Source organism: Phyllobates terribilis, unplaced genomic scaffold (genome assembly GCF_046119375.1).
Source record: "Phyllobates terribilis strain yellow unplaced genomic scaffold, ASM4611937v1 Scaffold_2__4_contigs__length_985480577, whole genome shotgun sequence".
Taxonomy (NCBI): domain Eukaryota; kingdom Metazoa; phylum Chordata; class Amphibia; order Anura; family Dendrobatidae; genus Phyllobates; species Phyllobates terribilis.
This window is the reverse complement of record NW_027362762.1, coordinates 848972844-849117022: the sequence shown is the minus strand read 5'-3', so window position 1 is coordinate 849117022 and position 144179 is coordinate 848972844. Positions and strand designations below refer to the sequence as shown.

The 144179-nt window shown below is 45.3% G+C and overlaps 3 protein-coding genes and 3 non-coding genes across 12 annotated transcripts in view; 1 reads left to right on the top strand and 5 right to left on the bottom strand.

Annotated features, from left to right (window-relative positions):
• The window catches only part of RPL23A (ribosomal protein L23a), a 12139-nt gene extending 5313 nt beyond the window's left edge, over positions 1 to 6826 (bottom strand). The window contains exons 1-5 of one of the 2 annotated variants that reach the window (XM_073667880.1): positions 6747 to 6826; positions 4917 to 5097; positions 1555 to 1731; positions 1306 to 1375; positions 378 to 399 (exon numbers count right to left, since the gene is read on the bottom strand). In XM_073667880.1, the coding sequence (XP_073523981.1) occupies positions 385 to 399; positions 1306 to 1375; positions 1555 to 1731; positions 4917 to 5097; positions 6747 to 6771 (468 nt within the window). In that variant the 5' untranslated portion in view covers positions 6772 to 6826 and the 3' untranslated portion in view covers positions 378 to 384. Of the gene's footprint in view, positions 1 to 323; positions 400 to 1305; positions 1376 to 1554; positions 1732 to 4916; positions 5098 to 6746 lie in introns of those variants that run through there. The other variant, XM_073667879.1, reaches the window with a different exon arrangement.
• Positions 555 to 619, bottom strand: LOC141256922 (small nucleolar RNA SNORD42). The gene has a single exon (XR_012317861.1). It is a non-coding gene; the product is annotated as a small nucleolar RNA SNORD42 (small nucleolar RNA).
• Positions 1449 to 1514, bottom strand: LOC141256921 (small nucleolar RNA SNORD42). The gene has a single exon (XR_012317860.1). It is a non-coding gene; the product is annotated as a small nucleolar RNA SNORD42 (small nucleolar RNA).
• Positions 4604 to 4675, bottom strand: LOC141256927 (small nucleolar RNA Z17). The gene has a single exon (XR_012317866.1). It is a non-coding gene; the product is annotated as a small nucleolar RNA Z17 (small nucleolar RNA).
• Positions 6827 to 42596: 35770 nt separating the features above from the next.
• RAB34 (RAB34, member RAS oncogene family) lies at positions 42597 to 83691 on the top strand. 4 transcript variants are annotated; one of them, XM_073670777.1, is made up of 11 exons: positions 42604 to 42910; positions 54007 to 54082; positions 60579 to 60670; positions 64479 to 64544; positions 65572 to 65673; positions 67341 to 67405; positions 72922 to 72973; positions 75989 to 76070; positions 77373 to 77463; positions 79377 to 79484; positions 82785 to 83691. In XM_073670777.1, exons 2-11 carry the CDS (start codon positions 54029 to 54031, stop codon positions 82850 to 82852), a joined length of 780 nt encoding a protein of 259 aa, XP_073526878.1. In that variant the 5' UTR covers positions 42604 to 42910; positions 54007 to 54028; the 3' UTR covers positions 82853 to 83691. The 4 variants fall into 4 exon arrangements, with proteins under 4 accessions (XP_073526879.1, XP_073526878.1, XP_073526876.1 ...); XM_073670775.1 differs by having other exon boundaries at positions 64476 to 64544; XM_073670776.1 differs by lacking the exon at positions 42604 to 42910 and adding an exon at positions 44222 to 44469 and having other exon boundaries at positions 64476 to 64544.
• Positions 83692 to 105006: 21315 nt separating this feature from the next.
• LOC141253019 (adenine phosphoribosyltransferase-like) lies at positions 105007 to 127959 on the bottom strand. 3 transcript variants are annotated; one of them, XM_073670773.1, is made up of 7 exons: positions 127931 to 127959; positions 127675 to 127778; positions 115914 to 116059; positions 113573 to 113666; positions 113055 to 113201; positions 105963 to 106058; positions 105007 to 105560 (listed from the first exon to the last, which is right to left on the bottom strand). In XM_073670773.1, exons 2-7 carry the CDS (start codon positions 127679 to 127681, stop codon positions 105403 to 105405), a joined length of 648 nt encoding a protein of 215 aa, XP_073526874.1. In that variant the 5' UTR covers positions 127682 to 127778; positions 127931 to 127959; the 3' UTR covers positions 105007 to 105402. The 3 variants fall into 3 exon arrangements, with proteins under 3 accessions (XP_073526874.1, XP_073526873.1, XP_073526875.1); XM_073670772.1 differs by lacking the exon at positions 127931 to 127959 and having other exon boundaries at positions 127675 to 127864; XM_073670774.1 differs by lacking the exons at positions 127675 to 127778; positions 127931 to 127959 and adding an exon at positions 127425 to 127504.
• Positions 127960 to 144179: the final 16220 nt, after the last annotated feature.

Sequence of the window (144179 nt, the reverse complement as noted above, 5' to 3'; positions counted from 1 at the left end):
AAACAGGCATTCCTCACATGTATTAAATCTGTCAAACAGTTGCAAATCAAGTTCACGGAGCGACGAAAACTTAAAGCCCGAGCACGCTATACATACTCGGTGCTTGGCTGAACATACTCTGCGAAAGGGTTAACAAAACATACTCGCTCATCACTAATGGCTAGCTATCACTACATGACCACACACAGACTACATACATGTAACAGAAGGCCAACATCCATACTCGTGCTGTAGTAATGCCCATTCAGTATGCAGTCTATGGTGACCATGTCTCTTGCTCACCAGTCATACACCTTGTGTATTGTACAAATTATAAAATACAATTCACAAAAAAAGTATTGGTTTATTTTAATTTATTTCTGTACAGAACATCTTGCCTCGTGTTTAGATGATGCCAATCTGAAAAAGAAACAAATACATATTTTTATTGTAAGAAAAGAAAAAAAATTCATACAACTTTATTTCATATGACTAGTTCATGTTTGAGCAGGAAGCCTGCCACTATATGACGTGTAGATGAAAACCTTCATTAATCACTCATCGCTGGGACTATAGTGCATCAGTGGTTCCTTTAAACACATCAATGTATTCAGACAAGGTAAGTATCCATCACATGCACAGAGAAGTCCCAAATTATTACGAGGTTTCACAGGTTTAGCCAAATGTGACAAATTACGGGGCTGGTCAGATGGTCATGATCAGTCACCACAAATATTGGCTCCAAATACATAATAGGCACTGGGTCGTCAGAGCAGACCTATACCCGCCATCACACGTGAGCCTGAAGACACCTGTGCATGTATAACATGGGCAATCAGACACAGGGGAATTGGCAAATATGGGATAATATTGGACTATTAGACAGACTACATATAAGTGGTTATTTACCCATAGGATCAGATCACACATGACATTTTTTCAGAAAAGCTGCTTTTTACATTATCAGCAAAAGTGATGAGATGTCAGACATTTCATGCACATGCAGCTTTTTTATTTCCCCCGGCTGAATTTAAGCATTGAAGCAATCAAAGTGCAAAAAAATTTACAAAAAGATGCAGCAAAAGTGTGTGCTGCGTTTTTGGTGAATAACATTAAACTTTATTAACTTGTTACACAAGCAATCCACCTAAGAAACATAAAAAAAAAAGTATAAAGCAGTTTGCTGCCTTTGTATTGCCAGGAGTTAAGGCTTTAACTGCAGAAGAAAAAAAAGGTTGCAAAAATACCACGTGTGAACATAGTCAAAGGGGTATTATGCCTATAGATCTTTAGTGCAGCCATTTAGAGCCTATGAACAGAATTTACCTTGTTGGCAACGTCAAGGGCATCATAATCTGGTGCAAGGCGGACGTATGCCTTCTTTTCACCATCAGGCCTGCAGAAACAAAAAACAAAAAACACTGTCAATAGTGTACATCCTACATCTATACATTGCTTCACGTCTACCCATGCATCAGTGGTTCCTTTGGAAACATCACAGTGATCAGCCAGATTAAGTTTTCCATCATGTGCATATGCCGGCGTATGTACACGCTCCTCGCTCCGCACGCTCACCTGATGAGGGTGTTCACTTTGGACACGTCAATGTCATAAAGTTTCTTCACGGCCTGCTTGATCTGGTGCTTGTTGGCTTTGACATCAACAATGAAAACTAGAGTGTTATTGTCTTCAATTTTCTTCATTGCCGACTCCGTGGTCAGAGGGAACTTGATGATGGCATAATGGTCAAGCCTAAAAGACAAGAACATCATTGAGAACTATTCAAGAAAACTCAGGTCACCGAAGAGCCCCCACTAAAATAAATGCCACAAAGTCGTATGTTATATATTCTACCATTTCTAGAAATGTTAGCCACAACAGGGTGCACAAATTTTGCCAAAGCAAGCCCTAAAAACCAAAGCTGGACTTTAGCATTGGATGTCAGGCAGTGGCTCTACTCAGGGTGCAAAATTGGTCATGTCTGAACACACCTCTAAGAGTGCTTAGTTATAAGATCATCCCCATTCTTAAGTAAGGTTCACACAAACTAACTGGCCCATCTGTATTAAAGAGGTTGTCCACTGCTTTAGTATTGATGACCTATCGTAAGATACGTCATCAATGTCTGATCGGTCAGGGTCAGACACCCGGCTCACGCATCGATCAGCTGTTCCCGGTGGTGGCTTTCAATACTCAATTGCTGAGCTGCTCAGACTTCTGATAGTGGGCGCTGCTGGGTACTGCACATCAGCCTTCTCCTATCAATAGGAGGCAGATGAGCAGTACCCTGCAGTGGCCACTATCACAAGATGGCCAGCTCAGCCAGTAATTGCCGCCACCGATATAACAGCTGATCGGCGGGGGTGCCGTGTGTCTGACCCTGACTGATCAGACATTGAGGACCCATCCTAGGATAGGTCATTAATACTAAATCAGTGGACAACCTCTTTAAGGCTATGGAGCCACGCTCCGACTGTAGCTCATGACCCACACTAACCGCACCATAGGAGTATATTTGCTGGCCACAGAATGGAGGCCCTGTTTAAGGTAGGAGTCCTACATACAGCACACAAATATGAGCTCAGGGTGGCATTTAATGGGTGCTATAGAGTCAGCATGTTTTATGCCACATCTTGTCATGAGCGGTGGTCACTTGCTCTTCTATCTGCAGCCACGTTTTGGATGGGAGTTAGAAAAACACAACTTTCATAACAAGCAGCTCCTGAACAAGCAAAAACAGCACAGAACTTCAGGTAAGACATTAGTGTACTAAAACCTTATTTCTAATGTTTTTTTTTCCAAAGTGGCCAGCCATAAGTTCAGATGGAAACATTACATTTCTCCAGGGAGAAACCCTGGGATTACCCACACTGAAGATTTAAAGGTGCATCCACATGCAGTAATTTTATTTTATACAAATGTACACCTTTTCAGTGCAGTAACTTGGTGGGGCAGGAAACCAGCCAAGGAGTATTGGTGACACAACATCAAAACCGTATCATATTATGTATCATCTCTAATTATGACAAAGGGGAGTCATTACATCAAAGGCAGAGGGGCAGCATTAACATGTTTACTACCAAGCGTGGTCCAGAGACACCCACCAGAGTGCCAGGCATGCAAACATACAACCCAGGAGATCCCCTATGTTCTTTGATTGCTTGATAGGCGGCAATAGACCAACGTATGGAAACGTGGTGGTGCTTTTTTTTTGAATGGAGAAACCTAATAAGCTTCCTTTAACCCTTTCGCAACCTTGGGTCTTGTCGTTTTTGCTTTTTCCTCCCCTTGTTCCCAGAGCCATAGCGTTTTTATTTTTTGGACAATATGGCCATGTGAGGGCTTATTTTTTGCGGGACAAGTTGTACCATATCGTCTACGGGAAAAAAATTCCAAGTGCAGTAAAATTGCAAAAAAAGTGCAATACCACAGTTGTTTTTTATTTATTTTTTTTTACCACGTTCACTGAATGCTAAAACTGACTTGCCATTCTTATTCTCCAGGTCATTACGAGTTTGTAGACACCAAACATGTATAGGTTATTTTATATTTAAGTGGTGAAAAAAATTCAAAAATTTGGTACATTTTTTTTAAAAAGAAAAATAGCCCCATTTTCCGAGACCTGTAGCGTCTCCATTTTTCATGATCTGGGGCTGGGTGAGGGCTTATTTTTTGCGCGCCGGGCTGACGTTTTTATTGATAACATTTTGGGGTAGATCCGATGTTTTCATCGCCCATTATTGCATTTTATTGCAATTTTGCGGCGACCAAAAAACGTAATTCTGGTGTTTAGAATTTTTTTCTCGTTACACCGTTTACCGATCGGATTAATTATTTTTTTATATTGATAGATCGGGCGATTCTGAACGTGGCGATACCAAATATGTCTATGTAGGATTTTTTTTTATATATATTTTATTTTGAATGGGGCGAAAGGGGGGTGATTTAAACTTTTATATTTTTAAAAACTTTTTTTTTTCACTTACTGCATGCTTCAATAGTCTCCATAGGAGACTAGAAGCAGCAACTATCCGATCGCCTCTGCTACATACAGGGGACCAGCAGATCCCCTGCATGCAGCAGAAATGGTCCTGTGCTATGAGCGCCGACCACTAGGTGGCGCTCATAGCGACCAGATCATGACAACCACAGGCGTCTGATGCAGACCCTGGGCTGTCATGCCCACCCATCGGTGACCCGCGATCACGTGACGGGGTCGCCGATGGGCGGGGCTTATGACGCACAACCCGGAAGCGCGCGTTAAATGCCGCTGTCGGGAGGTTGACAGCGGCATTTAACATGTTAACAGCCGCGGGTGGATCGCGATTCCACCCGCGGCTGTTGCGGGCACATGTCAGCTGTAAGAATCAGCTGACATGTGCTCGGTTCAGTGAGGGCTCAGCGCAGCAGCCCTCACTGAACCGGGGGTACGCAAATGTGCGTACTAATACGACATGGGCTGTAAAGGGGTTAAAGAACATTCAGGAGAGCGTCCCACTCATATCAGACTTTTGGGTGTGGAGATACGAAGGGCGTCTTCACACATTGCGGTCGTATTGCAATGTGGGTTCTTGCCACAATTCTTTCAAAGCTGCAACAAGCAACATGACTGTAGTGTGAATAAGGCACATCAGCAAATATAAGTGCAATCACAGACACTCAGGCTTTGATCGCTATGAAATACATCATTTGTGCCCAAAACATGAGTAAGGTAAAAATCCAATAATAAATGTAGGAGACATAAAATGCAGAAAAACGTGGAGTGATTGTCAAAGACATCAAGGCGGCACACAGCCATCACATTCCTACAGCTGTGATCTGACTGGTGTCTGAAGGAAATTACTTTACTCCGTTGCAGCAGCTTGTATAAATCTCCCCCCAGTGATATGTGGGTGTCAGACACCCCATCGCCACCATGCTTATAAAAGACAACATACTTGTTCCTGGTGGGAGCACTTTTCCTGGGGTACTTGGGTTGCCTCCTCAGCCTCAGGGTCTTCGGCCTCCGGAATGTAGGGGAGGTCCTGATTTTCTTCTTCTTGTGACTGTGTACTCCTTTCAGCACAGCCTTCTTGGCCTTAAGCGCCTTAGACTTTGCTTCAGTTTTTGGAGGGACGGCTGAGCAATAAAAGATTAAAGTCACATTAAGCAAAGCTTAACACAATCACTTGCAATCATTTTAAAGTGTAAAAGCTGAAAAAATAAAAATTATTTTCACAGGTATTCATTGGTTATCCAACCTGTGACTGCAATCTACAGAGAAATCACTATACACAAGTATTGGTATATACAGGGGTGTAACTAAAGAATTACTCAGTGATAACACAAAGTACATCACTGAACCTGCTAGAGTCGCCAGCTCCATAGGAATAGTCGCAGGTGGCGTTATGGAAATCACAGGATGGACAGACATGCTAATGATATGCAAATGATGAAAAAATTGAGATAGTTTTCCAAACACTTTCATTTACTCAGTATCAAATATGAGCAGAAATCCCTGCACTTGGCTGCTATCAATGAGGTTATTAATGGTTGTTTGATGAATGTTCTGTCACGCTGAATGAACAAACAATCAAGATAAGCTGCTGGCAGCTCCCTTTGCAGTTGGCGACCAATGACGTTCTAGATGTTCTTTGTGTGCTCAATGGGAGACAAATCCAGAGACGCTGCAGCCATGGTAGTCGTTTAGGCCACACAGGCTGCTCACAGTAGCACGAGCAACATGTGGCCTGGTGCTGTCCTATTGAAAAGGAGCTCCTGGGACACTGGAGAAATGACTGTACTACTGGTCTCATGACTGAATCAATGTAACTGGAATGAAGGCTAGTGGAATTGGGCTGCTGTACATTATCCTGCGTAGGACCAGTGTGACGCTCCGTCATGAAGGCCTCTCCAATGACCTCACACCACTGCTCTTAAGCACCATCATGGTGCAAGAAAGACTGCAATGGAGGTCTGTCCTCTTCGGTGAGGAGTCCCACTTTTGCATCAGTTGCAATTATACCCGGAGATTGGTGGTAGACCATGTGGGTAGCACAATGAAAGGAGCTTCATGAAGGAATGTGAAAGTGTCCCATGATCAATTTTTCAAAAGAATACCAGACCACAAGTTGCTGATGTTACTGTGAGCAGCCTGAGTGACCTAAACGTGCTACCGTGGCCTCCAGACTTGTCTCATCGTTGGTCGGCAATTACAAAGGAGCTGCCAGCAGCGGATCTTGATGATTTGCGCACAGGTGCTGCATTCAACGTGAGAATCCTCAACCCCTAACAACCGTTCATTTCTGCCAGTGTCGCTCGTTCTAGATACTGAATGAATGGAGATATTCTGAGAGTGGTGTTATTTTTCCATCATTAGTGGAGCAGTAAGATCTGTGCATCCTCCTCCCTCCTGCTGTCCATCCCCTGTATATAGCCTGCAGGCTGCCTCAGTGTACGGGAGCCGGGCCGGCACATCAGTACGTAGTGCTGGAATCACGGGGCTCATACTTTGATCGCTGATCACATCACATGTGCCGGCTCTGTGCTCCCCGGGATCTATGGCCGCCGGCCCTGTGCTCTCCAGGATCCGGGCTCTCCGGCACACGCGGGGGCCGCTGCCAGGCCTCCTCGGGATGAGCCGCATGGAGGCGGGCGGGGAGCTCCCTCCTCTCCGTACACAGCCCCGGATCAGGCCCTGCAGTGACCACCGCACTGTGCACCACTCAGCGGCCAGCAATATGCTCGTCCTCCCGGTATAACGCGCAGTCTCATCCCGCAGCTCTTACCTTGCTTCTTTACTTTCGGAGCCATCTTGCGAAAAAGGAAGGGCGACGGGTTTCTGAGGCAATATCAGCAGGGGCTGGAAGAGGAAACCACGCGAGACAACGTGTCAACGCGCAGTGCATCATGGGTTATGTAGTTTTCCTTTAGGATTTAGGAAACTTCCACGTAGTGTGAACTCACCTGGATTCCCGGGGATTAGTTCTCGTCCGGTCCCCAGCCGCGGCTCCGGGCAGTTGTGCAGAGACTAGAGAACCGGGTACTACAGCCCTAGAGAGCGGCACAGCGCTGCTAAAGATCAGACCTCCACAGATGTAGTAACCGCTATAACCCCGCGGTGGCGCTGTGGCAAAAGGAGTCGGAGAGAAGATGAAGCCAGGCCGTCCAAGACTCCACGTGTGGCGCCATGCTGTGGTTGGCGCAGCAGTACCTTGCCATTCGTAAGCTGGAGAGCCATCTGGTTAGTATATGAAAAGAAGGATAATGTGAACCGGACAGTATAGTGCTCGCACAGTGGCATACAGTGTGTCATCGTGTTCATCGCTCTGGCATTACGTGTTAGCAAATGGGAGCTCACAACTTAACCCCTTCACCACCTTGAGTTTTTGTTTTTTGCTCTCTCCTTTCTTAACAGAGCCATAACTTTTTTCTTTTTCCATCAATATGGCCATGTCAGGGCTTGTTTTTTTTTGCGGGATGAGTTGTACTTTTGAATGACACCATTGGTTTTACCTTATCATGTACTGGAAAACGGGAAATAAATTCCAAGTGCTTTGAAACTGCAAAAAAAGTGCAATTTCGCAATTGTTTTTTTTTTGTTTTTTTTTACTATGTTCACTAAATGCTAAAATCGACCTGCCATTATGATTCTCCAGGTCATTAGGAGTACGCAGACACCAGACATGGGTAGGCTATTTTTTATTTATGTAGAGAAAAAAAAAGCGCCATTTTCCAAGACCCGGCCGTAGCGTCTCTATTTTTTGGGATCTGGGGCCGGGTGAGGACTTATTTATTGGGCGCCGAGCTGACGTTTTTATTAATACCATTCTGGGGTAGATCCGATGTTTTGATCGCTCGTTATTACATTTTATCGCAATGTTGCGGCAACCAAAAAAACATAATAATGGCTTTTTGGCTTTTTTTCTCGCTACGCCGTTTACCTATCAGATTAATTCTTTTTATATTTTGATAGAATGGGCAATTCTGAATGCGCCGATTCCAAACATGTGTATTTTTGATTTTTTTTAATTGTTTTATTTTGAATGGGCCAAAAGGGGGAGATTTGAACTTTTTATATTTAATTTTTTTTTTTTTTTAATGTTTTTAAAAACTTTTTTTTTCTACTTTTTAGATACTTCAATAGTTTCCACCATGGGAGACTAGAAGCTGCATTCATGTGATCGCTTGTGCTACACATAGCAGGGTTTCAGCCCTGCTATGTGTAACAAAAATGCTCATCTGCTATGAGCGCCGGCCACTGGGCGGCGCTCACAGCAGTTCGGTAATGACAACCACAGGGGTCATGTAATTATGCGCTGATCAGATTGATAGCCATTTTTTGTGGGAAAAGTTTCAGTAAAACTTGCATTTCAGTCATTAAAATCACTATGTATAGGAGTTCAGTGGGCGGTCTAATTCTGTGATTGATAGTCTTCCCTGTATGATTGTGCCTGCAGAAATAGCAGTCAATCACTAGTAGGACCGCCCACTGGTCTCCTATACATACAAACACCAGGGATCTCAATGAATAAAGTAGGAATTAGGGTATGTGCACACAACCAGGGCTGTGGAGTCGTGCAGTCTGAGTTGGTGTCCATTTGGTGGAGTCGGTATAAAATGGACCGACTTCGACTCCTAAAATATATAATAAATTGGGTACAGTAGTTCAATGCAGTTTGTGGGGAATATTTTTTCATAAGAATTTGGGAACGTTATGAAATGTCCTATTCCTGATCTAAGGGTCTAGACTTTTAGCTGAGATGAATCTGTGCTACAGTAAATGTATCACTTACACATGAGCCATGTATGAGGGAGTCGGAGTCGTGGAGTCGGAGTCGGTGTCATGGAAATAGAGGAGTCGGAGGTTTGGCTTACCGACACCACAGCCCTGCACACAGCATCTGTAAGGCTACCTTCCCATGATAAGCTTTTGGTGCGTTTTTGATACTGTGTATTTTTGAAAAGTCAAAAACGCAGCATCTTACAATTTCAGCAAAGTGGATGGGATTTAAGCCACGTTCACACGTTGAATATTTGGTCAGTATTTTACCTCAGTATTTGTAACCAAAACCAGGAGTGGGTGATAAATGCAGAAGTGATGACGTGTTTCTATTATACTTTTCCTCTGATTGCTCCACTCCTGGTTTTGGTTTACAAATACTGAGGTAAAAAAACTGACCAGATATTCAACGTGTGAATGTGGCCTCACAGAAAACTCATGTACACTGTGCTTCTTTTTAATGACGCATAAACTGACCTGCGGTGCTTGTTTCAAATCTGCAACATGTCAATTTCTCTTGCGGGTACGCTGAGTTCTCTGTGCGGATTTTTCCCATAGACATTAGGTGCAGAAATTCCGCTGGTAAATAACACAAATGCGTTTTAAGTGCATTTCCGCAGAGGAAACATACAGTACAGACCTAAAGTTTGGACACACCTTCTCATTTAAAGATTTTTCTGTATTTTCATGACTTTGAAAATTGTACATTCACACTGAAGGCATCAAAACTATGAATTAACACATGTGGAATTATATACTTAACAAAAAAGTGTGAAACAACTGAAAATATGTCTTATATTCTAGGTTCTTCAAAGTAGCCACCTTTTGCTTTGATGACTGCTTTGCACACTCTTGGCATTCTCTTGATGAGCTTCAACAGGTAGTCACCAGAAATGGTTTTCACTTCACAGGTGTGCCCTGTCAGGTTTAATAAGTGGGATTTCTTGCCTTATAAATGGGGTTGGGACCATCAGTTGTGTTGTGCAGAAGTCAGGTGGATACACAGCTGATAGTCCTACTGAATAGACTGTTAGAATTTGTATTATGGCAAGAAAAAAGCAGCTAAGTAAAGAAAAATGAGTGGCCATCATTACTTTAAGAAATGAAGGTCAGTTATTCCAAAAAATTGGGAAAACTTTGAAAGTGTCCCCAAGTGCAGTTGCAAAAACCATCAAGATCTATAAAGAAACTTGCTCACATGAGGACCACCCCAGGAAAGGAAGACCAAGAGTCACCTCTGCTTCTGAGGATAAGTTTATCCGAGTCACCAGCCTCAGAAATCGCAGGTTAATAGCAGCTCAGATTAGAGACCAGGTCAATGCCACACAGAGTTCTAGCAGCAGACACATCTCTACAACAACTGTTAAGAGGAGACTTTGTGCAGCAGACACCTTCATGGTAAAATAGCTGCTAGGAAACCACTGCTAAGGACAGGCAACAAGCAGAAGAGACTTGTTTGGGCTAAAGAACACAAGGAATGGACATTAGACCAGTGGAAATCTGTGCTTTAGTCTGATGAGTCCAAATTTGAGATCTTTGGTTCCAACCACCGTGTCTTTGTGCGGCGCAGAAAAGGTGAACGGATGGACTCTACATGCCTGGTTCCCACCGTGAAGCATGGAGGAGGAGGTGTGATGGTGTGGGGGTGCTTTGCTGGTGACACTGTTGGGGATTTATTCAAAATTGAAGGCATACTGAACCAGCATGGCTTCCACAGCATCTTGCAGCGGCATGCTATTCCATCCGGTTTGCGTTTAGTTGGACCATCATTTATTTTTCAACAGGACAGTGACCCCAAACGCACCTCCAGGCTGTGTAAGGGCTATTTGACCAAGAAGGAGAGTGATGGGGTGCTACGCCAGATGACCTGGCCTCCACAGTCACCAGACCTGAACCCAATCGAGATGGTTTGGGGTGAGCTGGACCGCAGAGTGAAGGCAAAAGGGCCAACAAGTGCTAAGCATCTCTGGGAACTCCTTCAAGATTGTTGGAAGACCATTTCCGGTGACTACCTCTTGAAGCTCATCAAGAGAATGCCAAGAGTGTGCAAAGCAGTCATCAAAGCAAAAGGTGGCTACTTTGAAGAACCTAGAATATAAGACATATTTTCAGTTGTTTCACACTTTTTTGTTAAGTATATAATTCCACGTGTTAATTCATAGTTTTGATGCCTTCAGTGAGAATGTACAATTTTCATAGTCATGAAAATACAGAAAAATCTTTAAATGAGAAGGTGTGTCCAAACTTTTGGTCTGTACTGTATGTCACACAAAAGAGTTAATAAATAACATTTCCCACATGTCTACTTTACATCAGCACAATTTTGGAACCAAAATTTTTTTTGTTAGGGAGCTATAAGGGTTAAAAGTTGACCAACGATTTCTCATATTTCCAACAAAATTTACAAAACCATTTTTTTAGGGACCACATCACATTTGAAGTCACTTTGAGAGGTCTTTATGACAGAAAATACCCAAAAGTGACACCATTCTAAAAACTGCACCCCTCAAGGTGCTCAAAACCACATTCAAGAACTTTATTAACCCTTCAGGTGCTTCACAGGAATTTTTGGAATGTGGAAGAAAAAAATGAACATTTAACTTTTTTCACAAAAATGTTACTTTAGACCCAATTTTTTTTATTTTCGCAGGGGTAACAGGAAAAAATGGACCCCAAAATTTGTTGTGCAATTTCCCCTGGGCACGCAGATACCCCATATGTGGGGAAAAAACACTGTTTGGGCGCACGGCAGGGCTCGGAAGGGAAGGAGCGCCATTTGACTTTTTGATTGTAAAATTTGCTTGAATAATTAGCGGACGCCATGTTGCGTTTGGAAAGCTCCTGATGTGCCTAAACAGTGGAAACCCCCCACAAGTGACCCCATTTTGGAAACTAGACCCCCCAAGGCACCTATCTAGATGCATAATGAGAACTTGGAACCCCTAGGTGCTTCACAAATTGATTTGTAAAAATGAAAAAGTATTTTTTTTTCCACTTTTTCATTTTTACGAATCAATTTGTGAAGCACCTGAGGGTTCCAAGTGCTCACTATGCATCTAGATTGGTGCCTTGGGGGGTCTAGTTTCCAAAATGGGGTCACTTGTGGGGGAGCTCCACTGTTTAGGCACATCAGGGGCTCTCCAAACGCGACATGGTGTCCGCTAAAAAATTGAAAGGAAAATCGGCTCAAATTGTTAGTGGACACCATGTTGCGTTTGGAGGGCCCCTGATGTGCCTAAACAGTGGAAACCCCCCACAAGTGACCCCATTTTTGAAACTAGACCCCCCAAGGCACTCAAACTCAAGTAGCGAGCACTTGCGCTCAACACTAGTCGCCATATCGTCATCTTTTTTTTTTTTTTTTTTTTTACTTTTGAAAAAACAAAAACAACCCCAACCCTAACATTATCACAACCCCAATCCCAGCCCTAGCATTTATTTTTTACGCCGTTCCTCGTGCGGTATAAGTGATGAGATTTCTTTATTCTTCGGGTCGGTGCGATTACAGCGATACCAGAATCATATCGGGTTTTTATGATTGACAGCTGTCACACACTAAAAGACACATATTTTGTAAAATCTAGTTTTTGCATTGCCATATTTTGGCTGATAGAGTCATGTGACGGCTTGTTTTTTGTGGGATGAGTTGACGTTTTTATTGGTGCCATTTTCAGGCACGTGACATTTTTTGATCGCTTTCTATTCCTATTTTTGGGAGGCAGAATAAACAAAAACCAACAATTCAGGAATTGTGTTTTTTTTAATTTTTTTTTTCTGCTCCGGGTGTGGTAAAATTGATAAGGCAGCTTTATTCTTCGGGTCAGTACGTTTACAGCGGTACCACATTTATATCGTTTTTTATGTTTTGGCGCTTTTACACAATAAAAGCTATTTTATAGAAAAAATTATTCTTTTGCATCGCTTTATTCTGAGAGCTGTAACTTTTTGATTTTTCAGATGATAGAGCTGTATGGCGGCTTGTTTTTTGTGAGACGAGATGACGCTTTCAGCGATACCATTTTTATTTATATTCGTCTTTTTGATCGCGCGTTATTCCATTTTTTGTTTGGCGGTATGATGATAAAGCATTGTTTTTTGCTTTTTTTTTTTTTTTTTTTTACAGTATTCACTGAAGGGGTTAACTAGTGGAACAGTTTTATAGGCCAGGTCGTTACGGACGCGGCGATACCAAATATGTGTACTTTTATTGTTTGTTTGTTTTTTTTTCATAATAATTTTTATTGATGGGTACATTTATTTTTAGTGGATTATTTTTTTTATATATTTTTACAATTTTTTTTTTTATTTTTATTTTTTTTTTCACTTTTTGGGAGTTTTTTTACTTTTTTACTTTGTCCCACTATGGGACTTTCACTTTTTTTATTCTGATCGCCTGCACAGCATAGGGATGGAGCACCATCCCTGTGCCATGCAAGCAGTCAGCGCTGGACTGGGAGAAGATAGTTTGGAGATGCACTGCGCATGTCCAAACAATCTTCCTGCTGTCTGGTGACCCGGATGTTGTCATGATGACATTGGGTTGTCATAGCAACACCCGGGAAGCCGCGGCAGACAGCGCTGGCAGGCCGGAAGAGGAAGTGAGTATTGCGATCACCTCCCCTTGCCTCCGCAATGCTGCGATCAACTTCGATCGCAGTATTGCGGGGGTTAATGTGCTGGGAGCGGTGCGGGACCGCTCCCTGCACATTGTCACAGCTGACACCCGGTACTATCAGCTGACACCCGGCGGCGATCGCGCCCGCACAGCCTGTGTGCGTGCGCGATCGCGATGACGTACTAATACAGGGCACTGACCCGTATTAGTACGTCATGGGCTTTAAAGGGGTTAACAGTCCGGGAGCAAAGGCTCAGTCAGAGCTCTGCTCCACAAGTTAGGGCCCAGGATAGAGGCCCCGGAGGGGAGCACGGAGCAGGCTCCATTCTACTTAAGGGATCCCAGGGGGTACGGCGCGTGCAGGATGGCACCCGTATGCCCCGCTCCTGCCAGGTGATCAGGAGGGATCGGTTGCTACACTCAAAACCCCAGGGGGTCAGGCTAGTCCCGGATCCGACGTACAGGAAGGAATTCAGCATACTCGAGCGGGAATGAGAGTGAGCAGCGTAGGGCAGCGGTGAGAAGGACAGAGTGTGGAAAAGGTCAAGATAGGTACATATGAAAGTGGGGTTCCACCAGGCATTCCTAAATTTGCTGAGAAAGGATTGAACCCCTGCCCGGTGAACGCAGCGTGACGAGGGAGGCCTTCACCTGCAAAGTACATTTGTGAATTGCCTAAGAACTGTAAGTAAAACCTTGGACGACTGCATCGAACAGCCTCTATCTGTTTCTTCACCGGCATCACTGATCCTCACCGCACTACAACGCCCAGCACACCATACTACCATTTATCTATCTACACTGCCCTGTGGCCCGCTCCGCCTGTGGGGAGCTGTACCATCTTTAGCTGCCTTGTCACCTGCCTCAGAGGACTGCTGCAGCGCTGGTGACCTTCACCAGACACCACAGGTGGCGTCACGAATTTCTCTGAACTTTATTAGTAATTGCTACCCCTTTTGTGCACTGTCCACCCTGGGCCAGCCACCGTGATATGTATGTATATATATATATATATATATATATATATATATATATTACTGTCCCCAAACAGTAAGGCCCCCGGGGGTGCGACAATGGGGCAGAGCAATGATGGGGGTGCTGGAACAGAGCAATGATGGAGGTGCTGGGACAGAGCAATGATGGGGGTGCTGGGACAGAGCAATGATGGGGGTGCTGGGACAGAGCAATGATGGGGGTGCTGGGACAGCAATGATGGGGGTTCTGGGAGAGAGCAATGATGGAGGTGCTGGGAGAGAGCAATGATGGGGGCGCTGGGACAGCAATGATGGGGGTGCTGGGACAGCAATGATGGGGGTTCTGGGAGAGAGCAATGATGGAGGTGCTGGGAGAGAGCAATGATGGAGGTGCTGGGAGAGAGTAATGATGGGGGTGCTGGGAGAGAGTAATGATGGGGGTTTCACTTTGCTTGTACTGTGAAGCCTTGTATGTTTTCCGTGTGCACATAGCCTTACAGTTAATTGGGGAGAGTCACAGAGACTGAATAATTTATATTATTGGCCAGTGCAGATTATAGTTAATGGGGGGCACAGTGCTGCTTATCACTTTATATTTTGATTACTAAGTGGCTAATAGTATATTAATGGGGGGGTACATATCTGTATTCAGGGGCAACAGTGTGGGGGAGACACATGTTTGTATACAATATATGTGACCATGTTATTTTCTAGGCTGGAGAAGCCTAGAAATTCCACTGCAGAAACACTTAAAAAACGCTTGATAGAAGGCCTGCCATGTTCCCCAATGATAATCCGCGTGTGCTGTGCACATGCTGCGGAAATTTCCGCTGCAGTTATCATTGCGGAAAAATCCACAGCACTACCAATTATTTTGCGTAATTGCGGCGTTTTCGCGGTCATTGACTTGCATTGAATCGCATAATATCCTCATCGCTACATGTGCATAAGCGGATATTAAGCGATTCAATGTGCGGTTGGTACCCGGGTTTGGAGAAGAGGAGACTCTCCTCCAAACCCGGGTACCATAGTACCTGTAAAAAAAAAAGAATTAAAATAAAAAATATACATTATACTTACCTTATGATGGCCCCCAGTCTCCTTAGTGATCCATCCTGGCTTCCCGGCAGCTCGCGATGGTCTAAATGGACCTGCTATGACGTCATTTATTCATGTGACGGGTCACGCGACCGATGATGTCGGCGGTCGCGTGACCCGTCACATGACTAAATGACGTCATGGCAGGTCCTTTTACACATCGGCGAGACATCAAGAAGACCGGACGCATCGGATAAGGACACCGGGGGCCATCAGAAGGTAAGTATAATATTTATTTTTTACCATTCTAAATGGTTGGAATGATGATAAAATCCCTTGGAAAGCACTTGACAACCCACATGCAAAATCGCATGTGAAAAACGCTTCACATCTGCTTGTCCCTGGCAGGAAAAACGAATGTAAAATCCGCATACGTTTTTTCTGCCAGGAAGATGCAGCAACGCTCAGGGAAAAAAACGGAGCATTTCTGCATCGTGGGCACATAGCCTAAGGGTATGTGCCCACGATGCAAAAATGAATCAGAAAATTTCTGCAGCGTTTCTGCATGTTCTTGGCAGTCAAAAACGCTTACGGATTTTGCATGCGTTTGAGTCGTTTTTGCAGCGTTTTTACATGCGGATTTGACTTGCGTTTTTTAAATGCATTGGGACCTCAAATCCGCATGCAGAAACGCACAAATAATGGATATGCTGCTGATTTTTCCGCAGCGGAAAATTCCGCAGCATGGGCACAGAACATGCAGATTTTCATTGGGAATCATGGGGCACGGATTACCAAGCGTTTTTAAAGCGTTTCTGCTGCGGAAATTCTGCATCAAAAACGCTTGAAAAACACATAGTGGGCACATAGCCTTAGGCCACATTCTCACATTTGTGTAAAATGTCCGTGTGTTGCCAGATTTTTTTATCGGATGGTCCACAGACTCGTAGAGTTTTATACATCCATTCACACATCCATGAAAATCACGGATCTGAGAATGAGATCCGTGAGGGTCAGAGAATGTCCTGTTCTGATCTGATTTTGAGGATTAGAATAGGACATGCTCAATGCGTCTGTAAAAGCGGGCAGCACGCCGACACTGCACACAGATGCAGGAATGTAGCCTTATTATGTATAGCACAGTCCCTTAGTACTGTATATAGTGTACTCACTTATTATGTATAGCGCCGTCCTTAGTTATATAGTTTTATCTTTTATTATGTATAACACCATCCATTATTACCTACCATCCCCTCTAGCTCTAGGGGGTCACCGTTGGGGGATTATACTGTGTTGGGGTCAGAATACTTAGCCCTGGGAGTTGATGTGGGGTACAGTAGGGTCATTACACTGCGCATGTGGAGGAATTCACCATGGGGGTATCATACTGTGTTTGGGGGCCACTTTTGTTGGCATCATACTTTATGGGGCAATGAAAGAGAGATCTAGGACTTCAGGAGGCGGAAAATTACTATGTAAAGGCTGGAAAGTTGTGAGATCTGCTCTTCTGTGACCCCAAAATTTTTTTACACTTTTTTTTTTGGGGGGGGGGGGGGGGTGGCCCAATTAGAACTTCTGTTATGGGGCCCCATGATTTCTATGTACGCCCCTGGTTACGTGCATAACACTTATATTGCAAGAGACATAGGGAAAGGTTAATACCAGTGGTGTGACAGCAGTACTTAATTATAATCCTGATTATTCATCAATCTTACCTTATACATATGACATTGTGAAACAAGTTGTAACAAGTATCCAGAAGACATCTCTGGGGATATCTTAGGGCACTCCTGTAGATCGGGGAAATAATACAATTAGACACAACCATGTGCATTATTTTTATTTGCAGAATATAAACATTTAAATTTTTTTTCAGCTTTAGTCCTGTTACATATATGTGTATAAGGGTTCGCTCACACAACCATATTACACAGCCGAGTGCTATCCGATGTTTTATTGGATAGCACTCGCCCCAATGTTATACTATGGGGCAGTGCAGATCAGCGATTTTTTTTCTCATGCTGATTCGGCAGCATACTGCAATTAGCACAAATAATTGGATCATATGAACCTATACAAGTCTATGGGTGCGTGTGAAACATCGGACTGCACTCAGATGTCATTCAAGTGCAGTCCGACATCCGCTTACACAGACATTGGAGAAATTAAGTCCTCCATCTTCTCCACACCTGTGCTGCAATTCTCTCATGCAAGAGAAACAGATCACACTCAGATGACACTGGGCTCAAATTCTGACAGATCCGAGTGACATTAGCATAATCTGCCCGATTCTCTTGCATGAGAGAATCTACAGCTGTGTGACCCCGACCTTAATGCGGGAGACATGGTAATAAGGTTCACATGTCCGGTAATTATTAACATTTTTGGATAGATTCTGGGATCATATAAAATGGAAATAAAATTTTTCAGTACAGGACCTATTTGAATCAACCCAGAAGTGTCATGAAATATCTTCTGTTTTCCTCCTTTGTATCTGCAATCCGTTTTTAAGCTTGATTAAAAAATGTAGTCTGTGCAATTATTTTGTCTGGCCCAAGAAAACTGCATCCCCTTTTTTTGTATATTTTTTTTTAAACAATATAACAGATGGTTTCCATTTTGCATCTGTTTTTGCTTAGTTTTTTTAAGACTGAATCCATTACAAACAGATGATATGTGAACCTGCGAACAAATCCTAAGCATACAAGCAGCATTTCTGCAGTGTGGGGCTAGTCCACCCAATTTGCTGAGAATCCTTAGGTAGCCCTAGTTGTGACTCAATAACGGCACAAAGTGCTAATAGGATCAATGACAACTAATAAATGATAATGAATAGCCACAGACAATGAGGCTAAAGACAGCAGAGTATTTTATTTAGTGCATTATCTTTGTGATGTGAAATTATAATGTGCATTATACTTGTACTGAGACATTTGTATGTACCGTATTTTTCAGACTATAAGACGCACCGGACCATAACACACCCCAAATTTTGGGGTGGAAAATAGGAAAAAAATATTTTTTATAAGATGGGGGTCTGTCTTATAGTCTGAATAGGTATGTTACTTGGGGGGTGGTGGAGCAGGGGTCTCTCTGGAAGCTGGCGGTGGCAGAAGTGGAGCAATGCTGCGGGCCCTGGGTGGGAGAAGGGGGTCGCCCAAGCAGCAGGGGGTTGAGCGGGATCGCTGGAAGCAGGGCCCCTCCCTCAGGAACCTGGCGGCCACAGAAGCGGTGCGATGCAGCAGGGTCGGTGTCAGTGGTCAGGTAGAATTGCTTTTCTGGCAGTCATCTTCCTGAAGCCGTGGTCTACAGGGAAATGGCCGCCCAAGCCGGCGCATGCGCAGACTAGGATCTCAGTGGCCATTTCCCTGAGGCCCAAGGCAGGCTAAAGGAAGATGGCCGTCGGAGGCGCCGCATGCACGGTTGAGATCTCAGTCTGCATGTGGCCCACGGATTCAGGAAAATGGCCACCGGAAAGCTCTACATGACCGCAGATACCGGGCCCACTGCTTCGCACTGCTTGTGCCACCGCTGGGTTCCTGAGAGAGAGACCCTGCTTCCTGCAATCCTTCTCCACCATCACCGCAACTCCCCGTTAAGCTACATTTGGACCATAAGACGCACCCCCCATTTTCCTCCCAAATTTGGAGGAAAAAAAGTGCGTGTTGTGGTCCGAAAAATACGGTACCTTACTTTTTTATCATAAACATTTTTTCAGTACTCACTTATATAGCACCAGTACTTCCACGGCACAGACATCATCAATGTCCCTAATATAGGGCTTAAAATCAAAATCCCTGTCACTTTATCTCTAAGGAAAATTCCTTGCAGATGTTATCTATGGTGGGGTTTTAACCCAAGACCCCGAAGGGTATAAAGTAAGCCTGCTTACCACTAAGCCACTGTACCTCTTAAAAGGCAATACTTCCCCAAAAAATGATCAATAAGTTTTATGCACCTCAAAATAATGCCATTAAAATGTATGCAACTTCATCAGCAAGAAAACAAGCCCTCATATGGCTACATCAACGGAAAATTAATATAAAAAAAATGATATCGCTGGAAATATGATGTTGAAATTAATGTAAAAAAGCAAAAGTATTCAGACCCCTTTAAATTTTTCACTCTTTGTTTCATTGCAGCCATTTGGTAAATTCTAAAAAGTTCAATTTTTTCTCATTAAAGTACACTCTGCACCCCATCTTGACTGAAAAAAAACAGAAATGTATAAATTTTTGCAAATTTATTAAAAAAGAAAAACTGAAATATCATATGGTCATAAGTATTCAGACCCTTTACTCAGACACTCATATTTAAGTCACATGCTGTCCATTACCTTGTGATCCTCATTGAGATGGTTCTACTCCTTCATTGGCGTCCAGCTGTGTTTAAACTGATAGGACTTGATTTGGAAAGGCACACACCTGTCTATATAAGACCTCACAGCTCACAATGCATGTCAGACCAAATGAGAATCATGAACTCAAAGGAACTGTCCAAGGAGCTCAGAGACAGAATTGTGGCAAGGCACAGATCTGGCCATGGTTACAAAATAACTTTTGCAGTATTAAAGGTTCCTAAGAGCACAGTGGCCTCCATAATCCTTAAATGGAAGAAGTTTGGGACCACAAGAAGTCTTCCTAGACCTGGCCGTCCAGCCAAACTGAGCAATCGTGGGAAAAGAGCCCTGGTGAGAGAGTTAAAGAAGAACCCCAAATCACTGTGGCTGAGTTCCAGAGATGCAGTAGGGAGATGGGAGAAAGTTCCACAAAGTCAACTATCACTGCAGCCCTCCACCAGTCGGGCCTTTATTGCAGTGTGGCCCAACGGAAGCCTCTCCTCAATGAAAACATTTGAAAGCCTGCATAGAGTTTTCTCAAAAACACATGAAGGACTCCCAGACTATGAGAAATACGATTCTCTGGTCTGATGAGACGAAGATAGAACTTTTTGGTGATAATTCTAAGCGGTATGTGTGGAGAAAACCAGGCTCTGCTCATCACCTGCCCAATACAATCCCAACAGTGAAACATGGTGGTGGCAGCTTTATGCTATGGGGGTGTTTTTCAGCTGCAGGGACAGTACGACTGTTTGCAATTTAAGGAAACATGAATACGGCCAAGTACAGAGATATCCGGGATGAAAACCTCTTCCAGAGTGCTCTGGTCCTCAGACTTGGCCGAAGGTTCACCTTCCAACAAGACAATGACCCTAAGCACACAGCTAAAATAACAAAGGAGTGGCTTCAGAACATGTCTGTGACCATTCTTGACTGGCCCAGCCAGTGCCCTGACCTAAACCCAATTGAGCATCTCTGGAGAGACCTGAAAATGGCTGTCCACCAACGTTCACCATCCAACCTGACGGAACTGGAGAGGATCTGCAAGGAAGAATGGCAGAGGACCCCCAAATCCAGGTGTGAAAAACTTGTTGCATCATTCCCAAGAAGACTCATAGCTGTACTAGCTCAAAAGGGTGCTTCTACTCAATACTGAGCAAAGGGTCTGAATACTTATGACCATGTGATATGTCAGTTTTTCTTTTTTAATAAATTTGAAAAAATGTCTACATTTCTGTCAATTTTCAGTCAAGATGGGGTGCAGAGTGTACATTAATGAGAATAAAATGAACTTTTTAGAATTTACCAAATGGCTGCAATGAAACAAAGAGTGAACAATTTAAAGGGGTCTGAATACTTTCCATACCCACTCTTTATCTGCATCTTTGGAAGCACTGATAATAGACATTTTAAAGGTTCAAAATACAATATTTTGTAAGTCTTTGATAACCACTATCCTGCTCGAATCATTTTTTTATTTTATGTAGTTGCAACATATTTTATATTTTTTTCAGGAAAACTTAAAACATACAAATAACTATGTACAGACTTCATGCACCTCCATATATGAAATGGACTGTATTTATCAATAAATAAAATGCAAACTAAATTACCAAAAATAAGAAACTAAATGACCATTCTTTGCCTTCAAAACTTCATCAAAGCATCAATTCTTCTAGGTAGAATAGCACACAATTTTTGAAGGAACTCAGCAGTGAGGTTTTTCCAAACATCTTTGAGAACTAACCACAGATCTTCTGTGGATGTCATTTGCGCAAATCCTTCTGCCTCTTTATGTAATCACAGATAGACTGGATGCTGAGATCAGGGCTCTGTGGAGGCCATATCATCACTTCCAGGACTGCTTGTTCTTTTTTATACTGAGGATAGTTCTTAATGTTCTTTATAGATTGTAGCTTGCGAGCAGGGCCCTCACTCCTCTAAGTGTTGAACTGTGTGTTACTTTGTGATGTCCTTATCGTCTGTACATGTCCCTGCTTAATTGTAAAGTGCTGCGGAATATGTTGGCGCTATATAAATAAAATTATTATTATAAATGACATTGGCTGTATGTACGGGGTCGATGTCCTGCTGAAGAATAACTTTGAAGCCATTCAAACGCCTTCCTGATGGTTTTGCTTGTTGGATAATTATCTGCCTGTATTTTTTAGCATTGAGGACACCAAGAAATGGCCACTATTGAGAACATACACTACACACAATGGTCAACCAAAGAAACTTAGTGCAACAGATGAAAGACACTTCATGCTGATTTCCCTTTGAAGTCAGAAGATGACCAGCAGTTCCATTAACTCAGAACTGGCAGAAGCCAGTGGGACCCAGCTACCTCCATCTACTGGTCAGAGAAGACTGCCCAAAAGTGGTCTTCATGAAGAAATGCAGAAAAAAATCATACCTTCGACATGAAAACAAGGCCAAGTGTCTTAACTATGCATGGGATAGGAACTGTGGGGTGGGGGCAGAAAAATGGTAGAACGTGTTTCAGACTGATGAGTCAAAATGTAAAATATTGGCTGTATTAAAAGGCATTTTGTGAAGTGCTGGAGAGCGGCACAATAATGAGTGTCTGAAGGCAACAATGAAGCATGGTGGAGTTTGTGGCTGCATTTCAGCAAAGTTGGGATTTTAGTCCAGATTAATAGTGAGAATTACACACAGATACTTATCCATCATGCAGTACCATCAGGGAGGCGTCTGATTTGCTCCAAATTTATTCTACAGTAGGACAACGACCCCAAACATAGAGCCAGTGTCATTAAGAACTATCTTTAATATAAAGAACAAGAAGTCCTGGAAATGATGATATGACCCCACAGAACCCTGATCTCAACATCATTGAGTCTGTCGGGGATTACATGATGAGTCAGAAGGATTTGCACAAGCATCCACAGATCTGTAGTCAGTTTTCCAAGCTGTGTGCAAGTGTAACCAGAAAAATTGATGCCGATTAATGGGAAAGGATGGTCACACCAAGTATTGATATGATTTAGATTTGTCTTTTGTCCATTTAGGCTATGTGCCCACGATGCAGAAATGCTCCGGATTTTTCCTGAGCGTTTCTGCATCTCCCTGGCAGAAAAAACGCATGCGGATTGTACATGCGGATTGTACATGCGTTTTTCCTGCCAGGGACAAGCGGAAGTGAAGCGTTCTTCACATGCATTTCCGCATGCGGGTTGACAAGCGCTTTCCAAGCGATTTTAGCATCACTTGGAAAGTGCTTGTCAACTTGGTCACACTATATAAATCCATGCAAACGGCATGGATTTATATAGTGTGACCGTAAAAGAATGTTTAAAAATAAAAAAATAAATCTATACTTACCTTCCGATGGCCACCGGAGTCTTGCTTCGCTCCGTTCTCCCTTGCCGGGAGATCGCGGTACACTGAAGGACCTGCCGACGTCAGCGTCGCGTGACCCGTCACATGACTATGATGTCAACGCAGGTCCTTCAGTCCATCGTGATATGCCGGCATGGGAGGACGAGCGCATCGGGGGCCGTCAGAAGGTAAGTATAACATTTGTTTTTTATTTTATTCTTTTTTTTTTTTTTTACAGTTTTCTATGGTCTCCTCCACACCTGGGTACCATCCGCACATTGAACTCATGTATTCCGCATGTGCTTATCTAGTGAAGCGGAATCCATGCGTTCTAATGCAAGTCAATGGCGGCAAAAGTGCAGCATTTTATCCAAGCTAAAATCGCTTGGAAAGCACTTGTCAACCCGCTTGTGGAAATGCATGTGAAGAACGCTTCACTTCCGCTCGTCCCTGGCAGGAAAAACGCATGTACAATCCGCTTGTACAATCTGCATACGTTTTTTTCTGCCAGGGAGATGCAGAAACGCTCAGGAAAAATCCGGAGCATTTCTGCGTCGTGGGCACATAGCCTAGTGCATTCTTTTCTTAGTGTACTTCTGCACACCTGCCTAAAACTTTTGCACAGTGCTATATATAATATAATATTGAGAAACTGTTCTATTTCTGCTATACACATTGCCCCAAAATTACCCAGATACCAGATTATTTTCAGATTTAGGCCATTTGCGGTAAATAAGTGCATTTGGAAACTGCAAAACAATGCAGCCTCCAGACTGTAGTACTATATGCTGGTGACAGTGGGCACTTACTGTTTCCACTTCCTTGACCACAGTTAATTGCTTACCAGTTACTGGGGAATACTGGCTGTCTCACCTTGTTGCTGTGTAACCTTAGTGAGTGATTACAGAAAGTCAATAAGTTTTCCATAATTATTTAGTGCAGTCACCGCACAGACCTCGGACGCCCCATGCTGCGGGTTAACGACAAAAAACTCTAATACAGTGATTGAGAAAAACAATTTTTTATACTGCAAAGTCCTGCTCTATAATCATTATTTCTTTTGATAGTGGAAGTACACTTTAATGCCTAATTCCAAAAAATTGATTTCTGCATACTTATCTACAAAATGTCTTGTGATTTTAGGATAGAAATAGGCGAAAATGTTCTCAATGTAGAAAACGAAAACCTATAAAATGGTGTTTTCCATGACATGATAATTTACACACAACCTAATCAATCATTGATATTTTATATAGGTCGGGTGATCTCATCATTATGGCCATCTACATGTAGCAATTATCTGTATAATTCACTATCTCCATCAGATCACATCAAAACCTGCCAAAGTAAATATATGCCCCCAGTGTTGGACTGGGGTGGCATGGGCCCACCAGTAACACTGACTCTGGCGCCCACTGTTTAGCTACATGCAAATATTACATTTCCCCCATTCATAAATCTACCTCTGCTTCTATATAATAATATACTGGGTTGTTTGTTGAATGAACGATGAGATGTTCCTCTTTTCTGTACATACTGAATTACGTGGGCCAACTACTGTTCATGTTAGGGGGTAAGTGGCTTACTCCTGCACAGGGGTCCACCTGGGGATTCACCAGTTCCCATGTGGTTCAGTGCGAGCCTATATGCCCCAATCCATATTAACAAATAAGCTTACATTTGTATTTATCCCACTTTATATAACATTTCTGTACTTTCTCAGCCGTCTGAATGGTTGGGCACTAATAACAAATTTTGATTGTGAAATGATGGGACAAAGTCATTTAGTGACCACAGTGGTTCCAGCGTGATGCTAGTTAGAGAATAGAATCTGTCGCATAAAACATGACATATCTGTGTAATTAGGCTGATGGGCCTCTGGCTACTGCCTGGGCAGAAGCACATGGGATTTTGAGAGCTAAGTAACAGATTTTACGCTGAGGCCCAAGATAAAGATGGTTATTCCACAAAAAGCATTTTTGCCTAACTGCAATGTGATTCTGGACCCTCCACAGTTGCTGTAACAAACCCAATTAAAGAAAAATAAGGGGCCAGATTCATTATTGCATTTGTGTCTGTTTTTTGTTAACTTTTTTGAGTTTCGCTCCTGTATTTTGCTTGCGCCACATTCATCTTTCTATTAGCACCTTCTTTTTAAAGAGAATCTGTCAGCATGATTATGTAATGTAAAATAAAGACATGGCTGTAATGGAGATGTAATCCTGATTACATTGAGACCTTTGGTGAAGAAATCTGCTTTGTGGTTCTTCTTTAATCACCATTTGAAGTTTGAGTCTTCTCCTCCCTGTCTGTGATTCCCTGCCTCCGGTCTGTGATTCCCCGGCCCCTCTGCCTGCTTCCAGTCTCTGATTCCCTGCCCCCTCCGCCTGCCTCTAGTCTTTGAATGACAGGTCACTACTGAAATTTCACACAGAGGAGGCAGCTCATTCACTGACCGGAGGCAGGCGGAGGGGCCGGGGAATCACAGGCAGGAAGGAGAAGACCCCCTGTACAGTCGGGCCATGTGCACTAAAATATAATTAGCAGAAAGCTTCAAATTAATTGATTAAAGAAGAAGAACAAAACAAATATCTTCACCAAAGGTATCAATGTAATTAGTATTACAGCGCCATTACAGCCATGTCTTTACTTTACATTACAAAATTATGCTGACAGGTTCTCTTTACAGTCAATTTTATGTATTACTTTGTTTTGTTTTAAGTTTGCCGCTGTGAGCAGGGTTTAGGATTTCCAGATGTTTCACCTTGATTCATTTTTTTGCGAGTTTTCAAAAAGTCGCAAAGTTTGTTGCCAATGTTCTCCAGTACCTTTTCCCCGGAGTGTTTGATTTTATGTACAGTACGGACCAAAAGTTTGGACACACCTTCTCATTTAAAGATTTTCTGTATTTTCATGACTATGAAAATTGTACATTCACATTGAACACATGTGGAATTATATACTTAACAAAAAACTGCCGCCCTCAATTACTCTCCCCACTTTTGAAGTGCACTGCGTGCGCATCTACTCCCCATCCAACCTCCAACTGGCTGTCATCTCCCGCCCCCCAGGATCAACCACCACTTTCTTTGACCACTTCACCACTTGGCTACTTCATTTCCTCTCCGTTGACACCCCCACTATCCTCATAGGCGACTTTAACATCCCCATTGACACTTCCCTCTCAGCTGCCTCTAAGCTTCTATCCCTCACTTCCTCCTTTGGTCTTACTCAGTGGTCTTCCACACCCACCCACAAAGACGGCCACACGCTGGACCTCATCTTCACCCGCCTCTGTTCCCTATCTAACCTCTCTAACTCACCTCTCCCTCTTTCTGACCACAACCTACTCACATTCTCTTCTCTCTCCTCCCCGGGGCAACAATCCCCACTCCACAAACTTGCATACCCTCGCAGAAATCTCAAACACCTTGACCTACACTCACTCTCTGAATCCCTCCTCCCTCTTACAGACATTAGTTCCTTACATGATGCAGATGTTGCTGCCACTTTATACAACACCACAACCGCTGCAGCTCTCGATTCGGTCGCCCCCCTCACACATTCCAAGGCTTCCACAATCAACAGACAACCCTGGCACACCAGCCTAACTAAAGAACTGCAACGGGCCTCCAGGGTTGCTGAGCGTAGATGGAAAAGGTCCCACTCCCATGAGCACTTAATCTCATTCAAACAGTCCCTCACTACCTTAAAGTCCACACTCACTGCAGCAAAACAAACATACTTCACATCTCTCATATCCTCCCTGTCTCACCACCCCAAACAACTATTCAACACCTTCAATTCTCTCCTCCGTCCCCCTAGTGCCTCCTCCCTCTCCTCTTATTTCAGCCGAAGACTTTGCCTCATTCTTCAAGCTGAAGATTGACACCATCAGACAAAACTTTTGCCTAAAGCCCCCACAGCCCCTCCCCACACCTACTCAACCCTCTTCCTCCAAAACCACCTTCTCCACCATTTCTGAAGATCAACTTTCCTCCCTACTCTCCAAATCACACCTCACCACCTGTAAACTTGACCCAATCCCGTCCCACCTCATCCCAAACCTTACCACTATCTTCATCCCAGCCCTAGCCCACCTCTTCAACCTGTCACTAACAACTGGTGTCTTCCCCTCATGCTTCAAACATGCCTCAATCACACCCATCCTCAAAAAGCCCTCCCTTGACCCATCCTCTGTGTCTAGCTATCGCCCCATATCACTTCTCCCCTATGCCTCAAAACTACTGGAACAACATGTCCATTCTGAACTGTCCTCCCACCTCTCCTCCTGCTCCCTCTTTGACCGCCTACAATCTGGTTTCCGACCGCACCATTCTACTGAAACTGCACTGACTAAAGTCACCAATGACCTACTAACCGCCAAATCTAAGCGACACTACTCTGTCCTCCTCCTCCTTGACCTGTCATCTGCCTTTGACACAGTGGACCATTCCCTCTTACTACAGACTCTCTCATCTATCGGCATCACAGACTTGGCCCTATCCTGGATCTCCTCATACCTAACAGACCGGACATTCAGTGTCTCCCACTCACACACCACCTCCTCATCTCACCCCCTATCTGTCGGTGTCCCCCAAGGTTCAGTTCTAGGACCGCTGCTCTTCTCCATCTACACCTTTGGCCTGGGACAGCTCTGCTGATGACACACAGATCTACCTCTCTGGACCTGATATCACCTCCTTACTAACCAAAATCCCACAATGTCTGTCTGCTATTTCATCCTTCTTCTCTGCCAGATTTCTAAAACTTAACATGGACAAAACAGAATTCATCATCTTTCCGCCATCTCATTCAACCCCCCCAACTGACCTATCTATCAACGTCAATGGCTGCCCACACTCCCCAATCCCTCAAGCTCGCTGCCTTGGGGTAACCCTGGACTCTGAACTCTCCTTCAAACCACATATCCAAGCCCTTTCCACTTCCTGCCGACTCCAACTCAAAAATATCTCCCGGATCCGCACATTCCTCAACCATGAATCTGCAAAAACACTAGTGCACGCCCTCATCATCTCCCACCTTGACTACTGCAACCTCCTGCTCTGTGGCCTACCCTCTAACACTCTCGCACCCTTCCAATCTATCCTAAACTCTGCTGCTCGAGTAATCAACCTGTCCCCCCGCTATTCCCTGGCCTCTCCTCTCTGTCAATCTCTTCACTAGCTCCCCATTGCTCAGAGACTCCAGTTCAAAACCCTAACCATGACATACAAAGCCATTCAGAACCTGTCTCCTCCATATATCTCTGACCTAGTCTCCCGTTACATACCCGCACGCAACCTCCGATTCTCACAAGATCTCCTTCTCTACTCCCCTCTTATCTCCTCCTCCCACAATCGCATACAAGATTTCTCCCGTGCTTCCCCCCTACTCTGGAACTCTCTACCCCAACATATCAGACTCTCGCCTACCGTGGAAACCTTCAAAAGGAACCTGAAGACCCAACTCTTCCGACAAGCCTACAACCTGCAGTAACCACCGCTCCACCATACCGCTGCACGACCAGCTCTACCCTCACCTACTGTATCCTCACCCATCCCTTGTAGATTGTGAGCCCTCGCGGGCAGGTTCCTCGCTCCTCCTGTACCAGTCGCTGTCACATTGTGTTCAAGATTATTGTAATTGTTCTTGTATTATACCTCTTTTTCACATGTAAAGCGCCATGGAATAAATGGCGCTATAATAATAAATAAATTAAAAAAAAAAGTGTGAAAAAATGTAATATTCTAGGTTCTTCAAAGTAGTACCCTTTTGCTTTGATGACTGCTTTGCACACTCTTGGCATTCTCTTGATGAGCTTCAAGAGGTAGTCACCGGAAATGGTTTTCACTTCACAGGTGTGCCCTGTCAGGTTTAATAAGTGGGATTTCTTGCCTTATAAATGGGGTTGGGACCATCAGTTGTGTTGTGCAGAAGTCTGGTGGATACACAGCTGATAGTCCTACTGAATAGACTGTTAGCTGCTTTTTTCTTGCCATGATACAAATTCTGAGTAAAGAAAAACGAGTGGCCATCATTACTTTAAGAAATGAAGGTCAGTCAGTCCGAAAAATTGGGAAAACTTTGAAAGTGTCCCCAAGTGCAGTTGCAAAAACCATCAAGCGCTACAAAGAAACTGGCTCACATGAGGACCGCCCCAGGAAAGGAAGACCAAGAGTCACCTCTGCTTCTGAGGATAAGTTTATCCGAGTCACCAGCCTCAGAAATCGCAGGTTAACAGCAGCTCAGATTAGACACCAGGTCAATGCCACACAGAGTTCTAGCAGCAGACACATCTCTGCAACAACTGTTAAGAGGAGACTTTGTGCAGCAGGCCTTCATGGTAAAATAGCTGCTAGGAAACCACTGCTAAGGACAGGCAACAAGCAGAAGAGACTTGTTTGGGCTAAAGAACACAAGGAATGGACATTAGACCAGTGAAAATCTGTGCTTTGGTCTGATGAGTCCAAATTTGAGATCTTTGGTTCCAACCACCGTGTCTTTGTGTGACGCAGAAAAGGTGAACGGATGGACTCTACATGCCTGGTTCCCACCGTGAAGCATGAAGGAGGAGGTGTGATGGTGTGGGGGTGCTTTGCTGGTGACACTGTTGGGGATTTATTCAAAATTAAAGGCATACTGAACCAGCATGGCTACCACAGCATCTTGCAGCGGCATGCTATTCCATCCGGTTTGCGTTTAGGTGGACCATCATTTATTTTTCAACAGGACAATGACCCTAAACACACCTCCAGGCTGTGTAAGGGATATTTGACCAAGAAGGAGAGTGATGGGGTGCTACGCCAGATGACCTGGCCTCCACAGTCACCAGACCTGAACCCAATCGAGATGGTTTGGGGTGAGCTGGACTGCTGAGTGAAGGCAAAAGGGCCAACAAGTGCTCAACATCTCTGGGAACTCCTTCAAGATTGTTGGAAGACCATTTTAGGTGACTACCTCTTGAAGCTCATCAAGAGAATGTCAAGAGTGTGCAAAGCAGTCATCAAAGCAAAAGGTGGCTACTTTGAAGAACCTAGAATATAAGACATATTTTTAGTTGTTTCACACTTTTTTGTTAAGTATATAATTCCACATGTGTTAATTCATAGTTTTGATGCCTTCAGTGTGAATGTACAATTTTCATAGTCATGAAAATACAGAAAAATCTTTAAATGAGAAGGTGTGTCCAAACTTTTGGTCTGTACTGTATGCCTGAAATTTTGGTGCAATCTTTGCAACATTTTAGCACAGGATGTAACTTTTTGCTCTACAAAGACATGAAACAGGTTAAAGACCAAAATAAAGAATATTTTTTTTATTCTGAGCAAAATTCATGAGCCACGTGCACCATATTATTGAATTTTCACACTAAAATGTCAGTGAATACCACAACACAAAAGAAGAAAAGTGAATTGAAATAAAATAGCAGATGATGAATTAGGGCCATAGTGTTTGCTGGATATAGCTGAGTGCTGAACTCTGTTTTCTCCGGCAATCCTACAGGCAATGGATGGAGCAGAGGCTGAGCATGAGCACCTCTGCTTCATTCAAAACAGAGCTCTGCAGACACTCTTTCTCAGGATCACTGGGGTCCTAATTTACCCTCTATGCTATGCCTAGGGGGTAACTTTCAATTCTGGCAATAAAGAACCGCTGTTCTGTAGACTGCAGGTCACTTTAAGCCTGCGGTCTATAGAACAGTAGGTGATGCTGGGACAGAAGCGTCGGCGTACGCCCAGGAAGTCACAGAGCTCCGGCGCGGTGACATCATCGCTCCGCACTGGGACTCTGATGTCCAGTGTGTGTGTCCGCGTGAGTATATGATGTTTTTTATTTTAATTAAAACATATGGTGTGACTGTGGGGGCCCCTCACACATTGTAGGAACTACTGTGGGGGCCATCATACAGTGTGGGCATCCATACAGTGTGGGGGCCATTATACCGTTTGGGAGCTAATGTGGAGGCCATTATATAGCATGGAAGCTAATGGGGGGCCATTATATAGCATGGAAGCTAATGTGAGGGCCATTATAAAATTTGGTGCCTACCGTGGGTGCCATCATACAGTGTGGTAGCTATTGTGGGGGCCATTATACAGTGTAAGACCTAATGCAGGAGCAATTATACAGTTTGGGGACTACTGTGCGGGCCATTATACTGTGCATAGGGGATCACTGGGCCCATCATATGGTGTATAGGGGAGCTGTGGGTCCATCATACTGTGTATAGGGGAGCTGTGGGTCCATCATACTGTGTATAGGGGAGCTGTAGGCCCATCATACTGTGTATAGGGAAGCTGGGGGCCCATCGTACTGTGCATAGGTGAACTGTGGGGGCATTATACTGTGTATAGGGGGATCTGGGCCCATCATACTGTGTATAGAGGAGCCATAAGCCTTTTATACTATATATAGGGTAGCTCTGGGGGCATTATACTGTGTATAGGGGATCTGTGGATTCACTATGTGGCACCCCAGGGGTCTGGTTTCCACAGTAATAGCAGTATTACGTCTGTGAGCAGGTGGGAGGTCTCCTGGGCAGGAATCCTGAGCATGCCACACCTCCTGCCCAGTCCTGGGAGGGGAAGAACTTCCCCTATAAAAACTGGGGCTGAGGCAGGGTTAGAGAGAGGAGTTCCAGACAGAGACGGAGTCTGGTCTGGACACGCAGAAACAGGGACAGATAGACCTCAGGAACTCTGTAGGAGCCAAGGAGAAGCGCCAGGGGCTGGAGCTGTGCAGAGCTCGCCCTGGGAGAAGGTACTAAAACCGGACACAGGAGTCCGAGGCTGTGGGGACTAAGATATACCCAGCAGCAGAATCCATCCGGCAGGGGATTCCAGGTCCTCTGGCCATAAAAGCCCGGAGGCTCAGTCACAACGAAGGGACCAGCACCGCCATCCCAGAGCGGAGGCTAACAGGAGGCCCCAGGTCACCAGCCATACGGGTGAGCACCACACGGTATACCCAGGGACGTGGGCTACTTGTAACCGCCGAAAGCAGGGTAGCCAGGAAGGGTACAGACTAACGGGAAGGCCTACAACTCCACCTGGCCAGGGGAACTCCGGCTTACTCGCAGACTAACCAGGCCCCAACTACTAGCCAGTACTCCCGGGGGAATTTGCCTTGTACCATCAGTAAAGACCCTGAACTGTACCCTCGCGTCTCCGTGCTTCCTTGTCGCACCATTAGTGCTGGGACATCCACACCATCACTCCCAACATCAACCTCATCCTCTGCCCTGAGGCCATACCCCTCCCGTTGGGGGTTATACCATCCACGCTGCACATCCGTACCACCGGCCTCAGCGGACTGCCCTGCAGCGGCGGCTTCATAGCCGCATTCAACGGGTGGCGTAGTCGGACACTAATACCATCATACCAGTAACTGCCACTTAGTTTGACCACCCTGGGCACGGACCGGGTCACCGCCACACGAAGACTACTACCCCCATCGGATCCGGCTCCGGGTATCCCCCACGCGCACGCGCGCCGCACTACAGTACTGGCCCAGGGGGCGCGTCAACTTTGGCGTAGTCGGCAGGATTACGTGCCCGCAACCACCGGGTACTGCGTGCCTGAAAAAAAGAGACTTTTATACTTACCTGTGGTGAAGTTTCCCGCCGTCCGGAGTCGTTTCCCGCCATCTGGAGCCGATTCCCGCCATCCGACGCCATCTTCTGCCTTCTTCCCGCCATCCGTGGAGTTTTCCCGCCATTGGACGCCATCTTGAGGGCGCCGCATGGGAAGAAGAGGGGCGTGGACTCCGAAAGCCCGCGAGAACTGAAGCCCCGCCTCACGTCCGGACGTTGCGTAAGGTCCTGGAAGGAGCCCAGCAGACGCCGACGTCACAGGAGCGTGACGGAAGGTCCTCAACCCTGACGATCCACTGCGGAGCCGCGGCCTACGGAAGAGGATCATTGCAAGGTAGGCCACGGTCCACTAGGGGGGAGGAGGATGTCGGATACGGAGGAGAGCTTCACCGCCACAGCCGCCGCCAGCGTCACCGCTGCTGCGGTCATGCCTTTCACCATGCCCTATATCCCGGGGGCAGCCTGGCTACCCCAGTACTCAGGGGAGTCACATACCCTAAATGACTTCAGAGAAAGGCTGGATAGCCTCTTCCAGGTGTATCCCCTCACGGAGGCGCAAAAAGTGAGCATCCTGGTGGCCCAATTAATCGGGGCAGCCCAAAGGGAGGTAAAGTCCTGGCCACCTGGGAGGAAGAGGACTGTCAGAGACATACTAACCCGGCTGAAAGACACATTTGACACCCGCACCTCAGCCGAAATAAAACTAAGATTTTATGGGTGCAAACAACGGGCACATGAGAGTATAAGAGACTATGCTCTAAACCTACAAGAGGCCCTGAGAGCCATTAAGCAGGCAGACCCTGACAGCGTGGGAAATGAAGATAAGCTGTTGACTGAACAATTCATTGAGGGTCTACTGTGCAATGCCCACCGAACCCAGTTGCGGGCAATGGCCTTACAGGACCCTGACCTGGACTTTGCACAGTTCAAGGACAGAGCCATCCGGGTGCTCCGAGAACCGGCACCATGTGGCGCTGTGACCCACAGGCGCCCTGCTATCACTTATCACCAGGAGACGGCGCCCTTGTCTGCAGGGCTTGTGGGAGCTGATGCGCAGGCTTTAAACAGTGACCCGGCTACAGACCTGCACCATCAGGTCCAAGAGCTAACTAAAAGCGTTGCCGCGCTAACCAGAACTGTGCAGTCTTTACAGGTTTCTACTGCAGGGAAGATCGAGCTGGCATCCGGACCGGAGGACATCCCGTGGCGCCGACCAAGGAGGACCCCACCGGCCAGAGGAAGACCCAGCGATCGATACAACGAGGACGGACGACCTATTTGCCGCCGCTGCAATCAACCCGGACATGTGGCAAGGTACTGTCATTTAAACGGGCACAACCTGGGGTAGAGGGCCAACCCCCAGGCATAAGACCATCAAGCCCATCAAACTGGCGTGATAAATACGTAGGGGGACGTCCAATCTTGCCTGTGGTACTGGATGGCATTCCTATGAGTGCCCTACTAGACACCGGGTCACAGGTCACCACCATCCCGTACGTGCTCTTCAAGCAGTACTGGAATGACTCGGACATAACCCGCTACCCAGATGACGACCTGAGTATCATCGCCAGCAATGGTCAGCCCGTGCCGCAGGTGGGATTCAAAAAGGTGACCATTAAGATCGGTAAAGTCGAACTGGCGGCACAAGGACTGATTATAGTGGACATAGACCATCATGAGAGTCACCCTAGAATCACCCTGGGAACCAATGTAATTGAAAATTGTCTTGCAGAGGTGATTCTCATTTTACAGCAGGTTGCCAAGAACGCCAGCTCCGGCCAGCAGCGTGTGCTCCAAAAAGAGATCCGGGCACTGATGAAGCGGCAACAGGTGGAACTATCTGGTGGTGAGATAGGTAGCGTGAGAATGTGTGACCCGTTTCCTATTGCCATGCCCCCAAAAAGTGAGATGATGATTTGGTGCCGGGCAGCTATTGGTCTAAGAGGTAGAGACTACCAAGCAATGGTAGAACCCGTCTACTCAGACAGTAGGCCCACCATTTTGACAGCACGGGGGGTGGTCGATGTACGCCATGGGAGGGTGCCCGTTCGCATCATAAATATCGGTGAGAGAGAAGTACACCTGCCCCGGTATGCCACGCTAGCTAAATTGTTCACCATAAACCAGAATTCTGTACAGGCCGTGGAACCCTTGCCTCCATCTCAACCAGAGGAAGGTAACGGCTCTAAGAAACCAGTGGGGGACTGGTGTCAGCAACTACATCTGGGTACCGACTCCACTCCCTCACACCAGAAACAAGGAGTCTATCGGGTGGTTCAAGAGTACGAGAGAGTGTTTAGTAAACACCCGTTAGACTTTGGGCGAGTAAAGGGGGTAGAACACCACATCCCCACGGGAGACCATCCTCCCATAAAGGAGAGATACCGACCCGTACCCCCTGCACACTACCAACACGCCAAGGGGATGCTTAGAGACATGAAGGAGGCTGGGGTAATCAGAGACAGCTGTAGCCCCTGGGCAGCTCCACTAGTCTTAGTGAAAAAGAAGGACAACACTATGAGAATGTGTGTAGACTACAGGAAGGTCAACCGTATCACACACAAAGATGCGTACCCGTTACCAAGGATAGAAGAGTCCTTAGCTGCATTAAAATCTGCTAACTTCTTCTCTACTTTGGATCTCACTAGCGGGTACTGGCAGGTTCCTGTAGCAGAGGCGGACCGGGAGAAGACCGCATTCACCACCCCGATGGGTCTCAGTGAATTTAACTGCATGCCGTTCGGGCTCTGCAACGCACCAGGAACCTTCCAACGGTTGATGGAATGCTGTCTGGGACACCGGAACTTCGAGACGGTCCTGTTATACCTGGACGATGTCATCGTCTATTCCAAGACCTACAAGGACCACCTGAAACACCTGGCAGAAGTGTTCGAAGCTCTGGCAAACTACGGCCTAAAGGTGAAACCCTCCAAGTGTCACCTCCTGAAACCAAAGGTGCAATACTTGGGACACGTGGTGAGTGCTGACGGAGTGGCTCCTGACCCTGATAAGATCACCGTGATTAAGGACTGGCCAAGACCCTCCAGCATAAAGGAAGTGCGGCAGTTCCTCGGGTTGGTAGGCTACTACCGAAGATTCATTCCCAGTTTCACCAAAATGGCAGCCCCTATGCAGGACCTCCTGATAGGTCAATCTCGAAAAGCCAAAAACCAGAAGCCGCCCTTCAGGTGGGAAAAGCTGGAAGAGGAGTCCTTTTGCCAGCTGAAGATGGCCCTCACGGGGGATGAAATCCTGGCATATCCAGACTACAGCCAGCCCTTTATCCTCCACACGGACGCAAGCAACATCGGGCTAGGAGCCGTGCTGTCCCAGATCCAGCAAGGAAAAGAACGGGTAATCGCTTACGCTAGCCGAAAGCTACGACCCACCGAGAAGAACCCTGAGAATTATAGCTCATTCAAGCTGGAGTTCCTGGCAGTAGTGTGGGCAGTGACCGAACGTTTCAAGCATTACCTTGCCTCCTCCAAATTCATCGTGTACACGGATAACAACCCGTTGACACACCTGAACACTGCAAGGCTCGGTGCTCTGGAACAGAGATGGATGGCTCGCCTGTCCAACTTTGAATTCACCATCAAATACCGGGCAGGACGCTCAAATGCCAACGCGGATGCCCTGTCTAGAATGCCGAACTTACCGGACGTAGGGGAAGATCCAGAAGATCTGGAAGAAGTTGAGCTCCCTGCGTTCCACCGTCATGGGATTACCCTGTATTCCAACCGTGTGAAGGACAGGCGCTCCGCGACGTTCAATCCCTTGCCCCACTACAACTGGGCGGAGACGCAAGACAGTGATCCTGCAGTCCATTTGGTGAAGGAAATGCTGACCCAAGCCGATGCCAGTCTTGACCCAGACGCTCCGGAGGAGACCAAGCAACTGTGGAAGGAGAAAAGTAGGCTGTTCCTCTACAGGGAGAAGTTGTGCCGGAGAATGGTTAACTCTCGAACGCATGAGTTGACCTGGCAGGTAGTGGTCCCCAGACGAGACGCGGCTATGATTCTGGAGGCGTACCACAACGGAGCAGGACATTTCGGGTGGAAGAAGCTGGAGTTCTTATTGCGTGAACGGTTCTACTGGGTAGGCATGAGAGGAGCCATCGAGAGGTGGTGCAGAGACTGTGGACCGTGCCACCTAAGAAGGAAGGACCGTTCCAGCCAGAAGACTCCCTTGCAGCCCATCATCACCCGACAGCCACTGGAACTGGTAGCCCTGGACCATGTGAAACTGGCTCCAAGCAGATCTGGGTATGTCTACGCCCTCACAATCGTAGATCATTACTCCCGGTTCCTGGTGGTGGTCCCGGTCAAGGACTTAACGGCTCAAACAGCAGCTAGAGCCTTCCAGCAGCACTTCTGCCGTCCACACGGGTACCCGGACCAAGTGCTGACAGACCAAGGGCCAGCCTTCGAAGCGGAAGTCTTCCAGGAGTTCTGCAACCTGTATGGCTGCACGAAGATAAGAACAACGCCCTATCACCCACAAACTAATGGACTCTGCGAGAAGATGAACCAGGTGGTGATAGACCTCCTGAAAACATTGCCCCTGGAAGAACGCAGTATGTGGCCTGAGAAGCTGCCTGATCTGGTGGACCTATACAACCACATCCCTGTAGGTTCTACCAACTGTACCCCGGCTTACCTAATGAGAGCGAGACCTGGTAAGCTGCCTATCGACCTGGATATGGGAGTCCTGACGCCCGAGGACACCTCGCCAGAGGCAGACTGGGATACAGGGCGGCAGCAGCAGTATCGGAAAGTGCAGGAGAGCGTGGAGCGAAGTCTGTCTCAAGCTAGAGAAAGGCAAGAGAGGGCTTATAATCAGTATGCTCCCACTGTTCCCCTGGTACCTGGAGAGCAGGTCTTGAAGAGAAAGAGGCGGCTCCACAAGTTGGACGACCAGTGGGAGAAGGACCCGTACACCGTACTGCCATCAAGCCATGAGAACCCAAAAATCTGCGTAATCAGTAAGGATGGAGGAGAAACCACAGCCATTGTCTCCAGAGACCACCTGAAGAAGTGTCCCGAGCAGCTGCAAAGCCCTGAAGAAGATCAAGAAAACCCTCAACCCGCAGAGGAAAGGGAAGAAATGATCAGTACCGTACTCGGAGACTTCCCCCGGTCTTGGACACAAGTAAACGGTGCTGTCGTGGTACCCGTCCTCACCTTTCTCCAGCCAGCCCCGCAAGTGCCTACAGAAGAACCAGTAGAGCTGGAAGAGCAGCCGGCCCAAGAGGCAGAAGAGTCCACACCAGCAGTACAGGAGGATCAACCCTCTGCTAGTAGTGAGCCTGCCGTGCCCCTAGTGAGCCAAAGAGTGCGCAGAAAGCTGCCCAGCCTGCCCATAACACCTCCTACACCCTGTAGTGCAGGACCAGTTAGTGAGCTCCGTAGGTCCACTAGGGTTACCAGAGGCCAGATGCCCGTACGTTGGAGAATCTAAGTACGCTAGTTGCTTTAACTATTTTATGTTTACCTGTTTTGTTGTAGCCGTTGCTAATTATGTTTTTCAGTTACAGATTTCTTTATATGGACTGACAGGTTATGGACAGTGAGTAACCGGAACTCTGTTGTAAATATGTTTGGAGCGTAACCCAGGAATGGACTAAAGACTGTTAAAGACTCGGGGCAGGACAGACCCCTACCTGGTTACGGCTCCCTGTTCTTTGGTGAAATGGACACCCTTATTGCTTCCCGGTTACGGACACGCCGTGACCATCTCATGTATTTAATTGTTATTGTTTATACCCTGTTATGTTTAGTCCGGGAGTACTAAATTTCACTAGGGGGGAATGTGGCACCCCAGGGGTCTGGTTTCCACAGTAATAGCCGTATTACGTCTGTGAGCAGGTGGGAGGCATCCTGGGCAGGAATCCTAAGCATGCCACACCTCCTGCCCAGTCCTGGGAGGGGAAGAACTTCCCCTATAAAAACTGGGGCTGAGGCAGGGTTAGAGAGAGGAGTTCCAGACAGAGACGGAGTCTGGTCTGGACACGCAGAAACAGGGACAGATAGACCTCAGGAGCTCTGTAGGAGCCAAGGAGAAGCGCCAGGGGCTGGAGCTGTGCAGAGCTCGCCCTGGGAGAAGGTACTAAAACCGGACACAGGAGTCCGAGGCTGTGGGGACTAAGATATACCCAGCAGCAGAATCCATCCGGCAGGGGATTCCAGGTCCTCTGGCCATAAAAGCCCGGAGGCTCAGTCACAACGAAGGGACCAGCACCGCCATCCCAGAGCGGAGGCTAACAGGAGGCCCCAGGTCACCAGCCATACGGGTGAGCACCACACGGTATACCCAGGGACGTGGGCTACTTGTAACCGCCGAAAGCAGGGTAGCCAGGAAGGGTACAGACTAACGGGAAGGCCTACAACTCCACCTGGCCAGGGGAACCCCGGCTTACTCGCAGACTAACCAGGCCCCAACTACTAGCCAGTACTCCTGGGGGAATTTGCCTTGTACCATCAGTAAAGACCCTGAACTGTACCCTCGCGTCTCCGTGCTTCCTTGTCGCACCATTAGTGCTGGGACATCCACACCATCACTCCCAACATCAACCTCATCCTCTGCCCTGAGGCCATACCCCTCCCGTTGGGGGTTATACCATCCACGCTGCACATCCGTACCACCGGCCTCAGCGGACTGCCCTGCAGCGGCGGCTTCATAGCCGCATTCAACGGATGGCGTAGTCGGACACTAATACCATCATACCAGTAACTGCCACTTAGTTTGACCACCCTGGGCACGGACCGGGTCACCGCCACACGAAGACTACTACCCCCATCGGATCCGGCTCCGGGTATCCCCCACGCGCACGCGCGCCGCACTACAGTACTGGCCCAGGGGGCGCGTCAACTATACTGTGTACAGGGGAGCTGTGGGCTCATCATACTGTGTATAGGGGAGCTATAGCCTCATCATACTGTGTACAGGGGAGCTGTGGGCTCATCATACTGGGTATTGGGGAGCTATAGCTTCATCATACTGTATACATCGGAGCTGTGGGCTCATCATACTGGGTATAGGGGAGCCGTGGGAGCATCATACTCTGTATAGGAAAGCTGTATGTAGGGGGACTTGGGATGTTATTAAATATTAAATAAGCACTTTAAGAAGCATTATTGTTATTGGGGCACTCAGAGTATTGTAACTGTTAAGGTGCACATGGGACATTATCACTTTCTAGGGGCAAAATGTGGACACTGTTTTCTTGGCCCTTACACATGGGCACTAATATATTCTAGGGGGGTAATTTTACTATCTGGAGCGCACAAAGGAGGCATTATTACCATGTAAGGAGCGCAGAGGTGGGCATTATTATGTGGGGTAGTAAGAAGAGTCCTGTTTTTGTACCTCACAGCAGGTGCAGTAATAGGGACACATTCAGCAGCAGCTCAGCATTGGGGTATCAGCAGAATGAGTAGTTTGTGCACGTTGGGAATAGGCGGGGACGTTGCTGGGAATGTGAGAAGTCAAATGTGGTTTCGCTGTAATCTCTGCAGTCGATTCCTGGCTGAAAGAAGATGTTATGGCGGTCTGGACAAGAAGGAAAAGAAGGGAAAATGAACAATTCTGTAAGAAATAACGTCAGCTATAAGTCACCATCTATAATTGTACTGTAATCTCTTACATGTTCTGCAGGACTGGTATCACCATATGGCGGTAATATCAGTGTTGGTCTTTGTACAGAGATTTGTATTCAGTAACAGTGTGGTCATCTGCTGAGGTTACCTGTAATCAGGGTTACCTGGTTAGGGGCCCACTCAGATGTCTCGCCCCCTCTGAGTTGCACCTCTAACTACGCTTCTGGTCTGACCGCTATGCCCCCCAGCAATCCCAAAGCTCAATGAAGCGGAGGATGATCATGCCACTAATAACCTCATGACTCAATATCAACATGGGTTTATGAGGGACCGTTCCTGTCAAACTAATCTGATCAGTTTTTATGAGGAGGCAAGTTCTGGACTGGACCAAGGAAATGCAGTGGATGTTGTGTATATGGACTTTTCAAAAGCTTTTGATACGGTTCCACACAAAGGGTTGATAAATAAAATGAGAACAATAGGGATAGGGGAAAATATATGTATGTGGGTTAAGAATTGGCTCAGTGATAGGAACAAAGGGTGGTTATTAATGGTAAACACTCAGACTGGGTCTCAGTTAACAGTGGGGTACCACAGGGGTCAGTATTGGGCCCCCTTCTTTTTAACATATTTATTAATGACCTTGTAGGGGGCATACAGAGTAATATTTCAATATTTGCAGATGACACTAAACTCTGCAGGGTAATCAATACAGAGGAGGACAATTTTATATTACAGGAGGATCTATGTAAACTAGAAGCTTGGGCTGATAAATGGCAAATGAGCTTTAATGGGGATAAATGTAAGGTAATGCACTTGGGCAGAGGAAATAAAATGTATAATTATATGCTTAATTGTAAAACACTGGGCAAAACTGTCACTGAAAAAGACCTGGGTGTATTGGTGGACGACAAGCTCACGTTTAGTGGCCAGTGTCAGGCAGCTGCTGCAAAGGCAAATAAAATAATGGGATGCATTAAAAGAGGCATAGATGCTCATGAGAAGAACATAATTTTACCTCTATACAAGTCACTAGTGCGACCACACTTAGAATACTGTGTACAGTTCTGGTCTCCGGTGTATAAGAAAGACATAGCTGAACTAGAGCGGGTGCAGAGAAGAGCGACCAAGGTTATTAGAGGACTGGGGGGTCTGCAATACCAAGACAGGTTATTACACTTGGGGTTATTTACTGTGGAAAAAAGAAGGCTTAGGGGTGATCTTATTACTATGTACAAGTATATGAGAGGACAGTACAAAGACCTTTCTACTGATCTTTTTACTCTGAGGCCTGAGACGGGGACAAGGGGGCTTCTTCTACGTCTGGAGGAAAGAAGGTTTAATCATAATCACAGACGTGGATTCTTTACTGTAAGAGCAGTGAGACTATGGAACTCTCTGCCGCATGATGTTGGAATGAGTGATTCACTACTAAAATTTAAGAAGGGCATAGATGCCTTTCTTGAAAAGTATAATATTACAGGTTATAAATACTAGATTCCTTGATAGGGCGTTGATCCAGGGAAATAGTCTGATTGTCGTATGGAGTCGGGAAGGAATTTTTTTCCCCAATGTGGAGCTTTGTTTTGCCTTCCTCTGGATCAACAAGTTAGGCTATGGGTTGAACTAGATGGACATAGTCTTCCTTCAACCTTAAAAACTATGTTACTAATGGGAGTGCCGAAAACCAGCCAAGCGCAGCGCTCAACAATCTCCAGCGCTTCCATTAAGAGTGAATGGAGCAGTGCGTGAGATCGACCACTGCTCCATCAGCCATTGGTGGCCCCAGGGGTCAGATTTCCTGCAATTGGAAAGTTATTCCCTAATGGACGGGATATTTTTCAAACCGTTTTAATGATACCTAAGTGGTAGAGATTTGGAAAATTCAGAAAAATACTATAGCTGTTACCTTACACCTCATAATGGGGCCAATATGTGTTAAGAATCCTCTAGCAAACATTGGCGTTATCCTACGTATCTGGTAGTAGTTCAATGTATTATTATCTCTTTTGAAAGCAATAGGAAATCTCTCATGGATTTATTTTTCTATAAGAAACCTATGTCCTCCACAAGCTTTACTTTCATTGGATTTGGATATTTTTGCCCATAGAACAGTGATGGATAGTCCGTAACCCTCTCCTTTGGAACCAATCATAACCTCAACATAAGAAATTGAATGGACTGTATATGAGCGAAACGTTGTACTTATTTCTGTTTTTTTTTTTGGCAGCTGGCGTCCTTCCTTGATCGCTAACCAGAGTGACAATGTTAATATGCTAAAGGATGTAAGAAGTGGAATGAAGTGGTAACTAACTGGAGGGGGAGGTTATGGAAATCACTGCTAATTCTCCATCTTTGACACTTCTGTGGCTTCTCCTCTCAGCAGGGGGCACAGGAGAACTTCCTGGGGCTGAACAAGCCTCATCATAGGGACTTAGTCACTGCTCTCATCCCCCCTCACACTTCAGGGTGGAACACAAGAGTCAGCAGCAGGGGAGGAATCAGGGCAGAGGAATAATAACCAGGCCACTCAGATATTTGAGTCACAGTAATAAGAAGCAGCTGCCGGCAGCTGGGCCGCCTCTGCTGCCTCCCTCACTGCTGCCTGACTTCTTGTGAAGTGGGGAACAACGTGACACTATTTCCACTGCTGCTGATTTCTATGCCAGGTAAGCCGACGTCTCCAACATCTATTCATTAATGCTGCCAGGCACAACAGATGGCGTCTGGAGCAGCGCTCCTGAATCCCGTCTTTATGGAAATATTGGGATAATTCGGTAGATTATGTTGATTATATTACTGTATGTCTTATTATTAATTCTAAAGTTCCTTTAAAGGAGTATTCCCATCTCAGCCATTACACAACGCCCATGTTATAAAATCAGCGCAGGTAGAAGAGTTGGTGCAAATAGATTGGCAGGACCGCGTCCAACATGGCAGCTGGATGGGAGCCCTGAGACCCTCCTCCTTCCTTCAGTCATCCACGGCGCTACTTTTGATTGTTCATCCTGGCATGATGTCACATTATGACGTTACGGTAAACCACGGGTCGTAGATTACTGACAAGGCTAGTGGACCAGGTCCTGAGAAACATTCGCTCTGAGGCGGGGGTCTCACTACTTCATAAAAAAAACATTCAGAGCTGCAGCCAGAAAAGTGGGACGATTTTTTTCTTACTTGTCATCCGTATACAATCCATTTTTTTTTTCAAGCAGCTATTAATCATTTACAGGACCATTTACAGTTTACTATGCTACAGGATTGCAATGTATCCCCAAAAATTGGATGCTTTATTGTGGCTTCATATGGCATCCGATCTTCTTCAGGCACCCATAGGCTTGAATATGTGAGGCTCATCCAATTTTCGGAGGAAAATGTGCAGACTGCAATTTGTTCACATACAGAATCAAGTCAGTTAAAAAAAATTGTTCATCTACACTACCCCATTGAATAACATTGGTCCGAGTGAGATCCGTTTTTTTAACGCATGGCACTCTAACTGAAAATACGCCCTAACTCTAGTAGCTAGCTCTCTGTGCTCGATGTCTCCACAAACCCCATTCACTTTTAGGGAAGTTATGGAAATGGTGGCACAACCCACTCAGCTGGTTGCAGAGTTTCGACTTCCCATGATTGGCGCACAGACAGCCCTTTAATTCCTGGGTTATGTTAATAGCAAAATGGTACAATCAAGGTATCAGTATATAACAATTGTATAGCAATACATAACATGTTACAGAGGTAGAAGAGAGTTAGTCTACGAGGGATTACAATCCTTATTGTTAAGGTGCAAAAATAACAAAAAACTACACATCTATAAAGGGAACAGATCACCATGTGCATAAGACCGGCGATCAATATGGTAAATATAACTGAGGATGGGGGACGGATATGGCTTTGTATGCATTGTGGTGGCAGGACTGGTGTAGCTGCGCTCTGCACATTGTACATTGTCAGAGCCATTGTGGCTGCTCCTTGTGTTGTTACAAGCCGTTGCCATGCCTGTGTTCCTGGTTAGGATCAGTCCTCCCAGGCTGTAGGACTAGTGCCTGGGTTAGATGCGGTTCAGATCTCTTGGAATTTCCTGCTCTCATGTTACGGCCAGAGTTCTGCAGATTTTGCCCCAGTCAGGCTTTGTGCCCCATTGTTATGGGATGATCCAGCATGGGTCTGCGGCACACACTGGGCTTTATGTAAACTCTCTCTCTTGAGATGTTTCATGAATGAGGTAAGATGTTTCTTTTATTAACTTTCGGAAAGTAATTTAAGGCTTCTCTTGACTTTTCGTTCATGACACATTGATTCTTAATATTTCTTCTTCTGAATGTCTCGCATGGAAAATGTGCAGTAATCCCACAGGAAGCTGTGTTGTTATTGTGTCTCAGTGTTTCGGTGTATGTTGCCCCAGGCTGTACTTACTATAGGATGATGCTTATTGAGCTGGAATTGTAGCGCCTGTGGATTTTCTAGACACACATTAGGCCCCCTTCACACGTCCGTGTTTCCGGTATATGTGGCGTCCGTTTTCACACATACCAGAGACACATACACACGCACACATTATAATCTATAGTACTGCGCACATGTCTGTGTTTTCACATGGACCGTGTGTCTGTGTGAACCATAAGTGTGTCCGTGTGACCCACATGTAGACATGTTAGTTTTTTTTCTGGCAGCACGGATGACATTACGTTCAGTGATCGTGCACATGGATGACATAAATTGTGACATCCGTGTGACACGTTCCAGAATAGAATGCAGAATAGAAATTTAAGATGTTTAGGTGTTAAAGTTGTGCAAAGATATAGATAGATAGATAGATATACAGTAAATAGATAATTAGTGTCGTGCGTGTGTTGGATGCTGTATATTTATTAATCTAATAAATAAATAAATAAATGAAAAAAAAGGTGTGGTCGCCCCCATTTCTGATAACCAACCAAGGTAAAGCAGACAGCTGTGAGTTGATATTATCAGGCTGAGAAGGTCAATGGTTATTGGGCCCTTCCCAGCCTAATACTCCCAGCCCACAGCCACCTCAGAAGTGGTGCATCACATTAGATGCGGCGCTTTGCCCGACTCTTCTCGATTACCCTGGTGCTTTGGCAATCGGGGTAATGGTAGTTGGGTTTGATGCCAACTGTAAATTGTCAAAAATCGCAGCTGCCATCAAGCCCTAGTGTTAGTAATGGAGAGGTGTCTATCAGACACCCCCTTTACTAATCCAGTAAAAAAAAACAAAAAAACACACGCACCAAAAAAATACTTTATTTGAACACACAGTCCCCAACACTTTCCCTGGTTCACCAATTTTTTTTTTTAAAAAACCTATGCAGGTCCAACGTGGTCCAGGGAATCCCAACGTTGTCCTCAAATGGAAACCTGAAAAACATAAAGAAAGAGAAATAAAAACAAGATACTGTCCCTTGTTCACAGATTTATTAAACAAAAAGTTCCTACGCAAGTCTGACGTAGTTCAGCGATTCCCACGAAGCTTCCCCGAATCCAACCCAGGCGACTGTGAATAGCAGTAACTTTACAGACATCACTGCTAGTCACAGTCGCCGGGCCTCGCTGAGCGCAGAGTGAGCCAGCGACTCTGATGAGCGGTGACGTCTATACCTGGCGACAGGGGTGGATTAAGAGTAGCAAGGGCCCCGGGCAGTTTAGAAGGCACGGGCCCCCCCCCCTACACCTGATTTATCACGTGACATGTCACATGATCCCCTGTGATAGATCATGTGATAGTTCATGGGAAATTAATTTGGCACAATATTAATTGTGCTGCCTCATCTGAGAGCAGCACAATATTGGGGCAGATACCCTGATTCCAGCGATGTGTCACTTTTTCAGCTGCTTGTTGTCATTTTGAGAAAATCACCGTTTTATCTGCTGCAGATCTAGCAGCTCTCTGAATGCTGCGCTCTGTATAGCCCCGCCCACACCACTGATTGGCAGCTTTCTGCCCATGCTCAGTGTACACAGAAATCTACTGATCAGTGATGGGGGTGGGGTCCTACAGAACTTACTAGTCATCTAGTGATAATTACCTTCTGACAAATCAATGATTTTATCAAAACAACACTAAGCAGCCCAGTAAGTGACACATTACTGGAATCAGTGCCTCTAACCCTACATTATGCTGCTCTCAGATTAGGTGGCAAAAACCTGATGACAGATTCCCTTTAAAGGAGCTGTAAACACAAAAAAAGTTTGTATTAAAAAAATACAAGCCATTTGTGAAATTAACTTTTTTTCATTGTTAATTCACATTAGACTGTATCTTCAACACTTTTGTCAGCAGGTCTTATTACAGACTCTGAATAGGGCAGCTCTCTCCCTCTCCCTCAGCAGAAAGTCACAGCATGGTTAAAAAACGGGATCTTTTATGATTTTCTCATAATAAATAAAAAAGGACATGCAAGTCCTCCAAACTATTTTCCGTTTCTCTATAGGGGAGGTCCTAAATCTTTCTTGTTCTTTAGTTGATCACATGTCAAAAAGGCAAAGCATTTACTATGAACTCGCCTAAAAAAATATACACTTGGAGAGTAATATCATCATCTGCATGTAAATATTCCTTGACTCTAAGGGCTCGCTCACACTGTCGTATAACACGGCCGAATGCTATGTGATGTTTTATCGGATAGGACTCGGCCCTATGTTATACTATGGGACAGTGCAGATCTGCGATTATTGGCATGAGAAAATAATCTCATTCGATATTCGGACCATGTGCACCCATACAAGTCTATGGGTGCACGTAAAACATTGGACTGCACTCGGATGTCATCCAAGTGCAGTCCGATGAACACTCAAAGAGACTATGGAGAAGATGGAGAAATTAAGTTCTCCATCTTCTCCATATCTGTGCTGCGAGAGAATCGGATCACACTCAGTTGAAGCTCTGACAGAGTTTGAGCCGAGTGTCATTAGCATAATTGGCCCTATTCTCTTGCATGAGAGAATATATGGCTTAGTGAGTGGACCCTAAAACTGAATAGTAGTGACGGACAGGCACCTCACAAGCGGGATCCATGTAGCTCTCAGATGTCATGTAGGTAGGGCTTCATTCCATGGGGTAGGGCTTAATTTGAAGGTATATAAAAAAAATGGACTTCAAATAAAAATTAAATGAACACAAAAAGCACTAATTGAATTATTTTTTTCGTATTTATGTTTGCAGCCCCTTTAAAAACCCTTTGAGGACCAAGGCACATATATGTCCCATAGTTTTAAACTGGAAAAAAATTTGATTGAATAAAATTTAAGGTCCTCGAAGGTTTAAGTAGGTCATAAATTCATATGAATACTTGCTCATACAATTGCACATGCCAAAAGATGAAGAAGAACAGAATAAAAAATATGACATTAAGTGGAGCACTTACAGGTATTCAAGGTGAAAGAGACCAGCAAAGGCATCGTCTCGAATGACAGTAAATGAGTTAGAATTCAGCAAGCTGAAAATGAAGACAGCAGGTTATAAGCGAACCAGACTTTATGGTGCTCAGAATTAGTCAAGCAGAATTTATTGACTGCTCTTGCAAAGCACTGAGACTCCCGCTGTGTATAGATGGCGCCGTGCGGCCTCCCGCTGTGTATAGATGGCACCGTATAGATGGCTACGTGCGGCCTCCTGCTGAGTATACGTGTATAGATGGCTACGTGCGGCCTCCTGCTGAGTATACGTGTATAGATGGCTACGTGCGGCCTCCTGCTGAGTATAGATGCCGCACGGCGCTCCCCCCAGAGACAGCAGGAGGCCGCACAGCGCCATCTATACTCAGCGGGGGGCCGCACGTAGCCATCTATACACAGCAGGAGGCCGCACGGCGACATCTATACTCAGCGGGGGGCCGCACGTAGCCATCTATACACAGCGGGGGGCGCACGTAGCCATCTATACACAGCGGGAGGCCGCAAGTAGCCATCTATACACAGCGGGAGGCCCCACGTAGCCATCTATACACAGCGGGAGGCCACACGGCGCCATCTATACACAGCAGGAGGCCGCACGTAGCCATCTATACACAGCGGGAGGCCGCACGTAGCCATCTATACTCAGCGGGAGGCCGCACGTAGCCATCTATACACAGCAGAAGGCCGCACGGCAACATCTATACTCAGCAGGGGGTCGCACGTAGCCATCTATACACAGCGGGGGGCGCACGTAGCCATCTATACACAGCGGGGGCCGCACGGCACCGTCTATACACAGCGGGGGGGCGCACGTAGCCATCTATACACAGCGGGGGGCCACACGGCGCCCCCCCCAGAGACATCAGGAGGCCGCACGGCGCCAACTATACTCAGCAGGAGGCCACATGCAGTCATGCACACACACAAACATATACAGACACGCATAAACACATTTGAAACACAAAAATACTTACAAACAGACATCACACAATGACATCTGCCCACACACACACACACACACACACCTGTCCACACATGCGCACACACACACCTGCCCCCACACATACACACCTGCCCACACACACATGCCCACACACACATCTGTGTGTGTGTATGTATAGTGTGTGTGTGTGTGTATAATTTGTGTGTGTGAATTTTTTTTTTAAGTTAAAAACAAGTAAAATGCATGTGGCATCAATATCAAGACTCCAGATATAAGGGCCTATTCACACTGAATTTTGCAATGCATTCATCTCCTCTTTCCAGGCTTCTATCTAAATCCCTGAAAAATGGCATTCAGATGTGCCTTGACATAGCCATTGATTTGAACAAAGGCAAACCGAGGCTAAAGTCTGAATCTTCAGGCTCCATTTGCTCTGCTTTCAGATGTCTCATTTCAGACAGCACAATCCTGAATTTCAGGGATTCAGTTGTAAGCCTTGTGTAAAGACCTGAATGCAGCGCTGAATGTAGTGTGAATAGGTCTTTACATCCTACACCACCTCAGGGGATTGTTGTTATGGAGTATTGCCCCTGGGTGGCCGCAGTTATGGCCACCACCAGGGCTCGCGGTCACCCACCCTAGCTTTGGTATTCTGGGGAGCTGGTATAATGAATATCTGAGAAGAGCCCTAGAGAAGCCAGAACATTGGACAACCAAGAGGTGGTGGCCTCAAGTCAGGTGTAGTGTCCAACAGGGCAAGACTTTCTAACCTGCCCACACATCTGCCCACACACACACACACACACACACACACACCTGCCCACACACACACACCTGCCCACACAGACACACACACACACACCTGCCCACACACACACCTGCCCACACAGACACACACCTGCCCACACAGACACACACCTGCCGACACAGACACACACACACCTTCCCACACACACACACAGCTGCCCACACACCTGCCCACAGACACACACACACCTGCCCCCCCACACACACACATCTGCCCACACACACATACACATCTGCCCACACACACACACACCTGCCCCCCCCCACACACACATCTGCCCACACAGACACACACCTGCCCACACAGACACACACACAGCTGCCCACACACACACACAGCTGCCCACACACCTGCCCACAGACACACACACACCTGCCCCCCCCACACACACACACACATCTGCCCCCACACACACACACATCTGCCCACACACACACATCTGCCCCCACACACACACACACCTGCCCCCCCACACACACACACATCTGCCCACACACACACCTGCCCACACAGACAAACACACAGCTGCCCACACACACACAGCTGCCCCTACACACACACAGCTGCCCACAAACACACACACCTGCCCCCACACACACACACATCTGCCCACACACACACACACACATCTGCCCACACACACACACACATCTGCCCACACACATCTGCCCACACACACACACATCTGCCCACACACACACACATATCTGCCCACACACACACATCTGCACACACACACATACACACATCTGCCCACACACACACACATCTGCCCACACACACATCTGCCCACACACACACACATATCTGCCCACACACACACATCTGCACACACACACACACATACATCTGCCCACACACACACATCTGCCCACACACACACACATCTGCTCACACACACACATCTGCCCACACACACACATCTGCCCACACACACACATCTGCCCACACACACACACACACACATCTGCCCACACACACACACATCTGCCCACACACACACACATCTGCCCACACACACTCACATCTGCCCACACACACACACACATCTGCCCACACACACACACATCTGCCCACACACACACACATCTGCCCACACACACACACACACACACATCTGCCCACACACACACACACACCTGCCCACACACACACACACACACATCTGCCCACACACACACCTGCCCACACAGACAAACACACAGCTGCCCACACAGACACACACACAGCTGCCCCCACACACACACAGCTGCCCACACACCTGCCCACAAACACACACACCTGCCCCCACACACACACACATCTGCCCACACACACATACACATCTGCCCACACACATATCTGCCCACACACACACACATCTGCCCACACACACACACATATCTGCCCACACACACACATCTGCCCACACACACACACACACACATCTGCCCACACACACACACACATCTGCCCACACACACACACATCTGCCCACACACACACACACACACATCTGCCCACACACACACATCTGCTCACACACACATCTGCCCACACACACACACATCTGCCCACACACACACACACATCTGCCCCCACACACACATCTGCTCACACACACACATCTGCTCACACACACATCTGCCCACACACACACACATCTGCCCACACACACACACACATCTGCCCACACACACACACACACATCTGCCCACACACACACACACATCTGCCCCCCCCCACACACACACATCTGCCCACACACATCTGCCCACACACATCTGCCCACACACACACACTCACATCTGCCCACACACACACACACATATCTGCCCACACACACACACACATCTGCCCACACACACACACACATATCTGCCCACACACACACACACATCTGCCCACACACACACACACATCTGCCCACACACACACACACTCACCATCCCCCGGCTCCATTCCTCCTGCCTGCTCTCTCTCCTCTCCGGTGGTAAGTAGCAGTACAGGCCGGGCGCGTACTGCGTGACGTCAGAGCTAGGAGACACAGCCGCGCACAGGGCCGTGTCTCCTAGCAGTGACGCGGCCGGGCCAGCACAGGGAAGTTAACTGCTGCAGTGCTGGCCTGGCCGATGAAGAAGTAGCGGCGGCCGCTGCTGGAGGAGCAGTCCGGGGCCCCCCCTCCCGCAACTGCTACTGCTATGTGCCGCGGCGGCCCGCACATATAATGAGGGCAATCCGGCATTAGACACCCCGCCTGGAAGCCGCGGGCCCCCTGCAGGCTCGGGGCGCCGGGCGGTCGCCTGGATTGCCCTCATTATAATCCGCCTATGCCTGGCGACTGTGAATAGCGGTGATGTCAGTAACGTAGCAACAAATCATATGGCTGACGGCTGCAACTGTAAATATTTTCATGACCAGATCCATAAAGGGAATTTGTCACCAGGTTTTTGCTATGTAATCTGAGAGCCCCAAAATGTAGGAGTAGAGAGTGTGATTACAGTAATGTGTCACTTACTGGGCTTTGTTTTGTTGTTTAAATACAATCAGTGTTTTATCAGCAGGATATTATCATTACAGGACAACTGACCTTGCCTCCTAGTCCAACCACTCTCCCAGCACTGATTTGCAACTTTCTGTAACTATACATTGTACACTGAGAGCTGCTAATCAGTGGTGTGGGCGGGTTATATACAGCTCCGCATTCAGAGCTCTGCTAGATCTGCAGCAGATAAAACTGTGACTCTAGCATAACTGCTGCACCCAGTAAGCTAAGTGATACATCACTTGAATCAGGTTCTGTGTCCCTACCTCATGCCGATGTCAGATCACATAGAAAAACCTGCTGACAGATTCCATTCAAATCAATGCCATTATAGCCTATGTGTGATGGATGTCTGTGGTAGATGCTACAGTGGCATCTGTCACCTATAGTCAATAATGGCAGCTGTTTAAATGAGTTATCCGGGACTAGTTTATTTTCTTACTATGCGACTAAGAACTAGCAACTACCTGCCTGTTCTGCCCAGAGCCAAATCAAAGCGGTCACGTACCACTCCTGCCGGCAATTCTGCTGCTTCACATTAGCAGAGCAGCTCTTCCTCTTCTGGGCTGCTCAGTTTGATTGACAGCCATTTTCCCGCAGTTAGACAGCAGGGAGCTGTCTGTCAATTAGTATGACATCAACAGTCATGTCCCGTCAACAGAGCGGAAGAGAAGCAGCTGCTCTGTTGACGTGGCATCAGCAGAAGCCGCAGATTCACCAGCAGGAGCTGTCAGTGACCGATCTGAGCCGGCAGAAACCAGGAGTGGGTAGAACAGGTAGGTAGTTAGCATCTACTTGCTTGTTAGTTCTTAGGCCCATAGTAATAAAATAAAATAATCTCGGATAACGCCTGTACTGGATGTATCATGAAAGAGTTTACAGTGTATCTTTTAAATAGATCTTATATTAGTCCATACAGCTTCCAAAAGTGAAAAGTCCCTAGTGTCTTCTCCCCGCCCCGCTTCTCTACATTGACAGGTCTCATCCTATGTGAAACAGAGGAGGAGTAGGGGAAAAGCCACCGAGGTCCTGCATCTTAACCTTTTCAACTTGTCCCGTGGCGATCTTTTAAAAGTGTTTTATCTGAATCACCGCAGCATTTCAGAGTAAAACTTATACGGCTGCAATAACACAGCCAGATTGATTCTGAGCCATACGTGGTTCGGGCAGCATGAATCAGCAGTCCGTGCACTTTAATGTATTTAGCAGGCGTTTTCGCTGGTGTATTTATTAATTGGAGGCTCTTAGGGTAATGTGAACATAGCCTTAGGTATGACTCCTGGAGTAATATACAAATGCAGATATAATATTAATTCTCCTTGGAAAGAATATTAGTACATAAAGGGAATCTGACAGTAGACAGACCCATTTAATATAGCACTACTATAAGATGTGATTCATCAGGGTGATATTACACTGACTGAATAGAGCTCCGATCAGCAGCCTGGGGTACTGTTCATAAACATATATCTTGTGCAAGCTATGGTGACCCCAATACAGCATTTCTAAACAAACCCTTTAACTAAACTTTTACACTTTTTAAAACATTTTAAACTTTTAAACATGTAAAGCTCCATGGAATTAATGGCACTATAATAATTAATAATAATAATAATAACTACCAAAACTCCAATGTTAACTTTTCCTGCATCTAGAGGACCTGTTACTACTTTCTCTTTGAAATAAATATGGAGTTGGAAATAATATGGGGGTTTCTTAGTAAACATTTCCATTGTCCATATACGTAATGTACAAAAGGGAATTAGAAAATTGTGTCCTTGGTCATAAGGAATGAAGGGAACGCAAATATGGTTGGGGTCACCATGCAGGTTTAAAGCAATGTAAATGTAAACCGGTGAATAACTAAATAATTCACTGGCTTTTCAGATAAAGATATTCAGACATTCTGAGCACAAAAGTTTTTCTTGTATGGGTAAATGCTGTTTACATTTCGAGTGCAAACGAGAAAACTTTAATTTTTTTATTTTTTTGGGGGGTGGAGGGAAAGGTTGAGAAGTAGTTGTGTTTTGTACGGTGTAGGGTAACATAAAACTATTTCTTTTGTCCACAGTCTATAGACTTGAGAGTTAATCATGAGCGTCCTACCCCCAGTGCGGCGAGATCGGATTGTGGCAGAGCTCCCCCAGGTAAGAAGACATGTTACTACTTTATATTCTGAGCCCCATTCCTTTCATTTTTCCAAGGCATTGCTTAAAATTATAATTAACAAGTAGAAATAAAATGTTCCATTTTATCAGATTCTGCAATATCAGTATTACAGTCTGCAGGTTACAAGCAGATGTGGCTGGAAATTCAAAGTAAGTACATTTAAAGGCATATTACCATCTCTTAAAGAGGTGAAATATAGCTAAGATATGCCTCACTTTAGGCTATGTGCCCACGATGCAGAAATGAAGCAGAAAATTTCTGCAGCATTTCTGCATCTCCCTGGCAGAAAAAACGCATTCAGATTGTGCATGCGTTTTTCCTGCAGAATACATGTGGAATACATGCGGATTCACATGCGTTTCCGCATGCAGATTGACAAGCACTTTCCAGGCGATTAGCATCACTTGGAAAGTGCTTGACAACTAGGTAACACTATATAAATCCATGCAAACGGCATGGATTTATATAGTGTGACCATAAAACAATGCTTAAAATAAAGCTATACTCACCCCCGATGTCCCGGCGTGGCTGCAGCGCTCGTTCCTGTCTGGTTCCCGGCTGCCGGCATATCGCGAGACAGAGCGGTGAAGGGCCTGTGGTCACATGACTGTGACGTCACCGAAGGTCCTTCAGCGCTGCCGGCATGCAGAGAGAAGCCGTCGGAAAGGTGAATATAAACTTTATTTATTATTTTATTCTTTTTTTTTACAGGTACAATGGTACCCAGGTCTGGATAAGTGTCTTCTCTCCTCCAGAACTGGGTACCATCCGCACATAGAGACGCATAGAATCCGCTTGTACACATGTACAGACGCGCATTCTATGCGTCTCAATGCAAGTCAATGGCGGCGCTTCCGCTGCGCTTCCGCAAAATTAATGAACATGCTGCGGATTTATGAGCGCTGCAGAAACGCTGCGGAAAAATCCGCAGCATGTGCATTGACATTGCGGAATGCCATTGGGGACCATGGGGTGCGGATTACCATGCGTTTTTTATGCGTTTCCGCTGCGGAAATTCCGCAGCATAAACGCATGAAAAACGCATCGTGTGCACGCAGCCTTATGATTGGTGGGGGACTGAGCTTTGGGACACCCACTAATCCTGAGAATGGAAGAGCTGCAGCGCTTAATTTTGGCTTTTGAGCTGCAGCACTAAGATTTATTTATTTTACTCACTTGTATAGCGCCATTAATTCCACAGCGCTTTACAGATATCATCATCACTGTCCCCATTGGGGCTCACAATCTAGATTCCCTATCAGCATGTCTTTGGAGTGTAGGAGGAAACCCAAGTAAAAATGGAGAGAACTCCTGGCAGATGTTGTCCTTGGTGGGATTTGAACCCAGGATCCCAGGGCGCCAGCATACTCTGAAGTGGGCTATGGGGGCCATCATGCTGTGTGGGGGATTGTGGTGGTCATCATAATGTGTTAGGGCCACAAAACTGTGTGGTGGGCTACTGGGGCATCATACTGTGTGTATTGGATCTATGGGGACATCATACTGTGTGGAAGGCACTTTAGGAGCATCATACTGTGTGGGGTATTATAGTGTATGGGGTGGTTACTTGTGTGAGGGAGCAATGGTTATTGGGCAGGAGACACTTTGGGGTCACGCTGTGAATGTAGAGGGGGACTTTATGGTGAAATTATGGGAGGGAATTCACTGTGGAGGTATCTTACTGTGTGTGATGGGCATTTTGGAGGGCATCATGCTCTTTAAAACGTCAAGAAAGGGATATCATAGTAGGTGAGAACACAACGGAGCTTCATAAGGAGCATAATTACTATGTAAAACATATCCCTTTCCTTGTTTTCAAAAGTCGTGATGCTTGACCCTGCCACATCAAATATTTTTTTCTGGGGTGTGGTGGGGTCCGAATAGGAATTTTGCTTTGGGGTCTGGTGATTTCTATGTACACCGCTGGTGCTAAATCTTTTATGCACATGTCACACAATGACTAACAGTTCTTATAAAGCGTTAGTTAGTGTCCGTGTCAGCATCTCCCAGCAATAACAGCTCTAGCTCATCATCAGAAGCAGGGCTGTGGAGTCAGAGTCGGTATAAAATGGACCGACTCCAACTCCTAAAATATATAATAAATTGGGTACAGTAGTTCAATGCAGTTTGTGGGGAATATTTTTTCACAAGAATTTGGGAAAGTTATGAAATGTCCTATAAATGTCTGTCCTATTCCTGATCTAAGGGTCTAGACTTTTAGCTGAGATGAATCTGTGCTACAGTAAATTTATCACTTAAACATGAGCCATGTATGAGGGAGTCGTGGAGTCGGGGTTGGAGTCGGTGTCATGGAAATTGAGGAGTCGGAGTCGGAGGTTTGGCTTACCGACTCCACAGCCCTGATCAGAAGAGACGGTTTGTACTATCTGATGGGTCCAAATTGGACTAGCCTTTACTGGCAACTATATGGCGCCGCAATTATACATGCCTTCAAATTATCATTGTGAGGGTTGGCTTGTTCTGCAATGTGCAAGTATTATTTTTTAATTGTAGTATAACCATGGTCATGTGTGGGGGAGCAGAATATTTGAATCCCCTGATCAGACAAAGGGAGCTCTAAACACTCCAGGGATGTAAAGTATTTATTCATAACCACCCTAGACTACCACATTGAGTATCACCACCCTGTATTACCATGATAGAAAGACCGGCACTCACATGTATTAAAGTAGTTTTCATATGTTAACATTATGTTTGAAAAGGGCTCGGGTAGATCCGAAATGTGTCTTTTATGAGGTTATTTGATGATCTGATGGAATAACTCTTGGAAAACTACATTTATACACATGAGTGGCGGTCTTCCTATCATGTTTTACAAGTGGGACGCCATCCCTTGCCACGAGCACGGTAAGATTGCCGACTGGATATATTTACACCCTGTAGGGATGGTGAAATGTTTGTGTGTTTGCATGTTTGCATGTAAAAAGTTGTCAATCTGTGTGTAACAGGGGTAGGGGATGGCATTTTGCCTAGGGGAAAATCATGTACAGGGTTGTGGTGGGAGAAAAAAAAACTATGCACATGAATTGGAATTGTTTTTGTACATGCCCCATAATGAGAGGGATAACATGTATCTATTGCTGTTGTATTTGCATAGGACAGTCTAGGACATGTCAGCTGTAGTGTTGCAATAACAGGTCCTATCTCTATTTCCAGGCTCTTTTCCACTATGTAACGTGACACTCGCTCTTCTTATTGAGCCTTTAGGGCTTTCACCCTGTGCGGTCCCAACGTTGTGCATGTGGCCTCAGGTCTTCATGTCTATGCAAGTAGGATGAGCAACAAAGCAAAGTGTCTAATGGCTGGTGCCAGACAGGAAGTTACACTTCACTTTCTCTCCGCTGCAGAACTCAGGCTTGGAGCGCAGACAACACCGACATCCCAGCCCAACACCAATGGAGACAATTTACAGACTGCAGAAAGTTACTTAATATGGATAAAAGTATTGTAATACCTGCAGGTTACACCAACAGGAACTTTTATGACATCCCATTCTAAATCCATAAAAATAAATATGGAGTTTCCCTCTCTTACCCCTCCTTGCAGCTAATACAGTTTCTTGTCTTCTGGGAAGACTTTTGGCGTGTATGTTTGGGGATTTTTCCCATTCATCCAGAAGAGCATTTGTGAGGCGATGTTGTGAAAAGAGCCTGGTTCGCAATCTCTTTTCTAGTTCATCCCAAAAGAGCTCAGTGGGGTCAGTCAAGTTCTCCAACACCATTGTCACATAATTGCAAGGGTTAATGGGCACCTACCTCAAGCTAGGGTAACCCTAGGATATCCCTGTCCCCCGGGTTATCCCAGATGGTGGAGACTCCAGGGTCTTGTACCTTGCTGTACTCCTATATAAACTCCTCTCTGTTCCCTCCCCCACCCAGGGAGGTATGGGATAGAATTGTATAGGATAACACAAACCAGACAGACAGGGGTAAACAGACAGGGATAAAAAAAACTACTATCATACAAATACACTCACAAAACAACCGAGTGGGAATATGGGGAGGAATAGGAGGGGAAACCAAATGGGTTGAGGATAGAGAAATAAACACACAAACCAACTTCATGCAGAAATCTCCAACCGCTTACTCCAAACACTAAACTTCTCTTTCAACTTCAAGCCAGGTAGTGATAAACTATCACCAGCAATTACACAGTGCAAGGGGTGAGCATTTATACCCGAAAGGAGTGGCCAACACAGAACAGCTGAGACAATTCATGATGGAGAGCTCCAGAAGAAAGACAGAAGCGATTAACCCTTGCAACAACAGAGCTAGTAAGATCTGCATTGCTAAAAGGAAGGTGAAGCAGATCTAATAAGTGCAGGGTTTTGTGTATCCAGACGCCGCAATCTTCTGGCCACTCTCTGTTGCGATATCCCTGTGACAACCAAACTCTTCCAACCGTACCTTTATGAACCTTGTATACTAGAGCACAGTCCAGCTGGAACAGGAAAGGGCCTTCCGCACACTGTTCCCCACAAAGTTGGACGCATACAATTGTTCAAGATTACTTGATATGCTGAATCATTAAGATTTCTCTTTCATGAAACTAAGGGTCTTAAGCCAACTATTGAAAAACAACCCCAGGGTATTCTCCATCCTCCACCAAACTTTGCAGCTGTCATAATGCAGTCAGGAAGGTAATGTTCTCCTGGCATTTGCAAAACTTAGACTCGTTCATCAGGCTGCCAGATAGTGAATTGTGATCCGTCACTCCACAGAACACGTTTTCACTGCTCCAGAGCCTTTATACTACTCCATCTGACATGTGGTATTGTGCTTGGTGATGTATGGCTTGCATGCAGCTGCTTGGTCCTAGAAACTCATGGCATAAAGTTCGCAATGCTGTCGTTCTGTAATAGAAGGCCACTGGTGTAAGAAGTCAGTTAATGAGATTTCTTTCCTCATAAATATTCCACCATCAGTTGTGAGTGATGTTATTGAAAAGTGGAAACATTTAGGAAATGCGACGAGTGAGCTGGTTCAACGAGTGCTGAGATCCAGTGCTCTGCTGACTTCATAACTGCAGAGTCCAAACCTCCTGTGGCATTAAAGGGGATATCTGGGACTTTGTGAAAAGCAAAAAATGTACCTAAGCACTAACAGGCAGGTAGTTGCTACCTACCTACCTGTTGTGCCAGGCGCTGGCACAGACCGCTCCTGCCGGCGATTCAGCTGCCTGTGCTGATGTCACGTCGACAGAGCAAAGGCTTCTTTTCTGCCCTGCTCTATCGACAGGGCAGGACTTCCAACGTCATTCTTATTGACGGCCGGATCCCCGCTGCCCAAATGTCAGCAAAGTCCCAAATATCCACAAAATATCAGCACAAAAATTGTGCACTGGTATCAGTGTGAGTGTAATCTTTAGAAGTAGCCATTCACTCAAAAATGTACAGGCCGACTGCATGGCATGGGGCTGGATATTATACATCTGTGGTAATGGGACCGAATGGAAAACCTGAATTCAATGATCAAGACGTGTTCCCCAATACATTTATCCATATAGTGTATAGGAGCACCTACAGAATACTAGTTACTTATTCATTTCCACCTGACCTCATAATAACACCAATGCAGAAGAAGAAATGAGATTATGGTTGTCATTTTCTAGAGCGGTAACCTCATTGATTATAGACTTTTATGCGGGTCGATTGTGTCTCGATATGTATTCTTTTTTTGATAGAGAGGCTTGCAGAGTTTTTATTCTGAAAGATTTTGGATGAATCTGACAGAAAACTACTTCTAGGGGAGAATATCTTAGAATAAAGGGATTATCAGATGGCATAAAGATATTTTATGTATACGCACTTCAGTCTTTGTGTTCTTTTTCTAAAAATCTTTTTCTCTAGTGGGGATTTACATGCTCGTAGTTTATAATTCCTCTATTATTGAGCTCTCTATTCACAATAAATATACGTCAGCCGAACAAGAGTTCAGCCAACATCTGTCTCCCCTGACTCCCCCATATACAGCCGAGCGCTCCTGTGTCCTGTACTATAGTCACTGCCAGACTTCTGGCAGTGGTTTATGTCCCGGAGAACAAAAGGATCAGCAGTCTGAAATCAGACATGCCAGGTCCACCCGACACCATCTATAGAGGAGGTCGAGAGGCCCCGATATACATTAGATGTCAACCGATATCGACAGGTTTGGCCATTTTTAGGTCAATGTCTATGGGAGTCTTTACGGTAAAAGGTGAGCTTGTGGTGAGCTGGTAAAAAAAAACTTGTACTGAGCGATATAAAAAAATAATTTCAGACTGACATTAGATAATGCACCTAAACTGTAGTCACTGATAATAACCGTGCCCTAATGGAGATGAGAAAAATAATAATAATTGAACATTCACTTAGATATTATATGTGGCAGAAGCCTAGATACACTTAGCAAAAATAAACTTCATAATTTTTTTATTTAAATTAGAATAATTTGTGTTTTACTTTTGTTTCTTCAGTGCTTCAAAAAGGAGGCATGTCTTCACACCAGAGACGCCTTTCATTCCAAAGTCATCGGTGCCTGTAAGCAGCAGAGAACAGGGACTGTGGGGTAAGCAAAGTCTGAATGAAACATGTATACTTTCAGCTGAAGGCCACGGCCCCACTATCAGTATTTGGTCAGTATTTGGTCAGTATTTTTTCTCAGGAGTGGGAGCCAAAACCAGGAGTGGGTGATAAATGCAGAATTGGTGACGTGTTTCTATTATACCTTTCCTCTGATTGTTCCTCACCTGGTTTTTTTCTCCCACTCCTGAGAAAAAATACTGACCGAATACTGATGGTGGGGCCGTGGCCGAATAGTTACAATTGCAGACAACCAAAACAGTCCCTCAGTTGTCTATGATGGGAAGAGTGATCAGAGTACATTAACTGGTTAAAGGCGCAGTACCTAATCCAGCTGGCTTATGATGGATAAGGCCATGATGAAAAAAAAGTATTATCTGAGTCTAGGTTTCCCCATAGACTTGAATGTGATGAGTCAAATCCACAGGTAAAAAACCCAGCATATGTGTTTTTTTAGGGCGTTTCCACATGAAATATCGAAAACAAAGCTGCTTTATTTAAAAACATGACATGCCAAAAAGAGTCAAAAACTGCAGCTGAAAAGATGCAATAAAACCCATGTAAAAAAAAAATCTCACTCAAAAACACAAAGTGACCTAATTTAGCTAATTGATGCAGAAATGCTACAGAAATTCTACATCAAAAACTCACCAAATACTCATTGTGGGACCATAGCCTTAAAGGAAATTTGTATCTTTTGGTCTGATGGTAATGTGCATCAGGCAGTTAGTAGTGCAGTCGATTTTGATTATTTGATCCATTGCTCCTTTCTACTTTGTGACTGGCATTTGCAACCTTTTAAAGCCCAAAAAAACTGGCTTAAGAATTTTGTAAACTTTTAAAAACCTTAAACAGACTTAAGACCTTTTTATATATTTCACCTCTCACCTCATCATTTTTTAAAACAAACAAAAAAGAAAGCAGTGAAAAAACTCCGAAAGAACAATGCTGCTTGTTGCAGTTGTCTAGTTTCTTCAGTGTTCAGGTCGTGGAGCTGACGTTCTGTAATTATGAGTGCATGGCTTCTCTCCTCCTTGTAGAGATCAGTGACGGCCTTGTATGATCTGCTCACAACAACATTCCTATTCCTCATTCTGATCCACCCTGACTTTCCCAAATATTTTCATTTTGGGTGTGTGGCCTGGTGCATGTGTTCTCTCTGCAGGTCATAGTATTAGTGTCAGTGCAGAAGGACAATGGCGTCATCTTTACCATAGTGACAGCCAACATGATGCTCCACCTCTGGAGCCAGAGTTACTTCCTGGAAGAAGAAAAATACTTAACTAGTTACATGTCGAGCATCTCCTATAGGACAGGTACATTGATACAAAAATTAATAATAAAGGCCGCAGTACGCTGCATACTAGTGGCAAGAATCAAGATCAAGAGTACCACTAAATTAATAGTGACATACACAGTATTTGGGTAAAAGTATGATGTTGCTTTAATTTAATTCATAATGTTGATTCTTGGGGCAAATTCACTCAACAACGTACTCTCAATATTTAACACAGGCAACACACTGACCCATAGAGTTTAATAGAACTATTCACACATAATATTTTTTTTTTCGGTTAAAGGGGTTGTTCGGTTTTAGGGTACAAGTCTTCAGTGGCTCTATGTCGCTGCAGATTTGTGAATCCTCATATCACATGCACTGCACGCTGTGAGGATTCCCCGGTGCTTGGAGCAGACGATCTTGTGACCGGAAGTATGCGATTTGTATACTTCCGCCCACATTCCAACTAGACTTGTCCAGCCTCGCTCAATACACTTACATTGAGCGAGGCCGCTCTCATCTAGTCGGCATGTGACTGCAAGTTTGCAAATCGCATACTTGTGGTCATGTGCCCGGTGTTGGCAACAAAGAATCCTCACAGTGCGCAGTGTGAGGATTCACGAGTCTGCAGTCACATAGAGTAACAAAGGCCAGACAACCCCTTTAAGCTCAGTGCATTTCTTATTCAAAGTCATTCATGTCTATAGAGATGAGTTAAAAACAAATGAAAAATGGAAGCTGTTTTTAATAGATCTATTACTAAGCAACAATGATAAAAGTTTATACAGTTTACAAACTTTTGTTTTTGTTTTGTTTTTTAAATATAAATGAAAAATAAGGATTTAGAATGGAAACAAAATGGACCGAGATGACACAGAGGATAGAAATAGTCCTCGTTCATGTGAACAAACCATAAGAGCTCATTCAGACTTCCATCTTTCGTGTAGGACTTCTATCTGTGTTCTATTTTTCGCGGGTACAACTCCTATTGGTCCACACAAAATCACGGCGACGTGTCCGATTTTGATCCTAATCTTGGATCAAACTCCCTCAATGCAAGTCTCTAGGTCTGTGAAAAAAATTGGACAGCACTCGGATGCCATCTGTGTGCCGTCTGTTTTTCACGGATTGTTTGATAAGAGAATCTTGAGAAACCTCCATCAGTTTATTTTTGCATCCGAGAAAACCTAATGAAACTCTTATCATCTGATGGTAAAAACGTCACTGACCAAACTCTTGATAGAAATAATATGGTGGGCACTAAACAGTTCAATTAAATGATCCGTTCCAAGTGGTAGAAAACAACATGTATATATCAAAAATACCACGGCACTGAAAAATTGCAGGTGAAAACACACAAACTTTATTTAGTGCAGAAAAGAGTCTGTACAGGAGAACAGGCCAACGTTTCGATCAGAATGACCTTTATCAGGGCCATTGAAAAGGACAGACAGATTCTTTTCTATGGCCCTGATAAAGGTCATTCTGACGGAACGTTGCCCTGTTCTCCTGTACAGACTCTTTGCTGCACTAAATAAAGTTTGTGTGTTTTCACCTGCAATTTTTCAGTGCCGTGGTATTTTTGATATATAACTGACCAAACTCTTATGACACGCTGATCAGAAACATTGATTGAACTCAAACCATTTTTTTTATACAAGAAAAATTACTGATGTCTGAATGAGCCCTGAATTGTATTTGTTGCTATAAAAGCTGGGTTACAGCTAATATGGTGGCCATTACAGCCTGCAGCTTCCTCTCAGCTTTTCTACCTTGCTAGGCGTACTGGTTATACAGTGATTTAAAAAAAAAATTACTTGAGTAACAAATGGTATATATGGAATTCAGGAGTTTGGAGAAACGGGGTGACAACCCCTGTGGCAGCTCTAATGGTGACAATATTAGCTGCCACTGGGTAGCCTAATGTCAAAATAACACAGGGCATTTAGGAGTTTATATCTCAATGGATCAGGCATAAGGGAGATATACACAGTATAAGGGCAGGTTCAGACGACTGTATTTTTGGTCCATTATTAGTCTATGAAGCCGTGCGCATGTTAAATTTTTTCGCTTGGACTGAGTCAGTCCGAGGAAAAAAAGTCACTGTATGCCCAAGTTTGATCCAATATTTGGATCGCACTTGGCAATGAGTGTGTGGAAACCATCGGACTGCACTCAAATTACATCTGAGTGCAGTCCAATTTCCATGGATTGATGGAATGGAGAAGATCGAGGAATTTTTTTTCTCCATCTTCTCCTCATCCAAGAGATTCGGATCACACGGTGATCACACTTGGATCACACTCTGATAAGAGTGTGATTAGCATAATTGGCCCGATTCTCCCGGAAGAGAGAATACACAGTCATCTGCACCTGCCCTTAGGCAAGGGGTGCAAATGTTATGGCTGATCAGTGTATATAACACATGATGTAGATGCCTCCCAGTTACTAGTTAATAATGTATCATATTGACATCATTTTGTTTGTATTTATGTCTCTTTTCCTTTCCCAGCAGATTTAAAATTTCCAAAGTTATTGTGGTCGGAGATCTTTCCGTGGGCAAGACATGTATGATAAATAGGTACGAGCCAGATGTTTTGTTCCTCAAAAATAGCAGCATGAAAATTGTTATCCTGCACTAAGATCACATCTTTATCTGGTGTTTTATTCATCCTCTCTCTGACTGCAACTGCTCATCGGGAAATCGTTAATTTAGAGACTATTTTACCACGTTCACACGTTCAGTATTTGGTCAGTATTTTACCTCAGTATTTGTAAGTCAAAACCAGGAGTGGGTGATAAATACAGAAGTGGTGACGTGTTTCTATTATACTTTTCCTCTGATTGTTCCACTCCTGATTTTGGCTTACAGATACTGAGGTAAGATACTGACCAAATACTGAACGTGTGGACACGGCCTTAGACTACGAGGTATAGTTAAGGCCATGTGCACACGTTGAGTATTTGGTGAGATTTTTACCTCAGTATCTGTAAGCCAAAACCAGGAGTGGAACAATCAGAGGAAAAGTATAATAGAAACACGTCACCACTTCTGTATTTATCACCCACTCCTGGTTTTGACTTACAAATACTGAGGTAAAAAACTCACCAAATGCTGAACATGAGGTTATGTGCCCGCAAAGAGTTTTTATGTGAGTTTTTGATACTTCATATTTTTGCTGTGTCAAAAACGCAGCATCTTACAGTTGAAATAATCTAATGCCCACTGAGCTTTTTTAACGGAGCGTAAACTGACCTGCGGTGCGTGTTTGAAATCCGCAACATGTCAATTTCTCTTGCGGGTACGCTGAGTTTTATGTGCAAATTTTCCCCATAGACTTGTATTAGGTGCAGAAATTCCGCAAATAAAAAACGCACTAAAAACAAGTGTAATCCATACATGACCGTATCAATAACACGCCAAAGTATCAAAAACAAAGAAGCTTTATTTAATACATGACATACCAACAAGAGACAAAAAATGCAATAGGTGCAAAAAATGTGCAACATCAAAACTCACCAAATCCTCATTGTGGGAACCCAGCCTTGGGGTCTCTTGCAATTTTGTACATTTTTAAAACTATTTATGTTTTTGTTTTTTTTGAAAGGTTCTGCAAAGATGTCTTTGATAAAAATTACAAGGCTACAATTGGGGTGGACTTTGAGATGGAGAGGTTTGAGATCCTGGGAATTCCTTTTAGTTTACAACTGTAAGTATAATAACTCATTATACATCTGCTCATAAGGATTTTGGTTCTAATCATACAGATATCCCGAAATAACCATTTAAGTCATTTTAAAAATATGTTTCTGATGTAGCCAAATACTATAAACTCCGTGTATTCCTCCATAATAAGGTTTGCTTATAAGAACACATAAGATTTTTCGCTGCGGATTTTGTTTTGAAAATGCAGTGATCTTTCTCGCACATTTAAATACTATGTTGAAAACTGCAGCATAAATTGACATATTGCAGATTTCAAAACCGCAGGTCAATGTATGCTGCAGATTTTGTGAAATCCAAGCTTTAGGGTATGTGCACACCGTCAGGAATTGTAGCGCTTTGAACGCAGCTTACTTGACGCTGCGTTCAAAGCGTTGCACGCAGGTGAAGCTGCATGTGTTCATTGAACCATGCAGCTTCATCGCATCCTATCCATTGCACTGGTAGAATGTCTCTAGCGGAGACCAGCGTCTCAGCAAGAGAAATTGACATGCTGCGGTCTGTGAAGACGCGCGGCATGTCCGTCTCCGCGGGTGATCCGCAGGAGCACGAGAACGCATAGTGGGCATGGGATTTGTACAAATCCCATCGACTATGCTGTAACATCTGGCCGCTGCGGATTGCATGCAGCGCAAGTGTACTGCGTCCAATCCGCAGCGTTTACTGATCGTCTGCACATACCCCCAGGAAAAAAAACTATGTATGCATGAGATTTCTGAAATCGTATAGTGGTTGCTGGTACGGCAAAAAGCAGCTTTTAATTTGCATTTAAAAAAAACGCAGCAAAAACGCAACATGTGAACATAGCCTTAGGCTCCGGCCCCACTATCAGTATTTGTTCAGTATTCGGTCAGTATTTTTTCTCCGGAGTTGGACCAGCACTTTGAGATCTTTAAATATTGGACTACTAGTCATTAAAAGGGCTTTTATTAAAAAAAATCCTTGTATTACTTTCCAGGTGAAAATTGATCTGACTTTAAATTTTGTTAAGGATGTTCTCCAACGCCATATCCTACTGTATAAGTGACTGCTGTGGATATACAGTACTGTGGAGGATATAACTGTAAGGACTCGTTCACACATCGCATTTTCGGTCCTGTCCATGAAAAAAAACGGACAGGTCCAATGTTATTCAATGGGGAGGTGCAGATGAAAGATTTTTTTCACTGACCGAATCTGCATGCGAAAAAAATCAGCATGCACTAGTTTCCTCCATAAATCGGATGAAACTCACCCACTCAAGTATATGGGTGAGCAAAAAAAAAATTGGATGCCATACAGAGCCACAGTATAACATCTGATTTTTATGGGTACATTGCAATTTTGTAATATAGGAAACTGTAAATGGTCTTGTAAATTATTAATAGCTGTTACTGTAAAAAATGGATTGCATACAAATGACAAAAAAATCCTTCAACTGTTCTGGATGAAACCCTGACTGATATTTTATACTCTTCTGTGACATTTAATTTAGTGCTTAGTGAATATTTCAACATATTGAATATATTCTGATGTAAAAGGAGTTAATTTCCATGAACTTTCCTTATTAGTAATTACAAATCTTGTAGGGTCACAAAAATGTATATATAAGTAAGTCACCCACTTTCACTTACATGTACTAAATATGTGTTTTTTGTTGTTTTTTTTAATTAGATGGGACACAGCCGGACAAGAAAGATTTAAATGCATTGCTTCCACTTACTACAGAGGGGCCCAGGGTGTGTTCATCACTATGTTGATTGACAGCTATAGAATTTGCATTTTAATACTGTTTTATACACTTTTATATTATGATGAACCCATCATATCCCAAAGCTCTTTATAGATATTGTCTTCGCTGTCCTCATTGGGGTTCACAATATAAATACCCTATTAGTATGTCTTTGGAGTGGAAGAAGAAACAGGAATACCCGTAGGAAACCTACGGAGAACATACAAACTCCTTGCAGATGTTGTCCTTAGTGAGATTTGAACCCAGGACCCCAGCCCTGCAGATCAACAATGCTAATCACTGAGCCACCGTGCTGCCCATGATAATATGGAGGGATGAAATAATATCTATATATATAATCATCTTATCCCGTCTGTCTGTCTGTCCAGGAAATCCCGCGTCGCTCATTGGTCCGGCAGCGGCTAATCAGCGCCGCGGGGTTTCTGAAAAAAGATGGCGGCCGTTAGCGGCTCATCTGCGGGACGGAGCTCAGCAGCGATGCAGCAGGGAGATGAGCGCCGCGAGGCGCTCATCTCCCGGCCGGTACCAGCAGAAGGACCTCGACCGCCGGACCCATCTGCGGGACGGAGATGCAGCCGGGAGATGAGTGGCGCGAGGCGCTCATCTCCCGGCCGGTAGCAGCGGAAGGACCGCCGGCGTCGCTGACCTCCATGCGGAAGAGAGGACCGGGGAGCGGCGCTGTGGGTCAGGATACTTCTGCTGCGAGCGTCCGCTCATGTCCCGGGTTCTCGCAGCGGAAGTACCCGCACAGGCAGCGCCGCTCCCCAGTCCTCACCAAGACGATTCGATGATTGGTCGCGGTCTTCGGACCCGACCAATCACTGATCTTAGTGCAAAAGTTAAACACCGCTATGCTGATTGGTCGCGGACGCTGCCCGCGACCAATCACCGATTTGGGCGCCACATTTAAATATCGGCCGCGACCAATCAGCACAGCGGTGTTTAAATGTGGAGCCAAGATCGGTGATTGGTCGCGGCCGATATTTAAATTTGGCGCCCAAATCGGTGATTGGTCGCGGGCAGCGTCCGCGACCAATCAGCACAGTAGTGTTTAACTTTGGCGGCAAGATCAGTGATTGGTCGCGGGCCAAGACGGCGACCAATCACCGATTTGTGTGGCACATTTAAATAGCGGCCGCGACCAATTGGATGTCAGCGCCGCTCCCCGGTCCTCCCTTCACACCCTAGCCGCATGGATGTCAGCGCCGCTGCCTGTGCGGATAGTTCCGCTGCGAGAACCCGGGACATGAGCGGGCGCTCGCAGCAGAAGTATCCCAACCTGCAGCGCCGCTCCCCGGTCCTCCCTTCACACCCTAGCCGCTGATGTCCCCACAGTATCCGCATGGTGTTACAAAGTTCCGGACATTTGTGTTAAAAATCGCTGATTGGTCGCTGGCGCTGCCCGCGACTAATCACCGATTTGGGCGCCACATTTAAATATCGGCCGCGACCAATCAGCACAGCGGTGTTTAAATGTGGAGCCAAGATCGGTGATAGGTCGCGGCCGATATTTAAATTTGGCGCCCAAATCGGTGATTGGTCGCGGGCAGCGCCAGCGACCAATCAGCGATTTTTAACACAAATGTCCGGACCTTTGTAACACCATGCAGATACTGTGGGGACATCAGCGGGTAGGGTGTCAAGGGAGGACCGGGGAGTGGCGCTGCGGGTCGGTATACTTCTGCTGCGAGCAGTCGCTCATGTCCCGGCTTCTCGCAGCGGAAGTAGCCGCACAGGCAATAACCCACATTTAAATAGCGGCCGCGACCAATCACCAATTTTAACGCCACATTTAAACACTGCTGTGCTAATTGGTCGCGGACGCCAGCCGCGACCAATCAGTGAGCTTGGCGCCAAATTTAAACAACGCTCTGCTAATTGGTCGCGGACGCCAGACGCATCCATTCTGCGAGATTGGCGCCAAATTTAAACAACGCTCTGCTGATTGGTCGCGGTGGCCGGCCGCGACCAATGAGCGAGATGGGCGGCAAATTTAAACGCCGCTCTGCTGATTAATCGCGGCCGGCCACCGCAACCAATCAGCGAGATGTCCGGCAAATTTAAATGCCGCTCTGCTGATTGGTCGCGGTGGCTGGCCGCGACCAATCAGCGAGATGTCCGGCAAATTTAAATGCCGCTCTGCTGATTAATCGCGGCCGGCCACCGCGACCAATCAGCGAGATGGGCTCCAAATTTAAACGCCGCTCTGCTGATTGGTCGCGGCCGGCCACCGCGACCAATACGCGATATCGCCGGCAAATTTAAACGCCGCTCTGCTGATTGGTCGTGGTGGCCGACCGCGACCAATCAGCCAGATGGGCGGCAAATTTAAACGCCGCTCTGCTCATTGGTCGCGGCCGCAGGCCGCCAGTGACCGCTACCAATCAGCGATTTTGGCGCCAAATTTAAACACCGCTCTGCTCATTGGTCCCGGCCGCCGGCCGGCCGAGACCAATCAGCGAGATTGCCGCCAAATTTAAACAACGCTCTGCTGATTAGTCGATTTTATCGCCAAATTTAAACAAGCTCTCCGGTCCTCACTAACACAGTTCGCTGATTGGTCGCGGCCGCCACCCGTGACCAATCACCGATATTGCCGCCAAATTTAAATACCGTTTTGCTGATTGCGCCCGGTCGGCCGCATACCTATTCTAGAATACCCGATGCATTAGAATCGGGCCACCATCTAGTTAAAAAATAATAGCTTAACACTGCTAAGCTATCTCTGGCAGTCCCATGAAAAACTAATGGAGAAGAAATGCTCATGCTTGACCATTGCTCCGTTCAGTTGGCGCTCTTCTCGTTCTCAGGATTGGTGGGGGTCTCAGTGGATCGGAAAGTTATCCTCTATCCTTCGGCTAGGGGATAACTTCTAACATGGCACAAACCCTTTAATAAGGAATTAGTAGAGATGTTCTGCTTGCACAGCAGAACCCAGAAAAGACTGTCGGAAGGCTGCCTTCATCTGAAACCCAACATTCTAACCAAACAATAAAGGTGTGATGTGAGCTCCACCAACAATCTGATTAAAGATCTGAAGATCTTATACATAAGATAAAAATATCATAATAGAAAGGCTCACCAACAAAATATTTCTAATAAACAAAATTAAAATTAAGAAAATAAAAGTGCCACAGAGCATAATTTTCCCTGCCTACTGCACAAAAACACAAGGAAAGGACTAGACAGCTTTTATGATTTCTGTGATAAACTAAACAGCATGATTAAAAATGCCATCTGTCCTTTTACCCTCCCAAGCCTGTTTTCACCTTCTTGACAAGGCCAAATTTTTCAATCCTGACGCTTCAACGTATACCAGTGATTCTGAGAATGTTTTTTCGTGACATCTTGTACTTCATGTTAATGCAAAATTTTGGTCAATATGATTTACGTTTATTTATGAAAATATCAAAAAAAATTAAAAAAAGTTGAACATTTAGCAATTTTTAAACTTTTAATTTTTATGCCACACAAAATAGTTCATAAATAACATTTAACCAACATGTCTACTTCACATCAGCATAATTTTTTAAACATAATTTTTTTTTGTTAAGAAGTTAGAAGGGTTAAAAGTTAATCAGCAATTTCTCATTTTTCAAACAAAATGTACAAAACCAATTTTTTTTGGGGACCAAATCCCATTTGAAGTGACTTTGAGGGGCCTATGTGACAGAAAATACCTGAAAGTGACACCAATTTAAAAACTACACCCCTCCAAGTGTTTAAAACCACATTCAAGAAGTTTATTAACTCTTTAGGGGCTTCGCTGGAACTGATGTGCCTAAACAGTGGAAACCCCCCACAAGTGAACCCATTTTGGAATCTATACTCCTCAGGGAATTCATCCAGAGGTGTGGCAAGCACCTTGAACCCACAGGGTTCACGACATTGAGTCGTGAAAATGAAAAATCACAAAAATGTTGCTTTAGCCCCAAAATGTTCCTTTTCACGAGGGTATCAGGAGAAAATGGACCACAAAATATGTTGTCTGATTTCTCCTGAGTTTGCCAATACTACTGTCTGGGCACATGGCAGGGCTCAGAAGGGAAGGAGTGCCAATTGAATTATGGAGTGCAAAATTGGCTGGAATAGACGCTATGTCGCATTTTCAGAACCCCTTATGTGCCTAAACAGTGGAAACCCCCCATAAGTGACCCCATTTTGGAAACTAGAAACCTCAATGAACTTATCTAGAGGTGTGGTGAGCAAAGCTCAAAAGGGAAGGAGTGGTATATTAGAGTTCAAATTTTGTTGGAATGGTTTGAGAGTGCCATGTCACATTGGCATAGCCCCTGAAGTGCCAGAACAGTGGAACCCCTCCATAAGTGACCCTATTTTACTACACCTCTCAATGAATTCATTTGGGGTGCCGTGATCATATCAACACATGTGCCTTACAGAATTTTATACCATTGGGCGGTAAAGAAAGAATATGCCACTAAAATGTTGTTTTATTCCCAAGTTTTTAATTTTTATAAGGGCTAATAGGAAAAATGGACTGCATAGTTTGTTCTGCAATTTCTCTTGAGTGCGCCAATACCCTACATGTAATTAGGAACTACTTTTCAGGCACATAGGAAAGCTCAGAAGGGAAGGAGTGCCATATTGTAGTGCAGATTTTTCTCTTATGGTTTGTGGGTGCCATGACCCACTGGGAGAACCCCTAATGTGTCAGAAGAGCAGAACCCTCGCTTTTACATAATAAAAACAATTTTATAGAAAAAAATAATTGTTTTTGCATCACTACATTCTGTGATCTATAGCTTTTTTTTAATTTATCTGCTTATGGCGGCTTGTTTTTTGCGGGACAAGATGACGTTTTCAGTGATACTATTTTTATCTATTTTACTATTTTATTAGACTTTTTGATCTTGTTTTATTCCAATTTTTTAGGCATAGTTTTTTGCCAAGTTTTTAATTTATTATTCGTACAGTGTTCACTGAAGGGGTTAATTAGTGTGACAGTTTTATAGGGCGGGTTGTTCCAGATGTGGCAATACCAAATATGTGTACTTTGTTTATTTTTGTTTTTACTTAAATATACCTATTAATTGGTTGAATATTTTTATTTATTTTGTGATTTTTTTAAGTATTTTTACAATCTTTCTTAATTTTTTAATTACTTTTTTACTTAGTCCCTTAAGGCCAAAACTGAATTGGTTCTCAAAATGTTTGGTACAAAAGAGAAGTACCCTATTATTATGCTTCTTGTAGAAAGTAAATGAATTATTCTGTTCACTGCAAAAAAAGATGTATTCTGTAAAATCTGTTCCAACTTCCAAGGTAACTTATTTACAGATGTTTCCCACATTTTTCTGAGCAGAAATCTACGCCAGGTACAACCAGCCATTATATTGTATTCCTAAATTGATGTTTAGTGTAGTAAAGTACTAATGCACCCATAGGCGAAACAACAGAATTAGTACATGTGCCTTATTGCAAAATTTCTAGAAATTATTTCTTCTCATACGAATGCTAACATCAAGTTTTTCTGATTTTCAGCCATAGTTATATCCTTTGATCTGACTGATATTTCATCCTTGGAACATACTAAGTAAGTGATTTCTCACCGGTCTGTTTGTCACATCTACAGTGCCTTGAAAAAGTATTCATACCCCGTGAACTATTCCACATTTTTTCATGTTACACCCACAGACCTAAATGTATTTTATTGGGATTTTATGTAATTGTGATATGCATTTGTATTCAGCCCTCTTTAGTCTGATACTCCTAAATAAAATCCTGAGTGACCCACTGCCTCTAAAAGTCATATAATTAGCAGATTGAGTACACATGTAATTTATTCTCAGTATAACTACAGCTGTTCTGTGAAGGCCTCAGAGGTTTGTTTGAGAACATTAGGTATCAAATGGTATCATGAAAACCAAGGAACACACCAGACAGGTAAGGGATAAAGTTGTAGAGTGGGTTAGGTTATAAAAAAAAATAATTAATCCATTATCCAAAAATGGAAGGAGTATGGAACAACTGCAAACCTACCAAGACGTGGCCATCCACCTAAACTGACATCCCAAGTAAGAAGAGCACACACTAATTACTAATTAGAGAAGCAGCAAAAACTCATGGTCACTCTGGAGGAGCTGCAGAGATCCACAGTTTAGGTGAGAGAATATGTCCACAGGACAACTTTTAGTTGTATACTCCACAAATTTGGCCTTTAAGGAAGAGTGGCGAGAAAAAAGCCATTTTTGAAACTAAGCCATAAGAAGTTCTGTTTACAGTTTGCAAAAAGCCATGTAGATGACACAGCTAGCATGTGGAAGAAGGTGCTCTGGTCAGATGAGACCAAAGTAGAACTTTTTCGGCTAAATTCAAAACGCTATATGTGGCAGAAAGCTAATACTGCACATCACCGTGATAACACCATCCCCACCGTCAAACATGGTGGTGGCAGCATCATGCTGTGGTGAGGCTTTTTTCAGCAATGACAGGGAAGCTGGTCTGAGTTGATGGGAAGATGCATGGAGCTAAATACTAGGTAATCAAGGAGGAAAACCTGTCAGAGGACTTGAGAATGGGGCGTAGGATCATCTTCCAGCAGGACAACGACCTTAAAGGGGTTTTCCCACAAACAAAAGTTGATTTTAATCAATAGATCTTGGAACGATAATAAGTTCCAGAATTGGATGTGTTTAAATAAAATGTCCCTGTGCTGAGATAATCTTGTAAATGTGCCCCTGCTGTGTATTGTGTAATGGCTGTGTCTGACCGTGAAGGAACATGGTCTGATCATACCACATCTCCTGGGCAGTGGAGGATGCAAAAGAGTATACAGACATTACAGCAGGGGATCGCAAATGATTCTTTCTTTGAAGTAAAACATTGTTTAAAAACAGGCATTGAAATGCTTTACCTCACAAAAAGAATCAGCTGTGATCCCCTGCTGTAATGTCTGTATAATTTTTTGCTTCCCCTTCCTGCCCAGGAGATGTGGTATGATTATACCATGTTCTGTACATGGTCAGACTCAGCCATTACTTAGTACACAGGGGCACATTTATAAGATTATCTCAACACATTTGAATGCATTCAATTGTGGAAATTATTATTATTCCAAGATCTATTGATTAAAATGAGGTTTTGTTCGTGGGAAAACCCCTTTAAACCTAAACATACAGAGCTACAATGGAATGGTTTAGATCAAAGCATATTTATGTGTTTGAATGGCCCAGTCACAGTCCAGACCAAATTGCATCGAAAGATGGTTCAACAATGTATGGACTCGGGGGCTGAATACAAATGCACGTCACAATTTTCAGATTTATATTAGTAAAATACCATATTTTTCGGACTATAAGACGCACTTTTTTCCTCCAATATTTTGGAGGAAAGTGGGGATGCGTCTTATAGTCCGAATACTATATACATGGCTGTGGTGGTGGTGGGTGTGGGGGAGCGGCAACGGGGAATCAGCGTGGCACAGGAGGCAGCAGCCGCCTGCTGCAACCTACACTGTGCCCGCTACTAAAGAAAATGAATAATCCCTGCTCCCCACGCCCATGGGCGTGGAGAGTAAGAGAAATGAATATTCATTAATAGCTGGCACACTGGAGCTGCAGCACGGCTCCTGCTGCCGCTCTGCGGTCTGTGTGCCCGCTATTAAAGCTCATGACTATTCCCTACAACCACTCCCATGGGTTGTAGTGAATATCCATGGTCTTTAATAGCGGGCACAGGAGCCGCGATGCGGTACAGTGTGCCGGCTATTGAACAGACTGAATGGTCACTGCTCCCCACACACAGAGTCCCGGCGTGGGGAGCAGTGACTATTCCAGCACAGCCTCTCACACTGTGTGAGGGCGCATGGCAGGGAGGCCATGCACGCCCTGACATGCGCGGCTCACACAGTGTGAGTGTCAGCAGCAGAGTGTGACAGCGCTGGAGGAGAGAGGAGGGGGATGGGGGCTCAAGGGGTGCCATGCATACCAGGATAGGGGCTCAAGGGGTGCCATGCATACCAGGATGGGGGCTCAAGGGGTGCCATGCATACCAGGATAGGGGCTCAAGGAGTGCCATGCATACCAGGATGGGGGCTCAAGGGGTGCCATGCATACCAGGATGGGGGCACAGGGGGTGCCATGCATACCAGGATGGGATGGGGGCCACTTATACCAGGAAGAAGGGGCCATACATACCAGGATGGATGATATTAACAGAATTGGGGGACATTACCCCAATATCAGTGTCAGCAGCAGACCCCATCCCCCATAACAGGGCATCATGACCACATTTTTTGCGTAATTTTTTTTTTCCTATTTTCCTCTTTTAAAACCTAGGTGCGTCTTATGGTCCGGTGCGTCTTATAGTCCGAAAAATACAGTAATTAGAAAACCATGGATCATTTCCTTTACACTTCACAAATACTTGCTACTTTGTGTTGGTATATCACATAACTTCCCAATAAAATACATTTAGGTTAGTGAGTGTAACGTGAAAAAATGTGGAAAAGACCACGGGGAATGAATACTTTTTCAAGGCACTGTATATTTTGAACATATACTCATGCTTCTCTGGAATTATTGTTAATTGATGTTCTTTTTACTACTAGGCAGTGGCTTCAGGATGCTCTTAGGGAAAATGACCCTTCTTCTGTGCTACTATTCCTGGTTGGCTCCAAGAAAGATCTCACTGTAAGTAATGTCTTACATCACCACAGCTTTTAGAACAGTGTTTCTCAAATCAAGTCATGTTTTTAAGGAATTCTCATGCAGATGAGGCCAAATTCAGACATCTGTGAAACACGGTCCAAGTATGGACCATGATGACCACTGGTCACCTTACCTGAAATCAACATCCTTATATATGCCAATGAGGCTGTTGACTTTGGATGCGTAGACTCGTGACCAATCCGGACATCATGGTTTGTACTGGGACGTCTGAGTTTGGCCTGCAAGTTGTGGACTGCAAAAATAATATGATACTACACGTGCAATTTTTTTGAAATCCAAGAACTTAACTTATTAGGGTTCCTTGAGGATTGGCATTGGCTAACAGTAGAGTAGAACAGGTAATTAATTAAAGGGAATCTGTCACCAGGTTTTTGCTGCCCATCTGAGAGTAGCACAATGTAGGGGCAGAAACCCTGATTCCAGCTATGTGTCACTTACTGGGCTGATTGTTGTAGTTTTGATAGAATCACTGTTTTACCTGCTGCAGATCTAGCATTTTTCTGAACGCTGAGCTCTGTATAACCCCGCCCATACCACTGATTGGCAGCTTCACACTGTGGATAGGCAGAAAGGTGACAATTAGTGCTGAGGACGAGGTTGGACTACATGGCAATGGATCTACTAGTCCTCTAGTGATAATTTACTGCTGTTAAACCTGTGATTTTATGAAAACTACAGCAAGCAGCCCAGTAAGGGAATCGTTGGAATCAGGGTCTCTACCCTACATTATGCTGCTCTCATATTAGGTGGCAATAACCTGGTGACAGATTCCCTTTAAAGAAAACCTGTTGCGTCCCTAAATGCTATTAACCTGCAGATATAGGCTTAATCTGCAGGTTAATAATGGTCCAATGTTGTTTGGAAAGCATAGCTACTGGGAGGAAATTAACATTATTGATGCATCGCTCACTCCGGACCTCCCAGCTGTCCCTACAAGTGACATCAGCACAAGAATGTGGAGCTTCATGAAATAGGTTTTATGGTATTAGTTGAGCAGCTGCCTAGCATCAGCAAAGCGTCAGTGGTGTAGAACATACCTCTATGGAGGTTAGAGCAGAGCAAATGGTTTATTTGGAGTGAGAAGATATATAATGGATGTTTCTCTGGGCTCAATTTCAGTAATCCCATATAGGATGATTCTCATCAACCTCTCCCTCACACAAGCGCTGCTTTTATGTTCAGATTTCAACTTTTAACATTTTATTACCTGGCTTAATACATCACCTAGCGATCTGGTTATGCTGTTTTTTTTCCTCCCGACAGACCCCATCTCAGTATGCTCTCATTGAACGGGACGCCTTGAAGGTGGCTAAGGAGATGCAGGCAGAATACTGGTCTGTGTCCTCACTGACAGGTACGTCCAAGGTGTTATCTCATATAAAAGGGCATCCTTGACTTAAACATGTAATTTTCAATGTATGAAAACTTTTTTAGGACTTAAAGGGATTGTCCACTGCTTAAATATTGATGGTCTATCCTTAGGATAAGGTCATCAGTATCAGATCAGTGGAGGTCAACACCTGGAAATCTAACCTAACAGCTTTTTTCACCTCCTGCTGTTGCCAAATGTACAGAGATGGAGACTGGCTTGCCTTTCTTGGGTATTGCCGCTCAGCTCCTATTCACTTCAATAGGAGCTTAACTGCTGCACCCAAGAGGACAGGTCAATCCTGGAAAACTGTGTTTGAATTGTGGGGTTCTAACCCCCAACAATAAGCAGAATAAATGGACTACAGACTACAACTTAGGTTGATTTTGCCATTTAAAGTCTAGTTCCGCAGGGTGTGAACTTACTTTAAAAGGGTTTTCCAGCAATATTTGTTTTCCTTAATTATAGGCATGCAGACAGGAATACGGGTCACGTGACCACTGCAGCCAATCACTAGGCTCATTGTCTCAAGCCAGTTACACTGACCAGTGATTAGCTGCAGCAATTATGTGTGTTGTAGTCGTGACATCACCACTTCAGGATGTCAACAACGACTGGAGGAGTGTCGGAGGTAAGGCTGGACACTGGGAAAGTGAGTAATTGACATTGGAAAGTTCTGACCGGTGACTGAGGAAATGCCTTTAATGACCATTAATAGGGAGTTTATTATTTAACTGAGGTTTGTTGTTACTTCATTATCATCATCTACACAAGGGCATTAAAAACCTTTTTCTTCTGGAGTCTCACTAGCCAGAGCATGATGATGCCTGTTCCTTACCGTTAGTCCATATTAAATTAAAAGTGTATGTTAACTTCCCTCCCGATCCATGTAGAACATGAAAGAGAAAGAACTGTGCAGCTTATAATCACTAATTTTACATCATCAACAACTGGCTCACCTAATCATCCTCCCTGTGGTGTACATGATACTGGGACAAGGTGCCATGGAGGAACCTATATTGGGGAAACCAAGGAAAAACTACAAATGAGGATGAATCTACACAGACACACTATAAGGAATGAGCTTATGTGGGAAAACAATTCTCCAGAATGGAACACAGTATGACAGATTTAAAAGTCTTTAAAAACATCAAACAGAGAAAAATCTGTGAATTAAAGCCAAAAAGGATGTTCTTTTTGATAAAAGGACTCAATCTAATACCTGGATTTATGACTCACTACAAGGACCCAGTTCACACCTCCACCAGACTGACTCCAGACACTAAACGATTAAAGCTGCTTTGGCTGATCATTCGTGCGACAGCTATCTCCCGTACATGGAAGCGCTCGTTGGCCAAGCACTCCTTTGTTTTCTGAGAGCCATCAGCTGGTTTCAGGTTATCTACAAGAGAACAATGCGATCGGTAGAGATTGATCGAACAATACGATGTTGGTGGAGATTGATCGAACAACGTGATGTCGGTAAAGATTGATTGAATCTCTACTGACAAAGATTCGGCCTTCATCTCCATACACATTAGACTGTCAGCCAAACTTCTCAATATTTTCAAATTCAGCCGACATTATTCTTATGTGTATGGTCGTCTTAAGTCATGGCTCCCATCACCTTTCCATTTGTAACAAAAACCTCAATTTTATTACCTTGACTTATCTTTAGGATTCATCACCCCATCCACCCTGCGCACAAATGTCTTATCATAACATCTCCTAAATTTTGTGCTCTTGTCTCACATTATTCATTTGTAAACTTGCCTGACAAAAGAGACTCTGTGATCCGAAAACTTGCAAATATAATTTTTTGTTGTATAAAAATATTTACTAAAAAATCTGAGAAATTTCTAATTTATCTAAAAAAAAAAAAATGTATGTTCTTCCAGGAGAAAACGTGAAGGAATTCTTTTTCCGGGTGGCATCTTTAACATTTGAAACCAGTGTACAAGCTGAGTTGGAGAAATCTAATGCTCGAAGGATAGGTGATGTAGTGAGTAAGTAACAATAATCATCTGATACTCACTTTTTGATAAATTGGTAGGAGGTTATGTACGGTATATACGATAAGTTCCACTACTAATAAAGTTAAACACAATCCATAAAATACTTCATCTGTGTAACATAAGTACACTGCTCAAAAAAATAAAGGGAACACTCAAATAACACATCCTAGATCTGAATGAATGAAATATTCTCATTGAATACTTTGTTCTGTACAAAGTTGAATGTGCTGACAACAAAATCACACTAAAATCATCAATGGAAATCAAATTTATTAACCAATGGAGGCCTGGATTTGGAGTCACCCCCAAAATTAAAGTGGAAAAACACACTACAGGCTGATCCAACCTTGATGTAATGTCCTTAAAACAAGTCAAAATGATGCTCAGTATTGTGTGTGGCCTCCACGTGCCTGTATGACCTCCCTACAATGCCTGGGCATGCTTCTGATGAGGTTGCGGATGGTCTCCTGTGGGATCTCCTCCCAGACCTGGACTAAAGCATCCGCCAACTCCTGGACAGTCTGTTGTGCAATGTGACGTTGGATGGAGCGAGACATGATGTCCCAGATGTGCTCAATCAGATTCAGGTCTGGGGAATGGGCGGCCAGTCCATAGCTTCAATGCCTTCATCTTGCAGGAACTGCTGACACACTCCAGCCACATGAGGTCTGGCATTGTCCTGCATTAGGAGGAACCCAGGGCCAACCGCACCAGCATATGGTCTCACCAGGGGTCTGAGGATGTCATCTCAGTACCTAATGGCAGTCAGGTTACCTCTGGCGAGCACATGGAGGGCTGTGCAGCCCTCCAGAGAAATGCCACCCCACACCATTACTGACCCACTGACAAAGTGGTCATGCTGAAGGATGTTGCAGGCAGCAGATCGCTCTCCACGGCATCTCCAGACTCTGTCACGTCTGTCACATGTGCTCAGTGTGAACCTGCTTTCATCTGTGAAGAGCACAGGGCGCCAGTGGCGACTTTGCCAATCCTGGTGTTCTGTGGGAAATGCAAAGCGTCCTGCACGGTGTTGGGCCGTGAGCACAACCCCCATCTGTGGACATCAGGCCCTCATACCACCCTCATGGAGTTGGTTTTCTAACTGTTTGTGCCGACACATGCACATTTGTGGCCTGCTGGAGGTCATTTTGCAGGGCTCTGACAGTGCTCCTCCTGTTCCTCCTTGCACAAAGGCGGAGGTAGCGGTCCTGCTCAAGGGTTGTTGCCGTCCTACAGCCCCCTCCACGTCTCCTGGTGTACTGGCCTGTCTCCTGGTAGTGCCTCCAGCCTCTGGACACTACGCTGACAGACACAGCAAACCTTCTTGCCACAGCTCACATTGATGTGCCATCCTGGATGAGTTGCACTACATAAGCAACTTCTGTGGGTTGTAGAGTCCGTCTCATGCTACCACGAGTGTGAAAGCACAACCAACATTCAAAAGTGACCAAAACATCAGCCAGAAATCATTGAGATGTGATCTGTGGTCCCCACCTGCAGAACCACTCCTTTATTGAGGGTGTCTTGATAATTGCCAATAATTTCCATCTATTGTCTATTCCATTTGCACAACAACATGTGAAATTGATTGTCAATCAGTGTTGCTTCCTAAGTGGACAGTTTGATTTCACAGAAGTTTGATTTACTTGGAGTTATATTCTGTTGTTTAAGTGTTCCCTTTATTTTTTTGAGCAGTGTATGCACATGACCAAATTAAAACATCATACAAGCTGCAGACATTAATAAATTAACCTCTTAGACCCAATGAGACTGGTATACTTACTTTCAAAATAAATGGCAGAATAGCTGTATAATACTCAAATTACAATGAGCTTTTTAGGAGTCCAGCTGCAGCTCATAAAATAACTCATTTTAATATCAGGCAGGGATACTTTCACAAAGGATAATACAGCCATTCTTACATGGATTTTGAAAGCAAGTACACCAGCTTCATCAACTCAGAGATCTATGTAATAATGTATACACCTTGTCTTGTTGAATTCGATGACATCTGCTTTAATGCTTTCTGAACCCTCTCAAATGGGCCCATAGAAATCTGTTGGAGCATTATTGTACTTCCATAAGTTTAATATGGGGTATAAATAGGTTTGCTGAAATTTTTTTTAACCCCACTGGAAAAAAAAATTAGGCCAATTTTTATTTTGCTTCAAGGGAGGATAATTTCATAGTAAGACACTATACAACATACAATATGGACCTACGGGCACTAAGTGTGCTGCCATCCAGGCTCTGTATAAAGCTCTGAAGCTCTCTACTGACTTTTTCTCTCAGTTCTCAGTAACAGATGACAAACTACCTCTTTCCACTGTTAATAAAAAAGTCTGGGGTGGAATCGACAGTGACAAAAAATCCAACAGGGTTGTTTTCTTTCACCATGGTTGCATCGAGATAGGTAATGATCAAGTCGCTACAAGACATCATTGAAATAATTAGATGCAATATGACACGGCCATCTTCATGTTTTGAGACCAGTGTAGCCATAGATGTCACCTTTGCAAATTTTTTTTATCCAAATAACAATGATGTGCTTCCTAACTTCTTGATGTGTTTCTATAGGGGTAGGAAATTTGTCATTCAGATACTGAAGTTTAAAAGTTTTTTTCCAGGACTATTTAATTTTTTTAATATGGGCCTAAGAAATAACAGACAGGTAGTTGCTACCTACCTGCCTGTTGTGCCCGGCGTCAATCCCTGCCGGCACAGAGCGGTGACAAACCACCCCTGACAGCGATTCATTGGCTTCCACTGATGTTATGTCGACAGAGCAGGTCTGGAGTGTCGACAGGTGTGACGGTTGATGTCATACTGATCGACAGCTGGCTCCGCGCTGCCTAACTGCGGGGAGCTGGCTGTCCATCAGCAAAATGCCAGCAGTCACACCCTGTCGAAAAATCAGCCCGGAAGAGCTACTCTGTTGACATGGAGCAACTGAATCTCCAAGAGGAATGATGGGTGATCACTCTCTGCTGGCACCAGGTAGAACAGGCTGACTCTGTTTGGAACTCCCTGCTTGTTAGCTTTTTGGCCAATAATAAAAAAATAAAAATAAAATAGCCTGGGAAACCTGTTTACTTCTGCTGCTTAGACCTGAATTCAATAAATAGCATTATGAATGCCTTTAGCTGCCACTAGAGGGCACATACAGGTCTGTTAAAACAGTATGCGCCAAAGCTCACCTTGGGCAACAGCAGTCATTTTACTAAAGATCGATCAGGATTTTGTGTGATGTCTGTTACAAAAGTGTAAAAAAATTTTTTTTTTTTTTTAAAGGAATAAATAGCAATGACAGCAACTTGTACCAAAGCACAAAGAAGAACAAGACTAAGTGTTGCCAGTGACAAGGGACAGTCACATCACCAAAGTGTTGCACAGATCCGGAAGAAGATACCTAGTACTACATATAAATGTAAACTGCTGGTGCCCTGCTCTGTTCTAGGAGGTTTTTCAGGGTCCCTCTTATAATATTGCTGACTATTACAGGTACATTTCATTGCATTCTGCCAGAAGATGAAATGTAGTACATTGCAGGGCAAAGTGCTATTATTCATTTTCTTAGATCATTTATTTAAATAGAAGGAAATCTGGAAAATGTCTTTTTTTTCTGTTTCCAGATCATTATTTTATGACTAAGAAAAAATTAAAGACCATCCTTTCTTTTGTTTTACACCTATTCCATTGCTCCATAGAGTAGATACCATTTAATAGCAGTGCAGACTAAGATGTACAGAGCTACAGAAGTTGTCTTGGATTATAAATATATATACTGTATATTTTATTTTAGAAAACGTATCATCCTTGTTAATGTACTGCATCCTGTGTTACAGTTTAGTCCCATACATTTAATTTGAGGTTGAGCTGTAATATCTGCATTGGACACAGCCCATAGGAAAAAGTGGTGCGGCTTCTGGAAAAAAAAAAACAGAAAGCAGAGACTTTTATAACCCTCTACTACTCGATGTGTAATTTCATAGTGATATTCTATACTGATGCTGTCCTCTTCTCCTTACCCCATGTGTAACATTTAACAGAAAGTGACAATGCATATGTCTTTTATGACACGACCATGACATCAATGGGCACATTGCAATATACCGTAATGTCTTTTTGAAAAACCAATTGTATTTTTTATGAATTATGCTTTAAAATAAACATTTTGCATTCTCAGAACAAAAAAAAACTTGAATAACTGCTTTATTATGTCTGGTAGTGAATATGTAACAAACCGTTCAACTTTTACTCAACTCAGCACAACTGTAGATAATGTGGCACACTGAGAGCCCGACTCAAGAAGACTGGTGTCATAAGCACCTCAATTAAATGTGTTAAAAAAAAAAATAAATGTTCTTGTCCTGTGTACTGTGTAATGGCTGTGTCTCAACATACAGGAACATGGACTGATCATACTACAGCTCCTGGGCACGGAGGAGAATCAAAAGAGAGTATACAGACAGGACAACACGGGATCACAGCCGATTCTCTCTTGTGAGGTTACAGATGTTTAAAAACAAGCAGCAAAAGCTTTGCCTCACAGAAAGAATCAACTGTGATCTCTTGCAGTCTTGTCTGTATACTCTTTTGCTTCCCCCCCGCCAGGAGCTGTGGTATGATCAGACACAGCCATTACACAGTACACAGCAGGGGCACATTTATAAGATTATCTCAGCACAGGAACATTTTTTTAATTTATCCAATTCTGGAACTTTTTTTATTTCAAGATCTATTAATTAAAATATTCTTTGTTCCTGGGAAAACCCCTTTTAATGAATTTACAGCATCTTCTCAGTGGCGTGCGTCTCCTTGCACCTCTCCAAAAATGTTGGCTCTTCTTCAGATACCCTGCTTCAATTACTTGTTCACATTGGGGGTTGCAGGCAGTGTTCAAATGCCCCCATCATTTCATCTGTATAACTCTATGCATGACAGTCAGAATTCGCAAAAAAACAGGATTCCATCAGAAACTGAAACAGAGTCATTATAAGGTAGACTGAGTTACTTCAGACTCCTTCTGGCCTCCATCGCAGCAGTATCCATCTTTATTAATATTTGTTCACCTCTTAAAAGCACAAACTCTGCTTGAATGAAGGCCAGGAAGAAAGAGCGGCTGTTGGGGTTTGTGTTAAAAGAGGGATTTGTGGTACTCACCGTAAAATCTCTTTCTTGGAGCCTTCATTGAGGGACACAGGTAACCATGAGTGTATGCTGCTGTCGCTAGGAGGCTGACACTAGGCGAAAAAAAGCATTAGCTCCTCCTCAGCAGTGTACACCCACTGACTGGCACAAAGCTCATCAGCTAGTGATAAAAGCAGTAGGAGGAACCAAAACAAGATGCAACTATGTACAGGCCCAACAGAGGCACATAGGCCCAACATAGGCACAAAACGAGGGATGGTGCAGTGTCCCCTAATGAAGGCTCCAAGAAAGAGCCTTTATGGCGAGTACCAAAAATACCTTTATTGCTTCATTGGGAGACACAGGTAACCATGGGACGCCCTAAAGCAGTCCAAAGGGAGGGAACAGAGTAGATAGCCACAGACTAGATCGGACAGCGGGCAACCGCCGCTTGCAGAACCTTTCGTCCTAGACTGGCATCAGCCGAGGCATAAGTATGAACTCTGTAAAACCTTGCAAAAGTGTGAAGCGAGGACCAAGTCGCAGCCCTGCAGATTTGAGACGCAGAGGCCTGGTGGCGAACGGCCCAGGAAGCCCCCACCGCTCGGGTAGAGTGATCCCTTACTCCTGGAGGAGTAGGCCTATCCCTAACTCGATATGCCTCCAGTATGGCCGAACGGATCCAGCGGGCGATGGTAGATTTGGAAGCAGAGAGACCCCTGCAATGACCCTCAGGGATGACAAACAAAGCATCAGACTCCCGAATGGACTATTACTGCCCAAATTGTGCCCCCCCATCACCCCATCCCCACAATCCTCCTCCTGTCACACTTCTTTTTTTCTTTTTTTTTTTTCTTCTTGCTTTGGCAACACAAATTGTTTTTTGGTCCTGCCAATAAAGCCTATTTGTATTGTATTGTATTGTATTGTATTGGTGTCCGAACGCCGAAAAGAAGCGGTCCTTGCAAGGTAGACGCGTAAAGCTCTGACAAGATCCAGCTTATGGAGTGACTTCTCAAGGGGATGAACTGGAGCTGGGCAGAAAGAAGGAAAAACAATGTCCTCATTGATGTGGAAAGAGGAGACCACCTTAAGTAAAAAGGAAGGTACTGGTCTGGGGATCACCTTGTCCTGATGGAGGATGAGAAAAGGAGAACGACACAAGAGTGCTGCCAGCTCAGAAACTCTTCTAATATAAGTAACGACTACCAGAAACGCATCCTTCCAGGAAAGGAGGGACAACGTGATGTCCTGAATGGGTTAGAATGAAGATTGCTGTAGAACACTTAGGACCAGATTAAGGTCCCACGGATCTACAGGAGCACGATATGCCAGATGAGCAACTGCTTGGAGGAAGGTCTTGACCTGGGGTCGAGAAGCCATATTTCGCTGCAAAAGAACTGAAAGTGCGGAGATCTGCTCTTTGAGAGTACTAGGCGAAAGGCCGGCATCAAGGCCTGACTGGAAAAAGGCTAGAATGGAAGGAAGTGAAAAGGACATGGGAGCCCGCTGTTTATCCTCACACCAGCAAAAAAAGGCCTTCCAGGTCCTATGATAAATGCGAGAAATAGCGGGCTTTCTAGCACTAATCATGGGTTTGAATGACCTGGGGCGAGAAACCTGCTGCCTTCAAAACTGCGGCTTCAACGGACATGCCATTAAATTCAGAGACCGAGAATTCTGATGGAAGAGAGGCCCCTGCGAGAGTAGATCTGGACGGTCTGGGAGCTTCCAGGGGGTGTCGGCGAACTGGTTGACTAACTCTGTGTACCAGGCCCGTCTGGAACCACCAGGATTATGGGTACTCCTTCTGCCTTGATCTTTTTGACGACTCGAATCAATGGGAGAGGGGGAAAAGAGGTAAGGTAGTTGAAACTGAGACTATGACATGACCAGAGCATCCTGACAGATTGCTAGAGGATCGCGGGACCTGGCTACAAACCTAGAAACTTTGTGATTCAGTCGAGACACCATCAGGTCGACGTCGGGAGTGCCCCATCGCTGACAGATCTGATGGAACACGTTGAGGTTGAGGGACCACTCTCCTGAGGCAAGCCCCTGGCGACTGAGAAAGTCAGCGGCCCAGTTGTCCACCCCTGTAATGTGTACCGCTGAGATAGCTGGGACGCTCCTCTCAGCCCACACTAGGATTCTTGAGACTTCCTTCATGATGGACTTGCTGCGCGTCCCGCCCTGGTCGTTTATGTATGCCATGGACGTGTCGTTGTCCGATTGAATGCGAACCGAAGATCCTACGAGCAGATCCTGCCACTGGCCAAGGAGAGGTACGTTGCTCATATTTCTAGGAGATTGATCGGTAGGGAAGCTTCACGAGAGTTCCAACAACCCTGCACCATGTGGTGAAGCAAAACCGCCCCGCAGCCGAGAAAGCTGGCGTAGGTCGTGACTGCCTGCCACTGGAGAGGAAGAATTGCTTTACCGGGGCAAATAGAGGAAGGTAGAATTTACCATGCTAATGACTGCAGTATGATGGGTGTCGATCCAGGGACGAAATCCTCTTGTCCCAAGCTGACAGGAGGGTCAACTGGAGAGGACGGGTATGGAACTGAGCAAAAGGTACTGCTTCCATGGCGGCCATCATCTTCCCTAGAATGCTCATGCAGAGATGAAGGAAGTGAGGAGCTGGCTTATTTAGAAGGCAAATCTACCAGACGGAGAGAGGAAATCTTCTCATCTGGGAGAAAGACCTTGGCACGGGCTATGTTGAACAACATGCCCAGGTAGGTCAGACATTGAGATGGAATTAGGGAAGCCCAGCAAGGTGAGTGTGTCCAAAGTGATCTGAAGGCTTTGGCGACAGTCCCTGAGAGAGGGGCCCTTGATCAACAGATCGCCCAGATAAGGGATAACTACAATCCCCCTGGAGCGTAAGATGGCCATGACAATCGCCATCACCTTCGTGAAGACCCTTGGCACTGAGGCAAGGCCGAAGGGGAGCGCAGTGAATTGGTAATGGCTTCCTTGAGCCGCAAAATGAAGGAATCTCTGATGTGATATGCAAATCGGAATGTGCAGGTATGCGTCCTGAATGTCCACTGAGCAGAGAAACTACTTGGCTTCCATTGAGGGCATCACTGAACGTATCCATTCTGAAGTGACGGATACGCACCCATCGGTTCAAGCTTTTGAGGTCCAGGATTGGACTAAGGGAGCTGTCCTTTTTTGGGATGACGAAAAGATTGGAATAGAAACCAGAAAAGCATTCGTGAGAGGGAACATGTACTATGACTCCTGACTGAAGGAGAGAGGAAATGGCTTGAAATAAATCAGGGACCCGATTTGGGAGTTTTGGGAGGCGGGACATGAATAAACGTCTTCCTGGGGGGAAGAGAATTCGATCTTGTAGCCGGAAGTCACTATCTCTCTGACCCAGGCGTCGTCGACCACAGATAGCCACGCATCCTGGAAGAGAAGAAGATGGCCACCCACCTTGGGAGGAGTCCCAGGTGTGTGTGGCCCATCATGCTGAAGAGAATCTATTGGAACAGGAATGTGACCCAGAAGACTTGGAAGAGCGACTCTTTACGCGCCAGTTAGGGGTGGGCTTGAACGACGGATTACGCCTCTCCCACTGCACCAGAGGATGGTCCTGTTGGGAAGAGAAGCCCGGTGAAGCGAATTGATGAAAGGGACAAAATTGAAGTGAGTGTCTCCTTGTAAAGGGGCTTTTATGCTTGTGCTGGGGGAGGGAGATGCTCTTGCCCCCTGTGGCATCTGAAATGATTTGGTCTAACTTACAATGGGTACGGAAAGTATTCAGGCCCCTTTAAATTTTTCACTCTTTGTTTCATTGCAGCCATTTGGTAAATTCTAAAAAGTTCATTTTTATTCTCATTAAAGTACATTCTGCACCCCATCTTGACTGAAAAAAAAAAAGAAATGTAGAAATTTTTGCAAATTTATTAAAAAAGAAAAACTGAAATATCACATGGTCATAAGTATTCAGACCCTTTACTCAGACACTCATATTTAAGTCACATGCTGTCCATTTCCTTGTGATCCTCCTTGAGATGGTTCTACTCCTTCATTGGAGTACAGCTGTGTTTAATTAAACTGATAGGACTTGATTTGGAAAGGCACACACCTGTCTATATAAGTGTTATGTTCTGCTACCAAAGCTAAGGAAAGAGAGGAGATCTGTCCCTACTATAAGACTCAGCTGAATCCCTACGATGTAACAGGGAACCTGATCCTGCGATCAGACCTGCTAAAGTCCTAATCTAGTCTGTACGGAGACCTATAGATTTGGGGAGGGAATCCCTACAAGTACTAAGGACTGGGAGGAATATGGGACACCTCCTAACAGAAATAGCAGCAGAAAGACGAACAAACAAAATAGATAGAACCTAGAGGTCCGTAGACCAAGCAAACTAACAGAGTTAGATACAGAGCACAGGCTAGCTAGAAAGTAGATATACAATGGAGTCCAGCAAAGCCAGAAGGGCGGAGCAGGATTAAATAGGCCAACAAGGTCATGTGACCAGCAAAGGAAAAAAAACCTAACAGCAAGGTTCTAACAGTACCCCCCCTTCTAAGAGGATCCTCCGGATCCCCTAGGACCAGGCTTATCAGGAAATCTCCTGTGAAACGCTCTGATAAGTCTGGACGCGGAAACATCATCTGACCTCACCCAAGAGTTATCCTCGGGTCCGAAACCTTTCCAGGCCACAAGATACTGCAAACTACCTCTATACCGTCTAGAGTCAAGGATGCGAGAAATTTCATATTCCCCGTCCTCCACCACCGGAGGAACAGAGGCAGAGGCGTCACCATCCGACACAACAGCTTTTTTTAACAGAGAGACATGAAAGACCGGATTAATTCTCCAGGAGGTAGGAACCTCCAACCTAACAGCAGATTGGTTGACAACCTGAAGCACCTTAAAGGGCCCTACAAACTTGGGACCCAATTTCTTAGAAGGAATCCTCAACCGGAGATTCCTAGAGGACAACCAAACCATGTCACCAACAGCGAACAAAACCTCCTGTCGTTTCCTATCAAAGTAGTCTTTAGATTTTCTGTTGGCCTCCTGAAGATTACCACGCACATCCGTCCAAACTCTTTCCAAATCACCGGAAAAATTCTCCTCCTCAGGCACGGCAGATCCCAACTTGGAGAACGACCCAAACGACGGATGTCTCCCAGAACAACAAAAAAAAGGCGAACAACCAGCAGAAGAAGATGTATGATTGTTCAGAGCAAATTCGGCAAGTGGCAGAAACTCAGACCACCCCTCTTGATTGTCTGCCACAAAACAACGCAAGAACTGCTCAACATCCTGGTTTTTCCTTTCTGTCTGGCCATTAGATTCAGGATGATATCCGGACGAAAACGACAAATGAATTCCCAACCTGTCACAAAAGGCACGCCAAAAACGAGCCACGAACTGAGGACCCCTATCAGAAACAATGTCAGTAGGAACGCCATGAAGTCTGACAATTTCCTTGACAAAGGCCTTAGCGAGAGTTTTAGCGCAGGGCAGTTTGACGAAGGGAACCAAGTGACACATCTTGCTAAAACGGTCCACGACCACCCAGATGACAGTAAAACCCTCAGAGGGGGGAAGGTCAGTTATAAAGTCCATAGCCAAATGTGTCCAAGGAGCACTGGGGACCTCCAAAGGACAAAGCAACCCCGCAGCAGGAGTATGTGAGGACTTAGATCTAGCACATATAGTACATTGGCGCACCCACTTAATGACTTCCTTCTGCCATCCAGGCCACCAAAAACTGCGACCCACCAGTCTCTTGGTCTCAGAGATTCCGGGATGACCTGCCAACCGAGATTCGTGACACTCAACAAACAAATCTCTCCTAAAGGTCCCAGGCACAAACAACCTCCCATGAGGAGTGTTAGATGGGGCATTCTCCTGAGCTTTAAGAATCTCATCTTCCAAAACGGAGTCTAAAGCAGCTATCACAACACCTTCTTGTAAAATGTTTTCCTCTTTCTCAGCACCGACTATGGGAGAAAAACTGCGAGACAAGGCATCCGCCTTAACATTCTTAGTACCAGGGATGTAAGTAACGGAGAAATTAAACCGCGAGAAAAACAGTGCCCACCTAGCCTGACGGGCATTCAGGCGCTTGGCAGCGTCAAGATATATCAGATTTTTATGATCCGTAAGAACCTGAACGGGAAATTCCGCACCTTCCAAGAAGTGGCGCCAGTGTTCAAATGCGAGTTTAATAGCCAATAATTCCCGATTACCAATATCGTAATTCAATTCAGTCTCCGAAAATTTTTTTGAAAAAAATGCACAGGGATGTAATCCATCCCCGTTATCCTGAGACAATACTGCGCCAACCCCCACAGAGGAAGCATCAACCTCAACCAAAAACGGCCTAGTAACATCAGGCTGCATAAGGATGGGAGCAGAGGTGAACCTCTCCTTGAGATACACAAAAGCTTCAATGGCCTCAGAAGACCACTGAACCGCATCAGCACCTTTCCTGGTGAGATCAGTCAGAGGTTTGACAATACTAGAAAAATTTTTTATGAATTTTCTATAGTAATTGGCGAAACCCAAAAACCTCTGTATTGATTTCAAACCAATAGGCCTAGGCCATTCCTGCACAGCCTGAACCTTAACCGGATCCATCTCAAAACCTTTGCTGGAGATAATGTAGCCCAAAAAACTAATTCTCTGTACAGCGAACTCACATTTCTCCAGCTTAGCAAAAAGCGAATTGTCCATTAATAACTGTAATACCTCACGCACGCTCCGCCAATGAGACTCCAGATCTGGCGAATAAATCAAAATGTCATCCAAATACACAACCACATTTTTACCGATCAAAGGTCTAAGGATGTCATTAATCAGATTCTGAAAAAATGCAGGAGCATTAGTAAGACCAAAAGGCATAACCAGATTCTCAAAATGACCCACAGGAGTGTTAAAAGCAGTCTTCCATTCATCACCCTCCTTCATGCGCAACAGATTGTATGCCCCCTTAAGGTCAATTTTAGAGAACCACTTGGCCCCCAATAACTGGTTAAACAGATCAGGAATCAATGGCAGTGGGTAAGGATTGCGTACCGTAATTTTGTTAATCTCACGAAAATCCAGACAAGGACGTAAACCGCCGTCCTTTTTTTTTACAAAAAAAAATCCAACCGCCACAGGAGACTTAGAGGGCCTAATGTGACCGGCGGCCAAACTTGTCTGTATGTATTCCTCCAAAGCCTTCCTCTCAGGAATAGTAAGGTTAAATAAACGACTTTTAGGAAGAGTCGCTCCAGGGACAAATTCAATAGAACAATCATAGTCTCTATGGGGAGGCAAAACCTGCGATTCTTTCTCAGAAAAAACTCTCCAAAAATCCTGAATAGGAACAGGCAATTCTCCCCTATCCAAAGCTGCAATACGCCCGTTACAACACTTGTCATAACATTTATGGCTCCAGGATTTAATTTCACTGGTAGACCAATCCAGTACAGGATTGTGAAATTTTAACCAGGGCAAACCCAATATTACTGGAGAAGGCAAGTTATTCAACACTACCAAATCCAATTTCTCATGGTGAACACCATTAATAGTGAGAGGAAATTCACTGACCTTGAGAGTAATATTCTTCAAAGGGGAACCATCCACAGAAACCACAGCAATGGGGGATGATAAAGGTTCAGGTTTTAAATTGAGTTTTTCCACGAATCCCCCATCAATAACATTCAGTGTAGACCCGCAATCAACAAACACCCGAAATTCCATTAATTTTTCCTGAGCAATCGTGGAAGCAGCTAAAAATATACCCTTGGAATTTAAACAGGCAATACGGGCGTGACTGACCATTTTTTTTTCTTTCTTCATACGAAGCTCACAGCCTTTAATCAAATGACCAGATTTTCCACAATAGAAACACAAGCCTTCTGAAAAACGACGGTGTTTTTCTTGAGAGCGAGGTGCCACCGATCCAATCTCCATCGGTTCACCACTGTTAGTACACACATTATCATAACCAGAAACTGACATAGCAGAGGATTTGCTCTCATTAACCCTAGCACGCAGTCTTCTGTCCACCCGTATAGCTAATTGCATAGCCTGTTGCAAATCCTCAGGTGTAGGATAAGCAATTAGCAGGTCTTTAACCTTTTCACTGAGCCCAGCAAGAAATAGACTTTTCAGAGCAGAATCGTTCCACCCTGTTTGAGTGGACCAACGACGAAAATGTGTACAATATTTTTCCATATTACCTGATCCTTGTTTTAAACGTCTCAACTCAGTCTCAGCTGATGCCACACGGTCAGGATCATCATATAATAGTCCTAAAGCAGAAAAAAAACTATCCACTGATCTGAAGCATGTATCACTAGGTTGCAAAGAAAAGGCCCACTCCTGAGGCTCTTTGCGCAAAAGTGACATTATGAACCCTACGCGCTGGGATTCATCCCCAGAGGACTTGGGTCTCAAACGAAAATACAATAAGCAAGCATTTTTAAATGAAAAAAATTCTCGATGTTCACCAAAAAATAAATCCGGCAAACATACCTTAGGCTCCAAGAAATATGCTCCAGGACAGTTACTCACGTGCTGACGGAGCTCGGCCACTTCCAGAGAGAGTCCCTGCAGGTGTTTAGCCAAATCCTGAACCGACACCATGATGGAACAAAAAAAAATCTTTCCTTAGAGAATTTACAGGCTGGACTTACTGTTATGTTCTGCTACCAAAGCTAAGGAAAGAGAGGAGATCTGTCCCTACTATAAGACTCAGCTGAATCCCTACGATGTAACAGGGAACCTGATCCTGCGATCAGACCTGCTAAAGTCCTAATCTAGTCTGTACGGAGACCTATAGATTTGGGGAGGGAATCCCTACAAGTACTAAGGACTGGGAGGAATATGGGACACCTCCTAACAGAAATAGCAGCAGAAAGACGAACAAACAAAATAGATAGAACCTAGAGGTCCGTAGACCAAGCAAACTAACAGAGTTAGATACAGAGCACAGGCTAGCTAGAAAGTAGATATACAATGGAGTCCAGCAAAGCCAGAAGGGCGGAGCAGGATTAAATAGGCCAACAAGGTCATGTGACCAGCAAAGGAAAAAAAACCTAACAGCAAGGTTCTAACAATAAGACCTTACAGCTCACAGTGCATGTCAGACCAAATGAGAATCATGAGCTCAAAAGGAACTGCCCAAGGAGCTCAGAGACAGAATTGTGGCAAGGCACAGATCTAGCCAAGGTTACAAAAGAATTTCTGCATTACTCAAGGTTCCTAAGGGAACAGTGGCCTCCATAATCCTTAAATGGAAGAAGTTTGGGACCACCAGAAGTCTTCCTAGACCCGGCCGTCCAGCCAAACTGAGCAATCGTGGAAGATGAGCCTTGGTGAGAGAGGTAAAGAAGAACCCCATGATCACTGTGGCTGAGCTCCGGAGATGCAGTAGGGAGATGGGAGAAAGTTCCACAAAGTTAACCATCACTGCAGCCCTCCACCAGTTGGGCCTTTATGGCAGAGTGGCCAGAAAGAAGCCTCTTCTCAGTGCAAGACATATGAAAGCCTGCATAGAGGTTGCTCAAAAACAAATGAAGGACTCCCAGACTACGAGAAATAAGATTCTCTGGTCTGATGAGACGAAGATAATACTTTTTGGTGATAATTCTAAGCGGTATGTGTGGAGAAAACCAGGCACTGCTCATCACCTGCCCAATACGATCCCAACTGTTATGATCTGCTACAGAGACTAAGGAAAGGCAGGAGATCTGTCCCTACAATAGAACTAAACTAGATTCCTACGATGTAACGGGGAACCTGATCCTGCGATCAGACCCGCTAAAGTCCTCGGCTAGTCTGAACGCAGACCTATAGATGTGGGGGAGGGATCCCTACAAGATCTAGGGACTGGGACAAGTTGGACACCTCCTAGCAGAAATAGTAGCAGTCAAAGACAAACACACAACAAAAAGCATAGAGGTCCGAAGACCTAGCAAAACTAACAGAGAACGGCAATAGAGCAACAAGCTAGCTCAACAGTAGTAAATACAAATGAAGTCCAGCAAAGCCAGGAGGGCGGAGCCGGATTAAATAGGCAAAATGGTCATGTGACCAGCAAACTAAAAAAAAAACTAACAGGAGAGTTGTAACAGTACCCCCTCTTCTAAGAGGATCCTCCGGATCCCCTAGGCCCAGGCTTACCAGGAAACCTCCTGTGAAACGCTCGGACAAGTCTGGGGGCAGAAACATCATCCGCCCTCACCCATGAGTTATCCTCAGGTCCGAAACCCTTCCAAGCGACGAGATACTGCAAACTCCCTCTATACCGTCTAGAATTTAGGATGCGGGAAATTTCATATTCCCCGTCCTCCACCACCGGAGGAACAGTGGCAGAGGCGTCACCATCCGACACATCAGCATTTTTCAACAGAGAAACATGAAACACCGGATTAATCCTCCAGGATGTAGGAACCTCCAGCCTAACAGCAGATTGGTTAACTATCTGAAGTACCTTAAAGGGCCCTACGAACTTGGGACCCAATTTTTTAGAAGGAATCCTCAATCGCAGATTCTTAGAGGACAACCAAACCATGTCACCAACAGCAAACAAAACCTCTTGCCGTTTCCTATCAAAGTACCTCTTAGATTTTTTGTTAGCCTCCTGAAGATTACCACGCACATCCGTCCAAACTCTCTCCAAATCACCGGAAAAACTCTCCTCCTCAGGCACAGCTGAAACCAAATTTGGAGAATGACCCAAAAGACGGATGTCTCCCAGAACAACAAAAAAAAGGCGAACACCCAGCAGAAGAGGATGTATGGTTGTTAAGAGCAAATTCAGCAAGTGGCAGAAACTCAGACCACCCCTCTTGATTGTCTGCCACAAAACAACGCAAGAACTGCTCAACATCCTGGTTCTTCCTTTCTGTCTGGCCATTAGACTCAGGATGATATCTGGATGAAAACGACAAATGAACTCCCAACCTGTCACAAAAGGCACGCCAAAAACGAGCCACGAACTGAGGTCCCCTATCAGAAACAATGTCAGTAGGAACACCATGTAGCCTGACAATTTCCTTGACAAAGGCCTTGGCGAGTGTCTTAGCGCAAGGTAGTTTGATGAAGGGAACCAAGTGACACATCTTGCTAAAACGGTCCACGACCACCCAGATGACCGTGAAACCTTCAGAGGGAGGAAGGTCAGTAATAAAGTCCATAGCCAGATGTGTCCAAGGTGCACTAGGAACCTCCAGAGGGCAAAGCAACCCCGCAGCAGGAGCATGCGAAGACTTGGATCTAACACATACAGTACATTGGCGCACCCACTTAATGACTTCCTTCTGCCATCCAGGCCACCAAAAACTGCGACCCACAAGTCTCTTGGTCTCAGAAATTCCTGGATGACCTGCCAACTGAGACTCATGACACTCAACAAACAAATCTCTCCTAAAGGTCCTAGGCACAAACAACCTCCCATGGGGAGTGTTAGATGGGGCATTCTCCTGTGCTTTAAGAATCTCATCCTCCAAAACGGAGTCCAAAGCAGCAATCACAACACCTTCTTGTAAAATGGTCTCCTCTACCTCCTCAACACCGACCATGGGAGAAAAGCTGCGAGACAAAGCATCCGCTTTAACATTCTTGGTACCCGGGATGTAAGTAACGGAAAAATTAAACCGCGAGAAAAAAAGTGCCCACCTAGCCTGACGGGCATTCAAGCGCTTGGCAGCATCAAGATAGATCAGATTTTTATGATCAGTGAAAACCTGAACGGGAAATTCAGCACCTTCCAAGAGATGACGCCAGTGTTCAAATGCGAGTTTAATCGCCAGTAATTCCCGATTACCAATATCGTAATTAAGTTCAGTCTCGGAAAATTTTTTGGAAAAAAAGGCACAGGGATGTACTCCATCCTTGTTTTCCTGAGACAACACCGCACCGACCCCCACCGAAGAAGCATCAACCTCAACCAAAAACACAAAAGCTTCAATGGCCTCAGAAGTCCACTGAACCGCATTAGCACCTTTCCTGGTGAGATCGGTCAGCGGTTTGACAATAGAAACATTTTTTATGAATTTTCTGTAATAATTGGTGAAACCCAAAAACCTCTGTATCGATTTCAAACCAATAGGCCTAGGCCATTCCTGCACAGCTTGAACTTTAACCGGGTCCATCTCAAAACCTTCACTGGAGATAATGTAGCCCAAAAAACGAATTCTCTGTACAGCGAACTCACATTTCTCCAGCTTAGCAAAAAGCGAATTGTCCATTAATAACTGTAATACCTCACGTACGCTCCGCCAATGAGACTCCAGATCCGGCGAATAAATCAAAATGTCATCCAAATACACCACCACATCTTTGCCGATTAAAGGTCTAAGGATATCATTAATAAGATTCTGAAAAAATGCTGGAGCATTGGTGAGACCAAAAGGCATAACCAGATTCTCAAAATGACCCACAGGAGTGTTAAAAGCAGTCTTCCATTCATCACCCTCCTTCATGCGCAATAAATTGTATGCCCCCCGGAGATCAATTTTAGAGAACCACTTGGCCCCCACTAACTGGCTAAATAAATCGGGAATCAATGGCAGTGGGTAAGGATTGCGTACAGTAATTTTATTAATCTCACGAAAGTCCAGACAAGGACGTAAACCGCCATCTTTTTTTTTTCACAAAAAAAAAAACCAACAGCCACAGGAGACTTGGAAGGACTAATGTGACCAGCGGCCAAGCTTGTCTGTATGTATTCCTCCAAAGCCTTTCTCTCAGGAATAGTAAGATTAAATAAACGACTCTTAGGAAGAGTCGCTCCAGGGACAAATTCAATGGTACAATCATAGTCTCTATGGGGAGGCAAAACCTGCGACTCCTCCTCAGAAAAAACTCTCCAAAAATCCTGAATAGGTACAGGCAATTCCCCTCTATCCACAGCAGCAATGCGTCCGTTACAACACTTGTCATAACACTTAGGGCTCCAGGACTTAATTTCATTGGTAGACCAATCCAGTACAGGATTGTGCAATTTTAACCAGGGTAACCCCAATATTACTGGAGAAGGCAAATTATCCAATACCACCAAATCCAACTTTTCTTGGTGAATATCATTAATAGTGAGGGGAAATTCACAGACCTTGTGAGTAACACTCTTCAAGGGAGAGCCATCAACAGAAACCACAGCAATAGGGGATGACAAAGTTTTAGGTTCTAATCTAAGTTTTTCCAAGAATCCCCCATCAATCACATTCAGAGTAGATCCACAATCCACAAATACCCGAAATTCAATTAATTCATCCTGAGCAGCAGTAGTGGCAGATAGGAATACCCCCTTAGAATTTAAACAGGCAATACGAGCATGACTGACCATTTTTTTTTTTCTTTCTTCTTACGAAGCACACAGCTCTTAATAAAATGACCAGAGCTTCCGCAATAGAAACACAAGCCTTCAGAAAGTCGGCGGTCTTTTTCCTGAGAGCGGGGTGCCATCGCCCCAATTTCCATCGGCTCTCCATTGTCAGCACAGAACCTCTCAGGACTCGAAGCTGACATAGCAGAGGATTTGCTCTCATTAACCCTTGCACGCAGTCTCCTGTCCACCCGTATAGCTAATTGCATTGCCTCCTGCAAGTTTCCAGGTGTGGGATAAGCAATCAGTAAATCCTTAACCCTTTCACCTAGCCCTGCCAGAAACAAGCTTTTCAAAGCTGAATCGTTCCACCCTACCTGGGCAGACCACCGACGGAAGTGAGAACAATATTTTTCCACATTACCTGATCCCTGCCTCAAACGTCTTAATTCAGACTCAGCAGATGAGACACGATCAGGATCATTGTACAACAAACCCAAAGCAGAAAAAAAACTATCCACTGAACTAAAGCACGGATCACTAGGTTGGAGAGAGAAGGCCCATCCCTGAGGATCTTTGCGCAAAAGTGACATTATGAACCCTATGCGCTGTGATTCATCACCAGAGGATCCGGGTCTCAAACGAAAATATAATAGACAAGCATTTTTAAAAGAAAAAAAATCTTGTTGTTCGCCAAAAAATAGATCAGGCAGACGTACCTTTGCGCTCCAGAACAGCTACTCACGTGTTGTTGGAGCTTGGTCACCTCCAGACAGAGTCCCTGCAAGCGTTGAGCCAAATCTTGCACCGAGATCATGATGGAAAACTGGAGGTCTTTCCCCAGAGAAAATCCTTTCCTTTTTATTTTTTATTATTTTTTTTTTTGGCTGGACTTACTATTATGATCTGCTACAGAGACTAAGGAGAGGCAGGAGATCTGTCCCTACAATAGAACTAAACTAGATCCCTACGATGTAACGGGGAACCTGATCCTGCGATCAGACCCGCTAAAGTCCTCGGCTAGTCTGAACGCAGACCTATAGATGTGGGGGAGGGATCCCTACAAGATCTAGGGACTGGGACAAGTTGGACACCTCCTAGCAGAAATAGTAGCAGTCAAAGACAAACACACAACAAAAAGCATAGAGGTCCGAAGACCTAGCAAAACTAACAGAGAACGGCAATAGAGCAACAAGCTAGCTCAACAGTAGTAAATACAAATGAAGTCCAGCAAAGCCAGGAGGGCGGAGCCGGATTAAATAGGCAAAATGGTCATGTGACCAGCAAACTAAAAAAAAACTAACAGGAGAGTTGTAACACCAACAGTAAAACATGGTGGTGGCAGCATCATGCTATGGGGGTGTTTTTCAGCTGCAGGGACAGGACGACTGATTGCAATTGAAGGAAACATTAGTGCGGCCAAGTACAGAGATATCATGGATAAAAACCTCTTCCAGAGTGCTCAGGACATCAGACTTGGCCGAAGGTTCACCTTCCAACAAGACAATGACCCTAAGCACACAGATAAAATAACAAAGGAGTGGCTTCAGAACAACTCTGTGACCATTCTTGACTGGCCCAGCCAGATCCCTGACCTAAACCCAATTGAGCATCTCTGGAGAGACCTGAAAATGGCTGTCCACCAACGTTCACCATCCAACCTGACGGAACTGGAGAGGATCTGCAAGGAAGAATGGCAGAGGATCCCCAAATCCAGGTGTGAAAAACTTGTTACATCATTCCCAAGAAGACTCATGGCTGTACTAGCTCAAAAGGGTGCTTCTACTCAATACTGAGCAAAGGGTCTGAATACTTATGACCATGTGATATTTCAGTTTTTCTTTTTTAATAAATTTGCAAAAATCTCTACATTTCCATTTTTTTTCAGTCAAGATGGGGTGCAGAATGTACTTTAATGAGAAAAAAAAGAACTTTTTAAAATTTACCAAATGGCTGCAATGAAACAAAGAGTGAAAAATTTAAAGGGGTCTGAATACTTTCCGTATCCATTGTAGAGCCAAAGAGTCTAGAGCCCTTGAAGGGCAGGTTGGTAAGAGACTTTTTAGAAGCCGGATCCACATTCCAGGCCTTAAGCCAAAGAATTCTGCGTATAGCAATAATATTGCTAGTGATGGGGGCTGAACAGGCGGCGGCATCTAGGGACGCGGTGAGTAAGTATTTACATGCATGGGCAATCTGGTCCGCCAGGTCAGCAAGTTTATCTGGGGGAGCAACGGATAAGATGGCCCGCCGGAGGAGCTTAGCCCAGGCAGAAACCGACTTTGCCACCCATGTGGAAGCAAAGGCCAGACAGAGGGAAGCGCCGGCAGCCTTGAAGGCTGATTTGGCAAAAGCCCCAACCTGCCTATCAGTAGTATCGTTGAGGGAGGAACTGTCAGGAAGAGACAAGACCGTCTTTGCAGAGAGGTGAGAAATGGGAGGATGAATGGCTGGGGACTCCGTCCACTTACTAACCAGGTCCTGGTTAAAGGGATACAGAATATCCAACTGCTTTTTCCCCAAAAAGCATTTTTCCAGGGGCTCCCAATGTTTCAAAAAGATACCTTGAAACTCCCTATGATTTGAAAACGTCCGAGCAGGACATTTAATCCTCTTAAAGGAGACAGAGTGGTCCTGGGAAGGGCCCTCATCCTCCTTAATGTTAAGGGTTTGGTTGACGGCCGAAATGAGGCTGTAAACCATGTCCTGTATCTTTAACGTCTCATCGGTATCCGAGTCTGACTCCGAATCCGACCCAGACTTGGACTCCAGGGCCACCTCGGGAGAGGTAGTGTGGGATACTGAGGGCATCCTGGAGGATGTTGATGGGACTGGAGAGCTGGATGAAGAGCTTGCCTGGGTCCGCTTCTTGGAAGGAACTCTCGGTCTGCCCTTCTGAAGTAGGAGTTGAGCTGTCTGCGAATCGTCCTGAGGAACATACGGAGCACTGGTGGCAGAAGACAGGTTAGGCAAGTGTTCTAGGACCTGGACTAGGGACCTTGGTGAGGTCAGATACTGACTGCGAAATGGCAACTGCCCACTCCGGGGAAGGGGGAGTGCTCTCTTCCTGGGCGGTGGGGGTGTCCTGTGATGCCAGCATAGTGGAAGGGCTGCAGGATGGGCAGAAGGCAGAGGTCTGACCTAAGGGCTACTTCTTTTTAGAAAGTGCACAGGCGTAGATGATGGTGGGGGGGGGGGGGGGCGACAACAGTATGCTCCCTGAGTTTGGACATATGTTAAGGGAGGAATACATTCCTACAACAAGGATACCATAGATGAACAAATTCACAGAGCTACAAGGATACCAAGAAGTAGCCTCCTGGATTACAGACAAAGGGAGGACAACAACAGGGTACCTCTTGTGGTCACATACAACCCCCACATGAACATCCTAAGGAAAATTGGTGCTGATCTCCAACCCATATTCCACAGAGACCACAAACTGAAAGAAATATTCCCAGAACTACCACTTCTCTCCTACAAACTGCCCTCTAACTTAAGGAATCTCCTTGTTAGAAGTATCCTCTCATCACCATCAGTGACGGGCACATTCCCATGTAAAAACAAAAAATGCAAAACTTGTACCCACATATTACCATCAAATACAGTCTGCATACCTAACACAAATCAGGACAACAAAATCATGGATGTCTTTTCATGTACATCCTCCAATGTGGTGTACATGATACAATGTACAAGGTGCCCAGAAGGAGTTTATATTGGAGAAACTATGCAAAGGCTACAAACGAGAATGAATTTACACAGACACACAATTAAGAATGAACTGGATACACCTGTGGGAAAACTTTTCTCTGGCCGGGGACACTGTATGAAAGATCTAAAAGTTTTAATACTAAAAGGTCACTTCAAGGGCAACAGAGAAAGAAAAATTTGGGAATTCAAATTGATAAGGATGTTCAATTCACTGACAACAGGACTAAATATAACACCTGGCTTTATGACTCACTACATGGACACAATTCACACCTCCAAATAATTGAACATTCCCAAGGCCTCTCATTTTGCAACAAAAAAAACTAATTTGCTCTCCCTAACTTATCTGTAGGAGGCATCACAACTTACACCTCATGAACAAATGTCTTGTTGTAACATCTCTCAAATGCTGTGCCTTTTGTCTTATGAATTCATTTGTAATCTTGCCTGAAGAAGGACCCTCTGTGCTCTGAAAACTTGCATATATATATATTTTCTGGTTAGCCAATAAAAGGTATCACCCCAAGAATACTTTTGTCATTTTTGGCATACAAGTATTTACATCGTTAAGGGCCTGGGAAACGGCTGAGGAAGAGGGAGTTCTGTGTCTGTAGAAAAAAAAGACAACCTGGACAGAGCCTACCTGGTCCTGATGTCGGCTATGTCTGGGGAGACGATGTCTGTGGTGCCATGCTGATAAGCGCTGCGGGAAGACCACTGGAGTTGAGACCAAAGCTGTTGCTGCTGATGTGATATGACAGGAAGCAGAAGGAGGGTGGGCCCTAGCGGGGCACATAGCAGAGATATTTTTTTAAAAAAGCAGTGCTTCTGATATGCCGGAGACAGAAGGGGCGTGAGTGAAAGGAAACGTTCGTTGCTGGAGGAAAGACTCCAAATTTAAATATCGCCCGCGACCAATCAGCACAGCGGTGTTTAAATCTGGAGCCAAGATCGGTGATTGGTCGCGTCCGATATTTAAATTTGGCGCCCAAATTGGTGATTGGTCGCGGGCAGCGCCAGCGACCAATCAGCGATTTTTAACACAAATGTCCGGACCTTTGTAACACCATGCGGATACTGTGGGGACATCAGCGGCTACGGTGTGAAGGGAGGATCGGGGAGCGGCGCTGCCTGTGCGGATACTTCTGCTGCGAGAACCAGGGACATGAGCGAGCGCTCGCAGCAGAAGTATCCCGACCCGCAGCGCCGCTCCCCGGTCCTCCCTTCACACCCTAGCCGCTGATGTCCCCACAGTATCCGCATGGTGTTACAAATTTAAACATCGCTCTGCTGATTGGTCGCGGTCGCGACCAAACAGCAGTATTGTCGCCAAATTTAAACACCTCTTTGCTGATTGGTCGCGGTCGCGACTAATCAGCGATTTTGGTGCCAAATTTAAACACGCTCTCCATTCCTCACTAACACGGTTCGCTGATTGCTCGCGGCCGCCGCCCGCGACCGATCAGCGATTTTGGCGCCAAATTTAAACAACGCTCTGCTGATTGGTCGAAGCCGGCGACCGCGACCAATCAGCAGAGCGATGCAGAGCGGGGTTTAAATTTGGCCCCAAAGTCGCTGATTAGTCGTGTCTGACGGCCGCGACCAATCAACAGAGCGTTGTTTAAATTTTGCGCCAAAATCGCTGATTGGTCGCGGCCGTCAGACGCGACTAATCAGCGACTTTGGAGACAAATTTAAACACCGCTCTGCTGATTGGTCGCGACTAATCAGCGATTTTGGTGCCAAATTTAAACACGCTCTCCAGTCCTCACTAACACGGTTCGCAGATTGGTCGCGGGCGGCGGCCGCGACCAATCACCGATATTGCCGCCAAATTTTAACACCGCTTTGCTGATTGGTCGCGGTTGCCGAACGCGACCAATCAACGATTTGGGCGCCAAATTTAAACGCCGCTCTGCTAATTGCGCCCCGTCGGCCGCATACCTATTCTAGAATACCCGATGCGTTCGAATCGGGCCACCATCTAGTAAATCATGTTTTTCAAGGATTCTGATGGAAACCTCGACTCAATGCTCAGCAGAGCACTGCATAAGTGTGAACCTACGCTATACATTAACATAAGTTGTCAAACAATTTAAGATTTTCTTTCTAACATTTAACCAATCAGTGTATAACACTAAAGGCCCCCATAAACATTAGATTAGAATTGATCGAAACAATCAATTTCGCAAGGACTAGTCTGACATTTATGTTTTGGGGGAATCGGGAGAGATATCTCTTGGCTAAATAAGAAATAAAAGATTCAGAAAAATATATTCTGTTTGGTCCTTGCTTCCACCAACAGTAGCCTTCAACCAAAGCTCTGCAAGGCCCAAAAGACATTGGGGAAGATTTACCAATAATGCAACTTTACATGAGATTAAAACCAGAAATAAAAGCAAAAATCCTGTCCAATATTTGGACAGCGTAAACTTAGAATAGAATATGTGGCAAATTTATCACATTGGCTCATTCTGGTTAATAAATTTGGCACATCTTTACTCTTTTGTCAAGCATTACATCCCCTCCTTGTTGATTTACTTTGTGCCTCCTTTTTGTTCCTAAATTTTGGTGCAATTAGATGCACGTTAGCTACAATGTGACAAGTCCTTTACTACTAACCACACTCCTTGACACCTGTCCAGGGTCCAGGCTCTGCTCCTTTCACCCCAATCTGCTATACTCTGTTGTGCTCCATGTCGGCTTTGCAAGTGGCCCGGCATGCTCCAACGTGATCATCTGGATAGGCCTATATAAGGCCCACCAAGACACACACCTGTGTGTTGGTATTAAGACTCTTAGTTTTCTTGTGTCCTGTCTGCCCGCGGTCTCCTCTGCTTCCATACCTGCTTCAGGTGTCCTGTCTGCCTTCCACCTCCAGTGCTTCTAGTCTTTGTTTGTCGGGTGCCTTATCTGCTTGCTGCACAGACGCCCGTGGCCCGTGTGCCCATCTGAACCTGGGGCTTGAAGAATCCACCTCATCAGGTGAGCTGAAATATTTCTCTAGCAACAAGCCAAAAGTGTCTCAAACATTAATAAATAGCTCTAAATCTAGACATGATAAATTTGATTAAAAAAAATGCTCCAAAATTTTATGCATTTTCCACCAAAGTTGAGGCGCACTCACAATACTAAATCTGCCCTATTCTATATTTATTTTGCTTACATATAGAGCACCATTAAATTCCACAGCACTTTATAGACATCATCATTACTGTCTCCATTGGGGCTCACAATATAGATTTCCTATCAGTGTGGGAGAAAACCAGAGTACCAGGAGGAAACCCAGGGAGAACATACAAACTCCTTGCAGATGTTCTCCTTAGGCTTGTTACAATTTGAGAATTAACATAGACTGAACCTAGTTGACAGGTGTTTGTTGCTTTATTTCAGTATTAGGCAGGTAAAATTAATTTCCAATTTTCCCAATTGACAAGGATGTACACATAATTCACAGTTCTTTAACATAAAGTAAAGGATCACTACTGCCAACTTTCATTTCTTTACCCTAGGTGTAGTTGAGAGAGGTAGCTAGGAATGAAAACACCAGGACATATTGTGACATGGATAATAATTTCTGGACCGCATCTGTCCTCCCAATTGGAGAAGCGGGCACCTGGTAGTTTACATATGATAGTGCTGAGGTATTGTAACTACTTCTGGTCAGACCTATGACAAATAACATGGTATTGGAATACAGATTGAGTAGATTCATGTAGTTCATTCAGATGAGTGCAGACACCATGACACCAGGGAACCCGTCACAAATTGATCTGCTTGTCATTGAAGGCATGAAAGCTCTCCAAGAAGTGTCCATTAAACTGGTTCCTTAAGTCATCAGGGACACAGTCCGAACATTTGTAGTGTTCTCTCACCCATTTGCCTCCATCACTGTCCTCAATACAGATGGTAGCAACTCCTATAGGAAAAAGACAATGATTAAGTCAATGACTTGTGTATGGCACAGCGCCTCTTCCATCCATTCCTCACACCATCACCTAGTAGACAGACCGGTTTCACGCATCAGTGTTTCGCAGTTCGAGTACAGACAGCGATGCACCGACTGGCTGTGGACTTGCTGACCCAAACTTGACACCGTCATAGCAATATATGAGGCTATCGAGTTCGGGTCAAGGAACGGTGTATTACACGTACGTGTGAAACAGGCCTTACTATTCTGCTATTAGAGACTTCTGTAGCATACAATATATAAAAAGAAAATTAAAATGTGGTGGAGTTATGCATCTGAGCACAGGCTTCTCGTTCTGAGAAAAATAAAAAATCTGAAACTTTTTATTTCTTTAAATATTTTGGCTCTTACCTGCAACAATCCCACCTTGATCTTCCACTAGTTTAATAGCAGCTCTCATAGTTCCTCCAGTCTCAATCCACTGGTCCACTAATAAGATGCGCACACCTAGAAACACAAGTCCTGGACATGAGAAATCTGCTTTCTAAACTCCACTGAATCACAGGTTATGAGCCATTCAAATTTGTATTTATCTACATATCCTTTATATTAAAGGGTTGTCTGGAGAGGAAAGTTTATGTACAGATTTGTTTTAAAAAAAAAATTAAACCTGAAATACTCATCTTCAGGATTCTCTCCCATTCTTGTTCTGCCTTGTCCCTCACCAATCTTCTTCCTGCTGCAATGATAATGTCACTGCCAGGAAACATGTCACCTCTGGAGCCAGACTCTGACTATGGCAGATCATAGGTTGGCTTTATCATTCACGTGTGCGTGTGGAGGTGAGCGCGTCTGAGGGTGAGCGCGTCTGAGGGTGAGCGCGTCTGAGGGTGAGCGCGCCTGAGGGTGAGCGCGCCTGAGGGGGGGGGGGGGGAGCGTCTGAGGGGGGGGGGGGAGCGTCTGAGGGGGGGGGGGGAGCGTCTGAGGGGGGGGGGGGGAGCGTCTGAGGGGGGGCGTCAGCATGTGAGGGTGAGAGCGGGTGAGGGTGAGAGCGGGTGAGGGTGAGCGGGTAACGATGAGCGGGTGAGGGTGTAAGGGCGAGTGGGTGAGGGTGACCATGTGAGGGTGAGCGTGTGCAGGTGTGAGGGTAAGCGTGTGGAGGTGTGCGTGTGAGCGTGTGAGCATGTGAGCGTGAGAGGGTGAGCGTGAGAGGGTGAGCGTGAGAGGGTGAGCGTGAGAGGGTGAGCGTGAGAGGGTGAGCGTGAGAGGGTGAGCGTGTGGAGGTGTGCGGGTGAGCGGGTGAGCATGTGAGGGTGAGGGTGAGCGTGTGAGGGTGAGCGTGTGAGGGTGAGCGTGTGAGGGTGAGCGTGTGAGGGTGAGCGTGTGAGGGTGAGCGTGTGAGGGTGAGCGTGTGAGGGTGTGCGTGTGAGGGTGAGCCGCTAACGGCCGCTATCTTGTTCTGAAATCCCGCGTCGCTGATTGGCTGCGGCCGGACCAATCAGCGACGTGGGATTTCCTGGACTGACAGACAGACAGACAGATGGGATAAGACAATTATATATATTAGATGTACATACATGATGCCTAAAATGTTGATGTTAAAAACAATTTTTAAGTACCCTAGCAGCGAATTCTGTGTTAAAAGCAGGAAGTCTGTTATTCAGATCCTCCATTAGGCAGCTACAATGTAGAGAGGAGCAGCCACTAAGAGCTTGTTCATCTCTAGATACAACTCATTTATGTCAATGTGTTACTTGTAATGCAACACTTTTCCTATGGTGGCATTGCTAGAAAATAAAATACTTGCTGCCAACTTCCACCGAAGGTTATACTGAGTCCAAGAGCAGATGAACTGCATGTGACCGTCCCCCTGTACAGGGACCTGTGGTGGAGGGCTTGGGGGTAGTCACACTATGTATTCTTTCAGTTTTCTCCTGTGACTAAGAACAGAGGATGGAGACACAGCATGTGTCTGTGCTCATTAGATGCCTTTATATCTATTTGCGTTTCTTGAAGTGTGGTCTTCCCTAGGATTCAAACTCAGAAGCTATGACATGGCAGGCTGCAGCTTTAACAGTTTAACCACAGGTTTCACTGCAAAGTATAGGAGGATTTTCTCTGTAAAATGGTTTTTATTACAGGCATATTGTACTGGTATACATAGATGTACAGTGCTCAGCAAAAATGAGTACACCCCAACATATTTGACAGAATTAACATTTTTTGTGAGATACCATACTACAAAGTACTCCGGCAAATGAGGGCCATTGATTGCAAACAAGATTTGTTATTTTGCACACCCAAAAAACTAATATTCCTAAAAAAAATAATTCAAGACCATGTTGCAAAAAATGAGTACACCCCAATGAAAGTCTTGGAAGCAAAGCTAAAGTGGAAACTACAAAATTCTAAATAGCAAGAAATGCAATCACAGGTAAGTCTAATTATACAGTAAACAGGTGTCCAGCAGATGACTACAAAAGGGCGTTAATTAAGGAACACCCCTTCCTATTTCATGCTGTCATCAGTGGCACCACATGGAAGAGAAATGTCATAAGATCTGAGACAGAAAATAATTTCTGTACCCAAGAAAGGTGAAGCCGGGAAGAAGATCAGCAAAGCTTTACTTATCATTCAGAATACTGTAACAAAAGTGATACAAAAATATAATAAATATGGAACAGCAATCGTCTCCCAGACGCTCAGGCTGACCATGGAAGTCAAAACCTAAACAGAAGTGTCCTCTGATGAGAAGGGTTGAAGAAAATCGACCAGTAAGTTCACTGCAGTTATCTAAAGAAGTAGAAAGCCAAACAGGGGTGAATGTTTCCCATAACACAATATGGCCTACACTGCAGAGGATTGGCATGCATGGGTGTCATCCACAAAGAAAACCTCTCCTAAAATCCCATGCACAAAAAAGCTCACCTACAATTTACCATGGTCCATGCTGAAAAATATGAAAACTACTGGGACTCTGGAGTGATGAGACCAAGATAAATGTTCTTGGAACTGATGGTTTGAAAACTGTAGGGTATTAAAAAGGTGAAAAGTGCAAAGAAAAATGCATGGTGCCTACAGTGAGACATAGTGGTGGCTGTGTCCTTATGTGGGAGTGCATGAGTGCTGCTGGTGTCAGGAAGATATATTTCATTGATGTTTTATCGTGAATTCACAGATGTACTGCTCTATATTGAAAAATAAGATGCTACCATCATCTTGTGCCCTTGGTAGACGTGCACTTTTCCAACCTGACAATGATCCAAAACACACATCCAAGGTCACTGTTGCATTTTCGAAGAACAGTGTGAAAGTGATTCAGTGGCTCCTGATCTGAACCCAGTCAAACACCTATGGGGAATTCTGAAGAGACAAGTTGATCATCACTCTCCATCCAGCATCCAGGCTATAGTAATGCAAGTTAGATTATTAACCTTACTTTCATGTTGTGGGTTAAGAAAATGAAATGTTCTATGAGACTCAGTCTTGTCAAAATTGTTCTTGTTTTCTGTGAGATATTGACTAAAATCTTACTTTTCAAATGGAGTGTACTCATTTATGCTGATCATTGTATCTCTTTACAGGGCTGGACATACCATTGGTGCAACCTGTGCAGTAGCACAGGGGCCAAAGAGGTAAGGGGGCCCAGTTTCAGCTACAAAGCAGCTCATATCACAGACACATAGAAGGGTGCATTATGATTGGACTGCAAAGCACAACTATACTGTTCTTGCACAGGGGCCCTCTTCTGTCTGTGTCTACATACCAGTACATTTCTCTGTAACTGAATATTAGGGTAAAATTTTACAAAAAAAATTGTAATGGTTTTATGGTGATGTAACGTCAATGTCTGTACGCTCTCCCTCTGCTTCTGTCATCGGGTTGCACCGCATCTTCGTTGTGGGCAACGCAGGGTAGCAATGCAGCATTTCTGTTTAAAATTCTGGGACTTGTGGTGCCGTGTCACGCAAGGTGTGGGAAAGATTTAGTGCAACACAAAGGGACGAGGGAAAGGGAGCCCAGATTCTAGGGAAAGGGGGGAGTGGAGACCTCCTAGGCTGGTCTAGTGTCACCGTGTCTCCCCTAACGACCCTATATTGGCTCTTCAGAAATCGCCGCACGCATACCTTGTCCTGCCTTTCCCTGGCGTTTGGCTAAGGCTAGGGAAGGGAGAAGATGAACACTAGTCGATCCCCACTGAACACTAAAGACAACAAGAGAGGACTAACGGGGAAATTGCTTAGATTTTTGACGACCCCAGAAAATGCACACACGTCCTCAAGCTCCAGAGAGGAAGAAGTACTGCTCTTGCTAAAGCCTTCACTAGTAGTAATGAATATCGCCGACACCTCCTTCTGAAACACAGCAGGTATTTATACACCCAGGCCAGGATGTTAATTAGCCGCAGGAAGGTAGCCGCTGGGTCCTTGAGACAGCCTCTAAGAAGGTGTCTGCAATGCCAAACGTAGAGATCTCCTGCAACCCACTGCAGGGCAACTGTCTGTCACTTCTGACACACCCGTGACATGCTGTCCAGGCAAACAGTTTGGGTGTAAATTCCTTAACATGGTTTTCTAGCTAACTCTCTTCTGTGCGCAGTTTTACAACGAGACACGAGGCTGCATGTTGCTCGTGCTACTGAGTCTAAATGTGCTACCATGGCTGCAGCTTCTCCAGACTTGTCTCCCATCATGCACATCTGTGTCGTCATTGGTTGGCAACTGCAAAGGAAGCTGCCAGCAGCGGATCTGGACAATTTGCCCAGAGCATTCAGCGTGGCAGAACATTCCTCAGACACCCATTACTAATCTCATGGATGGCTGAAAGTGGCGCTCGTATTCAATGCTGAATAAATCTATACAGGGCCGGCGTCAGCACCCGGGCAAGTGCCAGGGGCCTGAGCAGGCGGGGGGCCCACTCGCTGTCGGGCACCCCGCCACACTATGGGACCCGTGAGCGGAGGAGAGCGGTTTAAGCTCCTGCCCCCCCCCTTGCTCAGGGCCCCAGCAGCCGGCGCAATACTTACCTCTCCCCGTGCCTCCACAGCAGGTCCTGTCTCTTCCGCGGCTGCTGCACAATGACGTCTCAGGTTAGAGGGCGCGGTCTTTCCACCGCGCTCTCTCCTGAGCCGTGACAGTGCAGAGCGGGAAGACACCGGCGCGCGTGATGAGTCTGGAGCAGCGGCAGCAGGTGAGAAGTGAGGTGAGTATTTGATTTTTTTATTGTATGGAGGCATGGGGCATTATATGATGGGGTGGGGTGGGTGTGTGACATCCTGCATGGGGCATTATAAGGGGGTGGGGGTGGGGGGGGGGGACAGCCTGCATGGGGCATTATATGGGGGGGGGGGGGGGACAGCCTGCATGGAGCATTATATGGGGGCCAGTATTCTGTATGGAGCATTATATGGAGGCCAGTATCCTGTATGGAGCATTTTATGGGGGCCAGTATACTGTGTGGAGCGATTCGCCTGTTTCTGAGCTATTGTAGAATTTACAATAGATATCACTCATGTAATGTAAGAAGCTAAATCTTTGGCCTTGTACTATATATACACTGCTCAAAAAAATAAAGGGAACACTCAAATAACACATCCTAGATCTGAATGAATGAAATATTCTCATTGAATACTTTGTTCTGTACAAAGTTGAATGTGCTGACAACAAAATCACACAAAAATCATCAATGGAAATCAAATGCATTAACCAATGGAGGCCTGGATTTGGAGTCACCCTCAAAATTAAAGTGGAAAAACACCCTACAGGCTGATCCAACTTTGATGTAATGTCCTTAAAACAAGTTAAAATGAGGCTCAGTATTGTGTGTGGCCTCCACGTGCCTGTATGACCTCCCTACAATGCCTGGGCATGCTCCTGATGAGGTTGCGGATGGTCTCCTGTGGGATCTCCTTCCAGACCTGGACTAAAGCATCCACCAACTCCTGGACAGTCTGTGGTGCAACTTGACGTTGGTGGATGGAGCGAGACATGATGTCCCAGATGTGCTCAATCGGATTCAGGTCTGGGGAACGGGCGGGCCAGTCCATAGCTTTAATGCCTTCATCTCGCAGGAACTGCTGACACACTCCAGCCACATGAGGTCTGGCATGGTCCTGCATTAGGAGGAACCCAGGGCCAACCGCACCAGCATATGGTCTCACAAGGGGTCTGAGGATCTCATCTCTGTACCTAATGGCAGTCAGGCTACCTCTGGCGAGCACATGGAGCGCTGTGCGGCCCTCCAAAGAATGCCACCCCACACCATTACTGACCCACTGCCAAACTGGTCATGCTGAAGGATGTTGCAGGCAGCAGATCGCTCTCCACGCCGTCTCCAGACTCTGTCACGTCTGTCACATGTGCTCAGTGTGAACTTGCTTTCATCTGTGAAGAACACAGGGCGCAAGTGGAGACTTTGCCAATCCTGGTGTTCTGTGGCAAATGCCAAGCGTCCTGCACGGTGTTGAGCTGTGAGCACAACCCCCATCTGTGGACGTCGGGCCCTCATACCACCCTCATGGAGTCGGTTTCTAACAGTTTGTGCAGACACATGCACATTTGTGCCCTGCTGGAGGTCATTTTGCAGGGCTCTGGCAGTGCTCCTCCTGTCCCTCTTTGTACAAAGGCGAACGTAGCAGTCCTGCTGCTGGGTTGTTGCCCTACTACGGCCCCCTCCACGTCTCCTGGTGTACTGGCCTGTCTCCTGGTAGCGCCTCCAGCCTCTGAACACTATGCTGACAGACACAGCAAACCTTCTTGCCACAGCTCGCATTGATGTTCCATCCTGGATGAGCTGCACTACCTGAGCAACTTCTGTGGGTTGTAGAGTCCGTCTCATGCTACCATGAGTATGAAAGCACAATCAACATTCAAAAGTGACCAAAACATCAGTCAGAAAGCATTGGTACTGAGATATGGTCTGTGGTCCCCACCTGCAAAACCACTCCTTTATTGAGGGTGTCTTGATAATTGGCAATAATTTCCATCTATTGTCTATTCCATTTGCACAACAGCATGTGAAATTGATTGTCAATCAGTGTTGCTTCCTAAGTGGACAGTTTGATTTCACAGAAGTTTGAGTTACTTGGAGATATATTCTGTTGTTTAAGTGTTCCCTTTATTTTTTTGAGCAGTGTATATATATTTCTCCGCTGTATCTGTGCATCATGAATCGTGGTATGTGTTAAAGGGGCCCACTGAGACTCTTTCGCCCAGGGCCCACAAAAACCTGGAGCCGGCCCTGAATCTAGATGTTTCTTCTTCCATTTTTTCATCATTTGCATATCACTACCATGTCTGTCTCTACTGTGATTTTTTAACCTACATAACTTTTCCTTCTTGGTGTTGCAATTTAATTATTGGGAAGTGTAGTTTTTTTTCGTGGGGTGATATCATGTTAGAAAATCTTTGTATATTGACCTTATTATCTCAGCTTATGCAGATGTCTCAGCCATGCCTGCAAGCTATGTATTCTGCTGGCTTAAAACATATTATGATCTCATACCTGATTTAATGGCATCAGTCCGAACCTCCATGTTTTTTTCTTTTCCAGAGTAGTCCACATATGACTGGCTACGTGTCTTAACACATAGGTGGCCAACTTTCCTAATGGCTAAAAATCCTTTTCCTAAATGTGAAGCTATAGCAGCTCCTGTTAGGGAAGAAAAGTTTAGAGACACTTATAGGGGTTGTCTGGAACTTTTATATTGATGGCCTATGCTTAGGGCGCAGTCAGATGGCCGTATAAATCAGAGCAGTGCAGGGACTGGCTAGCGGCACTTCCGACCCGAGCGTGACAGCTGCATAGAAATATATGAAGCAGTCACACTCCGGTCAGGAGAACCGCTGGCCACTCCATGGGCTGCGTTCCGTCTTCGCTCTTATTTATCAGCTCACTGATTCCTCTGACAAAAGGAGCAGCAAGGCTAGATAAAACAGAATCATCAGCCATCTTTGTCACACTACACATATTCATCATCATCATACTTTGGAAATTCACAATTTATACTTTGTGATGTTTACCTAGAATGAATCCCATGGCATCAATGCCAGCAACAAGATCTATCTGGTCATTCCTAAAGGGTTGCATGAGATCTTCAATGCAGTCCATCAGAGCCTATATAGGAGATGGAAGTTTGTAATCAGTAATGTACACCTTCAAAAAAATTTTTTTAATGTTATGTAAAATGTAAAGAAAACAGGAATGTGACGCGCCCCCTGGGCCGTGGGGTACCCGGAGCTGGGCTTGTAGATGCTGGGGGTTGTAGTCACAGTGGCGGTGACCCGGTCCGTGACCCAGGGCGGTCAATCCAAGGGTAGTTTATGTATAGGTTTATAATGTCCGACTACGCCACCTGTGGAGTGCGGCTAAAGGGGCCGCCGCTGCAGAACAGTCCTCTGAAGCTGGTGGTATTGCAGCAAGGGTATTCTTACTCCCCACAGGAAGAGTGTAGCTTCAGGGCAGTGTGGGTGGATGATGGTGGTTGTAGTGCAGGGAGTCAGTAATGAACACAGAGTCCGTGTGATGCAGTCCCAAGATCTTTACTCACAGTTATTGCAGTTCTGGTTACAGGGACCCATGTAACGGCCCTCGTCGTTCTGTGCTCACTCAGTGAGGGGTTCAGCCGACCCCCAGGTAACTCCGGAGTATTTAGCAGGACCCCCTTCTGTGTGTCCTTTCTCTGGCCTTATCCCTGCACCTCACACCCAGTGACACTTCTATCCGGTATCCTCGGGCCTTGTCGGGCGACGTGTGTTCCGTCCCCTGGGTCCTATGTGGCTACCTTCTTAGTGAGACTGGTGTGGACTTTGGCCTGCAGTACATGAAATGCTGCAGCCTCCGGTTTCTAGTTGAGCCTTGCTGTTTCTCCGCTAGTTGAGGGATCGGTTCCCCTTATCTGGCCTGACCCCTCTACCTCCTGGTAGCAGCGGGCATACGGGTGGCTTTCTGCACGGCTCGTACCTCTAGGGTCCCTTCTCTTCTCCTCCTTGAGCCTTCCTGCTCCCTCTCCTCTCTGCTTCAGTCCTGGGCCTCACAGCCGAGGCCCGCCTCTGGAGCAGAGCTCGTACAGAGCCCCTGCTCCTGTCACTTCTCCTCTGACTGTCTGACTGAACTAAGATGGTGTCTCTATTTTATATTCTCTCTGTCATGTGCTCCCAGGATCTATGTCCTCCACCCCATCCACTACATGGTTCCCCCTCTCTAGGTGGTTCCCCCCACTCCAGCCAGGGATCATAGACTGTGCTCTCCCGTAGGAGCAATCTCGCCCAGTCCCCCGGAAATGTGGTATAGTGAATGCAGGTGTTAGGGTCCCGAGCAGTACTCCTTCCTTACCTGAGAGTGAGATACCGCACCCCTGGGTGAGATGCAATACCTCTGTGGCGACTGAACCCTCAGGGGCGCCACAAATGCAATGATGTGGAAAACTCTTATAACCATATTAATTCACAACAGGACATAGTACACAGATCAGAAGGTGAAAGTTAGACATTTTTTGAAATTTCACGTGAAAAAAATAAAAATAAATAACTAATTTAGAAATTGATGACGGATGTCAAACAATTTGGGGTTGTATTGTATATACATAATGTTTTGTAATGCATCTAAACTATAATAAATAGTATTCTTAGCACAGAAAATGAATTTATTTGTTGTGTGGACTATTAATAAATATACAAAAATCTTCATCATTTAGAAGTAAGTGAATCTAGTAATGGTATATTGTAAATGGTAGGAACTACAGCAAAACCTTGATACGGACCATTAACATAAGTGCCACTATATTAAATGAACACTACAAACAGGGTGTGTGCTATGGACAACAATCCTCTATTGTTAGAAGGATCCCTCAGTAATAAGTTGCTACCATTTTATAGCAATGCTCAGGCCCCCAGCCTTCTGTTATACATTATACATTAGTTAAAGTGGGAAACTAAAGGTCCCCATATACTTTAGATGAGAGTTATCTGAGCTCTTCGATTTTGAGAATCTGAAGGGGGCTTCCCAACTCTCCCGCAACAGATGTTCTTGGAGAGTAAAGGATCGAGCTGTTGGAATTTCAATGGTCGATCCCTTTGTTTTTTCCAGGAGATAAGTCACTGCTAGAGGCATATGGCAGCGGCTTTTTCCTCTCTCTCCATGAAAAAAACATGAACGCTCTGCCAACTCGATCGCTCCTCTGCATGGGGGAGTCGACCTAGTTTTCTGCCGAAGGAACATTTAGCTGACAACTATCTCATGTGCATGACAGCTTAAGGCAATGTGATTGGTGGATAAATTTATCCATCAATCTATTGTAAAGCATTATATACATTAATCTTATATAAGCTATATGATGCACCAATATACAGAGTTGGAACTAACCTCCCGGTGACAGTAGAGCCTTGATGGGTCCAGCCAAGCATAGTTTGGCCCTTTTTCATTAGGAGCCATTAATGATAGATACCAGCCTGGAATTTTCTTCTCTGGACTCTTGTAAAGGTCCAAGTGAACAAGAGAGGAGTTGCAACCTTTAAATTTTTAAATAGAAATATAAAAGATCAGATCTTAAAATATAACGGTTCTTTGTTATGGATAAAATATTTATGATATATGTACCATCCAGCCATAAAAATAAAATCATCTGTCTAATATTGTACGACAGCTATAACATTGACTTCACTGGATCTCGGAAGAATTCCTGTGAAGTCTAAGGTCGGTTTCACATGTCCGCATATCTCCGGTACCGGAGATATCCGTGTCCTGTGTGTCAGAGTGTGTGACACGTGTGGCAATCGTGTTTTGCATCAGGATCACAAGGACGGCGCCTGGGAATCAGCACTACAGTTAACGCTGTTCCCAACCGCTGGTGCTGAACACTGCCCTCATCATGGTTCCCTGCCGGCGCTGTGATCAGCACCAGCAGGGACCATGATGAGGACAGTGGTAGTCTGCTCCTGCAGTGTCCCCACCTGTAAAAACAAGAATCAAATAATAAAATGCATGTAACGCACCTCTACTAGGTGTCCCTCGTTGTAATCCATGCGACCGCTGCTGCAGAGGAGCCGGGGAGAATGAGCTGCTCCGGAACTGCGCTCAGTGTGTACAGGACACCGCTCCTAGGCTCAGCTCCAGAGCTGCTCATTCTCCTCAGCTCCTCTGCAGCAGCAGTTACACGGATTTCAGGGGGGAACACCTAGGAGAGGCGAGTACATTGATCTTATTATTTTATTCTTATTTTTACAGGTGGGGACACCGCAGGAGCAGACTACCACTACCCTCATCATAGTCCCTGCTGGTGCTGATCTCTAACTTTTACTGTAACTGTAGCGCTGGTTCCCAGGCGCCAGTCCGTGTCAAACTGATGACGCATGGATGTCATCCGTGCATGTTCAGCATGAGGCACTTTTGCGGACCGTGTGTCCACAAAAAAACTGACTTGTCTCCGTGTGGAGCACATGGACACAGTCCATGAAAACACACTGAGATGTGCACAGACCCATTCACTTGAGTGGGTCTGTGTGTGTCAGTGTCTCCGGTATTTGTGAAAACTGTTACCACTCGTAACGGAGATGCTGACTTGTGAAAGAGCCCTAAAACAAAGAGGTTAGAAGCAGAACCTGACAGGTCCCCCAGGTCCTTCAACCCACCAGCATTTGTTTGTTTGTTGTTAAATACCCTGCCTAACCAGCCCTTTGTAGTAATTATCACATTAATACATGTTTACATGTTTAAAAAAAGTTTTATAAAGTTTGCTTTTCCTATGCTAATTAGGCCTTTGACTAGTCGATGGGGTGTTGCTTTCCCCTGACTAGTTGTCTTTCTCTGCATGATTTGCAAGAGCTGGCACCATCGGCAGCTCTCTGCCAATCTCACACAAGTACACGGCTTTTCTCGCCCACGTCATTGCGCCTCTGAAGCCGGTTGTATGCGTCCTGACTCCAGAGGTGCACTGCAAAAACCTGGAGTCGTGCCTTCATGAAGCAGACAGACTCACTTTGTGTTCTGACCTCATTTTTGGCAGTGTCTGCCTTGTTGAGGAGAGCACAAAATTGTGGTCAACTGTGTTTTTGTGCCCAACTCAAAAAGGCAGACACTGCCAAAAATGAAGTCAGAGCACAAAGTGACTCTGTCTGCTTCATTAAAGTCAATGGTCCCGTCGGAAAACACACCTGTATCCCATTTTTCAGGGCTTCAGACGCCATGACGGAACCACTGGCGTGTAGCTAAAACGTGTTGTGAACCTGGCCTTAAAAAGATGTGTCCCTGGGGTCACAAACTTTTTAAGAGCTTAGATAATACACGTTCTAATATCAAGCAGACAGGATGAGTCAGATTTACTAATCCTGTCTAATATACTGTATATTACAATGTTAATTTAGGAGGCAAGTTTTTAGTTGTTTTTTTGCATAGTTTTGTGATTTTTGGAGTGTTTTTTTTTTTAACTGGCTTTTTTTGTCACCTTTATCAAGTTTTAGGTGTATGCCTCTTAATGAGTTTGACATATTTTATTTCAGCGCACCCTTCATTAAAGTTAACATATGAAGTGACAGTCTTAATAGACTGGGGCCTAAATTTGTCAAAAAGATCTGATCCAATATAATTGGTAAATCTGTTGCAATTAGGGTTGAGCGAATATGTTCTGTCCGAGTATTCTCGGCCGAGCTCCGAGTATTTACAGCTGCTCGGTGATATGGTTGAATCGCTCCCGTGTGCATGATTTGCAACTGTTTGACAGCTTTATTACATGTGAGGAATGTGTAAGAAATAGACATTCCTCACATGTAGTAAAACTGTCAGTCGCAAATCATGCACACGGGGAGCGATTCAACCATATCACCGAGCAGCTGTAAATACTCGGAGCTCGGCCCGAGCATACTCGGCGAAAGGGTTAATAGAACATACTCGCTCAACACTAGTTGCAATATGTGCAATTCTAGTGCCGGTATAATTGGGATTCTGAGCAATTACTGAGCAAATAGAAATCAATAGTGCAATGACTTCTGCCATTCAGATATCCGTAGAGTCCGGCAGAATATAGCACTTTCAGGGATTTTTTTTTCTCTACCAAAGATTATACTGAGCATGGGCTGATATGTGCAGTACAGACACACTAAGGCCTGTTTCACATCACGTATTTGTGGTGTGCGTAACGTATCCGTCACACTGTAAAAAAAAAAAGTATTAAAATGGATACGATTGTATTTAAATAGATTACAATAGGAAAACAGTGTGTCCAATGGGAATCAGTATGACATGTTTGTGTACCGTTTCAATTGTTTTTTTTTTTTACAGGATGCAACGGTTGAAAATCAGATTAGTATTTTATAGCATTGAAGTCTATGGGGGATTGATACAAGCCTATTGTCATACATTTGCATCCACTTTTTTCCTCATCTTTTTGCCAGAAAACATGTCACATAATCTCCTGACACTCGTCCTTACTTCTTTAAAAAATTCTGCTGTTACATCAGGTTTTTTACTCCGGTCACATCCAAAGCTGCAGTCACTATTCTGTGTCAGATCATGTCTTAGGCTATGTGCGCACGTTCAGGATTTGAAGCAGAAATTTCTGCATCTCTTAGCAGGAGAAATGCTGCAGGAAATAAACTTGTGTTTTGCCGCGTTTTTGATGCAGTTTTTAAAGTGCTTTTGTACATCAATGAATGCTTTTTGGAGCTAAATAAAGTTATTTGAATAAAGTAACATGGGACATTGCTTTAACCCTTGGATTACCGTCATACCTGGGGTGAGTATATTAGTTAATTTAAATGATTAAAGAATGTGTCTGTTGTATTTCAAATAAAGTGTTTAATCTGTGTCTGTGTATTTATTTAACACTTTATTTGAAAATTGAGACTGGCGTATCCGCTACAGAAATTGACATGCTGCAGGTGAGTTTGGGTACGTACCCACAGTCAGGAGCCGCTGCAGGTTTGAAGCTGTGTATTTATGCAACGTCAAACCTGCAGCGTCCAGATGTTACAGCATAGTTGATGAGATTTCTAGAAATCCCATGTCCTCTATGCGTGCATCTGAGGCTGTGGATCACCCGCGGACACTTACATGCGGTGCGTCTTTCAGGACTGTAGCATGTCAAATTCTCTTGCGGAGTCGCTTGTCTCCGCTACAGAAATTTGAACACTAGAAAGTATTGAATGAGATAAATCCGCAAGGTTCAGTAAACACATGCAGATTTACCTGTGTTCAATACAATACAGCGTTTAGGACGCAGCAAAAATATGCCATGGTCAAAGCGCTGCTACATCCGAATCGTGGGCACATAGCCTAAAAAAAAATTTTAAAAATGGGGTGGCCTTCCGCGTCATTTTTATAACCAGCAGAGGGAAAGCCGATCGCTGGGGCTGATATTAGTAGCCGGGAAAGGGGCCATTAGTCAAAAATGTTCCCTGGCTATTAATAACAGCCCACAGCTATTTGCTTAGCCTTTACTGGCTAGATTACTGGTTTACAACGCTTTTTCAATACTGACATGGCCAGAATAAAATATTTTATTGAAATAAAATTACACACAGTTTTAATCATTTTTTTATTACATGCCCAGTCCCCGAATCCCTCGATCTTCTGTAAAAAAAAAACAAAAATAAAAAAACAACTGCCATCACAATGTAACCCAGATTGTCCCTCGGCGATCCGGGTCACTTCTACAGCAGCCACATCAATCACTGATGTCACCGCTGTAGAAGACAGCACTGTACACTGACAGGAGTGTAAAATCACTCCTGTTAGTGTATTTCGCTGTGCTGCAGGAGTGAGGTCACTTGGGTTCATCAGCTGATCAGCCCCGGTGACCTCAGCATCAGTGGTATGTGGGAACATTCTCACAAATGTTCCTAGGCAGCACAGGTGCCATAAACTGAGGTCCCAAGCTCATCAGCTGATCTCCAGCTGTGAACTCGTGTGACCTCACTCCTGCAGCACAGCAATGTACACTGCCGGGAGCGAGCGCTCTCCCGTCAGTGTACCGCCGGATGATCAGGATGCCGAGGGATTTCGTGAGGACACCAAGAGGACAGTGGGGGGACTACAGACAGGTGAGCATAGGTGCTTTTTTTTTTTTTTTATTTTTTTATATACACACTCGCCTAGCACACACCGACTCGGTTGAGGAGACTAATGCTCCCCTCAGCTGCGCTGCTCTCGCTGTTATTAGCCGGAGCGGCGGTCGGATGATGGGAGAAATAGTCTTCCCCAGCTGACCCGTGTACCACTCTATGTGCGTTTTTGCAGTGTATTTGACCCATTGACTAGTCAAATACGCAGCAAACAACCGCTTCAATTAAAGTCAATGGGCGGGAAACGCTGCATTTACGCTACATAGAATGGACATTCTGTGCATTTAACCACAATGACAACCCGGAGTGGAAAATTCGGCGTCATGTGCACAGCACATCAGGATGGTCATTGCATTAGCTGGCAGACAGATTACATAGCATTTTTGATGCGTTTCCGCAAAAAAAAAAAAAAAAACGCCATGAAAACGCATCAAAAACGCACAGTGTGTACTTAACCTTATACTACAGTCATATCCAGAGCTACAGCAACAATTATGTTGCTACATCAAGCTTTAGGGTATGTGCACACATTAAGTATTTGGTGCAGAAATTTCTACACCAGTTCTGCATCTCTTGGCAGGAAAAAACGCAGTGACAAAAAAAACACATTTTTGCTGTGTTTTTTTTGCGTTTTTGGTGCAGATTTTTTTTTTAACATGGGTGAAATCTGCAGCAAAAACACTGAAATAATTGACATGCTGTAAATTTAAATCTGCAAGTCACAAATAACCAAAGTGTGCATGAGACTTCAGGATTCTCATTCACTTCGCTGGCATCAGGAAACCCTTCAGGCCTTGTGACAAATCTGTGTAGCACCCTGAGGATTCGGCTGCTACAGGGGTATTGCACCTCAACCCAGAGGTGTGATATTCCACTCCCGGGTAAGGATGGAGTGTGGAACTGAGCTCGGTAGGCTGCATGCACTACACACATCCCATTTCCGAGGAACAGGCCGACGGTACTCCCACTTAGAAATGTGCAGGTACGACCGAGTCTGTTCCTGGCTGGAGTGGGAGGGGGGTGGTACATCCCAAGTAGTGTAGGGGCAGATAGGGGGGGCAGCCTGGGTAAAGATAGGAGCTCATTGGGTGCTGGTCACCTGAGCTCACACATAGAGGGTGTATATAAGGTGGGCACCAACTAAGAACAGGGTCAGATGCAGAGAACAAGTCAGGAGCAGAGGAGAAGGAAAGACCCAGAGTGAGAGAGGAGAGAGAGAGACCCAGAGGCACAGAAGAACAGGACTCTAAGATCCCAAATTAAAACCCCGGGTGAAGAGTCGGCATCAGGGTACCGGAACCCAAGCTGGTGGGGGTAAAAACATTCCCCAGCCAGAGACCGGAGACCGTGGGCAGCGTTTGCCACGGTCACCCACTACATCCACCCCGAAGGCACACCACATGAAGGGTCAGGGAACCCAAGGCCAAGGGTGTCCCAACAGAAGGCCCGAGGGAGCTGGACCTAGGTGGATCACTGGTGGGGACGGCCAGAGAACGGGACAGAAGGAGAGCTCAGGGCCACGCTCCGGACTTGTTTGGGGGTTGGCTGGATCCAGGACCTGGTGGACGCAGCACGGCTCGGGTGGTCACTCGGAGCTGGAGTGACCAGTACAACATCTGCAGTAAGTAAACACCCTTAACTGCATAACCCGACTCTGTCTTCACTGCCGTCTGCACTGCACCACCACAACCCCCATCCTCTGCACCTGTTCCCCCTGAGGCTATACCCCTCCCGTTGGGGGTTATCATCACAAGCTGCACCTGCACCATCAGCCTCAGCGGACCCTGCTGCAGCGGCGGCCACAGTGACCGCATCACAACGGGTGGCGTAGTCGACACAAAAGAACTCTTAATAACATCTGTAGGACTGCCACATAACACTGAGCTTGACGCCCTGGGCACGGGGCCGGGTCACAGCCGCTCGGAGTCTACAACCCCCCATCTGATCCGGTGCCGGGTATTCCCCTCAAAAAGGAATATGTCCCAGGGGGCGCGTCAACTTTGGCGTAGTCGGCAGGATTACGTGCCCGCAACACCCGGGTACTGCGTGCCTGAAGAAAAGTGCAAGTTTACCTCAGAAAGAAGTCTCCCGCCGGTTCCGGAGGGTCCACACCATCGGACCCCATCACAGGTCGTGTCCCGCCGATTGTCCGCCATTTCCAGCTTGTTCCCGCCATCTGCAGAGTTTCCCGCCACTGGGCGACGCTTCCCGCCAAATCCGAAGATTTCCCGCCTTGGAAGAGCAGCGGACGCCATTATGGGCGTGCCAAAGGAGGGCAAGAGGCTGCCTCCCATCGTGGGCCGGGACAGAAAATGGCGCCAAAAGTGGAAACCGCCCCCACCAACAGAGACTGTGATGCTGGAGGTGTCTGTCAGCGTGAAAGAACTACCCCTGGAGCTGACAGTCACCGAGTTGCCCCGGGACCGCCCTCGAAGTGGGAGGAGACGAAAGGAGAGAACAAAGATGGGTGCCGCCTGGAGCAGTCTGGAGCGAGCACACCCGGAGGCAGGAAGCCTGGAGAGGAGTAGCAGAGAATCTCACCCGGAGATGTCCAGAGAGCAGAGCAGCACCGGCCCGCTGGCCAGGAGCCTGCTGGAAGAAGAGCAGAGCAGCACCGACCCGTTGGTCAGGAGCCTGCTAGACACCACGACCCCGCTAGGCCTAGTGGAGGTCCTTGCACAGCTCCCCCGAGACCGGGAGTGTGCACAAACTGCCCTGGAGGGCCTCGCACGGAGGATGGCCCGGGTACAGCGAGAGATATTGGCGGAATGGAGCCGGGAGATGGCCCAGCAAGCTGAAACCAAGACCCGGAGCACGCCAGCCAAGAGGAAACAGACTGCCTCTGAGGATGGCGCGGGAGGACCAAAGGCCGGAGACGGCGCCGAGAAGGGAGCTGAACGCATGGAGGCAGGTAAAGGGGACGTCTACACCCCAAGCCGGGACACTGCTTACCTGCCCCAGCTCCCCGTCGCAGAGCCCGAAAGTCCCCCTGCTGTGCCCGAAAATGCCATGTCACCGACGCAGACTAGGCCCCAACCGGAAGCCGCCGCCGCGACCCCTGTGACGTCACACGCCTCGACCCCGAGCGTGACCAAGCAGGAAGTACCACCAGCCTGGTCGCAGGGCCTAGAATTCCCGGGCGTCGCATCACCAACAGCGCCCCCTACCTCCGCGGAGCCTCCGGCCTGGCCGCAAGGCCAGGTAGCCCAGGGTGCCGCCGTCCTAACGGTGCCCTTCACCTTCCAGGTACCCCAGGCCTGGCCGCAAGGCCCGGGCATCCCGGGCGCTAACACCACCGCGCCCATAAGACCTAAAGTGCCGCATCTGGGAGAGGACCTGTACGCCCAGCATACGTGCCCGGATGGGCAGCCATTTATATGGCCACCGGAGTTCCACCATCCCCGACTCCGGAGAGAGAGACCCCTGGATGAACCCCTGATCCCGGCTCCAAAGCCCGTAAAGAGGATCTCGCCCCCGCTAGCGGAAGCGCAGTTCGAGTGGGACCCCACCGGAGAAGATCTCATGGGGTTCACTCAAGAGACTCGGGCAGCTGCAGCGGAGCGTGCTGAGTGCTGCCGCCAACAGCTCGAGGAGTTTGCGAGGGAGCGGAGAGAGAGGCGGGTCCGGGAACAACAAGCCCAGATAAGGAGCGCGGAGCAGAAGAGCCGAGCCAGGAGAGACCCCCGTGCAGCGCATTGTCCCCGCACCATCGGGACAGTGATCAAGTTCAACCAGCAGCATGGGTGGGGCTTCATCAGAGACCACAACACCCCCGGCGACGTTTTTGTAACGCGCAGAGACGTTGAGTCCCATCTGCCGGAGGGGCACAGAGGTCGTGACCTTTATATCGGGGACGAGGTCACCTTTACCCGGCACAAGTGTGCCAAAGGACCTTACGCCCTCCACGTACACCGCCTGACGGAGGAGGAGTTGCGGTGCGAGGAGGAGGAGCAAGAGGACCCGGACGGGTCTGAAGTTACCACCAGCTATAAGCAAAGAGCAGGAGGAAGACGCCGTTGAGTGCGGCAGAGCAGGTGCTGTAAATAAGTTACCCAATCGGGGTATAAAGAAACTGAAACTGTTGCTACATATATATAGTCCCCGTTGGGACCAGCTGAGTGAACTGTTTACCCGTTTACCCCTTAATCCCACAGGCTGAGGACTGTGAGCAGCCATTCCCTTTCCCTCCTTACCTGGCCGAGGACTGAGAGCGGCCAACTTCCCCTGTAAATAGTTGCGCGTCCTAAAGCGCCCCCTACCGGTTTTATAGGAAAACCAGTTCTTCTAAGAGACTGTCGCACTTTTCCCGGACACACGTTGCACAGTGTCCGGAGGAGGAACCAGAAACAAGAGACGACGAGAATGTTTTATCTGAAAAGTTTTATATATATATAATGTTTTATATGTTTTATATGTTTATAAAAATTTGTATGTTTTGGTGATGTTTTATGTCTTACAGCCCGAGGACGTGCTGTGATTTACCAGGGGGGAATGTAGCACCCTGAGGATTCGGCTGCTACAGGGGTATTGCACCTCAACCCAGAGGTGTGATATTCCACTCCCGGGTAAGGATGGAGTGTGGAACTGAGCTCGGTAGGCTGCATGCACTACACACATCCCATTTCCGAGGAACAGGCCGACGGTACTCCCACTTAGAAATGTGCAGGTACGACCGAGTCTGTTCCTGGCTGGAGTGGGAGGGGGGTGGTACATCCCAAGTAGTGTAGGGGCAGATAGGGGGGGCAGCCTGGGTAAAGATAGGAGCTCATTGGGTGCTGGTCACCTGAGCTCACACATAGAGGGTGTATATAAGGTGGGCACCAACTAAGAACAGGGTCAGATGCAGAGAACAAGTCAGGAGCAGAGGAGAAGGAAAGACCCAGAGTGAGAGAGGAGAGAGAGAGACCCAGAGGCACAGAAGAACAGGACTCTAAGATCCCAAATTAAAACCCCGGGTGAAGAGTCGGCATCAGGGTACCGGAACCCAAGCTGGTGGGGGTAAAAACATTCCCCAGCCAGAGACCGGAGACCGTGGGCAGCGTTTGCCACGGTCACCCACTACATCCACCCCGAAGGCACACCACATGAAGGGTCAGGGAACCCAAGGCCAAGGGTGTCCCAACAGAAGGCCCGAGGGAGCTGGACCTAGGTGGATCACTGGTGGGGACGGCCAGAGAACGGGACAGAAGGAGAGCTCAGGGCCACGCTCCGGACTTGTTTGGGGGTTGGCTGGATCCAGGACCTGGTGGACGCAGCACGGCTCGGGTGGTCACTCGGAGCTGGAGTGACCAGTACAACATCTGCAGTAAGTAAACACCCTTAACTGCATAACCCGACTCTGTCTTCACTGCCGTCTGCACTGCACCACCACAACCCCCATCCTCTGCACCTGTTCCCCCTGAGGCTATACCCCTCCCGTTGGGGGTTATCATCACAAGCTGCACCTGCACCATCAGCCTCAGCGGACCCTGCTGCAGCGGCGGCCACAGTGACCGCATCACAACGGGTGGCGTAGTCGACACAAAAGAACTCTTAATAACATCTGTAGGACTGCCACATAACACTGAGCTTGACGCCCTGGGCACGGGGCCGGGTCACAGCCGCTCGGAGACTACAACCCCCCATCTGATCCGGTGCCGGGTATTCCCCTCAAAAAGGAATATGTCCCAGGGGGCGCGTCATCTGCACTGAATAAAAACAGCAAAAACACAATGTGTGCATTTAATACTTCATTCACCTCCAGAGCTGCAGTTACTACTCTGTTGTTACATCTTGTCTTATACTCCAGTCACATCCAGAGCTGCAGAGATGACGCCTATATACAACTTTAGGCCACGGCCCCACTATCAGTATTTTTCTCAGGAGTGGGTGATAAATGCAGAATTGGTGACCTCTTTCTATTATACCTTTGCTCTGATTGTTCCTCATCTGGTTTTGTCTCCCACTCCTGAGAAAAAATACTGACCGAATACTGACCAAATACTGATAGTGGGGCTGTGGCCTATCAGTATAACTCACAGGTCCTAACATTACATACACTCCAGCTAATCTATTTTTTTTGTGATACTTGGGCATTAATTTGAGGTCTGACATGGAGCAGTGGTTTATATCTGTAAAAATTGGAGGCAATCTACGATTTTTGGACCAGTTGTCCAGAGAAAATATAAATGTAGGTCGGCAGCCCCGCAGTGCGGTAGAGCACCTAGGTCTGAACATTTATATTCTCCTACAAAAAGTTGGAATAATGGATTGGGAGGTTCAGGACTGCGCCTCCACCTCCCCTCTGCCATCATGGCTCGTGCAGACGACCGCATTTTGGTCTGAGTGCGATCTGACAAAACATCGGATCACACTCAGACCAATGTTATTCTATGGGGTCGTGCACATGTTTGAGTTTTTCCTCGAACGGAGTCTGTTTGAGAAAAAAAAGAAAAACCGCAGAATGTACAATTTGACCCATGCATGTCTATGAGGTAATGGAAAAAAAAATCGGACAGCACTCAGATGACATTTTCACCGACTGACAGAATGGAGAAGACGGAGACCGCCATCTACCACTATGGACACTTTGTCAGCAAGTGACAACTGGTTGCTGTTACAGCCTGTGGTGGCCATAAGAAGTTTCCTGCAATTTATCAGTCATTTATCCATTATTACCAGTAATCACAAAGCTACATTGCTGGCAGGTCTTATACAACTGCAGCATTCATGGAAGATAGCGCCAGCATATACCATAGCGCTGTATACAAATGTAATCACTCACATCGGCCCCTGTCCCCATTAGGGCTCATAGATTACAGAGAACTCCCAGGAATATTACCTACAGAATGTGGAAATCTTAGGAAGCAGAAGGCAGGGTTTTCCTTGCTGACTCAGAACTTTGCACTTGGAGATCATATGCACAAATGCTGGATGGAGGGGGATGGGGGAGTTTGTCAGTTGGGTGGGTGCAGCTCTGCAGTGCACACATTATAACTCACCCCTTATTTCAGCCCTGATTATTGCCCTGATGGCATAAATCCCTAGCAGTGCACACATTTCCAGCACAGACACAGCAGTTTTCATCTTACCTGGCATTTTAAAAGTTTGGATAGTCACAAACTTTGCTCCCTGGTTGTTACGCTTGTTCCTTGCCCAGTTATGTAACTGAAGTGCAAGATAAACTCATCCACTGCTATAAGGGGAAACAGAAGTCTGTTAATATCCGTGTGACGGGTGGGTAAATGGTCAACACCCACTGAGTGGTCTTTGGACAGACTAAAGGAGAAAGAGAGAGAAGGCGATGTGTGCTGTGTTTTAAAAAAGAAGGAAAAAACAACATAATACCTTGTATACAGCTGTACATAGCCGCGGTAATCAGCAAAAAGTACATTAACCCTTAACGACCAGGCCTGGGTGGGCCTTAAAGGGGTTTTCCCACATAGAAAAGTTGATTTTAATCAATAAATCTTGGAATAATAATAATTTACACAATTGGATGTGTTTAAATAAAATGTTCCTGTGCTGAGATAATCTTATTGTTAGACCCCCTCCTGTTAGATTTTGCTATGTTGTGTTTTGCGGTCACGTGACCACCTGCCTATATATTCCAGCTCCGCCCATCTGGCTTTGCTGGACTGCAGTGTTTTTTTTTTTTTTTTTGCCTGTCTCTAGCCAGGTGCTTTGGTGCCTATCTCTGTCTAGTTTGCTTGGTCCTCTGGGACCTCTAGTACTTTTTGTCAGTTTGTCTTTTTGCTCTGCAACAACTTCTGTTAGGAGGTGTCCCATTTTTGTCCCAGTCCTTAGTTCTTTTAGGGACCCCTCCCTTTATTCTATAGGTCTCCGTTCAGACTAGCCGAGGACGAAGGCAGGTCTGTTCACAAGGAACAGGCTGCCCGCTACATCGTAGGGATTCAGCTTAGTCTTACTGTAGGGACAGCTTTTCCTATCTTTCCTTAGTTTATGTTGCAGATCATAACACTTATAAATTTGCCCCTGCCGTGTACTGTGTAATGGCTGTGTCTGACCATGCAGGAACATGGTCTGATCATACCACAGCTCCTGGGCAGGGGAGGAAGCAAAAGAGTATACAGACAGGACTGTATGTGTGAAATAATTCTTTCTTTGTGGTAAAACATTTCGCTGCCTGTTTTTAAACAATGTTTTACTTCAAAGAAAGAATCATTTGTGATCCCCTGCTGTAATGTCTGTATACTCTTTTGCCCAGGAGATGTGGTATGATCAGACCATGTTCCTGTACGGTCAGACACAGCCATTACACCGTACACAGCAGGGGCACATTTTTTCCAAGATTTATTGATTAAAATTAACTTTTATTTGTGGGAAAACACCTTTAACGCCATGTTCATCTAATGCTATAGCACTGTTAGTTTTTTCTTTTTTAGCTGTGTTATTCTGAAAATGCTGTACAATTGCAGTGGTTTTAGGCTGTGTGCCCACAATGCGGATTTAATGCTTTTCCGCTGCGCCATTTCCACCTCGAAAACTAATTAAAAACGCATGTTAAGTTGTCTGATATGCTTCCAAATGATAGCAGCACATGCTGCGGAAATTTCCGCTGCAGATTATCATTGCGGAAAAATCCACGGCACAACCATTTCTTGTGCGTAATCGCGGCGAAATCGCCACCATTGACTTGCATTGAACCGCTTAACATCCGCATGCATACATGTTATGCAGAACAATGCGCATATGGTACCCGGGTCTGGAGAAGAGGAGACTCTCCTCCAGACCTGGATACCATTAGTGAAAAAAGAATTAAAACGTAAAAAATAAAAAAAAAACATTATACTTCTCCATTACTCCCGGTCTCTTCTCCGGTGGTGTGCTCTGTCCTCGGCATCCGCGGTGTAATGGCAGGACCTGTGGTGACGTAATTTAGTCATGTGATGGTCACACGACCGCTGACGTAGGCGGTTGCGTGACCTGTCAGCTGACTAAATGATATCAGCGCAGGCCCTCTCTGAACACCGCGGGACTCCAAGGACAGAGCACACCACCGGAGAGGTAAGTATAATGTTTTTTTTATTGTTTACGTTTTAATTCTTTTTTTTTTTTACTATTGATGCTGCATTTAAAGCAGCATAAGTTGGTCACACACTATAAATTCATGCCAGTTCAAGCACTTTTCCAAGTGATTCTCAATATCGCTTGGAAAAGCGCTTGAAAAAACGCATGCAGAAATGCATGCAAAAACGCTTAAAAACGATTAGGCTATGTGCCCACGTTGCATTTATGAAGCAGAAAATTTCTGCTGCATAAATGCAAGTCCTCTCCCGGAAAAACGCATGCGGAATTCCGCACGCGTTTATCGCGCATTTTTCGCGCGTTTATCACGCGTTTTCCACATGCGGAATTGCCTTGCGTTTTTTATGCATTGGACAAAGGCAATTCCGCTTGCGGAAACGCAAAATTAAATGACATGCTGCGGATTTTTGAACGCGGCATAAACGCTGCGGAAAAATCCGCAGCATGTGCATAGAACTTGCGGAATCCCATTGGGGACCATGGGGTGCGGATATACATGCGTTTTTCAAGCGTTTACGCTGCGGAAATTACGCAGCATATACGCTTGAAAAATGCTACGTGGGCACACAGCCTTATCCCTGGCAGCAAAAACGCATGTAAAATCCGCATGCGTTTTTTCTGCCAAGGAGATGCAGAAATGCTCAGGAAATTTCTGCTTAATTTCCGCATCGTGGGCACATAGCCTAAGGCTATGTGCCCACGATGCAGAAATGCTGCAGATTTTTTCCGCATCTCCCTGGCAGGAAAAAAGCATGCGGATTTTACATGCGTTTTTCCTGCCAGGTAGAAGCGTTTGTCAAGCGTTTTTGCATGCGGGTTATCAAGCGCTTTTCCAAGCGATTTTAGCATCACTTTGAACCGGCATGGATTTATATAGTCTGACCAAGTTAATAGTTTAAAAAAGAATAAAAATGGTAAAAAATAAAGATTATACTTACCTTCCGATGGCCCGCGGTCTCCTTCTCCGATGCGTCTGGTCTTCCCGATGTCTCGCGGTTGTGTAAAAGGACCTGCCATGACGTCAATGAGTCATGTGACAGGTCACGTGACCACCGACGTCAGCGGTTGCGTGCCCGGGTATCATCCGCACATTGAACCGCATGATATCTGCATCACTACATGTGCACATGCGGATATCATGCGGTTCAATGCAAGTCAATGGCGGCGAAAACGCAGCGCTTCCGCAAAATAATTGGTAGTGCTGCTTTTTTTTCTGCAATGATAACCCGAAGCGGAAATTTCCGCAGCATGTGCAAAGCACATGCGGATTATAATTGGGGAACATGGCAGAGCTTCTACCAAGCGTTTTTTAAGCATTTCTGCACCTGAATTGCCGCTGCGGAAACGCTTAAAAAATGCATAGTGGGCACAGAGCCTAAAAAAAAAATATTATAATTAATATATTAATATTGTGCCAAATTAATTTCACGTGAACTATCACAGGGGATCATGTGACATGTGATACATCAGGTGTGCGTGTGTGGGGGGGGGCCGCGCCTTCTAAACTGCCCGGGGCCCTTGCTACTCTTAATCCACCCCTGCTCCAGTCACATCCAGAGCTGCAGTCACTATTCTGCTGTTAAATCAGGTCTTATACTCCAGCCACATCCAGAGCTGCAGTCACTATTCTGCTGTTAAATCAGGTCTTATACTCCAGCCACATCCAGAGCTACAGTCACTATTCTGCTGTTACATCAGGTCTTATACTCCAGCCACATCCAGAGCTGCAGTCACTATTCTGCTGTTACATCAGGTCTTATACGCCAATCACATCCAGAGCTGCAGTCACTGTTTTGCTATTACATCGTGTATTTTACTTCATTCACTTCCAGAGCTGCAGTGACAATGCAAGTTCACAGTATGCCTCACAGTGAATGTATTGTCCTAATATTACATACAGGTGCCTCTCACAAAATTAGAATATCATCACAAAGTTAATTTATTTCAGTTCTTCAATACAAAAAGTGAAACTCCTATATTATATAAAGTCATTACACACAGAGTGATCTATTTCAAGTGTTTATTTCTGTTAGGCTGTGTGCACACGATGCATTTTTTAAGCGTTTCTGCAGCAGCAAAAATGCTGCAGAAATGCTTAAAAAATGCTTGGTAGAAGGCCTGCTTTGTTCCCCAATGATAATCTGCATGTGCTGTGCACATGCTGCAGTAATTTCCGCTGCGGATTATCATTGAGGAAAAAAAACGCAGCACTACCAATTATTTTGCGGAAGTGCTACGTTTTCGCCGCCATTGACTTGCATTGAAACCCATGGAATCCGCATCACGGGATCTGTAGATGTGCATTCCACGCGTTTCAATGTGCGGATGGTACCCGGGTGTGGAGGACAGGAGACTGTAATCTGTAAAAAAAAGAATAAAATAAAAAATAAATATTATATTTACCTTCTGATGGCCCCCGCTGCGCTTGTCTTTGCTTGCCGGCAGATCGTGGTGGACTGAAGGACCTGCGCTGACGTCATTTAGTCATGTGACAGCAGGTCCTTCAGTGTACCGCGAGCTGCCGACAAGGGAGAAAGGAGCGAATCAAGACTCCAGGGGCCATCGGAAGGTAAGTATAGATTTATTTTTTTATTTTTAACCATTCTTTAAGGTCACACTATATAAATCCATGCCGCATGTCCCTGGCAGGAAAAATGCATGTACAATCCGCCAGTGAGATGCAGAAACGCTCAGGAAAAAATCCTGAGCATTTCTGCATCGTGGGTACATAGCCTTAATGTTGATGATTATGGCTTACAGCCAATGAAAACACAAAAGTCATTATCTCAGTAAATTAGAATACTTTATAACAACAGCTTGAAAAATGATTTTAAAATCAAATCCGAAATGTTGTCCTACTGAAATGTATGTTCAGTAAATGCACTCAATACTTGGTCGGGACTCCTTTTGCATCAATTACTGCATCAATGCGGCAATGTGGCATGGAGGGATCAGCCTGTGGCACTGCAGAGGTGTTATGGAAGCCCAGGTTGCTTTGATAGCAGCCTTCAGCTCGTCTGCATTGTTGGATCTGGTGTCTCTCATCTTCCTCTTGACAATACCCCATAGATTCTCTATGGGGTTATGGTCAGACGAGTTTGCTGCCAATGAAGCACAGTGATACTGTTGTTTGTAAACCAGGTATTGGTACTTTTGGCAGTGTGGACAGGGGCCAAGTCCTGCTGGAGAATGATATTTCCATCTCCAAAAAGCTTGTCGGCAGAGGGAAGCATGAAGTGCTCTAAAATTTCCTGGTAGACGGCTGCGCTGACTTTGGTCTTGATAAAACACAGTGGACCTACACCAGCAGATGACATGGCTCCCCAAACCATCACTGATTGTGGAGACTTCACACTAGACCTCAAGCAGCTTGGATTGTGGCCTCTCCACTCTTCCTCCAGACTCTGGGACCTTGATTTCCAAATGAAATGCAAAATTTACTTTCATCTGAAAACAACACCTTGGACCACTGAGCAACAGTCCAGGTCTTTTTCTCCTTGGCCCAGGTAAGATGCTTCTGGCATTGTCTATTGGTCATGAGTGGCTTGACACAAGGAATGTGACACTTGTAGCCCATGTCCTGGATACGTCTGTGTGTGGTGGCCCTTGAAGCAATGACTCCAGCAGCAGTCCACTCCTTGTGTATCTCCCCCAAATTTTTTGAATGGCCTTTTCTTAACAATCCTTTTAAGGCTGCGGTTATCCCGGTTGCTTGTGCACCTTTTTCTACCACACTTTTTCCTTCCACTCAACTTTCCATTAATATGCTTGGATACAGCACTCTGTGAACAGCCAGCTTCTTTAGCAATGACCTTTTGTGGCTTTTCCTCCTTGTGGAGTGTGTCAATGACTGCCTTCTGGACATCTGTATAGTCAGTGGTCTTCCTCATGATTGTGGAACCTACTGAAACAGACTAAGGGACCTTTTTAAACGCTTAGTAAGCCTTTGCAGGTGTTTTTGTTAATTATTCTAATTTACTGAGATAATGACTTTTGTGTTTTCATTGGCTGTAAGCCATAATCATCAACATTAACAGAAATAAACACTTGAAATAGATCACTCTGTTTGTAATGACTTTATATAATATATTAGTTTCACTTTTTGGATTGAAGAACTGAAATAAATTAACTTTTTGATGATATTCTAATTTTGTGAGAAGCACCTGTACACTCGATCTAATCTATTATTTTGAGATCAGACGAGTGCTATTCCATGGGGCCGTGCACATGTCCGATTTTTTTTCAATGGACCTTTAAACAATCCCTTCATGTTCAAATGTGATCAGATATTCTGATTGCACTCGGCATGCAAGTCATTGAGTGCGCAAAAAACATCGGACTGCACTCGGATGACATCTGAGTGCAGTCTGATTTCCATAATCTGACACAATGGAGAAGATGGAGAGTTTTTTTCTCCATCTTCTCCTCATCCGAAAAAATCTGATCACTCTATGCTCACACTCTGATTACAATTTGATCAGAGTGTGATTTGCATAATTTACCTTATTCTCTTGGATGAGAGAATTTAATCTCTTTCGGCCCTAGAATAATACTGTTTATTGAGATCCTTGGGCACTTCGTTGAGGTTTGGTTTTTAAAAGGGGCCTGGTTTATGTCCATTAAAATTTTGTGTTGTCCGCAATTTGTGATCCAGTTGTCCAGAAAAAAATGGAAGAGTAGGCTGTCAATCGTGCTTTGTGGTAGGGAATATTTATCTCAGTATTCACTCCTACCTGGAGCTGGAATCAGGGATTGGGAGGTTCGAAACTGTGCTTGCACCTCCCTCTGCCGTTACAGTGGGTGGTCTACGGCTATGGACACATTATTAGCAAGTGACAACTGGTTGCTGTTACAGCCTGTGGCGGCCATAAGACGTTTCTAGCAGCTTATCAGTCATTTATCCAGATTATTACCAACTGGAGGAACGAGTGTGTTTGTGATGTGAATGAATGACTGTTATATGGGAGAAATGCCCCAATCAGAGAAAGCCCAACAGGATGTAAATGAGGAGGTTTGATGAGCCGCTCATTAGGAACCAGGGTCACAATGTGTCCAGGTTACAATGTGTGACGCACATCTGTCGCAACTTAGACACAGAAATGGGCCAGACAAAAGTATTGGCACCCTCAGCCTAATACTTGGTTGCACAACCTTTAGCCAAAATAACTGCGAACAACCGCTTCCGGTAACCATCAATGAGTTTCTTACAATGCTCTGCTGGAATTGTAGGCCATTCTTCTTTGGCAAACTGCTCCAGGTCCCTTATATTTGAAGGGTGCCTTCTCCAAACTGCCATTTTGAGATCTCTCCACTGGTGTTCTATGGGATTCAGGTCTGGACTCATTGCTGGCCACCTTAGAAGTCTCCAGTGCTTTCTCTCAAACCATTTTATAGTGCTTTTGGAAGTGTGTTTTGGGTCATTATCCTGCTGGAAGACCCATGACCTCTGAGGGAGACCCAGCTTTCTCACACTGGGCCCTACATTAAGCTGCAAAATTTGTTGGTAGTCTTCAGACTTCATAATGCCATGCACACGGTCAAGCAGTCCAGTGCCAGAGGCAGCAGAGCAACCCCAAAACATCAGGGAACCTCCGCCATGTTTGACTGTAGGGACCGTGTTCTTTTCTTTGAATGCCTCTTTTTTTCCTGTACACTCTATGTTGATGCTTTTTGCCAAAACGCTCTACTTTTGTCTCATCTGACCAGAGAACATTCTTCCAAAACGTTTTAGGCTTTCTCAGGTAAGTTTTGGCAAACTCCAGCCTGGCTTTTTTATGTCTCTGGGTAAGAAGTGGGGTCTTCCTGGGTATCCTACCATACAGTCCCTTTTCATTCAGATGCCGACGGATAGTACGGGTTGACACTGTTGTACCCTCGGATTGCAGGGCAGCTTAAACTTGTTTGGATGTTAATCGAGCTTCTTTATCCACCATCCGCACAATCTTGCGTTGAAATCTCTCATCAATTTTTCTTTTCCGTCCACATCTAGGGAGGTTAGCCACAGTGCCATGGGCTTTAAACTTCTTGATGACACTGCTCACGGAAGACACAGGAACATTCAGGTCTTTGGAGATGGACTTGTAGCCTTGAGATTGCTCATGCTTCCTCACAATTTAGTTTCTCAAGTCCTCAGACAGTTCTTTGGTCTTCTTTCTTTTCCCCATGCTCAATGTGGTACACACAAGGACACAAGACAGAGGTTGAGTCAACTTTAATCCATGTTAACTGGCTGCAAGTGTGATTTAGTTATTGCCAACACCTGTTAGGTGCCACAGGTAAGTTACAGGTGCTGTTAATTACACGAATTAGAGAAGCATCACATGATTTTTCAAACAGTGCAAATACTTTTGTCCACCCCCCTTTTTAGGTTTGGTGTGGAATTATATCCAATTTGGCTTTAGGACAATTCTTTTTGTGTTTTTCATTGAAAACAAATTAAATGAAGAGAATAATACCAAAGAATTTATGATTGCAATCATTTTCAGGAAGAAACTGAGTATTATCAGACAGAATTGCAGGGGTGCCAATACATTTGGCCACCACTGTAGCTGTTCCATTGTAGTAGCACACTTTTCTTTCTTTTGCCATATAAAACTTTGTAAATGCTAATATTATGCTGCGCAATGCTATTTTATGTTCCATATGTTAAACCTGCTGCCATTAATATACAATGAGGTAGTATAACACATATTCCACGTGCTATTCCAGTGGCACTGTAATGCTATGCTAATGTACAGTGGGTACGGAAAGTATTCAGACCCCTTTTAAATTTTTCACTCTTTGTTTCATTGCAGCCATTTGGTAAATTCTAAAAAGTTAATTTTATTCTCATTAATGTACACTCTGCACCCCATCTTGACTGAAATAAAAACAGAAATGTAGAATTTTTGAAAATTTATTAAAAAAGAAAAACTGAAATATCACATGGTCATAAATATTCAGACCCTTTGCTCAGTAGAGTTGAAGCACACTTTTGAGCTAGTACAGCCATGAGTCTTCTTGGGAATGATGCAATAAGTTTTTCACACCTGGATTTGGGGGTCCTCTGCCATTCTTCCTTGCAGATCCTCTCCAGTTCCGTCAGGTTGGATGGTGAACGTTGGTGGACAGCCATTTTCAGGTCTCTCCAGAGATGATCAATTGGGTTTAGGTCAGGGCTCTGGCTGGGCCAGCCAGGAATGGTCACAGAGTTGTTCTGAAGCCACTCCTTTGTTATTTTAGCTGTGTGCTTAAGGTTTAAGAGTGAAAAAATTTAAAGGGGTCTGAATTTTTCCGTACCCACTGTATATACAATAGCAAACAACATTATTCAACCCCCTCCTCCATTGCAATTTTGGTTTGTTAGAAAAATGTACAAACTTTCTGCTGTTTGCAGTAAATCAAACAAGCACCATTTAAATAGCTAAAAACTACTAATGTAACAAGCGTTCTCTCCAAATTTAACACAAATGTCACTTTTATTGACTATATAGCCTCCAGTTCACTGATATTCTTGAGTTGTCAAGAGAGTGATCCCAAAAGTTAAGAGAAGACATCATTGTCTAGCACAAAGAAGGCAAAAGATACAAAAATAGCAAAAGCATTGAATGTTCCTTGAGATATAGTTGGATGAATAGTTCACAATGTCAAAAGTTAAGGAACAAAGGCCACTGTGCCTGGATGTGGCAGAAAGCTGCCACCAGATTCCTGAGGAGGCAGGTGAGTAAAGACCCCAAAATGACTGCAAAAACTAAAGCAAGATTTGTTGGCAGCAGGCACTGAGGTTTCAGGTTGCACAGGAAGGCACATACCAAACTCTGATGGTATCCATGCTGGTATTCCAAAACCATATAAATAAGTTTTGGAAAGTGATGAAACATAACTGGAACTCTAACCAACGTCAGGGGTCCTCACACATGCAAGTCCAAAGACTAAAATTAAAAATGGCGCACATGGGACAAAATTTCAAAAAACATCACAGAAAAAGATAAAACCTTACCAACACCAGGTCAGATTACCAATACACTAGCTGGGTGACTGGCGTCCTATGCAAGCCCCATCTGTGTGCATGTATAATACTTCACAACCACCCCCTCCATTAATTGGTAGGTCAATGAGTGACTGTTTGCATCAGTATTTTGCACATGTGCTGCCCCCAGCTTTATCATGGGGGCCTGCTGCATCCTGCTAGTGCATTGTTAATCTTTTTCTGTGATGTTTTTTGAAATTTTGTCCCATGTGTGCCATTTTTAATTTTAGTGTTAGGACTCGCAAGTATGAGGACCCCTGACGTGAGTTGCGAGCTTGAGTATTTTGTCCAAAATATCGACCAATACCTTATGTGGTATATTTAATTTATACATTATTTTTCAGCATTTTTTGCACATTTTTATGCAGGATACAGCCAGGCCCTTTAGTGTTGGCTGGGTGAATTGGGGCATCTGTCTTTGTGAGGTGCGCTTATAGTGCTGGACTTGTATGGGCGTCATCAATAGGCTGTAAGCCAGACACTGTGCATCACACATATCTGTGTACCTGGGGTCCTATGCAAGCTCCATCTGTGTGCATGTATAATAATACACAGCCACCCCCTCCATGAATTGGTAGGTCAGTGAGTGGTCATGGGGGTCTTCTGCATCCTGCTACTGCTTTGGTAATCTGACCTGGTGTTGGTAAGGCTTTATCTTTTTCTGTGATGTTTTTTGAAATTTTGTCCCATATTCACCACACATAACTATATACCAACAGCGAATAAACCATATGCATAAATATATACCAACAGTGAATAAATGAGACAAATAATATACACCATCAGTAATCAAACTACACACAAATATATACAGCCATGGCCAAAAGTGTTGGCAGTGGCACAATTGATATTGTTACAGAAAATGAAGAAGTATTTCTCCCAGAAAATTATTGCAATTACCCATATTTTGTTATAGACCGGGTAAATTAGTCGGAGTAGATGGGGGTCGAACCAGGCGAACCGGAACCAGGCAGGTCTCATGGCAATCCTGCCCCCAACGGAGCACCTCACCGGATTGCCAGTTCAGAACAGGTTCATGTTTCTGTAGCCAGGGTAGACCTAGCAAAAGGGGGTGAGAGAGTCCGGAAAGCACATTGAAGGAGATCCTCTCCGAGTGCAGCATTCCCACCTGCAGGGTCACGGGCTCTGTGACGAGCAAGATGGTCACCGGAAGGAGTCTTCCATCCATGGAAGCAACTGCCAATCGTTCGGCCAGAGGTTTGGTAGGAATCTGATACTTCTCTACAAGGGACTGGGAAATGAGATTACCAGCGGCTCCGGAATCCAGATGTGCAGTTTCAAAGAAGCAGTTCTCTCCCCAGGAAATAGAGACGGATAAAGTCAAGAATGGGAAGGATTTATTTTTGCCTAGGACGACCTCCCCGAGCGGTCCTAGACATTGGAGTTTCCCGGGCAGGAACGAATCAGGTGCTCCTTACTGCCGCAGTAGAAACAGCTCCCCTCGGCTCGGCGTGTCTCTTGGCAAGATTTGACCATCTTTGTCTGGTCGATCTGCATATGTTCAGGCGAGCGTGCCCGGGGAGTTGCAGGTTGGGAAGCAGGTCTCTGGAAAGCAGGAGCAAGATGAGAAAATCTTCTCTCCCGGGTAGTCTCCTTAGCACTTTCTAGGAAACGGATGTCAATCCGCATTGCTAGTGACACCAGGTCATCCAGGGTGGTAGGAACGTCCCGGCCGGCTAACTCGTCCTTAATCTGACCGGAAAGGTCCTCCCAGAAGGTGGACACCAGGGCCTCATTGTCCCAGGCAAGCTCAGAAGCGAAGGTACAAAACCGTATGGCATACTGGGCCACGGTGAGACTCCCTTGGCGGAGACGGAGCAATGAGGAGGCCCTAGAAATCCTTCGTCCGGGTTCATCGAAGACCTTTCGGAAGGCAGTGAGGAAAGCTGGAAGATCGGACACCAGGGAATCCCCTCTTTCCCATAGAGGGTTAAGCCATGCCAATGCTTCCCCGGTGAGAGACATGACGAACGCCACCTTGGCCCAGTCGGAAGGAAGCTGATGTGGCAGAAATTCAAAGTGCAGTGTGCACTGGTTTAGAAAGCCCCGACATAGGACGGGGTCACCTCCAAAACGAGGAGGCGCAGAAAGCCGGGGTCCTAGGCTGGATGCCGTGGTACAGGTAGGCAGCGGCGCTGCCGGAGCGGGTGTCTCTCAACTTGGGGCGGACACAGGTGGAACAGACAGCGTGTCCAGGCGAGAGTTCACAGACCGCAGGACGGTCAGGATGGTTTCCTGTTGGGATCTCTGGCGAGAAACCTCCTGGTACAGGTCAGCAAGCGAAGGGGCCTGGGAGCTACCGGGTTCCATGGCCTGTGCAAACTGTTACAGATCCGGGTGGTGGAACCTCTGTGCTGCGGTGCAAGGAGGGACCAGAGGGGCGTAACTAGTTATCAACTCAGACTGGCCAAGGTCGTACGGCGGCTCAATCGACTCCGTGAGCAGGGAGGGACCGAGCAGGGGGACCAGGTGCTACTCTGGGGATCGACCTTGTATGAGAGCAGGTGACTCCCACAGGTCAGAAGGCAGGGACTGACCGGTACAGCAGATGAGCACGGCAGGCAGGCTGACAGGTGATCCGGGCAGACGGACTGGCAGGCACGGCAGGTAACAGGCAGGAGCCTCCAGGTAGGTTGGCTGTTAGGCACGGCAGGTAACAGGCAGGTGCTTCTAGGTAAGCGGGCTGGCAGGCACAGCAGGTAACAGGCAGGAGCCTCCTGGTAGGCTGGCTAGTAGGCACGGCAGGTAATGGGCAGGTGCTTCTAGGTAAACGGGCTGGCAGGCACGGCAGGTAACGTGCAGGTGCTTCCAGGTAAGCAGGCGGACGGAGCCCACAGACAGACTGGCGGACTGGCAGTAGGCAGACTGTCTTGCTGAAGAGTAAACAAGCAGACGGACTGGACTAGTAGTCCGGATGGCGGACTGGACTTGTAGTCAGGCTGGCGGGCTGGACTTGGAGTCTGGCTGGCGGCCTGGACCTGTAGTCTGGCTGGCAGGCTGGACTGGTAGTCAGGCTAGCAGCGGGACCTGAGGGCTGAAGCAGAGTATAACACACAAAGCTACAACTTTGCACGGGCACCTCCATATTGGAGGAGGTGCCTTTTATAGGGGAAGTCCTCCGGCGATTGGCCGGGGATTTTTTAGGATGGCGCACGCGGCCCCTTTAAGAGGGAGGCAGCGCGCGCGTGCGCCCTAAGCACAGAGCCAGGGAAGCTGCGTGCACCAGCAGCAGCTGCAAAGAGGCCAGAAGACGCCGGAGCAGGACCGCGGCGGTAAGGGGGACGGCGTCTCTGCCGGGCAGGAGGCAGAGACGCCGATGCCACAATGAGCTTCAAGAGGTAGTCACCGGAAATGGTCTTCCAACAATCTTGAAGGAATTCCCAGAGATGCTTAGCACTTGTTGGCCCTTTTGCCTTCACTCTGCGGTCCAGCTCACCCCAAACCATCTCGATTGGGTTCAGGTCTGGTGACTGTGGAGGCCAGGTCATCACTCTCCTTCTTGGTCAAATAGCCCTTACACAGCCTGGAGGTTTGTTTGGGGTAATTGTCCTGTTGAAAAATAAATGATTGTCCAACTAAACGCAAACCGGATGGAATAGCATGCCGCTGCAAGATGCTGTGGTAGCCATGCTGGTTCAGTATGCCTTCAATTTTGAATAAATCCCCAGCAGTGTCACCAGCAAAGCACCCCCACACCATCACACCTCCTCCTCCATGCTTCACGGTGGGAACCAGGCATGTAGAGTCCATCCGTTCACCTTTTCTGCATCGCACAAAGACACGGTGGTTGGAACCAAAGATCTCAAATTTGGACTCATCAGACCAAAGCACAGATTTCCACTAATCTAATGTCCATTCCTTGTGTTCTTTAGCCCAAGCAAGTCTCTTCTGCTTGTTGCCTGTCCTTAGCAGTGATTTCCTAGCAGCTATTTTACCATGAAGGCCTGCTGCACAAAGTCTCCTCTTAACAGTTGTTGTATAGATGTGTCTGCTGCTTGAACTCTGTGTGGCATTGACCTGGTCTCTAATCTGAGCTGCTGTTAACCTGCGATTTCTGAGGCTGGTGACTCGGATAAACTTATCCTCAGAAGCAGAGGTGACTCTTGGTCTTCCTTTCCTGGGGCGGTCCTCATGTGAGCCAGTTTCTTTGTAGCGCTTGATGGTTTTTGCAACTGCACTTGGGGACACGTTCAAAGTTTTCCTAATTTTTTAGGACTGACCTTCATTTCTTAATTTAATGATTGCCACTCGTTTTTCTTTACTTAGCTGATTTTTTCTTGCCATAATACAAATTCTAACAGTATATTCAGTAGGACTATCAGCTGTGTATCCTCCAGACTTCTGCACAACACAACTGATGGTCCCAACCCCATTTATAAGGCAAGAAATCCCACTTATTAAACCTGACAGGGCCCACCTGTGAAGTGAAAACCATTTCCGGTGACTACCTCTTGAAGCTCATCAAGAGAATGCCAAGAGTGTGCAAAGCAGTCATCAAAGCAAAAGGTGGCTACTTTGAAGAACCTAGAATATAAGACATATTTTCAGTTGTTTCACACTTTTTTGTTAAGTATATAATTCCACATGTGTTAATTCATAGTTTTGATGCCTTCAGTGTGAATGTACGATATTCATAGTCATGAAAATACAGAAAAATCATTAAATGAGAAGGTGTGTCCAAATTTTTGGTCTGTACTGTATGAAAAAGAGAGTTTATTATAGCATTCTTCAGACTGCTTAGTAGAGATAAGCAAAATTTGTTTCACGCAGGTTCGCTCAAATCAGCCAGTAGATTCGATTCAATGAGAATAAATTCAGTCTGAATTGAACGCTCCCTGATTGCCGTTTATTACGCTGTGAGGTCTCTCAAGACCCCAAAGCATAATAAACCGAGTGGAAGGAAAGGATTAAAAAAATTAATAAAACCTACTGGCCCATCCTAGGTCCTCAACTGACTCCTTTAGCTGTCTCCACTGCCACTTCCTTGGTCTTCCAGCAGGGTCTTCAGTTTCTCCAACACTAAAGCCCATGTGCTCATGTTGGAGGGTTGATGCACATTATTGATGTCAGTCAGGAGCGTTGCCCCCATGTGACTGTGTGGGCTTCAGTGCCGGAAGAACGGAAGACCAGAGTGGAGGACCAGGGTAGCTGCGGCAATGAGAGCATAGGATGGGGATGTGCAATCTGTTTTATTTATTAATACCTTTGCTCTCCTCCATTTAATATTCTTTAGGGTCTGGAGAAACCTAATAAATGGAAATTGGGCACTTTTGATTTGGGCTAAATAACCTCTTCCCAGCCTTTGAGAGTGTTCATCAAAATGGCAGAATTTGTGCAAATCAAATCCCCAAAATTTTTGCTTTGCAAGAATCTGAAACTTCAGGAAATTTGTAATACATTCGATTAATTTCCAATCGATTCGCTCATCTCTACTTCTGAGCAGTACAATATATATGGGAGTGTAGTATGAGATTACTGCTAGACAGAGCACATTATTGGCAGTTACTGCAGCCACTTTGTTCTATGACATCACAGTACAGAACGTCGGATGTTAGCACAGGACCCTTGAATCGCACCAGTAAAGATTTATCAAATAGACATTTGGTCCGCTCAGTAACTCATCATACAATGCAGGTCCAAGGTGATGTTCCCATTGTTGATGCTTCAATGAATCGCTCCAATGTGAAAGAAAATAAAACAAGTTATATAAATAACAACTTTCTGCCATATTCCCGTGAAGATGAGCTCAGAAAACTCAGGGATTCTCCTTTTAGATTTAAGAGGAAGACTTCAGTGGTATGTATTACAAACACAGGTTTCTGAAAAAAAAAAAAGGAACAAGTCACTGGGTAGTGTCCACCTATTCTATAGTTAAAGCGTAACCATCAGAATTGAGAATTTTGATAATAGCTGATCAATTTTGGCAGAGATAGAAGCAGATTTCTCTGATGAGATATATGACAAAGTTTCTTGTTTTCATTAATACTATTTATTTATGAAATAAAAATTAAAACAATTGTTACGCTTTAAAGTACAAGAGGCAAGCAAGCAGCATTTATCTTTGGGGTATGTTATGCTGGTTAATGAGATAATGTAATGTGGCAATATGAGGACAATGGTCTAACATACTGGATATTGTACATCAGAGACAACCAAGTTATACAGAAAGGTCTTTCCCATCATTATGAGAAGCATTGGTAAATATCCATTAAGCTATTTGCTTGGTATTAATGCCAACTATACAATGTATTGCCAGTCAGTTTTTATTCTACTTTCATAAACCTGGATTACCATCATCTTCACAATTTAGCCCAACTTCATGGCCCAATTGTGGTCAGTAATGGACTCAGACAGTCACCTTTAGACAAATTATGACCTTAGGATCAGGTCAAGTCGAGCTATTGAATACCATTCTTATTAATTGTATATTTTCACTTATTAAAGGGGTTCTGCCACAAACAAAAGTACAATTTTAATGAACAGATATTTTTCGAAGAAGAAGTTCCACAATTGGATGTG

Bases quoted from the DNA above. Each gene is read 5' to 3' on its own strand.
- RAB34 (XM_073670775.1), top strand. From the start codon at position 54,029: ATGAGCGTCCTACCCCCAGTGCGGCGAGATCGGATTGTGGCAGAGCTC. The intron at 54,083-60,578 runs GTAAGAAGACAT...TTGTTTCTTCAG, and splicing joins TTGTGGCAGAGCTCCCCCAG to TGCTTCAAAAAGGAGGCATG. The intron at 76,071-77,372 runs GTAAGTAATGTC...TCCTCCCGACAG, and splicing joins GCTCCAAGAAAGATCTCACT to ACCCCATCTCAGTATGCTCT.
- LOC141253019 (XM_073670773.1), bottom strand. The intron at 113,667-115,913 runs GTTAGTTCCAAC...TCTCCTATATAG, and splicing joins GGCTCTACTGTCACCGGGAG to GCTCTGATGGACTGCATTGA. The intron at 105,561-105,962 runs GTAAGAGCCAAA...TTTTTCCTATAG, and splicing joins TCAAGGTGGGATTGTTGCAG to GAGTTGCTACCATCTGTATT.